Consider the following 143,448-nt stretch of genomic DNA (forward strand, 5'->3'; position numbering starts at 1 on the left):
ACACCTGGAGCCCAGCAAATGCTTTGCAGATTTGGTGCTGATCCAATCAAGCACAGAAATATCTAGGAAATGACTCATGCTGAGAGGTGGATGCTTGCTGTTAATCCCAGCTTTTAAAGTGTACATAGTTTGTCATCATTTTTCATTGTTGTGAACATGCGTGTCTGGCTGCTTTTGTTTCATGATTGTCTGATGTTTGCTGTGGACTCTCTTTTCAGCTCATGTGCTGCAATCATTTGCTTTTCACTTGAAGGGATATAATCAGACAAAAATCCCTTCAAAACCAGTTCCACTAAAGAAAAGACTTAAGCAGGAGAAGCAAATATATGAGGTAGGTTGGAGAGGAATATGTTCTGACCCTGAAACATCTGCTCTTTTAAACGTGATGTTACAAATGTTTAACCACATGTGCATCTTTCAACCTTATAAACTCAGCTAAGGCAGGGGAGGTGGGGATGAGAGAAAAATTATAGATTATACCCAAGAAGAAAGGTAATGTGAAAATGACTAGTAAGGCTGAAATTATGGAAAAAATCAGATGCATTTGGGACAAACACTACAGAAAATGAATACTAAACTAATAGTAAATACTAATCATACAGAGAGATGAATACTAAATGTAAAGCCAGGAAGGGACTGAATAAATTTGCAGTTTGCAATACAGGTTGGCAGCATAGGTACTCACACACTGAGTATGTCTTGTATCACTGCACTTTTCTCATACATAACTGAAACACATGCCCTAGTATTTTATTAAATGGGCATAGTATGTCTACTAACATAAATTGAAGTATACTGTGGATTTTAACTGGATTCTCAATGAAGGTTTTGTCATTAAAAAAAGCCATTTTCAAAACAGGCAAGAAATGCAGAGGCACTGTCTCATGAAGCCTTACAAAGAGATGATGACAGGTTCTCTGCCCACAGTTTCTGAGGGCTCTGGCAAGATAATTGTCTTGATTTAATTGTTTTTATTTTCTGTTCGGAATGAACAGAAATAGTACTGAAGCAGAAATGGGAAACAATAAATTACATATAAATTGGAAGACCTGGCCTAGCTCTCTTAAGTTATCACCTTCAACATTATCTGTTGCTTTACATTGCAGTAGTACATGCTACACTATCACCTGTGTGTGTGAAATTGGACATAACAGTCTTCATCTGGAAAAGTAATGACTATGTGAAATCGTCCAGGGACACAGGGAGACTTTGGTCCCATTGTTTAATTAAAATAGGTGTTTCCATCTTAAACAAAGGTAAATGCAGGTTTGTTACATATCTCAATTTTCTGCAGAGCACCAGATTGGTGATACTGTACGAGACACTGAGTGCACATAGTGCCAAGCTCCCACAAAGAACTGGGATGAGTGCAGAAGCAGGATAGGAAGGAAGGAAGGAAGCTTCCCCACCACTTACCCAAGGCCTGGTGTGTGGTACTGACGGAAGCTGGGGGGCTGAGCATTAGGATGTGAATAACAGCACTGAGGTGGCTTCCTGTATTCCAGGAAGGAGATCTTTGTCCTGACGTGTAAAGGAATAAAGTTTCACAAAAGGTATTTGCCCAATAGATCTAGCAAAGTAAAACCAAGACCAGGTGGCCAGGAAGGCCAATGGCATCAGAAATGGAATCAGTGTGGCCAGCAGGAGCAGGGCAGTGATCAGTTCCCTGTACCTGGCACTGGTGAGACCACACCCCAAATTCTGAATTCAGTTTCTTGGCCACTCAGTTCAGGAAAGATATTGAGGTGCTGGAGTGTGTCCACAGAAGGGTAACAAGGCTGTTGAAAGGTCTGGAGCACAAATCCCATGAGGAACAGCTGAGGGAGCTGGGAGGATTCAGCCTGGAGAAAAGGAGTCTCAGGGGGGACCTCATCACCCTCTGTACTCACCTGAAAGGAGATTGTAGCAAAGGGGAGGTCGTTCTCTTTTCCCAGGTAACAGTTGACAGAACTAGAAGAAATGCCTTCAGGATGTGCTGTGGGAGGTTTAGATTGGATATTGGAAAAAATTTCTTCACTGAAAGGGTGGTCAGGCATTGGAACATGCTGCCGAGGGAAATGGTGAAATCAGCATCCCTAGAAAGTGTTTGAAGGGTGAAGGGAAAGTGACACTTGGGGATAATATGGCTTAGTGGTGAATGCAGTGATGCTGGGGTAATGGTTGGGCTCAGTTACCTGAGAGGTCTTTTCCAACCTTAAAAATTCTCTGATTAAAGGGTGGAATCTTCTGACATTTTATGTCCCATTGTAAAATCAGGGGTTTGATTCACTTCCAGGCACCCTTCCTTAAGGAACTAAATTTCCCCTTTGTGCTTGTGAAGACCCAGGAGTAATTTAAGAAGTACCTTTGTCCTATGAATTTGGACAATCAGAGATAACAATTAGTGGTACAGATTTCTTAAAACAAGAGTGTCGTTTCGCTGCGGGATGAAAGAGGACAGCAAACCCATTCCAGCACCTGAGATGAATCCCTGGCGATGCTCCCTAGACTTGCCCACCCCGTTGGCTTCCTCTGGGACAGGCGGCGGCGGGGGGCCCGGGGGAGGCCGGCAGGCAGGCAAGGTGGGGGAGATCGGCCCCGAACCTGCCCCCATGGCTGTCCCTTTAAGGCGGCGCTATCCCTTTAAAAGGCGGCCGGCGGCGGCCGGCGGGCGGGAGCGGCGGTGACGGCCGGGGCCATCGCCTGCCCGCCGGGTTTTCCCCCCCTTCCTGCCGGTCCGCCGCTCGCAGCCCGTTAAAAAGAGCAGGCAAGATGGCCGAGCTGGGCAGCAAGGGGGTCACGGCCGGGAAAATCGCCAGCAACGTCCAGAAGAAGCTGACCCGGGCGCAGGAGAAGGTCGGGGAGAAGGGGGGCATCCCCGGGATGCGGGGCTGGCGGGGGGCCGCGGGTACCGGGGATGACAGCGCTCCCCGGAGCAGGGATGCGCCTCGCAGTGGGTGCTGGCGGGGGGGTCGCAGCTGCCTTCCCTGCCCGCGGAACTGGGGCCCCTGTGCGCCCTGGGAATGCCGAGAATCCCTGTGGGAGCGGTGAGGGTTCCCCGTCCGCCTGCGGAAACATGGCTCGGGTTCGGCCGGGAGCGGCGGGGAGGACGGAGCGCCGCACGCTCCTGTTGGAGCCGCAGATGCTTATTGTTTCTACAGGAGGAGAGATTCCCGTTGTGGCATTTAGGCTGTGCTTTGTGCAGCGTTTTCGAGAGCGGTTCTGTGTTTTGCCGTAGCGCTAAATGCGTAACCTCAAAGATGGTGAGGGAGAGGAGGAGATGGGCACTTGGCCCTTATCTCCCGACAGCATCGCCTGACAGTCATTACTTGCTGTGCTGACCTTGAGCTCTTCAGTTTGGAATGGTGGTTAAGCCAAAGCCATAGGGCCTTTAAAGATTGTGCCGATCTGCCGGGAGAGGGGGGATTTTTGAATCCCGGGAGCCCTTTCGCTGCTCTCCGCCCACCGCTGTGCCAGCAGAAGGTGCCAGGAATATGCAATGGATACTTTCCCTGTTCATCTCTCTGGCACGCTGCGTCTGATGCCAGATGCTTGCTCTGTGTAGGGATTATCGGGCGTTTTACGCAGGGACATTGATCAGCTGCTTTTAATGCAGGCACGCTCGTCTTGGTTTTCAGTGGTTTGCTGTGAGATGACATTGACTGAATAAGGACTGGTGCATCTCTGAGGGAGGGCGGGCGAGCAGATCTGCCCACTGCTGCTCGTGTTCCCTGGGAGTTATCTTTAGCAGCTAGATTTAATCTAGGAGGGCTGGGATTAAATGCAGTGCAATCTCTGACACTGCTCAAAAACCCTGCTGGGTCAGAATGGCAGCCCAAACCACTTGGATTCAATGTTGCACATGTTGTATCCTCTACTTATAGCTCACTTACTGAAACTGGGAGCATCCCTTGAACTTGTCCGACTGCTTGGGAAAAACCCCAGTGACTGCCAGATCCAGTATGGAACTGCAGCAGTGAGGTCCTGGCTTCACTCTGTGCACAAGAGTGAGCCTGGCCACGTCTGTGGTTTTCTCTGCCCTGCTGTTGTTCCAGAGGGGACAGGACAAGGAATCTGGTCCACCTTGAACTCATCCCAGATGCTAACTTCATTCAGTGTTAGCCACCAGATGGCAACCATATTTGTAGTTAATATTGGGGTGGGTGGTGGAGGCTGAACTCCTGGGCCTGCTGATGAAGTTACTGTATTTGGTGGTGCAGCTTGGAACCAAGTGTGTCCTGCCAAGCCCTGCCCTGTCTCTTATCGAACATACACAGGTTCTTTTCCTAGGGAGGATTTTCCACAAATTTCTGTCAACTGTTGATCTAGCTCACTTCCTTGCTCACGCCCTGGTGGTGTTTGGGGATGTGGGAATGGCAATAATAATCAAGAGTTAACTGTGTATTGCCGGTGATTTGCACGATATGAAAACATTTGTTTGTCTCTTGGGAAGAGAAAAGCACAGCTTGTTTTCCTCTAAGGAGAAAAGGAAAACAACCCCAAAGCACTTGCTAGCACAAATTCTAGACCCTTCAGCTGTCGTTATCCTGATGCAAACAGTACAACTTTAATCTCTGGGCTCTCAAAAAAAGAAAAAAATGGCATTGCTTGCTTCATCATCTGACTTGCCTCTACGTACTGCTAAAGGACTGTCTGTAACAATTTCTCTTTTGTGAAGATTCAGTATTTTACCCATAAGGGACAGACTTTCACTAAGGAATGTACATTAGTGTTAACTTTCAGGTCGTGAGGAGAGATAAAGCTGAATATGAAGTGATGTGGAAGCACCAGTGGTTATGACACTCTACACTTGTGGTATTTAGTTATAAACTGAGTACTGTGTTTGCAGGAAGGGTCAACCATGTGTCAGGAGATAAGGACCAGGTGTTAAAAAATTAAAAAAAAAAAAAAGTAAGCAGAAGTGTGCAGAGGTGGATCTGGTAACAACTTAAAAATGTGTTAGATTTTCGTGAATATATAGTTTGGCGAGGGTTGAACTTTTACTTTTTGAGGTTTAAACAAACTGACTGTTCCTTTTCCGTATCGTATTTTGATTTGAATCAAGGATAAAAAGGCTCTTCCTTTGAGAATATGTCCCTCTCAACTTAAGCCCTGCAGCTTTGGCCTCAGCAGTTTTCTTCATGGTGAATTTCAGCCTTGTGTTAAGCAAAGAATGATGTCTTTTTGTTCAATGCAGAATTTACAGTGAAACACTGTGCACATCCTTTTTTTCCCTTCTGAGATGCCTATTATGTAAACTATGTAAGCTATTCCTTCAGAAGTGCTGTTTGTTTTGAGCCTTTCAGCAAAACTATTGGTTATTTTTGGAAGACACTTGAGCAATTCCACAGGAAATACATGATGGAATGGTTGATTGTGCTTTTTAGAAGTGGGATGGACACCCATTTAACGTCCATGTCTACTCAGAAGTGGCCTCAGGTACAATATTTGGCAATAATTTGCCAATTGTCAAGTGAAATGTATCAAATAAGTTGATGCTGCTATCCAGAGGAGCACACCTTGTAGAAGGAGCTCATGCAACTGTTTCTAACTCATATCACCTTTTTCAACTATATTTAGGATATTTAGGCTGGAAATCATAATCTCTTAATCCTAAATTTAGTTGAAGGATTTTCAGACTGACATGCTGAGCTCTGGGCTTTTTGTAATTCTAGACTTCTTAAATATGAGTAAAAATGTAATGCCCCCAATGTCATGGTGTCTTAGAGGGAGCCTAGTGTTTGCAGATCTTTTAAACTTTTTCAGTGGGGTTATGAAGTTTTTTTACTCTTTATGTCTGTAATCTATCATCTTGGTTAAAATTTGTGTTTCTGCTTTGTGACCAATTTTTATCTTTGCACTTTTGAAAATTTAAAAACCTTCCCAATTTCCACAGCTCCCATTTTCCATTAATAATGTCCTGTTTCTGGATGTGTCTATCTGCACATGCACATTTCTGCTTTGAACAAATTCAAACAGCATCTTGGGGACTTGGTGCAATCCTTGTGTGAGGGTAACTCCTCTATGAGGTTCCAGCAGGAAGCTGAGCTCAGGGAGCAAATGAGTTGGGGTTTAGTAGCTCAGCTGGCAGTGAGGGTCCTTGTCACAGGATCAGGCTCTTTGCTTTCCTTCAGCATGTTAGGTGGAGGTTCAGTATGGAAAGATGTTTTTGGCAGTACAGGCACCCACTGTTGAATTAAGTTACATACAGATTAATAGCTTTGTCTGAGGAGATGAACTGTGAAGTTGACATCAGAAAGAAAGATTTTTTTTTTTTCCCTTGGGAGCTTTTTTGTGTGGAAAGGAATGAACTTATTTTTGTTTAGACTGAGTGTGGGAAGTTCTTAGTAGTAGTAGTAGTAGTGGTGTATCCTGTAGTAGTGGTGGTCTCTCACTCTCTTTTTGTTACAAAGGTGGGCAGAATGATGAGTCTGTGTTCTGTGACATGAACAGACTGTTGTATTTTGTTGTGGGTTTCTTCTGATGTACCAACAAACCAAGGCATCCCCTTTTATTCCTCTCCGTCCCTAACCAAAGGGGAAGGATTTGTTTTCCACACAGGACCTGGCAAAGTTTGGACATCCAAACTCCCTTGTGTTAGGGGTAACATTTAGGTCATAGATTGCTGTTTACAGTTATAGACTCTGACTTGCTGTGTTGCCATGAAATGTCACTTGTGCTTTCTGTTCTTGGCTTTGTTAATTCCACTGATGTTTACCCACATCTCTTTGAAGTTTCCCTGGTTAAACCATCTGTCAGAGCAAAGTTTTGCTCTCCTCTGGCTGCACAGTCCAAGGAGGCTGGGCTGTAGTCTTGGTCCCACAGATTGTGGTTTGGGTGGAACAGGGTTTGCAGGAGGCACGGTTTGCATTTTGAGTTTGCCCTGATAAGACATTTTTCCTTCTTATAAGTCAAGCTCCAATAGGTGGAGCATTGCAGGAGGAGAGACCTGGAATGAAATTTCAGCCCTGTTGAAGCAGGGAAGAGTCCATACTAATGAGCAGTACCCAAGAACCTTAAAGCAAATTTAAATACAGCTGTTAGCAGGATTCACCTGTCAGAGGCTTCCTGCTCTGTAGAAGCTCTGCAGATGGGAGGGAGCCTTTCTATAGAAATGGTAGATGCAGAAAGCTCTCTTATTGAGAAGTATTACATCCACCTACTTGACAGAAATTCCTTATTGGTTTTCCTTCAGGATCCTTCTGTCTCTTCAAAGCTTATATGGTTTTTTCTTGCCTTTGCATTGGGTAGGATGGTTTGGTGGCAGTCTGCCTTGTTGTGCCAGTGCAGAACAAATAGCCTGAAGAGCTACAAGTATTGTTCTCCTACTGATCTGGCAGGAAAATTGACGTTTTGTTTTTTTTTCTGGGGACTCCCCAGATGACAAAGACAGGGCTTTTTACTTTGTCTGTTAGCTTGCTTTCTCAAGAATGCAGGGCTTAGGGGATGGGTAGAGTCTCAAAAGTACTTCATGCCTAAAGGTTGCTGGAAAATAGGCACTGGATACAGGGGGAAGATCTGAATTAATGCCCCTGATGTTCAGATGATTCCAGTATGAGCTCAGACTGTATTACTGGTATCAGATAATCTGCATGGTACGGGGAGGAGGTGAAATAGGAGACCAGGCTACACTTGTCTCCTTGCCCATGGAATGGTTTGATTGGCAGGGCACTTACAGTGCCATGCTGAAGGTGCCCTTCTGTCTGGCTATTGGCAACAGATTTCATATATGAAGCAGAATCTCATGGATGGATGAATTTTCTGATTGGAAAAGGACCAACCCTATTCCTTGTCAGTTTGTCTTCCCTGTAAATTCTAGTCTTGCAAACAATCCTCTTCAGTACAGCTCTTGTGAGATGAGGTTTATAAAGTGGATCTGGAAGATCTCTTTCCACCCCAGACTTTTAAGAAGGCTCTTGGCCATACAGAGTTGATGTTACATACCTCATCTCTCAGGGGGTGACATAAAAGCTTGTCTGGCCTCTCCCTCCATCCTGCATGCTGTTAGGCAAGGTTTGTATTTCCAGGCACATATGTTTGTTTTCTTTCCAACATGATTGCTCTTTGCCTATGACTAGCAAATAACATGGCTCTAACCAAGCCATTGGGGAAGGCTGGGTGCAGCCTGAGATGTTCAGCATCTAACTGGATTAGGATCTTTGGGGATAATGCAAGTTTTCCTTTCTTCATGACTCTTCAGACAGAGATACAAGACCCTATTGCTTGGGATCAAATGTATAATTTCTGTGGTTCTAGAAACATCTGGAATGACATGAGGATCCCTTAGGCTAACAGGTACTGGAGTGGCTATTTTTTTCCGCTGTTGCGATGGTGGCCAGACACCTGAGCTGCCTGTTGTGCGAGTTCTGCAACTTTGGAAGGATCACCTTACACTCCTGGCTGTCTACCTGTACACACAGGGATCAGCCTGTCTTCCCAGAAGTTCTGTGCTGGCAACCTGACATGATCACAAAGCCAGACTCAATTTGCCAAGCAGAGCAGGCAGGTCTGTCACCCTGAACTGGCCACAGCTCAGCCCCCTAAGTGGGTTGGCCCATTCAGGGTGTGCAGAGCAGCAGCTTCTATTGAGGGATAAGACTGTGTTAATGTTGACCAGGAGTCTGTGCATTCTCTACCCCAGAGCAATGAGATGGGAACAAATATTAAAATATGAATAAAGCCTCCTTGGAGTACTGCTGGCAGGTAGAATAGTGCAACAAGGTCCATTCTGACTTCAGGCTGTGTTTTAGCCTTGTCTTGAGGGAGTGTGTATTTGGGTTTCTCTAGCAACTGCAATATTGAGTGTATGAGTGCCAGCAAACCTGTACCATTCTGGCATTCCTACTGCTGAGTTAAAGGGGGACATCTCTCACAGGAAGGGGTTAACAAGAAAGTAATTTCCATTGTCTCACTAGTCAAAATCAATTTTAAATATTCTATTAGTTGAGTAGTTAATACTGTCAGAATAGGAGAGAGGAACCTCTGCAGATTTGCCTGAACTATTGGCAGTGGCACAAGAGATGAATAAATCTTGTCAGGTGTCTTTTCAGCAGGTGCATCCAAGTGGCTGGTGGACCTCAGACAGTTCAGGTTTCCCTGGGCACTTTCCTAACCTCTGAAGCTGTTTGATCTTTACAAAGCTGACAAGTACTGCAGGGTAGGTCCTGTGCTCCATTCCTGGAGAAAAACTTGAAATGTATTTATTAGCAGAAAATAGGATTGATGAGCTTTTTTTTTTGGTTTTGGGTTATATTTTCATCATGCCAACTTGCTTGCATAGCTTTGTTTTAGCTGCTACTCAGAAAGTACCTCTCTTTAGATTTGTAGTTCTCTTTAGATTTGTAGATTTGTGATCTGAAGGAACAGAAGGGAATAGAAATTTTTAAACCTGCCAAAGTTGTACAGTTGTTTGGTTTGGTGTTTTTTTTCTCCCTTTTTCTCTGCTTTTTTTTGGGGGGGGCGGGGGCAGGGGGGGGAGTTGCCCCTTTATCATGTTGGGAGCTTGCATTCAGGAAGGGTTTGCCAGAGCAGGGAGTTGCATTTTGTGAAAAACTTGGAACCTGGAGCTTGAGGCATTCACAGACCTAGACAGGGGTCTCACAGAATTACTATGAAGCAGTTTTACAAAATGAGAAACAGGTCCAATGTTTGGTCAGATCTCTGCTAGTACACATGTGCAACATAGAATTTTCTGCTGTTTAGCTGGGTTAGAGTGAACTTTATTCAGACCTGTGGCTGGGAGGTTGAAATTTCTGAAAATTGACATTTCCACAGAAGTGTGGTTAGGAGAGTCGTGAAAGCCAGACAGTGTTGCCTTTCTTTTTGTCCCATTCTTTGCAAGAAAGGAGAAGTCTGGGTGGCAGTGTGTTCTTAATATAGGCTGCCAGGCAGGATGGAGAGTGCAAACTTCACCAATAAGGAGGAAAGCAGCACTTAACAGTAACTAATCCCTCTGTGAAAACCGTGGACTATATTTAATCTCTTGATATGCAGAAGTGCTGCCCTCTCAACAAGGATTTGACAGGCAGTTTCATAAAGCTGGTAACCTGTTTTGAAATTCCTTATTTTTTATAATTCTGCATTGATCGTGTTTGGTTTGTTTATTTTAAATAGGTTTAGAACCTTTGTTAAACTTGGTTTAAGAGCCACATTAGTTTCTCAGTTGTTTTTGAAGTTGGCTCTTCAGGAGGGAGATTAGAGGTTGATACAGCTGAAGAACAAACATTTTTCACTGGGCAACTGCTAATACTCTGCTTTGGAACTGTATTAGACAGAGCTGAATGCTTGTTTGCCAGCAGGGATGGAAGGGGAACTTCAATGGCACAGAACTACAGTGTTTGAAAACACAGCTAAAAGTGTTTACTCTTTTGTTTTTTTTTTCCTTTGTGCTACTTGGCTTGATTGCACATTTTATCAGGCCAGAAACAATAATGTGTGACTTAACCAACTCAGAACTGAGTTGGATGGTATTTGCAGAGTGAAATAGCAATTCTTCCCATAGGATTTACTTGGAATGGTGCCAGCAACAGATGTAAACTTATACTGAGGAGGTATAAAGACTGACATTTGAAGAAAATTTAGATCTCTGCATCTTTTTATTTAATAGATATGCTGGTCTTGTAGCTCTCCAATACCCTTGTAGGTGAGGTTAACGATTCCTGTAAATTGTTAGAACTTCTTAAGTCTTGATCCTGCCAGCTCTGTGAGTCTTGAGTGTGGAAGGACCATTCCATTCCTGATTTCCATTCCTGCTTCTTAAGTCATTGGGGAAAAAATGGGTAAAACTTTGAGTGGAAAAAAAGGTGTATGTTTTAAAAAGTGTAGGAAATGCCTTTCCTGGAATTTGAACATTCAGCTCATTACTTTTGAATTTTCAGGCAGTAAAGTGTTGTCTTGGAGAGCTATTCTCTTTCCCCACTGTGGATGCAGCATGACTCCTTGGTCCAAGTGTTGAGTCTGACACATGAGGCACAGAAGGGGTTTTGAGTTACTGTACTGAGGGACAGCATATTTCAAAGGTTGCTTGAAGATATGTTTTTGGAAAAAATCTGTTGAGAGAGATGGCAGCTTCCATAAGAGGAACAGGGCTCAAGGAGAGTGTGAAATCGTTCAGATGGAGAAATACACTTGGGTTCTGTACTGAAACACTCCTTAATGTACAGTTTCCTCAGCAGAGGAGTGAAATGGCTATTCTTTGGTGTATTGAACTGACATCTGCAGCAGAAGAATACTAGAGATTTTTCTTTTTTTGTCTGTTTAGACTGGACAGCCATTTTTAAAGGCCAAGCTTAAGTGTGTATTTATAAACTTGAGCTATTACAAGGATGTACTCACTCTGATAATGTCTCCTGCATCATGCATGCAGTCAGTACAATTATTTGTTAGTATCTGCAGTGTGATTGCATTATGTATTGCCAAAAAGGGCCATTCCCTATTCTGAAAAAATTCCAATATAAATATTGGACAGTCTCAGTTAATAAAGATAATTCTGGTTTGTTTCAGTAAAAGTGTATTCCAAAAGGCTAAAAGGGTTTTCAGATATTTTTGCAGGAATTTGTTATGGATTGGCAAAGGTGCAGGACAGTTTTTGAACAGTAAACTTTTTGTGAAAATAGCTGAAGAAAGGGGGAAAAGAGATTGTCTTTCTTTGGAGAGGAAGAACAGTTTATGTTCAGGGCTAGGAGGGGTGGGTTTGGAGACCTGACTATAGTGGCAGTCAGAAGGTCAGAGAGGTGACGTGATCCATCAATCACAGAGCTCTGGAATGATGTGCTGCACCCAATTGCTCATGGTCTGGGACTTCTCTGTGAATGGGTATCAGAGTCAGTTGCCAGATGGAACTTTTTGCCAAGCTGGAGGCTTTTGCTCTCCTTATTCCATGACCCTTGGTGGCCGTAAATAATTCAGGGAGGAAGTGTGCATTATCAGGGCTGGATGCCCTTACCATGAGGCTGTGGATACAGTAGGTTAAAAGAGCTGCTTTGTCATGCTGGATGAAGGTGACTTAAAGGCTGGGGTGTTTTAGCTGGAATGTCGTCTGAGCTGGCATTCCCAAGTCTTCAGCTGAGGCCTTAATTTTTGAGGAGGCTGTTTGGGGAGCACTTTGTGGTGATTTTCCTCTCCAAAAGCAATGTAGCCCAGATTCTTAACAAGTGCTCTGGCAAAGACACTGAGGGACTTAACACTCATTCACAGCCAGAGGACTCAGCCTATCAAGCCTGGTTCTCTAATTTGCTGTTCCTTGCCCTTCAGCTCTGCTGAAGGAAAACCAGTCTTCTTGAGTGGAAAGGAGAAGAGCTGTCCAAAAGCTGCTAGGGAAGAGCCAAGAGCTGATCATCGGTTGATCCATATGTTCACATTTTGATGGGACAAGCCACGTTCTGTAACTTAACCTGGCCCTGGAGGGCACTGTTCCTAAATCCCCTATGGCTGATCCCTTGCAGCTATTGCCTTCAGCTCAGGGAATTCCAATAGCTGTTCCAAATGCCTGTGTCTTTCCTTTGCCCCATTGTGAATGCCATGTGTTCCAAATCTCTCCTGCATTTGAGTAATTCTCATCATTGTTCAGCAAGGTGGTGGTGATCCTGTGAAGGAGCTTTCCTGGCCTCTTAAGAGCTCTGCATCCAGCCTGTCCCTGCTGGAGTCCCTTCTAGCATTGTTTTGCCTTGTAAGAGCTCTTTGGCCCCTCTCCCTGCCAAGCATGCACCTGCTCCTTTATCTCTTTCTCCAGCTCAGTCATGGCCTCAAATGCCTTTTATGCTTTTTCCTCATTTGGTTGCTTCATTTTGCATCAGGGCCTGTGTAAAAATAAAAATACTTCTTGCAAAAGTATCAGCGTTTAAATTGAGTGTTGCAGAGGAGGAGGCAGAGGAATTGAGAAGGGGAGTTTGTACAAACAACACTATTTATACTATCTATTCCTCTTGCTACTGTTACTGCTGGCTATAGATAGGGTTTAATTAAGCTATGTTAAATGCCCACCCAAGTAATAGACATTGATGTTGTTGAAGTCCTGTTGCCTGGAATGTCACATTGATGCCAACTGAATTAAATGATGCCATTTGGCTTTATTAACAGTAGAGCTATGATGTAGTGAGAGCTATCTAGCTCCACAATTGAGCCACTTTTTTTGGCCTCTGTTTGGTGTCTGCTTAAGGCTGGGGCAGACAGAAGGGAGGCTGGAAATTTACCTGCTTTCTCAAGACTGAAATTTCCTTCTCCTTTATTTTCAGGATAGATACATATTCTCTCCAGTTTCTTCCTTTTTGAATAGCATGAACTCAGGAATGCAGTGTTTTTAGCCGCCTGCTTTGAATAAGAGCAAACCAAGTAGGAAAAATTGCCGGTATACAATTGCATATGTTTAAGATGGCCAGGTGTCAGCAGCACACCCGAGAGCTGGGAGGTCAGTGCTCTGTCTCTGGGGCAGAGTGATGGTAGAGTGGTACTTGGTGCAGTTTGTGCACCCCAGACAGGACAGACTGAGGCTGACCCCAGCAGAGCCTGTGTCTCCTGGTGAAGCTGTGTTTGCAGCACCTCAGGAATTGGGCCATCTGCTTAAGGTGTCAAGATTAAAGCATTCCAAGTCTGAAAACTCTGGCTTAAGCTCTTAAGAGTCTTAATCTCCCACACTTCTTGAGGCAGGTGCCTGCTTCTGGCATGGGGTTTGTTCTGGTGAGAGAAGTGACCACTTCTGAATGGTTATCTGGCTGCCCTGTCTTCTGCTCTGTGCAGCTGCTGCTGGAGCACTTTCTTTGTGTCTCCATCAGCTTGCCTTAGATAAAGTCTTGTCTTTACAGACTGAAGTTTAAATGGAACCAGCTACTGCTGGGACAGCTGATTCACATCACTCTTAAACCACGACTACCACTGAGATGTGTCATTTCTAGCTGCACCCTTTTCCTCCTCTGTTCTGCATTCTTCTGCTCCATTATCAGCCCTCTGGTTGTGCTGCTTTACCTGTTTTTCTTTCAAGTCTCTCCTCTCATAGATAGACTTGATGGTAAATTCTGGATGGGGGACTAGAGGGCAGCAAAAAGTATGGGAACAGGGAAAAGATCCACAGGATCCCAGGGCAGTGGGATGGTGCCTGGGCTGGTGCCTCTGTCTCCCCTTAGCTCAACTAGACCTGTGCCTAGCACCCAGCTTCTTAATTTTATGTTATCTTTAGCTTATATTTTGACTCTCTGAAACCCCTCACTGAAGGCTATAAAATAGATGAGTAAAAAATTGGAAGTCAAGTTTAAATCATATTTGCCAGGATTTGGTTTTATTCTCAAAAGCTTGGGTGGTGAAAAAGCAGAACATTTTCATGTCCTTAAAGATAAATGGGGGGTGTGAAGAGCAGAGGGTACAAGTGGGAAATATCTATGCTTTCTTTTTAACTGCTAAAATCTGTAAAGAAAAAAAAGATAAATCAATAAAACCCAGTATTTTTTCCTAAAAAGCTTTTTATTTATCAAGGCAAGCCTGTGCATTTTTAGAAGAGAGAAAAAAAGTCCACTAAATAACACAGTGAGTTAGACCTGGAGGGAAGATGACCTATCAGTCAAATACTTGAGGATGGATGGGGGGTGGGAACACAGATGTATTTAAGAAAGAAAAAGTAAGAAAAAATTCATGTTTCGGTTTGTTTTGTAATGTTGGTTATAATTGAGAAGGCTGTAGGCTGTACCTACAGGGCAGGCATAATGCAAAATGACCTAAAGAAATGAGAGAGAGGAGTAACATAACAAGATAAATCAACTAACGTAGGTGGAGCCTTTAAAAGAACCTGCTTTTGAAGGTGCTTGGATGGCCTCGGGGTAGGCAGACACTGAACTGCATTGCAAGTGTGTGAGTGTAGCACAGTGTGACTGCAGAGACCAAGCATCCTGCCAGGGAGAAAGGGAATTGCTTTCTTGTGCTGTCTGTCACAGCAGCACTCCTGCTGTAGCATCACTTAATTTAGATCTGACTGACGATGGGAGCCAAACTGCAAAAACTGTGGGTGAAGAGGGAGGGAGATGCAACCTAAAATGTTAAAATCTTCATATAAAAAAATCCCGTATGCCAGGGTTTCTGTCAGTGCTAGATGCACATCAGGAGCCCCAGCCAGTTCAGCATCTTGAGGCCTGTCTTGTTTCTAAGTGCCCTCTGTGGGAGAGGAGATGCTTGGTTTGAGCCTGTGGTTACGTGGGTAAAAGAACCTTTCATCTTGACTGATTGGCCATGTGCAAAGGGTGCTTGCAAAACATCCGGAGAACCGGGGATTTATTTGTATCTTTCTGTAAACATGCTGTAGATTGCTTTGGGGAAAATAGCTCTTGCATCCTGGAGATCTGTTCTTGTGTTTTCCTAAACTGCCAGAATGGCTGTTTTCTAGAGAAAAGTGATCCTTACGAAGGCTGATACTAAGCATTATAGAAGGTGCATTAATTTTGTCTTAAAACAGTGAATACAGACTTTTAAGATAGATCTTCGCTTCTACTCAGAGTTCAGTTTAGTTCAAACAATTACTATTCACCTATTTCCAAGGCTGGCTTTTTGTTACAGTGCTGTTGGGTCAATTTCCCACTTATACTGGCCTTTTTGTTGTTGCTAGAGCAGTTTCAGATGTTAATGCTACATCTCAGTCATTTCTGAAAGTCACTTGAGGGATTTTAGGTAAGAAGCCACATCCTTAATGTTAGTGTCCTCACCTAATTAGTTTTAGTTTTTTTTTAATGTTAAGTGGCAGCAAAAATCAATTTTTACTGTTGGATGAAAAACTTAGTCTTTATCCTTGATTGTTGAATTCACTGAGTCTGAGCTCCTCAGGCTGGCAGGAATGGGTGAAAAACCTGCCCCCCTTTCCAGCCTGTTCATGCACATGGTGAGCTGACTGTGACCTACTACTGCACAGAAGAGGGAATGAGGGATGAGGATACAGCTGCACCAATTAATGAAATCTAACTGTCTCTTTTCCTGGGACAAAAGAGAGAATTAAATGATGTTACAGTTCCTTGCCACCTTAATTTCAAGGTATTTGATAGGTGCTAACAGCAGCTTTCCATTTCTGCTGGTTCATGGTGCACCAGTTTGGTTTCTCCTGCAATGGGTGCCAAAACCTTTTCAGTTCTGCTCCAAGGTCAGTGCTACCAGCGAGTCAGAAAAGCAGATTGTTGTGATGGTGAAGAGTCTCCCAGTGTCTTCTCTTTTGGTGTTCCAATGCACTGACTTTGACAGCTGCTGTATAGTATGGATGCTAATGACCTGGCCAGTTTACCAGGAAAGGAGGGGAAAATCGTGCTGCTAGCTCTTCTTGAGATGATTTTCTTTCACACAGACAGAAATGATTCATCCAATGTCACTCTTAAATCAGGTGAGATGTTTTCCAGGGTGGTTGGAGGAGGGGAGGGAACACTTTGATTTAGGACTGCAGTAAGTTGCTGTCTAGCCAGGTGTATTTGAGTGTGCCAGGAGACTCAGCAAAAGTGCCTTTTCTGCAGTACTCATGTCCTGCTCTGGGGACCCCTTTCCATAAATGGATTATTTGGAGGCTCTGGAGCATAATATTCCCAATCACGTTACCTGCAGGGTCACCATGCCCTCTAACACAACTTGCAGAGAGAGAGTGGCTTTGCCCTGTGTTATGTGTTTAAAGAGCATTACTCTGATTATCCAGGAGGGTGGATTAATGAGAGTTAATGGATACTTGAGGAAGGAAGGAAGGGAGAGGTGCTCAGGAGGTGAATTTGAGCTGGCAGACTTGTTAGCAAAACAGTGCAGTCTGCTTGGGAAAAAGTCAGCCAAAAAAGCAGCTCTGGGGAACTACTCTGCCCTGGAGAACTTGAGGAGACAGATAGTAAGGGGCTTGTATAGGAAGTTGGGTCATTAAAAGTGTCCCTAGTGACTTGTGATGTTTGAGGCACCCAGTAAAGTCTTCTGGAATAAAATAGGAGAAAAATAAAAGATCCTTCTCTCCTGCCAAATCTGGGAAGCTAAACTGGAATTACTCTAAAACCTCAATATTTCCTAGCTCCAGCCCTCTCTTGTGGTGTAAGGAGCAGAGTCCTACCTGATGGGACACTAGGATCTCAGGTGGAGGCAATGGGATGCTGCACAGCAGATGGATCTCTGCCATCCATGATTGAGCAGGCTTGGTGAGGAACTGCCCGTGGCTGTGCTGGGCAGAGGAGGCCCTGTGGCAGAAGGGGGTGAAGGAGTGATCTGGCCATCAGAAACCTTTTGGTGTTCTGTGTCTGAGAGCAGGATGCTGTTGGGAGTTGCACAGGCTGCTTTAGGAAGGGAATGGAAATGTGCTCCTTGTCACAGGAGAAGATCTAATCATGTAAAAGGAACACAAGTGTGTTTTAGGGAGCTGAATAGAAAAACAGGGTCCAACTGCACCAGGGGTAGTGAAGAACAGGAGAGGATGAGGGCTGGAGTGGGGCTTCCAGGGGAGGAAATGAGTTTTTTTTCTTTAGGGGAAATGGCACTTGTGCCAGTTCTTATCTTAAAGTGCTACTTTAGAAGGACAGGAAAGAAAGGGATTGCCAAAGAAATCCCTAGAGTGTGATGGTCTGCCTTGTTTTTCTGCAGCAGGTGTTGGTGGGGGCAGAGTCCTGCTCTGAGCAGGTTCTTAACACCACTGCTGCCCTTGGCAGAGGCTGCCTGTGCAGTGTCCCCGTGCCTGTCCTCACAGCCCTGCAGACACAGATGCTGGGCCCACAGTCTGCAAGGAACAGCAACACAGTTTGGTTGCCTGGGTGAGTTAAGGTTTCCCCATCATGAATGGAGCTGTGAATGAAAACCAGGATGGGACAGGGGAGTGGCAGGCCTTGGAAATAAAGCCCTCCTTGAGAGCCTGCAGTGTCTGCCTGCCAGCCTGCAGTGATGGGCAGTGGGAAGGAAAGGGACAGCTGCCCTCTCTGTTGAGGGAGGATCCCTGCAGCACATTCTTGGAGCCCAGGGATGGTGTGGGCCCAGAGCCAGTCATGCTGTAGGTATGGAAGGGTATCAAAAGCCTTGATGGATAATTTTAGCCAGAACGAGTAGGGGCAAGGGTTGAAGGGGCCAGAAAAAAAATGAGCTCTTCCTGCATTTTTAGTCCTCTGATGCTGAGGAACCAGTGTCCTTTTTAAGGGATGACTAATTCCTTGTTTCATGGAATGGAGAACAGAAAGAAAAACATTTTTTTCCTCATCAGATGAAACAAGTACTTGTTTTTGGAGGTGAATTTGTCATGTTTGGAACCTGCTGCCTTCAGAGCTTCCTCCTCTGTTCTTCCTTGAGCTGTTGATGGGTCTGTGTCACTAAGACATGTCTTTATAACATAAACATCAGCTTCCTCCCACATGGAAAATCAAAATATTTGAGTGATGTCCCTTTCTTTTTTTAAAAAAAGTAGGATTGGAGTTGGAGGGAAGGCTGTTCAAGCATAGAGCATTGTTCATTTGCTCTGGTCTGTTACTGTAGGGTTGGGCTCTGCATATCCTGAGTCCTTCCTCTTCCCTCCCTGACCTGTCTCCCCATTCCTTCCTCCCATTCCTAAGATTTTTTCTGTGGTGAAGCTATTGGGGAAGATGCAAAAAGGGGAAACCTGGGTTCTGAAAGATGTGCAGCCTCCTGTGCTATGCTTAAAGCACTCACCTGTAAGGAGTCTCTGGATGATGGGAGATGAAAATGTGGAAAAAAGAGTGTGTTGAGACAAGAAGCTCTTTAATTTCTTCCTTCTGCTGCTGCCTCCCTTAGTTTTCTGACTATAGTAACCTTCTGATGATATTTTTATTCATGGGATATTATCTCCAGTAATCATGGTAGGCCTGCTACTCTAACCCCATGTGCATGTACCAGCCTGACAGATCTTAGTGTGTTATCCTGAAACTGTGGCCAGGACAAGCAGGGATGTTAACAAGTGGTTGGAAACATGATGAAAACGTATGAAAACAGAATCTGTTTTCATGGTGACAGGCTGAGACATGAAGATTCATGTAAAGTGCTTTCTGCTGCCTTTGCTGTCTGGCTCTACGGCTTCCTTACCAAAGTCCATTGATCTGATTTCTGTTTGTTGCTGTCATTCTCTATAGCGTTCCTTCTAGTTGTCAGTCATGCTTGGGTTGGTTTTGCCATTTTTGTAAAGAAAAAAAAGGTACAAGTCAGGATATCCTCTGTTCAATTGCCTGTGACTGCTCTGGGAGGGTCTTGCCAGGGTGAGAAGAGGAGGAGATGTGAGGTCAGTCAGTTCTCCTGTCCTTGTGCTTTGTCCTTGGGGCATGTGCAACTCATTTCTTTGGGCTTCAGAACTAGTTCTTGCTAGTAACATGTGGATGCAGGGAAAAAAGAGAAAAACACAGCTACTTGTATTTACCTGTGTTAGTATATCTTGGGACCAATATCTGGATGCTTCAATCCTGTCTTAGTCAAGGACTAAATCTCACCATGAGAATGACCATTTGGAAATGTTTTTTTGAACCCTTTATACTGGTTTTCACTATTTTTTTTTTTACTTTATGTCCTTGCTTTTTAGAAGGAAAAAACCCTGTGTGGCTGAGATGTAGCCCATGCAAAGCTAACTCAGGGTTACAGAAGTAAACAGTTTTTTGTCCTGCCCTCACCATTACCCAGTTTTTAAAAGCCAGAAGGCTGAAAGAGAGCCAGGAACATAATCAACATCTTTATCTCCTTCAGCAGTAGCTGTAGAAACCAGCTGGACTTGCCTACCTGTCAGAAATCTTACCTTGTAAGGGCGTAGTGCTACCATACAAAATGAACCCAGCAGTGGTAAGGAAAAATGCTCAGAGTTGTTAAATTAAGCACCTGATCTTTTATACTGTGCTTCCTCAGAGGCTATTGAGAATAGTCTCCCCACTGTGATAGAAAGGAAAGGTAATGATACAGAAGGACATCATGGTTTGTACAAAACTAAACAGTGCATCTGTGACAGAGGCAGTTCTTCAGTGCTGATTTTGCTGGGGTTGAAGGGAACTGTGACAGTTTCTCCATTCCTTCTGTAATAAACATTACTGTTTATTATTTACCTATATGCAATTTAGGCTTGTTTTGTACCACTGGTACATACTCTTTGTACAGCTGTGGCCATGTTGCTTGTTCTCTAGAGGTCTCTTTCTGACATCTTCAAATAATGAAGAGGAAGTGGTTCTGTGTTGGGGCAAAAAAAAGGTCTTTGAGCACACGTGTGTGCCAAGCCTTTGCACGTAACCTGCTCTCCTCCTGGCTGTGCTGCTGTGATGTGGGTGAGACTGCTGTGCTGCTCTCTGTAGCAGAAATGCACTGGGCTTGTGTTGTCTGTGCTGGTGAGGATTGGCAGAGACAGACTGCCTGCTTTCAGTGAGCATCTTTGGTTTATTTATGTCTCTGCTCTGAAGTCAGAGATGAGAAAGAAAGTATTTTGTGCTTGCAGTAGGGCAGTACCAGTGCTGTTGTGTGATGTGCTTCTTTCTTTTGATACAGAAGAAGGTTCTGTGTTTGTTTCAGAGGAAGATGTCCAAGCATTTTATGCTCGCCCGCAGGTGCATGTGGAAAAAATAGCTGCAGCTGGATCCTCCCCTTCACAAGAAACTGGTGATCAGCTCTGATTCTGCATTTATTCCTTCCTTTCATCGGCTTAGCAAAGCACCTCAGGCCTAGATAGCATCAGCTGTGCATCCTTAAAGTTCCTAATTCCACTCCCACCGTCCTTTCAATCCCACATGGTAATCCCCAGCCATCCCCATACTTGGCAAGACACCCAAGTGCTTAAGGCCTGGGTACTCTTCTCAGCTACTGAGAAGGGCTTTCCCTAGAGAGATCCAAGGGAAGCCCTGGGAGCCTGGTCCTGTCTGTGCTCCCAGCTCCTTTTTGGTGTCAGAAAGAGTGCCCCTGCTTTAACTGTGTTTTCCTGCTCTTGGAGAACCTGAAGCTGTCACATCAAACAACTCTTCTGAGCTTTCTGTCCTCTAATCATAGACCAGCCAAAACACAGGCAACCCTTCCTCTTCCAAGTTAAGACTTCTTTCTCAGGATCTGGTGTTCCACAATAATATCTATTTAGTTGTTCTAAATCCTCCTTGTTCTGTTTTTTTCTTTCCCTTCCCATCATCTTTAACCTTTGCCTGTGGCAGCTGTGCAATCAGACCAGAATCCAGAGGAAGCTGCCTCTTTGATCTTAGCCTGCATTTAATAACAGGGCTCTGGTTCTTACTGGGGAAATAACATTGCAAGGTGCATTGGCTCTCTTTCAAAAGTTTAATTAGTGATTTGGGCAATATAAGGTTATTTTAAGCTCTTAACTGCTTTCTAAAGTTCATCCTGAGAGTAGCTACCACAATTGCAAAATAGTCTCATCAGCCTGAAAACTGTCTCAAAAAGCTACGTAATTTTAAAAACAGTTTAGATATAAAAATAATTTTGTAATACTTTAGATGGTTTCTTTCTAAAGATCTGCTAATGATGAAGTCTCAGAAACCCAGCGCTCAGTTTCTTGGAATGTTTGTCCTGAGTGGACAGCAAAACCTACCCCAGAAGTTACATGAACTGTGAAGATATGTGGTAAAGTTGGTTTGGAGCTTTGCCATTACAGTTTTATCTCCATAATACTGGGTCATACTCTGTGTGGCTTAGAACAGTAGATTCACCCATTTTTAAATTTTTTTTTTAAACACTTGAAGCTCTATAGAAGGTGTGTAAATATTGAGGTTTGGAAGTTACTCTTGGTAATCAAAGCCAAAGTTTTCAGTCAATAAACTAGTTGCTAAACCACTGGATTTGAATGCGTTTGTCTCAAATTGTGGCTGACTTATCTGCATCTCCCTTGTATAATTAAGAGTTTAAAAAATTTTGAAATGCTGAGACCGGAATACAGTATCTTATCTTGAAAAAGGCTTGGCAGTGATTCTCCCTCTTTAGGAACGGCTGGGAAATTTTTAGTGTTGAAATACAAGTTTATACAAGTTTAGCAATTCTAAAGCTTGGTGTTTTCCAGATTGATAGAAACAGGAGACATTCTGCTGAAACAGCCCAGCCTTCCTAGTCCTTTAGCCCAAAATCCACCCTCACTGGTGTGACTTACTGAAAACAATGGCCCAACAATTTACAAGAGGGCTTAAATACAGCAGTGCTGCTTGGAAAATCATTCCACCCCTTGTGAGCCAGGCTGGGACATCAGAAACCACTGGTTACTTTCAACCCAATGTATATTGCTATTTTTAATTGAGGTTTGTTTCTCAATCCTGTTTCAGCGTTTACCCCTCCCATTCTTGGGTTAACACAAGGAGGGACAGTGACACAGAGGCAGGAGAGAGAGTGGGAAATGAGGCTTTTTCAGTGGCCTTCTTGGGAAAGCTTTTAAGTATTCATGAAACTGTGGCCTCTGCAAAGACTCCTCTGTGCTGTGGGAATTTCTCCAGTCCAAAGATTTTCTCTCCATACCCTGCGCAGAATAGCTCCATTCTGGAATGAGGGTGGAGGGGGTGCTGTATCCATCTGTGCTGGAGAATGTACTTCAAAGGAAGATCCTATCGTTTCTTGCAGGAGATGAATTAAAGCAGATCTTTGACTCTGGAAACTGCGACCATCAGGTCTCCTGGAAGTGATTAGGTGGCAGTACTTTAGAATGATTTGTGTATTTAAGCTGTCTACAGAAGGTGAATCCCGTGTCTGGTATCCAGTGCCTGAAGGTCTTTAGGATGGTATTCGTCCTAAAAGCCAGGTCCCTTTGATATGCAGCCCCCAGCAGTGCAAGCCAGAGGTGCGCAGAAGGTGGGAACAGCCCAGCCTATTCTTCCCTGCCCTGTCCTGTTTCCTAGCGCAGCTGGAATCGATCCCTGTTGATTCTGGCACAGTCGTGCGAAAGTCACCAGGGGACAAAGGCTCCTTTTGTTGGGAGCTGCAGCCCGGGGCATGGACGTGCTTCTCAGCACTTGCCTCTTGCTGGGGCACCACGCAGCGATTGCAGAGTCCTGGGAGACGTGTGTGTCCCGGCTTGCAGTCGCCACACTGACCGGAGAGTGTTTCCTATTGTCATATTCTGGGAGAGGAAGAGGAGAAAAGGCATGGCTGAGGTCGAGGTTTGCACAAAAGGAAGCTACAAATGGGGTGAATGTGACCCTTTGTGGCCAGGTGCAGGTAACAAACAGTGAATCGACAGCGACAAACAGACGTTGTTCCCTGTTCTCTTCCACTTTCACTCTTAAAGATACTTTATGCAGCTAATCTCACTAGCGTGTTTGTTTTGGGGTTTTGTTTTATTTTCCCTAAACCCCGTCTTTGTTCAGTCCTAGCATTTAACACCGTTGAAGCTCTTCCAGGCTGCACATCACTGAATCTGAAGTGTGAGGGTTGGTGGGGAGAGGCGTTGGAGGAGCAGGTTGGGACTCCCGGACGAGCTGGGGAACACTCATCTGTTAGGAGAAGTTCTCCTCCCTTCTCAGGTTTCTGTTTCCCTCCATGGGAGCATTCCAGTTCCTGTCCTTGCTGGGCTGTGGTCACACAGAGCTGTTTAAGGAGTGGGAAGTGAAACCTGTGGCAGGATAGGATCCACCAGGGAGGGTTTGCTCTGTGCCCGTGGCTGATGAGGAATAGAATCAGCAGAGCACCTCTCTTGCCACTGAGAACTCAAAAGCTCTTGTTTAATCTTTGAAACAGTGATTCGTGCCCATCAGGGATCTGCAGCATTGTCCAGTGTGGTGGGGAGTGGAGCCGCTGCTGGCAGCAGCCTCAATGCCTGCCCTCAATCTGGCAGGTGTGAGCAGAAGTATTTAGGTGATGGCACTTGCCTCATGGGTGTGGAGGCACAGAGATGTGTGCACATGCCGTTTTTGTTTTCCTGAGCTACCAGTGTGGGTAGCTGCAGCCACTGAACACTTGCTGGTTGCTGTCATGACTCATTTTTTATTAAAACCATGCTGAGCCAAAATTAGTGTGTAGGAGCTGCCCAGGAGGCTGGTGTGACTGTGCTGGAAGGACAGGCATGTGAGCCAGCACACGCTCATGCCTGCAGCACCCAGGCCTGAGGTGCAGTGACCACAGCCATGACACTGCTGTAGCTGAATGTGGGTGAGGTGGGAGCCTTACTGGATATGTAACTTCACACAGCTGTACTGGCAGGCCTGGCATGGCTCTGTGTTTAAAGACCAAGAAAGATGTTACTTAGTTCCCTTTACTTCCCCTTGGGAATTACAGAAAAAAAGAGAAGCCTTTATAAAGTTTTTAGCAAGAAATCTTATCAGTATTGTTCTTTTGTTTCATACCCCACTGACTCCAGGTTTAAGTCTTTATTCATAATTGGAGTAGATTGTGTTGTGTTAGTGAGGTGCTTGTTCTTTCCTCAGACACACCAGGTACTGGCTCTTGTTGGAGGGGTTACACCTGGAAGACTATCAATTTTGTCTAAGGTGAAGGAGGTGTTTTCCCTTCCCACAGCTGAGCTGTATGTCCGTGTGTCAGTGGTATTGAAGGAGGTTCTCTTAAAACCATAGAGAGGAATGTACTCATGAAAAATGTCTCATCCATGTTCCAGATGAACTAGAGCAGGGCTTCAAATATTTTCTTGGGTTGTGGGGCCTTGATTTTCTTTTCCAGGGGTTTGGCCTTCTCTGTAAATGCCAGATATACAGCTCGCTTTCCATAGTTGCTCTTCATTGGCCTTGAAGTCTGCAGACCACATGCTGAAAATCACGCGACATTCTTTTGTGTTTATTGCCAGATCTGTAATTTCAACCCAGTATCTTCTGGCCTTGCTCTCTGCTTAACTCCCTGTGCTCTTTACAGTTGGGGAAAAGTTGAACCACCACCCACAATCTAGCATGACTGTTGCAGAGTGAGCTCAGACTTTTTTTTTTCCTAACATGGTCTCCGTATCTGGAATCCTGCACTGATATAACAGATTTGTTTGTGGCAAAGGTCTGAAAACTCAGTGGGCTTTTCTCCCCATTGTGAAGAAACCGGATGAATGACACTGTACCTTTCGTGTGTCCTTTGTATTCTTGGGATATTTTTTAAGTTAGCCCTGGCAACCCCCACTCATGCTGTGTCGAAACACAGTGTGTTGGTGAGAGCTGGCCAGTCCTTTCCAAACACAAGCAAAGCAAAATTGCCTGCTCAGGTCTGGCTCCCAGAACAGTGAGATGGCTTTGCACTGAGTTCCTTCCTTGTAGATCCCCCTGTCTCTTCTGAGAAGGGTGATTTTTGGTAATTTATGGTGGAGATTGTTTGGCTAATGCTTGTGTTTGCCTGGTTTTGACTGTTCATCTCATCTCCTGACTGACAATTGCTTTCATGTATAATCAGAGAAGTAGTAACTTCTATGGCAGCTCCCATGTGTCATCTGTGGCTGCTTTCTGATGCTTCCTACAGTGCCAGATCATCTATTGTGGTTTCTGCCTTATTTCATGTATTGAATGAACCCTTGCCCTTCCTCTTCCCTTTGAGGATAAGTCTAGACTCTCCTCTGCAGGGTGTGTTCTCTGGGAATTTCATTTTCTGAGTAAGTAAACAATCACTCTAGTCAGTGAAATCTTAGTTCCCTTCTTTTGCTGGTTCTTGCTCTTCCCTGACTTCAGCAGCAGCAAGAACAGAAGCAGGCTTGGGAACCACCTGGATAAGGGGGTCTATGTCAAACCAAAAGTTGATCTTAGGTTACCTATAGAAAAAATCCACTGCAAGGAACTGGGCAAATGGAAACGGTCTCTGTTGTATTTCATGTGTGGGATTAAGAAAGGCAAAATTGCTTGCATGTAATTATCTGGAATAAAAATGCTTTAGATGTTGACTTTATAGTAGAGATTCAAACATGGTTCTATTCCAGGGACAAGCTTTTCAAAGAGCTGTTCGAGAGACTGATCATTACACAAAGTTGTACATGACTGTCTGGAGACAGTTAATGTTTAAATGAGGCAGGTTTTAGAATAGGTAACTTGCCCTGTTTGTTGTAACAAAGCATTTAAATGTATCCTGTGGGACAGAAGTACAAAAGCTTGTTTAGTCCCTTCTTTTTATTTGGCTTTCATGGTAAATTCTGTGCAGCAGAATGAGTTGAATGGAGTGCTGGCATTTAAGTGCTCCTACAGTGGCAAATCTACCTGAAGGTCACAGCTTGGTGCTTTTGTCACTGTGGTGATGACGTGTACTGACAGTAAAACTCAGAACTCAGCCTGCCTGGTTACTGGACAGGGTTTTAATGCATCAAAGTATGAGTTAGAAAGTATAGTATGCTCAGTTTGCTCTTGTTCCAGTGTGTGCAGTCAGCTCTTTTTGTCTTTTTTACAGTGCTCTTGAGTCTTGCAGCACATTGCACAGCCAGCACTGAACAAAAAAGGAGTCTGGCCACTTTGCTGTGAGGGCAGAGTTGGTGCAAGACTGGGACATACATGTCTGTACTACTGCAGAGTGAGTCCAGGACTAGACATGTGTTAGGAGGTTCTTTGGTCCAACTTCTTAAGTAGATTGTGCACTTGAATACTTCCTGGTCATCCAGTGTAGCACAAGAGGTATCTATTGCATGTCAATTCAACATGTTGAATATGAAATGTAGTGTAAGAGGATGTAAGAGGATGTCAGTGCTCTTAGATACTGGCAAGTGCTTCTCTGGTCTGTGTGTGTGACTTGAAGTGTGTAAGGTGGGGTTTCAAGGGATTGACTCTTGGTACTGCAAAGGGAATCCAGAAACAGTTTGTGAAATACAGAAATCTTGGCATAGAAGATTTAGTGACTTTGGACATAAAGATGTCCTGATGGTGTTCTTGCAGCCCATGTTGATTATTAGAGGGTACAGCTGTGCAGTTGGTGATGGTGTAACCAAAGGTGGGCAGCAGTGAATGTGCATGAGATCTAAGCAGGAGTGATGTGGTTAAAGAGGCTTGCTGTGATCCAGAGACAGTTTGAGTTGTAGCTGCGCTTGCTGGCTCCTGGTAACCCTTTACAAATAAACTCTTGGCTAAAAGGAGATAAAAGCAGCTAGATGCAGTTCCAGCCTTCCTTTTGTGAGTGCTGCTAGCAATGGAATAAGTGTGCTTTAACCACAGAAGGTCAGTGAGGCCTTCGGGCTCCAGACAGACATGATTTTATTGTTAGCCTGTATAACAAGATTAGCACCAAATGACTCGCAGAACAAGCCAGGTGGTCTTTAATCTTCTGTACGAAAACATTTTCATTATCATGACAAATGTTGTGGCTGAAAACTTTGACAAAATCAGGTCTTCAGTGACAAGTGTTTTCTGTGGGAACTCTTAACTTTAATAAACACAAAACATTGGAAGAGTGGTGGGTTTATTTTATTTATTTTTTATTATTTTATTATTTTTTTTTCTGTTTGGTTGGTTGGATTTTTTTTTTTTTCCCCCCAAAAGATGAAAATTCCCACAGGGAACCCATGGAGGTTTTGAAATTTTTGTTGAAAGAGAAATCTCTGTGGTGAGTCAGAGGTGATGCTGAACTTCCTGGCTGAGGGGGCAGTGGATATCACAGCTGAAGCTACAAGTGATGAGATTTCCTTCTGGAGTGCAGGTTCCTTTCTGATTCTTGGCAAGCTTTCACTTGTGTACCTACAGATTGCAAGCTCCTAGTGATTGGTCCAGCATAAAGATGTAATGTTCATAGTATTAAAAAGCAGGTGAATCTTCATAATAAATGAAGTCTATGCTAAATAAAGTTTGTGCTTTAACAACCCAGATATTCCCCTTCCTATTAACTGTTCCTGTGATCGTGGCTGACCTTTATGCTGCAAGACCACAGGGCACAGCAGTTTGTCTCCATCCAGGAGTGAGCTTGGATCCAGACTACAATATCTTTATTTTGTCTCCATTTCAAGCCTCCTGTCAACAACACAATTGACAAAGTCAAAGGAATAAATCAGAACCACCCTGAAAATATCAGTTTGTATGTCATGATGAAACTGTTCTGGAGTTTTCCTTATGTTGGAGTGAAGCTAATCCCATCTTTTTAGCATGAGAAATATTAACCTATGTAAACACTGGGTGGCTTTTGCTTATCAAATACTCTGTGTGATGGGATGGGGAAGGGAGTTGTATTTTAAAAGCTGAGCTCCTGGGTTGATAATGAAAATACAGTTTGAGTTAATACTTTCTGGCAAGATGACTTGTCCTCCTTGTAGCTTTACATCTTTCCCCTTTTGCTTATTTTCTGGGCACTGTAATTTATGGTTTTTCATTGTAATAGCTCAAGAGGTTTGCAAAGGACTTTGATTTGCACAACTTTTGTGAGAGTGAACAGAGAAACACAGACTCTGACCCCTCAATTTCCAAGAAGCCCCTTAAACACCTTTTGGAAGTGTGCTGAGAGCGAAGTGAGCTGTGCAGGAAGGGTGAGAACTGTGTGCTTGACTCTTCTTGCAGGAGTTGGTGCCATTTGTACTAGATGTGTACAGAAAGCATGTGAAAATGGTGAACAGAAGAACACGCGGAAGAAGGAGACCAGGACAGAGTATCAGGGTGGTATCACTGGGCATGTGGGTGTCTTAGCAACCATTATGATTCTGACTGGTATTTATATCAATATAGTTACGACAGAGGATTGAAGGAATGGTGATGATGTTTATAGACATACAGGTGCTTTTTAGTGGATAAACAGAAAGATAGGTAATGTGGTGGGCAGGGGGTGCTCAGGCACTGGTGGCTGTGATTCCAGTGATACACATGCCTTGGGACCAAGGTGAGGAATGGAACTCCCCACCTTTAGGTACAGCTTTTCTCCATGCAGAAAGCCACAGATCATATCTTCTTTCTGGTTACCCTACTTTTTCTATAGGTACTGTCTCTGCTCTGCTTTAAAAGGTCTATATTGGAAATTTAAAGTCTGTAATGTATAACACGACATCCACTTCTTTATATCCTTTAATATCCTTGATGCAAAACAAAATGAGTGGACCCGGTTCTGTGTACAAGCACTGCCACAAATCTGGAATCAAATAAAAGCAAGGGAATTTGCTCCCAGGTTACTGAGTATCCACCTGTTTCCCGAGAATCTTACGTTCTCTGTGAGCCCTTTTTGAGAGATGAGAGATTGCAAGTGCCAGGCTGCCTCTGTGTCACTCTGTAATGGGATGTGACTGGGATGGTGCAAAGCAAAGGCTGGTTCTTTGTGACATCCCCCTGAGTGATGATGCAGGTGAACTGAGCTCAGTCCACTTGTGTGCTGCTCTGCAAACCAGGGGCAGCTGCATTGATTTGTATATAAAACATTCTTGTTTTCTATGAATCCACTTGAAATTTCAGGCCTTTTCAAGTGAGGCTGTAACATCAAATGGTGGCATGTGGAGCTGGGCTTTGGGAGAGCTGCAGATTGTTGACAGTTCCCCTGGTTATTAATGGCCACGGCCAGGGCTTGCAGATTCTGAGAATAGACCCTGTGTTTGCTTTGGGGGAGACAGCTGACAATGGTGTTTGATACAGCAATATGTCTCTGCCTGGCTTTTGATTGACAGTAACACAAACTTGTTCTCCTCCCAGCCATGGCTTAAACCTGGTGACATTTACAGCAGAGTTAACTTCTCCGGTCTAAGTTTAGGTGGTGATTTTGTGTTTGTCTGCATGTGTGTGCTTAATAAGATAGAAAAACAGGGGAGGCCTTCTGCAAATGAAAATGTAACAGGAATTTCAAGCCATGGCTGAATGTGAAAGAAGGAGGTGTTAAACCTTCATGGATTTTCATGGACTAATTGCTGTAGATTCTCATTTAAGATACTGTAGTGTTGAAAGGTTATTACCTATTTTGGCACTTTGAGTTTGCTCTCATTAAATGTGTGGTAAATATTCATAACTGTGTGACTGTCAGTATGACTGGGTGGTTTTGGGTTTTCTGGGCAAACTGAACTAGGAATTGGCTGGTAGCCTTAACCCCACCTGTGCACAGCTAATGACATGTTTCAATGTGGGTGTATGTCTGTAAGCCATCTGGAAATAGCATGGGGTCTTAGCTGACTGCTGAGATTTCATTTCTTGCCTTGCATCCCTGTTACTCTTTCAGAAGAGTCTCCTCTTAATGAACCTTGTTGTGAGACAGAAAATCTCCTGCCTCCCACAGGAGGCTTGGCCAAAAGGACAGGGCTGGCCTTGAAGGATGAGGAAGCCTGTTCTATTTGAATTTTCAAGCAGATAGTGCTGAAGCACAGAGAGAGAGAAGCAGATCCTTGTCAGTGATGGATGGCTGAGGCAGAAATGTCCTGAGCTTATGCATAACTTGACACTGTTAAATGGTGCTTGAGTTGAGAGCATCTTTTGGTCACTATTGCTTAGAAGGCTGTTTCAGCCAAAGAGGAATGGTTTTGCCTTCCTTTACAGACCTTTGGTAAGCTTTCATTCTTTCAGGAACATGACTTTCTTCTGATGCTATCTTCTTCAAGGCCTGGTCTGGCAGCAAGTGTTTAACCCAAATAGAAATATCTGTCTCTTTGATTAGGCCCTGACGCTCCATGTCCTCCACTAGATGATTTGCGCCAATGTTCCCCTGACATTATGGTGAAAAATGTATTCTAAAAGCTGGTGCAACTCCTCAAGCCTTTGTGAACATCATGAACAGTTTATTGGCCTCGTGTTTCTTGGAGAGTTGACCTGTCACTTCAGACAGTGCTAACAGTCACTTGGGCAGAAAGGTGTGGTTTCCAGTGGTGTCCAGAGAAGCCATATGTGTTAAACCACATGAACTGAGAATAACACCAGCATTTAGAGAAGTGATTTCATCCATTCTTTATAAGACAGGAAAGCTCCTGGGTTTGGCTCCTTTTTTATCTAAAATGAAGGTGCAAATGTACAATCAGGGTAGAGGGACTGGGTTCCATCAACCCCCTCAGAGCTGCTCTGTCATGTTAGCAGTCCACATGTCTTTGTATCCACATTACTTCACTTCTATGTACCTGGTCAGAAACAGTTGGATGCTTTTTACAGGTGGGAAAAATTTGCTGGAAAGGGTTTCTTATCATTCCTTTTCCTCTCTGTTTCCATTTCTTTCAATCCTTGCTCTTCAAGTTTGCAAAACTACACTTATGTAAGCAGTGCTATCTGTTGTCACTTGATATTTGTGGGGTGAGCTGTGTCTTTTATCTGTAGGAGACTTGAGGATTTTCAGTTACGTGTGCTTTGCAACCCTTCTGCCCTTTGCTAAGCTGGACACATGGTCCAGTTTCATTCTTGTTAGTGTGATAGTACATTAGTACTGCAGCACTTCTGAAGAGTAAAACTCCAGGGTCGGAACCCACTGTAAACAAAGCTGGAACAGGAAAGGCCTTTTGCCTTGAGGTCACAGCTGATGAACGATGACAGAGACTGACCAAGCTTTTGCAGCTGCACTGATGCTGTAATCAGCAATCCTGGTTGCCTGGATTTGGGATTTTCTGGGGCATGGAGTACCAGGGTGAGGGAGAAGAGTTGGTCTATCAGCACTCCTGTGAATGAAAGGTACTGAGTTCTTTTGATTGATGAATCTTGTTATTTCAGTAACTATGTGTGGAATAGTTCCAAAATCTGCAGGCATTCCATGTGACATTTATATGAGTGAAAATATATCTGTAGATACAGATACCTAATCTATCTATCTGATCTAATTTATCTATCTATATCTATCTATAAAGCTATCTACGACTGGTACTGCCTTTTGTGGACAAAAAAAGAAGAGGAAATACTTTTTCTTTCCACTGCACTTCATCAAATAAAGAGATGCTTTGAACCATTTCTAGCTACATAATGCTCTCCTTGAAATACTTTGCAACAGTTTAAAGTTGTCGTTCCTGTATTGTTTCATGGATCTGTTTTAATGTTGATGAATGTATGGTGCACAGCAGGAATAAAAACAATCTGAGGATTTTTAACAGACCCCCCTCCAACTGATTTATAGTGACCAAATTTCCTCTGTGTGCCTTTTTCTTCTGCTTAGGTAGTGGCAGCTCATGTCCACTTGTTTGTAATATATTCAGCATCTGTCGACACCCTTCCAGCATGAAGCTGAGCAGAGCCATCTTGTCCAAGGCTGGTAACTGAGCTCTGAGATTGCTGTCAAAAATAAAAGCTGCTGAGCTTTGAACCAGATCTGGATATCTGAGAATTAGAAACTGTGAAGAGCAGAAGTGACCGAGTCGATAACTCAGAGCACTGCATGCTTTGCCATGTACCATGCTGGGATTTAGCAATCAAGTGCTGCTGCATTAGCATATAAAGGAGCCCTCTCTCTTTACAAAACAGCAAAACAAAAAAAGCAAAAGCACCTTGAGGTGCCTCCCACTGTGGCTTCATCTGCCAAACTCCCAAGATGCAGATGCTCAGCAGTCACTGGTGTCTGGTGCAGGTGTGACAGAACCTCAGCACAGCACCCTTGCTGACTTGTTCTAATGTCACCTGAGCCGGGCTCTCTCAGCAGCTCTTGGCATCTTCTTCCACGAAGGAAAAAGACACTTGAGATGTCTGCACAACTCTATGTTGAGGACATAGTTGTGATCCTTTGGGGAGAGGGGGCAGCTGAGGTGCTCATGTCATTGCCTGCTGTGGGAACATACGTGACTGGTGGCATGGAGACAGCATCTCCTTTCACACTGCTGGGAAATCCCTACCTGACGTAAGCAGGGAAATGTGGAAGGCCCCTCTTCTCCCCAAATGGTGCAATCAAGAAATGTAATTTGTATTGTACCTGATACAGGTGTGGTGAGTGTCCTTCACCTTTATTATTTTAGGAGAAAGCAGTGAAGCATTCTGGATCTGACCTTTGCAAAGATGAAAGCATTTGCTGCCAGGCCCACCAGGTGGTCTTGACTTAGTCTCTTCATGGTATCTTCTAAAGATCTCCAAGTTCAGGGTCCATCTTGCTGGTATCTAACAGAGCAAATCTGCTTGATGCAGATGTGTTCGCAGGAGCTGTTGGAAGGAGAGAGCCTGTGCTTGGCAACCTGTTCTTAGGTGGAAGAGATTGTGGGGACTGGTGATATGACTTAAACCTGCTGATTTGTTCAGAAGTGTCTTTTCAGTAGTGACCACTGAGATGGTGTTACTTTAGGGTCTTGAACAAAAGAAGACTCCTATGTTGCCAGTTTTAAAAATCCTTGCAAGCATATCTTGAACTTTTCCTAGAACAGCTAATAAAAAATACTGGACATACTTCTATTAAGGGAGCAATTCTACTTGTGACTTTTTTCTTTTCATTTTTTTAAAAATTACTTTGAGTAACATTTTAGATGGAACAATGAGCTTGGGATGTAGCTTTTAAATATACCTCAGTGATATTGGGGAGTTCTTGAGTTTGAGGTTTTGGTTTTAAGTTTGTACTTTTTTTTGTTGTTGTTGTTCTTTTCTTTAGAACTCAACTGGAGGCATTCAAGAGTAATATGAACAATTTTTTTTCCCACTGAAAATGCTTATCTGATGTAAAAGCAAGGGATTGCATGTAGACCTTGCCCATTTCATCAAAGAGCTTGTTATTTATAGGCTTTTTGCCAAAGCTGGTGCCACAAAAAAATTGAGCCCTTGAGCTTTGTGTACACTTGAGTATCATCTTTATCTTTTTCCTTAATGAGTCTGTATGAGACTAGAAGTAGCACTTACTGCGCTTTTTGGTTTAGAAGTCTGACCTGCACAACAAGTCCCACTGCTGTGTTCTGGGAAGCCAAGAATCAACCCATCCCCCTTGGATACTCCAGCCCAGTTCTGTGGGAAGTAGCAGTGAGGGTTTCTGTAATGTAAAGGACTATGAACATTTTTTCCAAGAATTGCTTGATGACAATATACTACAGTTAGAGACAGTGATAGCACGTAGTGAAGGCTTCCCAGAGTGGGAGTGGCATTAAGGCAGAGAAATGTCAGAGCCCATTTTAGATAAGTGATTTGATCACAGCTGGAAGTTGAAGGCAAAGTGTTCGGTACCTTCTTTGGGAAGAATTGAGTATTGCCAGTAGGGTGGGAATGGCCTGGGGAGAAACTGTCATAGATTTCTACACCAAAAACAAAGATGTTTTTAATGTGGGTCCTCAGGAACATTGGTCTTGCTGAGACAGAGAGCGAGGTGATACTGCAGATTCTGAGAGCAGTAGAAAGAGAAGAGGTAACCAGGGAAATTAAAATCATCCTGGCCTTTTTCCTAGTGCAGAAGTTGAACTGGGCTTCTGGCCTCATACCCAAGAGGGCTTTTTATCTTGGGCACAGGGTTCTACCTATGGGTATAACAATTTGACCAGCCAGGCAGGACAGGAGTTCTCCAACAACAGCATGGAGGACAGTGTCTGGAGCTCCAGGTGCAGGAACAGCCTGAGATCCACTAAACCCATGGAGGTAGTTGTGAGAAGAATGTCCAAAAACCTGTTTCTTCTCTTGTGGTCATCTATGGTCTTAAGACACTTGATGTCCTTTGTATTTTAAGATGATGAGTTCAGCCTGGTGAAACTTGTTGCCGTGAACTCTCTCTTGAGCCCTTTATGGGGAAGCAGGTTTTCCAGGAAATTATTCTGAGTGAGAAAACTGGAACTTTATTTTTTTCTATATTGACTGCAGAGTGAGAGAGAAGGATGAAGCATGAAAGGCATTGCAATATGACCACACTGAGTCATGTTAAAATTGAGAGGTGTGTCCTGAAGGTGCAGGTCATGGTGAGACTGCTTTTAACATCTGTCAGAGGCAAATACTTGAGATGAGCCTTCAAGGCTATGCAGCATGACTGGCTCCTACAGAAATTTTTTAATATAGTGCCATTTAGGGAAGATGATGATTCTTTGACACATACATACTGTTTCTTTGGGTATGCATGCTGTTAATATCTAGTCACACTTAGGTTTATGTTACACTTTGTATTGTATGGAGGAAGGAATTAGATCTTTTTGAGTAGGATGTTTGTTTGGAGATGAAGCGATTGACCTTCACTGAAGCTGTCATCTTCTGGATTTGGGAAAGAACAGCTTTGGAAGGGCCTTACAAGGTCTGACCCCTTTGTAGAGTGGGATCAATCTGGCTCAAATCACACTTGAGATGCTTGTCATAAAGTCTTTCATTAGCAAAGGACTTTCATGCAATCCATGCTAATTATTTAAATTCCTCACTGTTAACATATTTTGGGGGATGTGTCCTTTTCATTGTTTGTGTTTTAGAATGTGGCTCTAAGCATGCAGATTCTCAAATAGTTTAACTATAGGGACACCTGTGAACATCAAACTCAGTGAGCACTGAAAACTGGTAATTTCATCTCTCTGTTTCTCTTTTTACCATTTGCCTGCTGGAAATGCCAGGGATAAATTTGGTGACTCTGTGACATACTGACCAAACACTCCTCTTTACAGCTCGATGGATGTGACATTAGACATGGCTTTTCCAGGTCATTCAGGAAGTGTCTAACAAAATGCAGTATTAGACCCTTATTTCCCAACACTTGGTTCTATAGCAGAGGCAATGTCCTGTCTTTGTGGGATCTACTGAACCTTGTTAGCAAGTTAGAAGCAAACAAGAACTGCTCTGTCTGTGCCAAGTTTGACATTGCCCTTTCCCATCTTCCGGTGATCCAAGGGTCTTGGTGATTGCTCAGCTGTGGGAATAATTTCCTCAAATTAAAATGAAGCGTTCATATGTTTGGAGTTTCTTCCTTTCCACCCCCATCTTCCTTTGTCCAGTTGTTTGGAAGAAAGACTTAATTGTGTCAGGCTTGCATGAGGAAAACCAGGCAGTCCCCAAAGCCAGCCATGGAGGGCAGGAGGACATGCCCTTCCCCTGGGGAGGGCTGGAGGGGGAGCAGATTCCCACTGCTGCTCATGCTTTTCTCCCCAAATCTGAATGCAATAAGCATGAAGTATTCCATGAACACAAACCTACTTCATTGAACAAGTCACATTGCATCTGGGCACAGAAGAAATGAGGTTTAGAAAAGCTTATGAAACTTCCCTTGTTTGTACCTGATTAAGTTACATGGCTTTGTGCTTTCCATCTATTTTCTTCTCCTCCTCTTCCGGGTAGAATGTCTTCTGTGGAATAATAGGCAGCAGCCTGAGATCAAAGACCTGTTTGTTCTGTTGCTAGTTGACCCATTGACACATGCCAATTTATTGCAATTCAAAATTAGTCACAGTAGTTACTGGCTCAGTGCCTGTTTGGTACTTGGAGATTATGCACTGGAGTTGGCAGACACAGCAACAGAGGTGTTGTTGATAAGGGGTGGAGAGGTCAAGAGATGGAGTGATTTAGGGGCAGTGGGCCCATGTCAGTAAGGTGTAAGTGCAGCCCCTCTCTGATACTGTGGGGATGTGGACTTGTAGGGCTGAAGTTCCCTGGCTGTGGGCTTAGTGACTTTCCCCTTCATCAGGGCTGGACCACTCTAAAGTCAGATGTTTCAGAGGCAGATTTTGCTTTCTTTGAGATCCACAAAATAAATGCATTTATTTTATTGCTTTTCTGCTCATCACTTGTATTCCCTAAACTGGTCTTTGGCCTGGGTGACCCATATGCCATGGAAAGTAGACTTTTACTAGGTTATTGGTTAACATAATGAGTGTACATGGGGTTTGTTGAGAATATTGGGGGTTTGTTGAGAATATTTGGGGTTTTGTTATGTTGTGGCATTGATATTTTAAAAGGGAGTTAGGGAAGGTGCTGACTGAGAACTGTGGCTGCATTAAGCAGCTGGCATATATTTCCTTATTAGAAAGCATAAATGTGGTTGCAGTTGTTTTTTTGAGCAAAGCAGAACTGCATTTATTTGGTCTGATACTGCTTCTTGATGCTGACAGCTGCTGCACTGCCAGCAAGTATTTGTCCTTCCTGGAGATTGCTGCTCTGTATCAGAATTTGGTGGTTGCAGGGCTAATGTCCAGATCTCCATTCCCTTCCCACCCAGTGCTTGAAGCAGAGCACTGGAGACTGTGCTAATCAGTGTGGGGTCTTGCCCTTCAGGAATGTTTCCACCTGTAAAAACCTGGGAAAAAAAAAGGGTAAACTGCAGCCAGATAAGGTGCTTCTTTTTGAGTTGTACAAAGTTGTGGTATTTAGGTAATAAACAGTCATTGTGTGAATCTAATAGTCTTTGATGAGAACCTGCAACTTGGATAGCCCAAAGGATATTTACAAATATGCGAGGAACAGGTGCTCTTTTTAAAGGCTATTTCACGGCTTTATTTATCTGACCACTGCTAGCAAATGCCACATCTCTGGTATTAGGATTTCTATATTTCCCTTTAATTTCTTCTGTGTTACCTCACTTCTTGAAGTGCAGCAATTCAAAGTTTACTGTGGATGGTTCTGCTCACAACAGATACAAACCCATCTGTGAAATGAGAGGAATGTGATTATTTACTGTTTGGTTAATAGCATCTTGCCTTCTAGGTTCTTAAAGTGCTTTTAAAATTTCAGTCAAACTCTGAGTCTCCTTGTTTTGTTTATTGCTTTTATTCAAATGCAGGAAAAACTTAGGCTCCATGAGTGGAATTTGGCTCTCTTTGGAGATGCTACAGTAGCTGGTCTGTTCCTGTTGGTCTTAGTGTATGCAGAGCATTTGCATGTCTAGCTCTAATTATTAGAAGAGACTAGTTTCTAAAAATGCTGGAAGAGATACCTAGTGCCTGAGGCCAAAATCACTGGCTGGGATAACAGCCCCATCCTGCCATAGTAAATCAAGACTGTAAATCAATAAATCATAGTAAATCAATTTACTACTGCCATAGTAAATTGACGTAGACTGAAACCCACAGCAACACTAGAGCCTCCTCTGAAATCCATTTCATTAGGCGTTTTGTGGGATTCATACAAAGTATTCTCTCCTTCACCTTATCTTGCACCATCTTGAAATGGTCCCTATGCTTATGCTTATGCAGGGGCAGGACTCCTGAGGTCAAGGGCACACCAAGGAGCCTAGCCATGGTTGCTGCTTAATCTTTGAAATGCCAGATCCATGCCCGCTTCTGGTGTGGTTTGCTGCCAGACAGCAGCTGACACATCACACCATCTCTGATCCGCCCCGAGATTTGGGAGCTGCGGTGGAGCCCTGTCTCCTACCCTGGTAAATCTGCTCCATTAATAGCTATCAAAGAGCCTGAAGTTTCCATCCGAACTTTATCTGGCTTTGCAGTGAGCTGGGGGATTAAAAGCTGTCGCAGGGGAAGGGAGGGAGCAGCCGTGGCTCACCCGGAATAGCCTGACCTATGACGGCACGTACCAGCCTGGGGAGGGGAGTTGTCCTCTGAGCTCACGGGTTATTAGCAGTGAACACAGACATGTCTGCAGTCAGCAGCACACCCAGGGCCAGCTGCTCTGTCCCTGCCTGGTTCAGGGAGTCCAGAGGGATTTTTTAGTACAACTTGCCAGCACAGCTCTTAGATGGGGGAGCTGGGGCTTGAGGGCCAACACTGTGGTGCCGTCCTGTGCTGCTCAGATGACTTGGGGTTTGACCTCTGGGCTGTTCAGTGGGGTAGATCTGGTTATGAGGAAGAGCATTATGAAGAGATAACCACTGTCCTGTGGCAGTCTAGGGCTGTTGTCCCTCTGCTGCATCATAGCAGGTAAAAAAAAAGGATTGTGGAATGGCTGGGGCTTGCCTACAGGGCCAGCAGACATGGGGCACAAGCTACCACATGGGGAGTAGTGTAGGAAGCAAGAGCAGTTTTTTTTTTTTGTGTAGCCATCCATTCACTTCTCACAGCCTCTCTCTTGTACCTGCTTTTGTTTTCCTTGCTTTATTTAATCTGTGTAAGTCATCTGTTTCACCCACCTCTTGTCACTCTGTGGAATCACACAGGGTTTCTTCTTACTTCCTCCCTTCTCATTCAGAGTTGCTCCTCACCTGAGCTTTCCTGTTACAGCAGGAGCTTTTTCTTTAGAGACAGGCTGGGAGTTAGAGCCCTTTGCAGTGCCCAGTGTTTTCCAGGAATTGTGCAGAGCACCTCAGCACAGTGGAACCAGATTTTCCCAGCTGGCCAGATGATCCCAGACTAAGTGTGTGTGTGTTCCCCAAGGGGCAGGAGAACTGGAAATTACCTCCTTGGAAATGATAGAAGCAGGCATGTGGCTCTGTAATGAATAGTCTTTGAGTTCTGCTCAGTGTTTTACACCAGGAAGCACTGAGGCTGTTCTAAACCTTTGACCCTGGCAACATGCTCCAGATTCCTCCCAGTTAAATGCTCTCCTTCCCTCCCCTCCAGGCCTGAAAGCATCTCATCTTCTGACTAGCCAGACAGATGCATGGCCCTGTAAAAATCTCCTTTATATCCCAGTAATTCTATTGATCTTCACATTGAGAACGTAATTCTGCTTTGGAATTTACAGTTTGCATGCTTTATTGTTATCAGGGATGAATGCTGTTGGTGTGCCTGCTCTTTGAACACCTAGAAAGTCAGCCAGCATGGGGGAAATCCCTGCTCCAGATCTGACAGCCTAGAGGAGTGCAGCTGAACAGTATCTGGAAGAGGTTGTCCATACCACCTGATAAGAAAGATGAGGCCACACCGGATCCTTCTTTCCTGCTGGCATGGCAGAGGAATGTGTAACCTCAGCAGCAGTGTTGCTATGGGATGTGCTCCCCTTTACTAGAGTGGATGGGCACAGGAGACACCAATGTCTGGTGTACAGACTCTGCCAGTACAAACAACGTTGCCTCTTCTCTCTCCAACAAGCTCTTATGTGTCAAGGGCTTGTGAGGAAGAAGGGAATATTCATGCTGTCTATGTCCTACTGTGTAGACAGATTTACCAGGCACATTAGGCATTTGTAGCTGCAGTGTTTGTTGCTGGCATTTGAGCTGTAGAAAGTTGTACTTAAAATTCTGGCGGTTCTTGATTCAGCTCTTGGTGACAAGGAGGGCACTCTTTGTGTGTCCTTTTCCCTCTTTTTGCTGACACTGGAATACTTCAGCAGTTTCTGGAGGTAAAGAGAAGCTGTTGAACAGATGGAGAATGGAAAACAGTGGTTTCCTGCTAGACATTTAATCCCGCCTGAAATAAGGGGATTTAGGAGCTGGATGCTGAATAACTTCACTGATTTATCATGTCTTCCACTAGAGTCAGTTACTGTGATCAGGGGTGAGATGGGAATATCCATTCATGTATGGGGGAGAGAGGAACTGAGATTAACTAAATAGGCATAACAGGTGTCCTTCACCTCAACAGTATTAAAAAAACCCATGAGAGTGGGCCAGTAGGTACATGTCCAGTTGGACTAAGTTATTGTTGTAGGTAACTTCAAATTGAAAATATTCTATTCTGCATCCTGTTACAGGATCCTTTTCAATTCCATTCTGGGGACTAATCATGAAAGACTAATCTCTGCCTTGCAGGGGAAAAATTCTCTGTATGTTCTCTGAGAAGATCCATGGGTAGCAAAGGCAGCTGGAGGAAACTGGTCTGGATGACTGTTGTGGCTCTCTGGCAGTCCCTCAGAGTCTGGGAGCACTTACTGATGGCCTGCCTGAAGACCTGATGGCAGTAACAGGGACCTGCTTTTTTCAACTTAATCCTCTTCTCCCCAAAAGGGGCTGAACATGATAGCTGGGGTCTGTGCTCAGCAGAACAAGGGAGACTCGATATTTCCAGTGCTTTCTGCCTCTTGGGCAGTCCTGGCCTTTCCAGACACACTGCCTTGCTTGTTGAGGTGCTCCCTCAGCTCCCTTTCCAGAGCCTTTTTTTTAATGGTTGGGTTTTAGTTTTGATTCAGAGAGATGATATAATTGGCCTTAACCAGTTACAGGGTATATCCCAGTCTCCCTGCAGCTGGAGTTGCTTGGGGCATGTCAAATAGCTGCTGCCCTCCTCCACAGGTTTGCCCAGACTTCTTGTGATGAATGTACCTGCCAGCCCAGAACATGAAATGCTGTTTTGTTCTAAGCCTGGGAGCAATCCACTTAGCTGCATGGAGAGGAAACTAAGAGAGAAGGGTGATAAGAGAAGTAGTCTGATAAGGATTTTTTTACAGGCTGTGGGGAGCTGTGCTGTGCAGGGAGGTGGCTGCTGACACTCTCAGAAGTGACACTTGGACTAAGTGCCACACAGATTAATGGTGTAAGGCCCCCAGTGGCTCTCAGCAGCCAGCTCTTGCCAAGCATGTGCATAGTGAGAAAAGGTGAAAAGAAGATGGGACTTTCACTGCTCCAGCCACCCTCCCTCCCTGAGATCTCTGCACAGCTCTCTGTGTTTGAGGCCCATCCTGGGAGCAGAACCCCTCCCTGTCTGGACTTAGAGACTAGTGTTAAGTCAGGATGAGTGTAACTGCACAACACAAGACTTATTAGGGATGTGGTTGTGTCTTACTGGTTCAGGACATAACTGGATTGCTATTGCTTTGTCTGCAAAAGGCATTAGATCAGTGAAAGACAAGCCTCAGTCATGCTCTTCAGTACAGCAGAATGTAAGAGGTCTGAATTCTTCATGACTCATCTGTAAATCTGTTTTCAAATTATGACTGTGTGGAAAAATATTCTGAAAAGTTTGAGCCAAGAATAAGGGTGACTTTCTAATTTTTCTTCTCTCAGCCTAAGGACCAAAAACGTGCAACTGTTTCTTTGTCTCTGCTTTGCTGTATCTGTGTTTGAAGCCTTCTTTCTTCTCTTTCTCCACAGGTCCTTCAGAAGCTTGGTAAAGCAGATGAAACAAAAGATGAGCAGTTTGAACAGTGTGTGCAGAACTTCAACAAACAGCTGGTAAGGTCATTTGCAATATGTAATTGCACCCTGGGTTCAGGTATTAGCTTCCAGTCATCTGCTGCACTATGTAATTAAAGGCCATTAAATTAAACAATGACATAGACCTATTGAAGTGACCTGTAACTCATAACTTTTCACTTACAAGAAATGACATTGTGACTTCCAGGGTCCCTTTCATGGGATCAGTGAGAGAATCATAGAGTATGCTGAGTTGGAAGGGGCCCATGGGGATCATAATTCCCAATCCTGACCCTTTGCAGGGCACCCCAAGAGTCACACCATGTGGCCAAGAGCATTCCAAAGCTTCCTGAACTCTGCCAGGCTTGGTGCTGTGGCAACTTCCCTGGAGAGCCCATCCCAGTGCCCAGCCACTCTCAGGGTGAAAAACCTTTTCTTGATACCCAACCTTAATCTCCCCTGCCTCAGCTTCATCCTGTTTCCTCAGTCCTGTCACTGGTCATGAGAGTGAAGAGATCAGTAAAAATAATACTTTTTCTAGACCCAATTTTAGAGAAAGAAATAGCTCAACCAGAACACTTTCTTCAGTTAGCAGCTGCTTTGGAATGTAATTTTTGCTGCTCTGCTGGAAGCAGAGATATAAGAGCAACATTGTGTCCCTGAAAGACAATAGGGTGGGAAACAGATTAGAAATAAAAAATTAAAATGGAACGAGGCAGTTTCAGTTTCCTGAGCACAGCGAAGGGCAGAAGAGACAAAGCAAATGGTGAAAAGGGAACATCCTTCCATGGCTAAAACTTAAATCTGACTTCCTCCCCATACTTGCACAATCACTGTCAGGCCTGAGTCATTATTCTTCTGCTGTCTGCCTCATCCCTGGTATTTTATTCCACAAAAATATTTTAACAGTGTAGCAATTTTCCCCCACCCTCCTACTTCCACAACTTTCCATCTTCATCTGGGTGTGTTTTATTTTTTATCTGGAGCCTTCAGTCTCCCAGAAGGGAAAATACCAGTTACCTTGTGGGTTTTGCTGGTGCTTGTTGTTAGGGGGAAGCATTGCTTCTGTTTTGTGGCAGGAAATGTGTGCCACAGCATAGCTTAGGTGGTGCTGAAGAAATCTGTTGCCCGTTTGTGGCCTGACACATTTAGGACCTTTTTCTAGAGCTGTTAGTGGCAGCTGCATCATGTCTGTTGAGACTCAGCAGATGTGGTTATGTGTAGCAAAACCAGCTGAGTAGGGATTTGCCACAGCTGATTGTAATGAAAATCCTTCAGTCTGGCTTTGACTTATGTGTAAGCAGAGCTGCTTGCAGATTCCTGGACACTAATGCTCGTTCTCTTGGCAGCAATAGTAGCTATTGCTCCAGAGGTTCATGCAGCATGTCCAGCAATGATATTCTCTTGTACACAGCAGAATATGTTTTAACTGCTTTCTGACAACATGACATTACTGGATGTAATGTAACTTTTTTGGTATAATTATTAAGCAATTAAGAAACAACCTTTTTAAAAGAGAAATACAAAACCCCTCAAATCTAAATTTCTAGATGTTGACTGTCTGGGATGGCTTTTTCAATTTCCAAAGCCATGAGTTCCAGTGGTGCAGTGAGGACTCTGTTAAAGAAGGACTGCATCATGTATCCCTTACATTTGAATTTTTTTCCTGTTTTGCAGAGCAGATCGTGAACTAAATTCCTCAAATAATTAATCAAAGAAGCTGGAGGCTGCTCTGCATTTCCTGTTTTTCTTAGGCCCTCAGTTTCCCTATTACTAAAATAAATGCAGACAATGCCTGTTTTACAGGGCAAACCATGAGTGTGAGTTAGCTGGATTCTTAGGATATGCAGAGCTGAGGACTAGGAAAATAAAAAATCAGCTATATATACATATATACAACTTATTATTTTTATATGTACGAGACATGTAGTATAGTTATCTTTGAGATTTCTATGACTTTTCATTACAGGGTCTGCTCCAGTGGGGAGTGGAGGTCTGGAGCAAAGCTGATGTTTTGCTGCAGGCAGGTGACAAAACAGCACTGCTCTCTTGTGGAACTGGCTAGGGTGTGAGCAGGCAGTGACCTTGTTCAGTGGCTGATTAGAGGCTCCTCTGACTATTGACTGTGTTCGACCACTTTGACACAGGTTTCTGTGTGTGGTCTGTTGAGTGCAGGTCTAAAAATCACTCAATCACTTTCAGCCAAGGTGTTTGTGGTTCTCTCTAATAATGGTTGAGTGGACATAAGGAGGGCATTGCACTTCCTAACTCTGTCCATCAGGTTCATTTAAGAGCACCACCCTGAGGTCCCTGAATGGTATGAACTTTTTCGCTCAGATGGATTTGCTTTGTGGCAAAAGAGCGGGACACAGCCATGCAGGTGCAGGGCTTGCCTGTGTCTCCTGAAGGCTTGACAATCAGCAGAACTGCCCCTCATTACTCCCTCGTGGAGATTCTTTGGCTATTAACCTACCCAAACATCCATTTGAAGACTCCCTGCTCTTTCCCTTTCCCAATGTCACTTGTGTTCAGTCACTGGCACAAGGATCACAGATATTGTCCTTGCTGACCTGGGAGCAAGAGTCCTGCTATAAAGGTGCAACTCAGCCCCTGTCTGAGGTGTGCCAGGCTTTGGCTTCTCTTGCCCTGTGCTGAAGTACTCACTGGAGGGACAGTGTGGGGCTGGTGGCAGCTCTTACACCTGGCACCATGTGTGTTTCTGCCTGGCAGAGCAGCTGGATTTTGGTACCTTTTGTGAGCCACTTGTGTGGAAGCTCTGGGCTGGTTTACAGCCTTTCACACTAAGCACATGAGATGGAGGCTGCTGCTGGCACAGGCTGCATCCACCTCTGCCTGTGCCACGCTGTGTTGGGCACAGCCCCTGCAGCAAGGCAGGCAGTGGGGACTGCATCTTCCCTCTAGCAGAGCAGGCTCCTATTACAGCCAGTAGCTCAGAGAGAGGGTTTCTTCCCAGACAAGAACCTTTCATGCCCAGCAGTTTCCATTTCAGCCCCACGTGGCAAAACAAGCTTAACATCCTCCTTGTGGTACCCCAGGGTGGAGCTTCTCACCAGTTTTTCATGCTTTGTGTCTTAACAATTCTGAAGTTCTGCTGAGTAGGGGCTTACCTGGAGCTGTTGTTTTAATGCTTCCTCTCCCTGTAATTACACAGTCTGCTCTTCCAGCCCTACGTTAATCTAATCTGGAACAGGACATTACCTCCTGCCCCCTCAGATGTCGAACATCCCTGCTGATAATAAAATCCTTCCCACTAGATCTGCAAAACCAGAGAGGTTATGTAAAGGGGTTGCAGTCTAATATAAGAACGAAATAATTCCTTTTTAAGATTGGGGAAAAAGGTTTGTAGGAAACCTGTCTACTACCAAGAAGCAGCTCTACAGAAAATCACATACTTAGCTTGGGCTTGGTTTCAAGATAAGAAAGCACAAAAAGATATCAAACCACTTTTTTGTTTTTCTTTCATGCAGCTGTAAGTAATAGGTGGTTCATTAGGTCTCTGGAAAGAGAGAGAGAGTTCCTCCAGCCTTCCAAGCATAGCACTTTTATTTTTAAATATCCATCTGTACACTGTCCTTCACATTATACCTGGTTGTTTTATAGGCTCATAGGCTTGAATTACACTGGGATTTCAAGTATGGCAATATCTGCTTAAACAAGAAGACACTTGTGTGTTTAAACATCTTCATATTGAGCCATACCCCTGTAACTTCCCTCTGCACACCCTTCAACTCTTTGATAACTGGGAAGTGGATTTGTTTTTCTGATTCCAGTTTTACGCTTTTCCCTACTTTTTTTACCATTTGGTTTAAGAAGCATCTTTTAAATGTGCACTCAAGAGTGTTGAAAGTTTGTGCTTTGTATAGTATTTGATAGTGTCTGACTGCATTGTGAGAGGTATTTTGGAGAGAGCATTGGAACAGGCTCCCCGGAGAAGCCATCCCTGGAAGTGTTTGAAAAACACATAGATGTGGCACTGCTTTAGTGGGCATGGTGCTATTCAGTCAGAGGTTGGACTTGGTGGTCTTGAAGGTGTTTTCCAACCTTAATGATTCTATGATTCATGCAGAATTATGGGAGTACTTGACAGCTCACTATAGGCTGCTTGAAGAAAGCAGATGCTGCATGCATAGAGAGAAAGCAGTGGTCTTAGGGTTACCCCAAATTGTTATGGGAAAGCATTAATGCTTAAAATAAATTTAAAAAAGCCCTTGTGGCAAGGGAGCTGCTTTACTGGTGGACAAGAAAAAAATCAACAATGCCAGGGAGGGAACTGGATAGGAGCCACAAGTACCCAGGGGAGCTGGGAAAATGGGATTCAGGCAAAACTCTGAACAGGGGTCTCTCAGTGAAAATCTTTCTGCTTGCAGTTCTTACAGGCTGTAAAGTCTGTTCACTCTCTCTCTCAGGCTCAGTACTTTTAAGAGACTTAGGTAACTCCATAGTGACATAGGTCAACTGTAACTCTTGAGTTTAACCATCAGCAAGAGGTGACTGAGAGACCACTCCAGCTGCAGGATGCAGCACCACATACTGGTGAGGATGCCTGGAGAGCACAGAAAGCTGGTTCTGCATTGCTGCAATTGCATGCTCCAATTTTCAGCCCTGACTTGTAGGTTTTTCAGGTGATCTATCTAAAAATATCGATTAGACATTTATTTGTGGTGCTGGTTTTGTGGTCAGAGAAAGACTTTTGTCTCCTTGGAATATGTCTCTTTGGAACTGGGTATTGAGGCTTGAGGAGTTCTGAGTTTGGCTTGTGTCATTTGCTGCTGTGGCGAGATTAGGGCAAGTATGGGCATAATTTTAGAGGTGGCCTCTGATTTTATGTGCTACAGTTTTGAATTTTACTGCTCCAGACATTGCAGTGCCCAAGTGTGTAGTGGGCAAGTTCTGCAGAAGACCTTCCCTAATGATAGTTTTTGATAACCTCCAAGTTGTGAATTCAAATTTAGTTATTCTTAAAAATTATACAGCTGCAGGATGATAATGTGTCCATTACTGGGACTTTGCATACCTTTTGCAGAACAAGAATGCAGAAAAGAGACCACTGCACCTCACAGCTTGCTGCCATTCTTCCTCTTTCCCAGTTTGTGCCCCATTGAGGGAGGACCCCAGCATGATGAATTTTGACAGCTGAAGGCAACTCCAGAGACAAGGGAGCTCACAGGACATCTTCAACAGCTGCCTCAGAGCTACTGACTTCAAAAGCAGATGTTTCCCATCAGCTCTCCCCACCACTCAGGCACCTCTTGTCTTAACTGAGCTCATGCTGAGATCCTTTGTGCTCCCAGTGCAGCTGTGCTCTCTAAGCAGAGGCTAAATCTGCCCAGCTGTTGAAGTGGCAGTGATAGCATAGCTTTGTGAGAAATCCATCTGCTTCCAGCAGCATGGCCCAAATTGTTTTCCATGCCTCGAAAGTTCTGGATGAGTTCACATTTGTTCTTTTCCTACTGCCATCAGCAAAGGAAATGAGAGATCAGAAAGAGCTGGCCAGTTTTACAAACAAAGTCTCCTAGTCTGGGGAGGCATTGGGAACTGACCCAAAGAGAGTACAAGAGGAGAGGAGTTGTGATTACATTTGCTGCAAAAGTCCTAGAAGTTCCTAGAACACAGAGCAAAAAAATGCAGAAAATGTGATAGCTTGAAGTTTCATGTGATCATAGAACTGATGTGTAGCCTGTCTGCCAGACTAGTTTTCTTTAATTAGAAATGCTTGAGTGCTTCTTACACTCTCTTTAGCTGACAGAATAACTGATGATCTCCTTATGTTCACAGTCCGAAGGCACGAGGCTGCAGAAGGACCTCCGAACTTACCTGGCTTCTGTCAAAGGTAAGGTCTGCATGAGCAGAGGTTTGTTCCCCTCTAATGCTTACCTACAGTGTGAGGTTCCCTCAGGCATGAGTTGCAGGACAGGTCAGCTTTGTCAGGGGGGGAATCTTTCAGAATCCTTTGGGACCAGCTGGAATGGAATGGGGTTATGCTTTGATGTCAGACAGGTGGTGCTGTCTTAGCAGATGGACCTTCACATGTTCTTCTAGGGGAGGGTGAACACAAAGGGCTTGATGCAACTGCACCCTTAGTTCCTTTCTCCCTCTGGTTGCCTCCCATGTCTGTATCATTAAGGGTCAGACATCTAGTAAGGAAGAGCTCAGCATGTGTTGTAATGCTCCTGTGCCTCCATTGCTCGGTATAAGGGTTAAGCTGTGAGGAACACATTATTTTCTTGTCTGAACAGTTCCCTCTTCTTTCCTAGCTATGCACGAGGCCTCCAAGAAGCTGACAGAGTGTTTGCAGGAAGTTTATGAGCCCGACTGGCCTGGGAGAGATGACACAAATAAAATAGCAGAGGTAAGGTTGTCTAGCATGTGGGGATGTCCAGAATTGCTCTGCAAGGAGCTTTGGAAGCTGTATCTGTGCACCACATTTCTTCAGGCATATGAGTTTGCAGAAAAATTGGAGACAAACTCAGTACTGTGAAGAAAGAAAGGCTGAAAGGATGTGGCCTCTATTTTTGTAGGAGTTTGTTGCCAGATGCTTATACACTACACAGAAACATACATTTATGCCCAGAAGCTGCTTTTCCCCTCAGAATGGATAAATGGGGACAGAGGATTCCAAAAGAAACTCAGTAGGGTCAGCTGGGTGTGCTGCTTATGTTCTGTGTAAGAGAAAGGGGCAGATAAAGCTATGGCTAAAGGAGTCAGAGCAACCTTTTGTGTAGCTGCAACAACTCCTCATGGCAGTACCACCAGCTGCCTTGTTTCAGTTGCTCCCTTGTTTGGCCGAGCCATGTGTCACCCCCAACTGCTGTTGTTCCCATCCCTTGGTGGGGTGATTCCTGTCCAGCTTGCCCAGGTGTTTTCTGTGGAGCTTAGGGCACAGGCTGTCATTTGGCAGTGTGGATCCCCCTTGGCCTGTGCCTGTGGTGAGTCCAGCTGGAGGCAGCACCCTCTGCTCTCTTGCTCAGCTGTTCTGCTGAGCAGCAGCTGGGGCAGTTTAGCTCTCTGGATTCATTTGCCATGAGGCTGCAGGACTGGGTTTATCTGCAGCTGTCTGTGGCATTGGAGAAGTGGTGTAGGAGTAGACAGGAGAGCAGGAGGAGGATTCTTTCCTTCCCCTTCTTTCTCCTGCAGAAAATCTCACCTGAAATAACATATGTGTCTTGCCCAGGAAATAATGACTTCAAAGCAGATAATTCAAACAAAACCTCAATGTTTCCAGGTCAATTTTTTCATTAACATGGAAACTTTGCGTTATGGAGTTGTATTTCAGCTGGTTTGGCTTCAGAGTCTCTGTTGGCCTTGTTTCTTCCTGAGCCACTGTGGTGCCTCCTGAGAGATTGACGCTTCAGAAAATTTAAGCCAGAGAGGTCAAAGGGGACATGAATCCTGAGCACTAACTGTAGCTGTCCTTTGGGTCTGCAAGAATATTTCCATCTTTTCACCTCCCCCTTTAATTCCTTGTTTATATTTTGCTTGTGAAAAGACAGGTGAGAGAGAAGAGTTATTCTTGACAAATAAAAAGCATAAAGTGAGAACGTTTCTTGATTGTTTTAACCAAAACCCTTTGCTCAAGTGGAAAAACAGGAGAGGGGGGTAATTTTCACCTAATCCAAGGTGTTGATAGTAAATTACTGTGTCTGAGCTAAGGTGAAGGATAAAGTGGGCACAGCTCAGGGTGCAAGCCTTGGCTGTGTGCTCCGTTGGGCTCTGGAAGCAGGTGGTGTGGGGGCTGAATACTGCTAGTGTAGCTTTCTGTTGTTCATGAATTTCCAAAAAGCTGGATTGTAGTGCAAAATAGAAAATGGTGCCTTGTGCTGTCAGGTGTCCCTTTTTTGTAGCTCCTGAGAGAAGGGGGCAAACCCAGCCTGACAATTATCTTCCATGGTACAGACTTGAGTTTAATATTGCAGGGCAAAGATAGGGCTTCAAAGGCATTTTGTCCTTTGAGGGGTCACCTGAATTAGCAGCATCAGGCTTTCTCATTTCTGCCAAGATCTCTATTGTCATTAATTTTCCAAAGAAACTACTGTTTCTTAAGAGGTCTGAGGGCCCAAGATTGTTGGTTGTAGCACTCACAGAGAAAAACAGACATGTGGAGCCCTGTGTTCTTAATAGTTATCTCATTACTTTTGTTTTTCAGAACAATGATCTCCTATGGACGGATTTCCATCAGAAGCTGGTGGATCAAGCACTTCTGACCATGGATACGTACCTTGGCCAATTTCCAGATATTAAAGTAAGAGTCTCTTTAAACTCTTGGATCTAGAGAGTTGCAGCAGATAAAAGCTCTGAAGATTGATTTCTTACATCCCCGTCTTCTTTAGGAGAATGTGTGCTGCACTTCTCCAAGGTCTTGTTTGAAAGCAGCCAGGATCTCTGCAGCTCTGGGTTAATTGAAAATGTTTTGTTCTATTTTTGGGCTTAAGAGTGAAGAGTCCAGGGGAAAGATGCTGAAGAGAAAATATGAGTGTGAAAGAGGAGGATCCATGAAATTCCCTATTACATCAAAGTGCAGGGGGACAGTGTCAGCAAGAGCTCAGAAAGTCTCAGTCTCTTTTTTTGGTCCTTTTGTCTTTTAGCTATCTTGTAAGAGAAAACATTGAGGAAGCAGTTAGTGGCAAATGTACTTTATGAGTAGAGGCTGGTGTGGAAGGCAGATTTCTGTGAATCCTTGAAGTCCTGCTGTGTGTGTAAGCAGCTTTTTTCAGGGAAGAGAAAATGCTGGATAGGTGTCTTTTTGAGAGACAGGATCCTGGGTTTGAATGATGTCCTGTGACCTTCCCTTCCCCCACAGTTATCTCCTCTCTATTCATTTTGAGGTTATGCAGGAAATGTCTTCACCATATGGAAGCACTAGTAATGATATCACCATATGGGAATATCAGCTTGGCTACTTTCCAGTGAAAGCAACCCTTTCCCCACCACATGTCTCTTAAAACGTGTGTCAATATTTATTGCTTCAGGAGGATTGTGCTGTATCAAACGGGGGCAGGTCACAGGCTTGTAAAATAATGTCTGAACAGCAGTGTCCTTGTCTCCTGAGACTCCCTGTTTTTGCTTCATTTTTCCAGCCTCTTCTGCCTCTGGAAGTGTGAAGTGGGGAAGGGCTGTGGTTTTCTACCCACTGAAGGCTGTAGGGCTGATCTCTCTGGGGTGTGATGCCTTGTGCCTCAGTCAGAAGTGCAACCATCTCACACACCTGAAAATGCTGGCCTTTTCTCTCTGAATTAAACAATTATGTTTATTTATATTAGGAGGAAAAGTTATGATCTTTGTACTGAAGTTGTAATTATGTCTGCAAACTAAGATTCTTGCTCCACCATTTTCTGACACTGATGGTTTCATTCCATTGACATCACAACAGTTGGCCTCAGCAGCCTGAATTTTAGCCATAGGTCTGAAAAGTATGGGAACAAATAGTTATGCAAAGATGAATAAATATTAAATATTACTAGAGGCAGCTGACTTCTGAATGGGTCACTGCAGTGTTTATTACTAATGTTCTTTCTCAGTTGTCTGATGATGCCTTAGAAAAGGCAAAATTTATATTATTGAATAAAAGCAATTTCATGTGCAATTCAAGTAATGTTTTAGGGAGCAGTACTCACCTCTGCTTCCCTTCCTAAAACGAGTGTCTTTATGTTGGTTCTTACTGTAAGATATGGATATGTTTTGCTAGAGTTGACTATTCCTTTAAAATGGACTTTCAGTGGTATGAACCTGAAAAGGTCAGTATGTTTTTATGGGTTATTCAGCTGGATGCATCATCTTCCTTACCCCAGAGCAGGGAGAAGTTCTCAAATCAAGTATATTTTTGTCAAGTGGTAGAAACTCCTAGAAATGCAGTTGTTGAACATTGCTATGCCTGTACAGAAGTATAGTTAGGCCTCACATAAGGAATTAGAGTTCTTGAGACTGGCAGGCAAAAGAAGCTCCACTCTTATGTAATTTACAGAATATTTGAGTTGATTTTTGTTGTTGTGGTAATAGTTTTCCAGTTTGTTTTCTACAAAATGAAATTATGTGCTTTTCCTTGAATTCTGGCATTACTCTGGTGAAATAAGTTGATTTATGGAGAGAAGAAGATTTTAATTTAGTTGTGAAAAGGCCTGTTTTTATTAATGGCCCAGTAATTGAAATGTGTGATGAGTTAGATAATGCATGCATTATTTTTTTGTTACATTGTAACATGCTTTAAATCCATCTTTACTTGAGGGGCTGTAAAAATTCCCTTGGATTTTTTGGGAAAGGGATCCAGAGCAGGAATGTGAAAACAGAGCATGCCTTTAGTAAGGAATTTCTGTGTGTTAAAGAAAATAATTTATCCGATGTTGGATGTTCACCCCTCAATAAGGCCTCTCCATCTTCTCTAACTTGACAAATGGGAATGCAAAAAGTACTTTAAACTTTCTTTGCATGTCAGCAGCATCTGTACTTCTTGGAGTAGGACTCTTCTTGCATAATCTTTAATATTTCTGAGTGAGTTTTTGGTTGGTTTTGCACAATACACAGTAAAATACAGTGAGGCCAGAGAAGATAAATTACAGCCCAAGTTCTGAATAGCTGTGGAATTGTGGATTTTGTCTTGCACTGAAACTGGTGCCCTATAGCTGTAAAACCAAATGTCAGTAAAGAAGAGTGTAGAAGGCAAATGTTTTTTGTGATAGTTTGGCTTTGGTTTGGGTTTGTTTGGTTGGTTTTTTTAAGGAGGCTCAAATTAAGATGGATTTGTTGCAGAGTTGTAAAGTCTGTTGTAGTTCAGCTGTTCCCTTTGGGTGGTGGTGGGTACCTGCAGCTGTCCTGGAGTCATAGGAGGGAGCCCTGCAGCCTTCCGTAAATCCTGTTAGTGCCATCACAGGCAGCAGTGTGATCAGTGCTTACTCCAGGAGGCTCACACCCCGTCTGTCTGTACCTTGTAGCATTCCCTGTACTCCAGTAGAAACATGGGGGTGGGTGTTAGAAGTTTGGGAGCTGCATAAACATGAAGGAGTTACTTTGTTTGAAGAAGGGGTGACTTTGAATCTAGCTCGCTGGGGGAAAACCTGAAGCGGCTGTTTGCCAGTCAGAGCTGGGGAAAACTCCAGCTGTCTCTACCAGGCTGACCTGGGACAAAATGGTATCTCTTAAATCCCAGATAGGGCCATGTTTCCTTACTGTGTTTGTAAGATCCATTAATTTGCATCTCAGATTGCTGTGCAGCTGGATGCCCCTCCAATACCTTGTGTCCTGGCTGGCTGGCAGTGTGTTTGGGAGGTGTCTTCTGCTGACCTAGACTGTGGGGTGGCTCAGCTTCTTCGTGACTCCTCTCTTGGAGTGAGCTGAGCATTTAGAAGAGAGTTTGGGTGTGCGTGTGGCTGAGATCCTGCAGATCTGCTGTGACTCACCCGGAGCTGCAGCAGCATTTACTGGAAGTGCAGAGGAGCCTGTGTGGGAGATGTGTGAGCTGCTCCCAGCTGGTCTGGCAGAGTGATCAGCCCTGAGTGTAGTTTCGCAGCGTATCTGCAGGAGCCTGGGGAGAGGAAACCACAGCTCCCTGCCAAGCGCAGGAGAGAAGGGGATTCTGCTTTCGCAAGTAAATCCCAATGCTGAGTCCTCATTCTGCACTTTCTATGTCCCTGGGTTTTGTGGTTAATTAGAAATCCTCCTGGCTCCTTGCCATGCCTTTTCACTCTTATCCAGCCTGTCTCTGGACTGCTGATTACTGACGCTGGTCCAGGCTCTCTGATCTAGAGGGGAAGTGTTATGATCAGGCTGGGAAGATGTGTGCTCCAACCCAGATAGTCTGGGGTGTTTGCAGACAGTGTGGGAGGCAGGGGGCTGAGGAGATGGCTAGTTCCTAAAACAAGGAAGCCCAGTGGGCTAGAGCCTCAATAAAGTGCAACTCTGCTGGGGGAGAGAGCCTGAAGCTCCTCAGTTCAAGAAGGGTAACACAGGATCAGGCCACAGGCCTGACTGTCTGTCCTGGATTCTCAGCCATGGATTTGTCAGGACTCCATTCCTGAATCTAAGTCTGGTACACAGTCAGCTCTCTCCTTGTATTTGTTTTGGCTTCAGTGTTGCGTGTTGATGACTCAGTGCTGCAGGTTCTCCCTTGCACTTCCTTTGCTCAAATGATGCTGACAGCAGACCTCTGCCTGTGGCTACAGTCACTACTGTCTGCAGCTTCTGTCACAGGGTCCGAAAGGCTGTCCATGGCAGATCCTGAGCATGTGGATGAGTGCTTTTGCTGTGCTGACAGCAGAAATGCCTTCTTTTTTTGAACTTAATCTCTCAGGCTTCCACACAACTAGTGAGCTGGTCAGTTAGAGACTGGCTGCAGCCCTCAGGAAGCCCTGAAAATAATGAAGCATTACCTGTAGGATGCAGGCACATTGTGGGGCTTAGGAAGCAGTGGAGCTAAAGTTCTGAAAACATGCATGTCACCCAGAGGTGGGACCCGTTGGCTGGATCCCTTTGCCTTCCTTTGATGGGTCCTCTCTCCTCCTGAGGCACTCCCTCTGGAATGGTGCTTGCCACAGGTGGCTCCCAGGGCCTCCTCTCTGGGCAGCCTGTGTGGAGGATCCAGGGGGAGAGTCCTTGCACGGGCAGAGTGTGGGGTGTTCTGGAAGCTGGGTGAAGAGGACGGTTTTTTTCCTGGGATGTTTTGCAGTTTTTGGCTGCTGGGGAAGGTTGGTGTGACTCTTCTCTCCATCTTTCTAGTCTCGTATTGCAAAGCGAGGAAGGAAGCTTGTGGATTACGACAGTGCCAGGCACCACTTTGAAGCCCTGCAAACTGCAAAGAAGAAGGATGAAACCAAAATCGCAAAGGTAAAACAATCAGGAGTATATGCAGCCTTCCTTTCTTTTTGGGAGGTCTGCATTTGCCAACTGAGCAGCTTTTAAGTTCACCTGTACCTCCTCATTGTGTTTACATAGAATTCATTCATATTGGAAAGGACCTATAAGATCATTGAGGTATTTGTGAACTGGTGAGGTTTTGCTAGGTATTTCCTTCTCATTTGTTTAGTTTTCCTGGAAGGCAGGATGGCCTCTGTTGGGTTGGTTCAGACCCATCATCATCAGTCTGCATGTCTTGGTGGCCAAATGCTTGGGTGTGGGTTTTGTCATGTGTCCAGGAGCACTAACCTCTGGCAGAAAAGGCAGTGTGCTCCTTGGGGAAGCAAAATCTTGCAAAGCTCCAGAAAAATGTTACAGTTTGTCTGCTTCTTGGGGCTCTGTCTCCCCATCCTGGAGCAGCAGTAAGAATGTTTGAGTGTTACTTGAGGTTGGTTGTGTTTGTGAAGCCCTCTGATATCCTAAGAGAGAGACCCTTAGGAGTGTGAGTGACAAGTACATTGATGGAAGTGCACTCTATGCAGAGTTGATGAATGTATTCTGTTGTCTGTTGGTTGCAATTACTGGATAATAAATATGGCTGAAAGCAGAAAAATCAGAGTTTTCTCTTGTCAGGTTTCTTTCCTGCCTGTGAATAGTTTGATCCAGGGTTTGCCCAATATTCAAGTGAAGGATTTTTTAAAATGAGATTTATTTTAATTGAAAATGAAGTTTACTTTTTTTAATGTAACAGAAGAAAGAGAATAGTGCTAATTTTGTTCTAGAGTAGGCACATGGATTGAATACTGCCCCTAAAATGAGCTATAGATTCCTCTTGTACCCTAAGTGTATTTGAACCCATGTGCTTCCCTATACAGGACACTTCTTGACACAACAGAATAGTCCAGGGCTGGGGAGACATCTTTTATTCTCTTCAATGTAGGCCATGGTAAATTGTGACTCTTCAGGATAGAAGCAGTACACAAAAGAAGAACCCTGGATCTGTATTTTTTTTTTACCAGGCTGACAAGAATTGTCATCTTTTGCTTAGGGTTATTTCTGGTAGGGGGGGAATATAAGCTATGTAAGAGATGCTGTTGCTTTTCCCGCATAGAAGAAATTAAGATGCATCTCTACCCCTAATGAAAGATGTGTGTTTAGTGGCCACAGTTAGTTTCATTGTTAAGCTGCAAGTCATCAGTCATCTACACTGCACTGCATGCACTGTGATTAACCTTGACAGACAAAAGGGGAGAGAGATTGATGGCCCAAGTGTCATTGCATCACCTGTGTGGCAAAGCAAGTCTTGATTCTGTATGCAAGGCATGAGGCCCAGCTGGTTGTGCCTTCAGTTCAAAGCGGTAATTCATTGTGTTTGGGGTAAGAGCAGAATTTCCCTGGGGCATGTTATTTTATTGGTGCATGGCAGTGGGATCTTTGCTGCAGTGGAAATGGTTTTTGTAGGAATTGATCTACAAAGGTTGGTACCTGGTGCTCTGCAGCAGAGGTTGGCTGCCTTTAATCACTGCTGCACTCACTGTTGCCCCAAAAACTCAGCTAAGATGATACAGCAGGTATGGAAGAAAGTGAAGTTTGAAGAGTGAAATATTGGGAGTTAAGAGTTGGTACTCTATTCATGATTTAGCCTGTGAAAGGGTCTCTCAGTACCTTATCAAACTCTTCTTGTTCGCCAAAACGTGCACTGGATCAGATCCACCATCTGTAATCTAGGCCGTAAGCTCATGCACAGGATAATACGTGACACATTGCACTGTCCTGATCCTGCAAAGATGGGAGCAGCAAGTCCCAGGGAGTTATGTATGCATGGCTTTTCTAAGTGGATAGTTTCCACTGCCCAGCCTGTGATCTGGCCTTTGCAGTCACACAGCTCTGCAGGGCTGTGGGCAGTGCCCAGGGCTCAGCACTCAGCTGCTGTAGGTAGTTCACCTCTCTGTTTCTGTGCCTGGAGTTTTGCTCCTGTGACCTTTGAAGTAGGGTTGTTCCAGTGTAAGTTACTTTGGAATGTGATGACAGACTCCTAGGAAGGAGAATTCGCATCTCTGACACAGGATACAAGTGGGAACTGACTTGATTAAGATTTCGTGGTATAACAACAGAAACAACTTTTTGGCACTACGTGGTCTCTTTTATGCTCTAATATATGGATGTTCTTTTCCCACCCAGGACCCCTGCCACTTACTGCTAAACTTACATCCTGCTATTAAAATAAATCACTGTGGACTTTCAGCTGTTGCATGCAAATAATTATGATGGTTAATTAATCCTGACCTCTCTTTAAGGAGCTCCAACTTCACAGCCATGCCTTGGAGTAGGGTTGTCTGTGTGCTAGGTCACTAACAACTGTATCTGTTGCTCTTACAGCTGCCTGGCTGGTCTGCAGTATCCAGCCCACATGGGAACATTAATTACTGCTAAACTTGGCATGCTTCAAGGGATTCGTAACTGATCAGTCCCAGGATGTTTGTTTTTTTTCTCTTGCCTTGGTGATACTGGTTTGGCCCAGCCTCTAAATACACTCTCTGTTGTGATTTTAATTTTTTTTATCCTAAAAGATATATGTTTGTGTCTCTCTTGTTCTCTGTTTATTTTTTTTATTTTTTTCTCCACTCCAACATGCTCCCTCCCCCAGCCTGTTTCGCTGCTTGAGAAAGCCGCGCCTCAGTGGTGTCAAGGGAAGCTACAAGCTCACCTCGTTGCACAAACTAATCTGCTCCGAAATCAGGTGACTGCTGATCTACCTGCCTCTAACCCTGCATGCGCTATTTTGGGCTCTAGATTGTACCATGCAAGTAATCTCTAAGGCAACGTTCACTCTAGTCCTCTCTGATAACTGTGTCCTTGACACTCCTTAGCCACAGTGGAAGCTGCTGGCCGGTGAGTGCATCTGTGCCTGCCCAGCTGATTTCTAGTCAGGTGTGTTAACACTGGACTATTGTTTTCTCCCCCAAAATGAAATGTGGATGAATGAAAGGCTGTGGAATAACTCCAAGGCAGAGGGTGATGTAGTACACAGTTCCTCCAATTACTTCTTCCATTTTGCTTTAAGGGAAGCAGTCAATTTTTATTGTCGGTGTTTCGAAAAAATGGCAATACTGAAAAATTGGCCTATGGATTCATGTCATGGAGTAAAGCCACAAAAAAATAACATTGCGATTTCTGTGGCTGATGAGTTAGCTTGTAACATTCTTCTGTGGTAAAGTCCATGTTTCCCAAATGAGCACTATCCTGGCTGTTGTGGTTTAAAAGAGCCGTTTTTAAATACAACTTCAGTTGTATTTAAAACAGGAGGGGAGATGGGCCCAGATCAGGAAATTTGCACCCTCTGTGACATGTTTGAACAGCTTCAGGCTGAGGTCAAGGTGGTGTCATCTGGCAGAACTTAGTTATAGCATCAGGCCAGAGGAACTGCAGGGAATAAAATTTCAATCCGACTTGCATAGAAGTGTGGCTTTCTGATGAAATCTCGATCAGTGTTTCCGTTGGAGCACCTTAAGGGAAAAGAGGGAGTTGTCAGAAGACCGTCAGTGAGAAGAAAATGCATTCAATGAGCAAGGGATAATAAATCCTCACCCAGACTGGGAGAGCACCAGTTGCCTTCTCACAAACTCCTGGTGAGCTCATCTGTTCTCATTCAAATGCTTCTGTGTCTTCATATTCCTTGTCCATGGAATGAATTGCAGGTTAGAAACGCCTCTCACCTTATGAAGCTCCTGGGTTTTTCACAGTCACAACTCTGGATCAGGCAAAAGACTCCATTACCACATCAATAAAGCTTGGGGAAAGAACAGCTGTTGGCAGCCCTGTTTTACAATGCAGAGCAAAGGGAGAAAATATGTATTCATTCTTGATTGAAGGGAGAAGGACACATGGCAGGCTGCCAGGGGCTTTTCCTGTGCCTCTGCTGGCCCAGCTGGGAACTACCTGTGTGGTTGTGGTTCCTGACTGGTCTGTTTGACTGGTGGTATTTCTGGAGGACTAGAAAACAGGTATGGGAAGTTTCTCAAGTCACAAATAAATACATAAATCTATCAGCTCTTGGGCATTTTCCTCTTCTCAGACTTGGCTGTTGGTGACTGCTATAGTAGCAGCATGCACAGACTGCCCAGAGAAGCAGTACCTATGAATGTCCCCTTGTCCATTGTCTGTGGATCTTAGGCTACCAAGAGTCACTCCATAATTTCGCTGTACTGGGTGACTTTGCCCTGCAGCATGTGCAAGGCACTGTGTAATCTTTCCACCCACTGTGCTGTGGGGGCAGTAATCTCCTAATACATGACATTAATATTTTCAGTGACCACAGATATTTACAAAACAGTCCCTTTTATTCCTCAGCTAAGTAATGCTATTGCCTACCCTAATTTTCTGTTTCTATTTGTGTAAGTATTTGGGGTTTTTTTCTATATTTTAATTTTACTTTTGGTTGGAAACTAACAACAACAAAAAAACCCTTAATAAAGAACATTAGTTATATTCTGAATCTGGACATTTTCCAGCTTGCCTTCACAAACATTAGTAGGTAGGCAAAAAAAAAGCTTCAGTTTTTGGGTATGTGTGATTTCAAGACTGAAGGTGTTAGTGACGGCCATAAATCTCATTAACCTCTTGAGAAAACCGGGAGGGCTGATGACGCTGGATTTATTGAGAAGCTTCAGAACATTAAGCCTAAAAAAGACTCCTTTTACCAGAAGCTGTGTTGCTGTCTCTTCTTCCCTGATAATTTTACAACCTCCATGCAAAAATGGGGTCAGTGAGATCTGGTGTTTCTACTGTAAAGCAAAGTCCCTCCCTCCAGTGCACAAACTTTTGGCTCTTTAGGCCTTTAGCAGGTAATAACAAAAACAACACAGTGGGGATTTTTTGTGAAGCATGCTGTGGGAGTTGCTATTGTGCACTCCCAGTTAGAAATGTCAGTGACTGTGCTTTTTGAAACAAAAAGAAAAATGGCTTAGGACAGCAAATTCTTGCCTTTTGACTAAGCTCTGCTGACTTGTTTAATGCAGACTAAAAAGCAACATCCTTGGTGCTGCAGTAATAACAGAACAATATCTCTGCAGAAGAAAGTTGACAAGCTGAGAGGCAGGTCTGGTTGGGACTGGTGGGGCTTGGGCCTGGAGGGAGTCTTCCTGCTCTGTTCCTTATCCCTGCCTCTTGGATGTCTAAACTATTTACTGAGCAGTGCCTAATTACCACAGTTCACAGCATAGTCTTTGAGACGGTCACCAGACTGCCTGAAAGCACCAGGCTGGACATAACCAGACACTCAGGAGGGCTGAAATGTGTGGTAGTAGCAGAAACAGTGTAGAACAATTGCCCCCTGCCACAACTGAGCTGGTTGTGTTTGGCACTCTGAGCTTTGGCTAGGTGGAAGGTCAGGAAAGCATTTGTTGTCCATCTCCTGCTCAGTCCTTCCCCCTTTTAGGCAGGGAGAGGAGAGAAAATTTTCTGGGATTGTATTTCATGGTTGTGGGCATTAAGTCTTTCTGCCTCAGTTTCCCTTCAGGGTAGCAAGGATGGCAACTGAAACATAAAGTGCACAGATGTGGCAGTGGGCTCTGCCCTGGAACCTTTCCCCACCTCACCCCTGGGCTGGCTTTTTCTCTAGAAGGGCTTGTGACCAGGCTGATGTCTGGCTTTGGCTCTGGCTGGAAGCAGCCAGGGCTATTGTGTGCCAGGATTCCAGCTTCCAAAATGAATCCCACTGGTGAGAAGGTCCCTGGGCTGACTAAGGACTGAAGAATTAATTCAATGCTCTATCTGGGGATGAGAGCACAAGCTGAGCCGCAGGTCCTGGATGGATCCCTGATTCCTACAAATACTCTAGAGTGAACGTTGCCTGTTGCTGATTTTGCCTTTGTCTCAGGATGTCACAATTTTCATGCATTGCTTTCTAGGTTCTTTGACCTTATAAACAGGTAAACGAGAGAGGGAAAGAATGTTAATAATATTCACCACATCTGAAAAACTAACAGCATTCAATGATGCCTCATCTCCCAGCTTTCACATCTCCTGGGTTGATTCTGGTTCCAGGATAGTTTGGAAGTTAGAGTAAGATAAAGCCAAAGGGTTGACTTACTAGGTTTTTTTTTTTTCTTTTTTTTTTTTTTTTATTCCCTTTAAAATGGTTGCATTAGACATATCCATTCATAAAGGTGTTTTGAGGCAAAATGAGTCTTTGTGATCGTTGTCTCTCATTCAGCATAAATTGTGTCTCTGTTCAAAAGACTTCTTGTTTGTTTTGTGCAAATCCTCTTGAAATGTTGAGTTTTTCAGTGAGTGTAGCAGCGAAACAGGGGTTTCTGGGTGGAAGCATCATCACCCCTTCTCCCCTTGCCTGTTCCTCACCAGGTCTTATTAATTTCTGAATACCTCCCGGGTGTGACTTTTTATGGGGGAAACTTTTTCCCCTGTCTTGAGTACAGAGCCTTAGCCTTGCCTCTGGCAGCAGTGAGCAACCCTTTGAGACGTGAAGCTAGCTGGAAAGTAGGAGCTCCTGTGGTTTGCTCTTGAGGCAGGAGAGAAATTGAGAGTGAAAGGCTCCTACCACATATAATGGAGAGTGATTCCTGTGAGGAACAGGATTCTGAACTGCAAAATATTTTTAAGCCCTTTCTCCCATCATTCCTGTCGTAGTATATAACTGTCACTAAGGAGCAGTAAGCTGGATTTCTTTAATTAAGCTGACACAAAGAAGATAAAATTTGATTTCATTGAAGGTGTAGGAATCTGAATGCAGGCTAGTAGGGAGATCCAGCTTCCATAGCTTGTGGGCTCTTTGCAGAGGCCCGTGATGTTGTAAAATTCCTGCTGTTGTCACATTTATAGGTGCTTGTGCTGACTTTCCAAGTTGCTCATGCAGAGATTTTTCTATTCTGCATTCCACTGCATGGAAGAATGCTGTGTTGCAATAGATTACAGGATAGAAACATTTTAATTACAAAACTTTAAGTCAGGGCAGTGAAAAGAGAAAGGTCACCTAGGACAGATGTATGAAAGAGCATGTGCTTGTTGGTGATGTCTGCTTTCAGCAACAGAAACCAGGAGCATCCTTTTTGTCACTGAGACCTGACACAGTTCATCCATCAGTGTTGGGATCTGTCAGTGTCTAGGTCCAATGAACAGATCAAATTTAAACTCTCACCTGGGAGAAGGAGATCCCTTTTGGTGTTGGGGCCAACAGCCAGCCAGGGATTGCGTGTGAGACCACTGGGACCACGAGGTGCTGCTGAAGCCCTGCAGCCTGGCCTCCCTGGCACAACTCATGCTTTGCATACCCTTCCTTGCTTCTCCAGTCAGCTTTGTGGGAGAGCTGTGTCAGCCAAGGATGCAGACTTCCTCTCTTCCTCATAAGAAATGGGGCTTTGGCATGACCTTACCTCAGCAGAGAGTCCCCACAAGAGAGGATGCTTCTCTAATACCATTTGGGATGGATTTCAATTCCTTCTGAGATCTGGCAAGGGACAGAGGCCCCTGTTACCTTCATCTGTATCCAAGCTGAAGCCTGAACTCCCTGACCAACTCCATTCAGTTGTTGAAATCAGGGAAATTTAAAGAACTTGAAACACATTAGTGGTTGTTTGAATTACTTGCTGAGTGTATAAATGGGGAAATCCATTGAGAGAACCTGAGAGGGGCACATTCAACCTGAAGGGTCACCTGTGGTGCTACCCTGGTTCCTGGGAGACCCATTTGGGATGCTGGTTATCTCATGGCCAGGGTTTTGCCTGATCTCCCAAAGAAGTCAAAAGAGTCACAGTTGTTCCAGCCCTGCAGGATACTTGTCTGTGCTGGAGCTGACAATCTCCCTTCTCTGTTACTAAGGCTGAAGAAGAGTTAGTAAAGGCTCAGAAGGTGTTTGAAGAGATGAATGTTGATCTGCAGGAGGAACTGCCTTCACTATGGAATAGGTGAGTACTGGAAGTTTTCCCAAGGGCTTGTTGGAAGGAAATTAATATCCAAGCTCTTGGATCAAAATTCTTCTTAGCCTGGACTGGGTGTCTGCTCTTTTTTTTTCCTGGATTGTCTCCATCTGTGCTAGGATTCCCCCCAGCCAAGGTTCTCTCTTGTGCTTTTCTTCATGATTTTCTTGAAGAACATGATTTTACCACACAGAGAAACTGCATTTCTCTGCTTTGTCTGCTTAATCCCTTTGCCCTACAAACTCTGCCCAACTTTCTTAAAAGACTTGAGAGACCATGGATTTGCTGTAGCGGTGATTGTGGTGATGAAAAGGGAGGAGAAACAAAAGGCCAAGATTTAGCTTGGGGGATGAACTGTAGGGCAGCAGAAGCTGATTTATGGGGACAACACAGTGGAAAATTGGCAAAATCTTCCTAGCAGTGTCCCAGTTTCTTATTTTCAAATAAGGTTACTGTGCTGGTCTGTGAGGACTGAGAAAGTGGGCAAGCAGCAGAGTTGGAAAGCAAAGTGCTGATGTCTACCTTCACTCCCCTTTCCACCCAGCCTGAGTCCAGGCCTGGTTGGGGAGGAGGTGGGAGAGACACAGGCATCTGGGTGGTTCCCTGTGCAGAGCCATGACACTGCTGGCCTGGGACAGTCTCTCCCTCCCGCTGTTGCTGTTTGGCTGGGTGCTGGTAGAGCACTCTCTGTTGGCAGCTGGCAGGCTGGTGACAGACAGCTGCTGGGATTTTAAGGTGCCACGAGTTTTTCACAGGCTCCTGCCATCCAGCTGATCCTTCTGCTTCCCTGTTGCTCTCTGTGCTATCCTTTGCTTTCTTACTCTTTCTGCCCCTGCAGCAAACAGTTCATGCTTTTTTGATTCCTTGGTGCTAAGGGACTTCTGGATGAATTAATATCTGTCTCCCTGCTAATTCCCCTAGCTCTCCCAGCACTGTCTACATTACAGCCTCTATCCTTTTTTCTTTCCATCTTCCTACTGTTGGTACTTTTTTTTTTTTTTTTTTTTTGGGCCTTCTTTTGTATTTTTTCTTTCCTTTATCTTCCCCACCCTATACCTCTGTCTCCCTTTAGCCAGCATAAATTCAGATCCTGCTTTACCTGGTCTCCTCTTCCCCCTGGACATGTTTATCCTGTGCCTGGCCTTTGCTCCATTGTTCCATTTCCTCGCCACCCTCTCGTCTCACATGTACCATACCTGAACAGAGTTGGGTTTGCATGGGAATGGTGGCTGGGAGGTAGCAGAAGGGGCAGGATTGAAAAGGTTTGAGAGAGCATTGTGTCCATTAAGTTCTTCTGTCTTGTTTTCCATTTGGCAGTCGTGTTGGTTTCTATGTCAACACATTCCAGAGTATAGCTGGCCTAGAAGAGAACTTCCATAAAGAAATGAGCAAGGTAAGGCAACTAACAGCTTATCCTACTTACTATCTCTTCACTGTTAATAAAAGAGAAACAAAACCCAAGATCCAGAAAACAAAACAAAACCCAAACAAACAAAAACAAAGAAAAAACCAACCAAGCAAACAAAACCTGCCCCCAAAACTAAAAGCTAAAAAACAGCTGGAGAAAGTGGCCTTATGTTGGAGCATAACACAAACCCTTAGTTTTTTTCTGAGCCACTTGGGACAAAGGCAGTCTGACACGTAAAGGGATGGAGCACAGGGAAGAGAACACAGGGCCACAGGCAGCGGTGGGGAGTTCATGTTACTTGACAGCCCTCATTTGCAGATCCACAGAGGAAGGGGAAGCCACTCTTAGACCTGTCTCTTGCTGCCTTTTTTAGTTTATCTATATTATGGATCTGTAACCTATAACCTGGTCAGGCTAAGCATGGTGTCTGTTTTCCTCTCCCCCTGCTGCCTGGCAGGCAGTTGCTGTGTACCCTCATTGTACCCAGGTGTGGGGTTAAAACCAGCAGGGAGCCTGCAAGTTGGCTGAAGACTGAGAAATGCTTCACTCCAGTCCTTCGAAAAGGCTCTTCCCCACAGTACCTCTCTGCTTTGGCTTCTTTCCTGCCCTGTGACCCAAAAGAAGGCATTAAAGTACTTAGCATGGGTCTTATATGGGCTACCAGTGTGCCTTGAGCTGGAAATCACAACAGAAAGTAGTGCTGGCAAGCCAGATCCTGGTGCTGGGTGGCAGCACCCAGAGGAGACTTCAGGACCAGTCTATGGGAAAGTCCCCCATTGCCACTGTCATTTACAAATATGTTCTTGTTCTTTCTGTTAAGAGCTAAAGAAATCTTGAATTCCTTAGGTCTGTATGCTGCTTGAAAATGTAAATGTTGCACTAATCCTGAGGTGGGACTGAGAGCCCAGCTGGAAAACCCTTACATTCCCTCTGCTCTCTAATGTCATCCTGACAACAAAACAGCCACTAAGCAACAGGAAACATTATAGTCCTTCAATTCCCAGCAGTCAGGGGCCCTCTGCCTTGGAGTAACGCATCAATTTTGAGCCCTGCTGACATTTTATGGGGTCTTTCCCAGTTAACAGCCAGCTCTTCTCCACTGAGAGATGAACTAAGTGTTAAGAAAAGGGAGGATTGTTATAATTACTAGTTTGTTGCTGTTAACTTATATTCCACAAAATATGGGAAAGATGCTTGTTAGACAGGAATTCTCTTCTTGTATGAGTTTTCTTGTTGTGATTTTTTCTTTCTGGAAGAATTTTGTATGAGTGCAGGGTTTTTGCTTTGTTCCATAAGAACCATCTGTTTCTTATTACTGCTACAGCATCCAATTAATTGCTGGTGTTGCCTGCACAATGCCTCCAACCTTGACTTCATGGGATCCCTCCTCCTACCAGTGATAAATCCGGCGTCTTGTCTTGTTTATGGATTGGCTGCTCCAGAATAGGAGTGTCTAGAGTGACTCTTGCAGCCTTTGGTGCCAGGGAGAATTTAACCTCTAATATTGCATTTCTGTAAAGACATGAAGGTTCTGCCCAAGCCTAGATGGCCCAGGCAGCTGGTGAAGTTAAGGGTTGTTCACCTGAAGGCCAGCTGCCTTTGGCTCCACAGTAGAAATGGCCATATCCCAAGCTTTGGTAAGCAGGCCTTAGGTAAATCTTAAACAGATCTTAGGTAAACAGTCCGCCTGCTTCTGCAGTGGTACCTGGCAGCACACTGGTGGGCCCAGGTGATGGGAAAGCAAAGGGGACAATCTGTAAGGAAGACAGAACATTCCCAGAGAGGCCAGCAGCTCTTTGACAGCTCAAGTGCTGTAGCACTGCATACCCCACAGAGAGGTGGAAACAGATTCAGGGTTGTCCTCTCTTGGGATAGCTGAGGAACTGTGCATGTCCTACCACAAGCCTGTGTTTGGTCAGTTTGTGCAGGCCAGCCCAGGCTCTCTTCTGGCATCTGAGTTCTTTTCTCATTCTTTTTCTGTCTTTTGTTTTTGTATTTTGCAGTTGAACCAAAATCTTCATGATGTCCTGCTGGGTCTAGACAAGCAGTACTCAGGCAATGCCTTCCCTGTTAAAGCACAGCCCAGGTCAGTAACTGTGGGTAGTGTCTTTCCCTCAGCAGGGGAGGTGGGACAGGGATATCTCTACCTACCCAGGGGTATGGAAACCTCCAAGCTGTCAGTTGCAAGTGATTTGCCCACCTGCCAGTGCCCTCCTGAGACTTCCTAGAGCCATGCCCAAGATTGCACTTGGCACTGGATGATGCAATACGATACCTCTTACCTTTCTAGGGTAGTATCTGGAGGCCTAAATTTTCACTAGGTGCTGATATTTAGGCAACTGACTCTCAGCTCTGCTTTTAAAGTCTGATTCCAGCTACTGAGCTGCCCTTCTGGGTCCAGTTGCCCAGCAGCTGTTCTGTTCTTTCCCTCAAAAGCTCCCACTATGTATATCTGCAGCTTGTCAGCTTGAGCACCAAGAGGCCATTTCCCCAGCCCCTTCTTTGGCCCTCCAAAGTTGGAATCACCATTTTGCCAAATGTGTGTTTCTCCTTCCTGTTTGTTGTGGAAGTAGTTATAGCATCCCTAATACGATGCCTCCTGAATTCAGAGCGCTTTCAGTCCGTGTGTGTGCAAGGAGTGAGTGTCCTCTGGCCTTCAGTTTTCTTTCCTCAGCTGGGTCCTGTCCTGTATATTTAAGTGCAAGTCTGCACATTCCCTAGCACTGAGAAGGGAGGGAGAGGTTGGATTAGGCTGGCTGGTTCCCGTCCAAGTGCACGAGTGATGAAATAGTGTTGGGCTCTGTCTTCCAGCTGCTGCTAGTCCCACGTGCTGGGTGAGCAGGAGCACAGCCCAGCTCCTCAGCTGGTGTGTTGATGGGGGGAGGTGGTGAAGTCAGCATGAAGTAAGGGCAAGCTGTGGTCTGAGTGCATTGGTTTGGAAGATCAGCTGTTGGGACCTCTGTTCTCCCTTGTGTCTCCTCCCAGTTTAACCTGTTGCATTCATGCAGAGGTGACGTGCATGTCTTCTCCTAGAAATTCTTCCAGTGTGGTGTTTGCCAGCTCTAAAGAAAGAGGAAGTTTGGGTTGAATTTGGCCCCTGAATTCTGGATTGCTGACAACAGATTTCAGTGATACTAGTTGGATAGCTACTTGTGAAAATTACATCTTCTTCCCAAGTTAGCATGTGGTGTTTGTTGATCATCACAACCCAAGCAGACTGAAACCTTTGAGGAGGCTGTGGTGCCCATCCTCTTGCTGCCATGGGCTGTGTTGTCTCTGTTAGCAGCATCCTCCAGGGTGCTTGGAGGAGGATCAGGTAACAGGACAGGTGAAGGCTGTAGCTATTGCTTTGCCCAGCTCCTTTTTCCTCCTTTCTCTATTCCTTGAGGAATTGATTGTAGGCAGTCGTGACAACCTGGCCCAGAGATGTTCATTGCTGTTGTGGCAGAAAGTTTCTGGCCTTAAAGAGCTTTCAATGAACAAATTACCTGTTTTTACAATTCCTATGCCATCTCTGTACAATTTCTGCCCCCTCCCAAACTGCTAGCTTCCTCTGGGGCTGTAACAGGTGTCTCAGCTGCAGTTCTGTGCCCTTTGGCTGGCTGGGAGACCACATGGCCCTACAACCCAAAGCTGAGTGCATGCACAGGGGTCCCTGTGTGGGCAGCAGTCTGAGTGCTGCTGCTTCATCCCCCACTCACTGCATCTCAGCTGAGATGCCAGACCTGCCCCAGAGCAACTCTCTTCCTCCTGAGCACAGTGGAGCAGGGTATTGTAGGAGGATATAGCAAAGGTTTGCCAGGGTGGTTTTGCAGTGACCAGGAAATGCTGTGAGGCACTTGTGTGTCTGCTGCACATCTGGCCTCTTGTTGTGGCACAGGGCTGGGGTGAGAGTGTGCAGGAGGAAACAGCCCTCACTCATCTGATGGTTTATTGTGCTCTGTAGTAGGAGCAGATGCTTCCCTAACCCTTTTTACAGGGAAGGGGATTAGAGATTGATACAATGGCGGGAAATGAATTAGGAGGTGTGAGAAGAGAGGCAGTTATCTGTGCACATCATTATGGCATTCACGTGAGGCCCTACAGAAATACTGTTGTGGCTGATGTTTCTGGTGCTGGCAGTGTAGCACAGCAGCACAGAACAGCTGGTGTATTTTGGGATCCTCAGAGCTATGTTTGGGATTGGCTTCTGAAAAAGATTGAACGTTCAGGACTCAGATGCCTCAAAGACCACGGAGGTCTGTGGGATTATCCTAGTGTGACTGGGAAAACTGGGACATGGTAGGAAAGCTGCTGATTAGGTTCCATGTGCAGACTGCACAGACTGCATAGGAAAACAAGAATGGGGAGCTTGTTTCTTTGGCAGCAATATTCACTGGGGAGTGTGAGGAGCTGTGAAAGGACATTTACAGTACTCTGGTGGTCTATATGGTTTCCTTTTTCTTCTTCTCCATTTGCACCCTGGCCCCATATTCCAAAGTGCAGGGAAAGTTCTAGTTTGCTTGTATATATACATATATATCTTTGACAGGCATAAAGAACCTTCTTCTACTTTCTGCAAAACTTGCCATAGCTTTCTAGTAATGAAGGGAAATGTGTATGTGTGTATTTGTGTGTGTGTGAGAGGGAGAGAGAGAGAGAGAGAGGAGATCCCGTCATCTTGATTGCAGCAAGTTTAGTGGCACCAACTAAATGGGTGCTTGGAAGCTTAACTTTTCCTCCCTGGTTTGATTGTGCCATCTTGTAACTGAAATGATTTGCGTGCCATCCTCAACAGAAAGAAAACTAAACTGTTCGCCAGGCTGAGGAAAAAGATGAGCAGGTACCGGTATGGAGAGCAGCATTTCGATACATGTTTGATTTAGTTCCTAAGACTGGAGAGGCTGTTGCTGGACTCTAACAGCCTGGCACGTGTTAACCCTGTGGTGGGAGAGGGGTCCTTTGCATGATATGATGTGTTTGTGGCCTGCTGGGTCCTGCTGAGATCTCTCTGTGTCTGGATAATCCCATTAACTGCTTGTGTGCCTGGTTTGAATCCTTGCTTCTTTTCCTATCTAAGAAGGCAGTGTGAAAACTCAGGCATTGTCTGTCCGGTTGTTTTTGTGTGATGGAAAATGCAGTGCTGGGTTTTCCATGGGAAATATAATCAGTTTTGGTGCTTAACAGCTTCTAGTTTTACCTAGTGGGTTTGTCCTTTTGAACAGGTCTGAAATGCTGCATTCTCATCCCCTGCCTGGCCAGGGAGGACCAGTAGGCAGGTCTTGCACACTCAGAAGTTCTGTCCTATCTACCTGTTGCAATTGGGAGGATGATGAGGTGGGAGAAGGATACTTCCAGCTTTGCTCCTTACTTGCTCTGTTCTTGAGGATCCTCACTGTCTTGCTCTATGCATTTAAAATTTTGTGCAGGGCTGGAGGAAAAGGAAGCCTCTTGTCTTGTATAAAGACTAATGTCTGCATCTTGCCATCAAAACAGTGATAGCATTGATTAACTGGATTGCTACAATGCCTGGAGTTACAGTAGGTCAAGGACTCTGACAAGAGCGTGTTCTGGAGCAAAGTGGGAACTGCTGCATAATGGCATGGAAAATTCCTCTAGTTTTGTTTTTCTTACTTTTTGTGTTGGTACTTCCTCCATGGGATTCTTACAGGAAGAAAAAAAAAATTGCAATCATCAGGTGTCCTGCCAGCAATAAAAGAAGGTGCTGGTGGATTGAGATCCTTGTTTTTCCTGATCTGTTTTCCCATTGACTAGGGCAAGTCACGCAGCCCTTCTCTTTGTGTCTGCTATGCATATTTTGTAAAGTGAGAGGTTGGAGAGTGAAGAGTGGTAATTTTACTAGGAAGCTGATGGGCAAACTTAGATATTTATATCTTCAAATGCAAGTAGTAAAACAATGTATTGTATTGTTAGTATTCTGAGGTTTTCTACTGTAGGAAAAGGAGGATTCACTGGAGTACTTCTCTGGATGTGTGTCTCTGGTCTTGGTTGGACTGGTGTTGTATCTGTAGCAGGCAGGAGGCCTAATATTTCCAGTCAGTGAGGGTGGATGGACTATACAACAGAAGGAGAGCAAGTAAATCTCGCCTTATGACCTCTACTCACAATGGGCTCCTGCTCTACCTTGGTAAAGTCCAAGTGCCCCAACAGTTAAGGTGCCTGACGGGCTCTGCTGGGGGTTTCTGCTGTCAGAGCAGCTGCTGGGGTCACAGAGAAATGTGCAATCCCTAGTGCAGAGAATGAGAATCTGGAACTTGGTCAGTTTTGATCTGCAGCAAGAATGTGCATTTGTGCCACCATATGTTTGGGCATGTAGGTTCTTTTTTCTTTGTTTTGCCCATCCGCTTCTTTTATTTTTTTTTTTTATTTCTAAATAATTCTCCAGTGTGCTCTGGTGGTAAAAAATTAATTATCTTTGGCTAAAAGGCCCAGTATGAGCCTTAACTGAGATGCCAACCTTTTTTTCTTTCTTTACTTGAGAACTTGGCAGGACATGACTGATCTGTTTTTAACATATTGGAAAGTAGGTTTTATCCTTTGATGTAGGATTGTTACAAGTGCAAGGGAAGCTCATCTGCAGATGTTACTCCGCTCTTCCAGAGCAAATGAGGCAGCACCACGGAGTGTCTGGAATCTCAGCAGCAGTAAAAGAGGCTGGGGGATTTTGACTTTCCCTTCAGCTGCATTAGATCCAGCTCTCTTTCCAGATCTCTGTGGAAGTAAGTTGACACCCCTTTCCCTTCCTTGGTGATATTCCTGGAATTGACATCACTTCTCATTTGCTCATGGGAAGGAAAAAGACAGAGCAATGACCTTGTTGTTTTGGCTTGCTTTTGCTGTGGTGCTCGTGTTTGGTCAGCAGGTAGAATCCCCACACTCTTGCTTTTTCTGGTGTTTTCTGGAGCAATCATTTAGATGGAGACAAGACTTTGCTCAGTGTGGGCAGTGAGTGCTCCCTGGGGGCATGTGAAGGACAGAGGATCCTGCTGACCATCTCACTTGACACTGGTTGCACTGGCTAAATTCAGCAAAGTTGCAAAGCAACAAGTGCAGGCATGAAGGTGCTGCTCAGGGGGCTGAAAAAGGCTCGGCCAAAATTAGCACTGGCATTTTCCTAGGGGGACTGGCCAACACATCAAACAAGCTGTAAATAGTAGTGACTTAATGAAGGCTTTAGTGTGGGGCCCTTACAGCCCAATTCTTCCCCTCATCCTACAGGGGCTGACTCACAATATATCTCCAAATTAAGTCACTATCAGGTACTGGAAATAAGTTGCTACCAAACTGATCCATGGCCTTTAGAAAATAAGCCTGAACTCCTTTCTCACTGGGAGAACTGGCCTTTCTATGTCCCGAGAAGGAAAAGTCTACCCTTGTTTTGGTAGGCCAGCTGATTGCCAGTAGTCCCAGTATTCCCAGTGTAGTCTGGGCCTTTGGGAAGTCCTGGCACTGTAGATGTAGATTACTGTGTCCCCCATCTTCTCAAAAGTGCTTGCATCTCCAAGGGAGGTAACAGTTTTTCCCCCTCAACTATAGCATTAGAGGATGTTTTTTGACATTTCCTGGTGACTCCTGTTTAGGTCAGGACTTTACCTTCGCCCTCCAACCATTACTACTTTTAATCTGTAGCACAACTTTGTAAACTTTGCAGAATTCTTTACAGAACCCATGTATTGAAGTGATTTCCGGGAACATCTGAGGAAGGATACTGTTCAGTCAGACTGAAGAGCTGCAGGCGTTGGCATACATGTTCTTTAGTCTCTCCTCTTCCCTTTTCCTTTTTCATGTCCCTCTTTCTCCCTTGGTGTGTGTGTCCCTGGTTGAGAGCTGCTGGCAGAGAATGTCACCGGGTTTGTTGCATCATGTTGGTGTGCTGTTGGCATCAGTGTCATCAGAAATATCCAACTTGCATGTGGACCTGAGAAAAAGTGCTTTGTGGGGAATTGTGTGTGTGGGGTGTGGATATGGGGGAAGAAAGTTGGGGGAATGGGTGAGGGTGAAGTGAATGAAGAGGGAATGGGATGGGAAGCTTGAAAGCTGGAATGCTGAGCAGGGTGAGATGCTTGCTTGTAAGAGGAGGTTTGTTGAAATGCCTTGCTATCCCTACTTCCTCTTGCTATCCCCCACTTGCAAACAAATGTTTAGGAATGAGGCCATCATGCATGTTGGCCAGTGACTACCACAACTCAGGCATCCAAGTGTGAGTGGATGTACATGTTTGAGGCTCTGGGCTCTCTTGGGACAGAGCAAAGTAATAAATTACTTGATCTCCCTGCAGAATCAGATCTGCCTTGCTTTAGTGCTGGCTCTATGCCAGGATTTAGTGTCTCAAGTTGTAGGAAAGGATCTGTTTCTTTCAGCTTCTCTCAAGGCCTTGAATTTCACAGGAACTGTGACTTTATAAGTGGAGTCAAATATCACTCTCTGTAGATGAGGTTGCACAGCCTTTTTGCAATATGCTGTGATATTATATTTTCATCTGTGTATGGTTTTTGCCAAACTGTAACCACTTCTGCTTAAATATCCCCCAGCAGTGAATTTTGCCTGTTGAAATTCTCTAGTAACCAACTTTTTACTAAATCTCTCATGATTCTGTATTTTGAAGCAGAGACTTGACACCTAGCCTTCCCTGTGGGGAAAGGCATGTGCCTCTTGCCATTCCTTTGAAAAATTTGTCCAAGCTGTGAACCAACAAATGCCATTGCCATATACTTCTTGCATCTTAATTCCCTGAAGAACCCCTCTTGACTGTGTGTCAGAAACAGTCTTGGAATAAAGACCAACTAGGGAGACCTTTGATAATAGAGAAATCTCTGTTAGTAGCCAGAACCTCACTGTTTGTTCCTTTGCTGTCTGGAATGATGTGTGAAACCTCTGGCTGCTTTGCCTCTCTACTAGCTTAGTCAGTTCATACCACATCAAGGAATAAGATATTATGTGATTACAGCCTTAGTTCAGGTGTTGGGAATCTATTAGTCATAACCCATGCAGATGTCCATATACCACCACACAGAATAATTCTAGTGTGTGGAATTTAAAACTAAATGAGCAGCACTGAACTCCTTTCCCCATCTGCTTCCCCGGTATTAAAGACTATAATTTAAGGTCAGGCACTCATATTAAAATCTAGCAAAATTAAGGATGCCTGGTTGTTTTGTTTTTGTTTTTCTGTGTTTGAGGCAAGTGTATCAATTCTGTAGGCATTCAGTGAGTAGCCTGCTGCAAAGTAATGCTGCTGCAGTGTGTTGGACTGCGAGTGACTCAGCAAAGATGCTTCTCAGAAGCCCCAAATGTCTTCATTGTGTATCTGGGCAGTGAAGCAAAGAGATAATCGAGGCCACTGATCTGTGCTGGTTAGCACAACTCCTCCTAGGCCTGGCTCAGATTTCTCTCTCTTTTTCTTCCCCTCTCTCTCCCCCTCTCTCCCCCTTTCTCTCTCCACTTCCTTCAGTGACAGCACCCCAGCGAAAGCAAATAAAAGCCCCTCGCCTCCACCAGATGGATCTCCCATCACCAGCCCTGAGACCAAGACTGTCAACCATGAGCTGGAACCATCCACTTTGGAAGCACCTGGGGCAAGCATCCCAAAGTCACCGTCTCAGGTAGTGTCCCCATGACATTGACCATGTCTCAGCTGATGGCACAAGCTCTGTGAGTCAAAGACATCCATCAGTTGCTTTTTTAGACCTCATCCTGCTACTGAGTACACAGAACATGACATGATGGTTGTTCTCTTCCACTGGTTCCTGAGAAAGTTCCTAAGAATGCAAGTTGCTTATTTGTCATCTTTATATTATAAGAACTGATTATATTATAAGTCTTGAATGGCTTCACAGGGGTAAGGCCAGTAAGACATTTTGCTGTCTAGTAGAGGGTGACTGAGAAGATCTAGGGAGGATGGAGTTGTAGCTATGTGAGGAGGTTTGTTCTTTACATTTGAATTAACCTGTGGAATTCAGTGGTCCAGTTTTTTCTCAAGAACTTCTGTAGTTGAGAAAGATTAAAACAAAGAAGCTTAATATTATAAGGAGAACATCTGCACTTTGGATGATGTTTCACTTTACTATCAAGATAAAGCTAAGAGAGGTTCTGGCCAAACTCATAAGAAAACCTACTGCCTCTGAAAAGAGATGGGTGCAACCCAGAACTTCCTTGCTGTTCCCATGCATAGTAGTGTGATTCCAAATCCGACCCTGTGGGGTAGTTTTTCTCCTGTTTCTGGATAGCTTCTCACAATATTTTTATCTCCACCGCATATTTGATTTTTAGGATTATTGAGGGACCGGAAGGGGACAAAGGAAATTTTGACACAGGAAGTGTGTCAAAATTTCTTTTCCAGCCCTGTGAGGTGTGTGGATGCCTGGCAGTATCTTTTCAGGACTTCTCCAGGGTCTCTGAACACCTCTGAACACAGTGCAGAGCCTGACCTCTGGTGGCTTCACCACCGACCTGGTTAGGACCTTTGGAGTAGGCTGTGTGTATGAGGGAGAGAGGATAGGATATCCAGAATTGCGCCCTTCTATTGCAGGGGGTTTCTTTTTGTTGTTGTGGTGGTTTTTGGTTTTTTTTTCCAGAGATTTCCAGAACTTGACTAAAATTTGGAGCAAAAATCATAGAGATTAATTAAGCTGTTCAGAACAGACTTCACTCACCCTGCCTGTAGACTCGTCTCTTGCTGAGTTTGGTTTCTTGCCTTTCCTTTAAATAGCTCACATAACCCTTGTTTTTGCCAGCCTGCAAGTGCTTCCTCCTTGACATGCTGCCTGCCTGCCCACAGGAATGGGGCCGGAGGCACCCCTCGAGGAGGCAGCAGGATATTCCAGCACAGCCCTGGCTTGGATGGGCCACAGCAAGAATGAAATGACATTTGCAGTGAATGCTGCCACCGCCTGGCAGTTCTTTCCCAGTCTGTGTTTAATTCATCCCCCCCAAGCACTGGGGTCACTACGGTGAAGAGCAGGAGCTCCACTCAGTATTCACAGTAGCTGCTAAGAGATGGAGCTGGCTCCAGAGGCAGGGGAGACAAAGGCAAGAGTTTCACACCCAGAGCTGAGCCTGGTATCTGTACAGATAAAATCTAGAAACCAAGTGTGTGTCAGCTTGCCAGGCAGCTGGGAACACAAGTGTCTGGTCTCTCAACAGTGCTCGACTTCAACACTGAAATCTTCATGGGTGTCATTACTTTTGACCTATGGGTAAATGATTTGTTCAGTGGTCCTCCAAGGGAGGCTGAGGGGCCTCACCCTTTTTGGGAGAATGGAACATAAAGCAACAAGCAAGATCGACTCTCTGGTCTCTTCATGTCTGAAATACCAATGCAGAGTGTAAACAAAGGCTGTGGAGAGAAAGACAAGACCAGGAGTGATCAAATAAATGCTAACTAAATTTTGAACTGTTCCCTCTACAACCCAAAACAACCCCAAACTCTTTTACTGTTGTTTAATTTTTAAAAACAGTTTATTTTCATCTTTTGGAAGAAGTGAATGCTCTCAGCTCTCCACAGAATAATTTGATGATGACACAAGACTTTAGAGGAACTGTGAAACTTTAAAGGTCAGACTTCTGCTCTTAGTTACACCACTGAAACTGTGTAATGAAGCTTTTGAAATCAGTGCAACTGTGCTGAATTTGGGCAGATAAAGCTCTGTGAGATCCAAGGCAGCAGATGAATTTTAGAGGATTTGTTTTATTCTAGGCAACAAAGTTGTTAGTGCATGATGAATTTATGGGTATAACCCAACATTATTATGCAATCATCTTGCCTTTGAAATGTGGTTTTAGACTGCTGTTGGAAGTAACGCTGAATAGTGTGGAAGTGGCGATTTCCAAGACGCTATTGCATTGGAATGAAGGAGACTGATTATCCATATTAGAGGAATAAATAGTAGAAGAGTTGTGATATTTTTAACTTAAGAGTTAGTAATTGGAGTCTTCCATTTCTGCAGAGGGTGGTTCTGTTCTGAGAACAGTATTTCCCTGAAATTTCTGGTCCCATCATGCAGTTGGCCGGCAGGGAGTTTTCAGGAAGGGATTGTTCTCAGGGAATATTCACACACCACCTTCTGCAAACAGTGAAATGTTGGAAATGAATGCACTTGCTTCCATTATTTCCCCTAGCTAGCTATTCAGGGGAAAAATAAAAGTGTGTTTTCATACACACTCTCTATAAAGTAGGTTAATCCAGTCAAAAACTGGGCATGTCCTTAGAAATCTAAATAAAGGTTTTGAGGAACTCGGTTATGTACTGGAGGAGTGTGAACACAGGCCTAGGAGTAATGGATTTCTGTGTTTCAGATCTGGGCTTGACACTGATACACGGGGTGCATGTTGTCAGGTCTTTGAGTCTTGCTGCCTTGGATGCAGTAAGAAGATCAAGTAGCTGGAAAACTTAATTGTAAATGGAAGGCATTGTCATTACTGAGCATTGCTGTGGTGCTGGGAACTTGCATGGCTGATTTATTCCAGCACTGCAGCAGCTCCTCAAAGTCTGATTTGATCTAGAAATGATCATTAAGCCTTTAGCACAGCAAAATATGAAAAGTATGTGGATGGGTTGATTTAGGCAGGGTCTACCACAACTTCCATGGGGTTGTGGATGCAGTGTCAGGCTGAATCTTTAGCATGATGAGAGGGATTAGAATGGGTTAGAGTTACAGAGTGAGGTGGTTTTATGTATTCACTGGGATCTCTGGAAAATGTGACTTCATTACTGTCAATGCTCACTGGTGGAACTGAGAGCAGAGTTGGGCTCACAGTAGTCATGGCTTCTCAGGAGTTTGAGTTGTTCTTGCCTAAAGCTGAGATGCCATCAAGAGCTCCTGCAGACCTTTCTTACAGCACACTGAAAACCAGTGCACCAGGAATCCAGTGCTGGGCAGGTCAGTCTGTCCTCATGGCCACCTGCCCACTGTAGGACGAATGGAGTCTGTTCTCCCATCCCTTAGGTATGGTAAGTATGGCAAAGGGAGGCAGTGCTGGCCTGTTCTGTTGGATCATGTTCTCAGTAATTGATCTGCTCCCTTCCCAGTGGTTCTTTTGAAGGTTGCACATGCTTTAATTATGTATGCATGTCCTGTCAATGCATATTAATTGTGTTACGCTTCTCCTCTGCAGAGGGAAACTTGCCCACGGCTGAAGTGTAACTAATGATGCCAAACCTTCTCTGGAGGCGTGTGGTTATTTATTTTGTTTTGTTTCAGTTCAGCCCTTCACCCCTTCCCCTCTCTCTTCAGATGGAGTTGATTGGACCCTGCTCTGTGCCAGTGGTTGTGACTTCCCTCGCCTTCAGTTTTTGTGACTAACCTGGTTCCTGTCTTTGGTTTTTTTGGGTGTCGCCGTCTGTGCTGTGGCCGTGTGCTCATTTGCATGCAGTTGAGGAAAGGGCCTCCGGTGCCTCCGCCTCCAAAAGTCACCCCTTCCAAGGAGATCAAGCAGGAGAACATCATCAGTCTGTTTGATGACAATTTTGTCCCCGAGATAAGTGTGACAACCCCTTCGCAGGTTAGCTGCTATGCCCTGCCTAATTTTTCTCTGCCTCTGAACTCTTCCTTCAGACCTTTCTTCTCTTTGGAGGTGTCGAGCCGTGAAACCTGGTCAGGTGAAGGAGGAAAAGCAAGCTCAGCATTGGACCTCAAAAGGCAAAGGATTACTTAGGAACTGACTTAAAGGGGAGAGTACCTAAAAGGCAGTAGCATGTTGCCCTTTGAGAGCTTTCATTCATAGAAGAAACAGGAGAAATGTACCTGGTCAAGATACCAGAAAGTAATCACTGCATTTATTCAGCAGCAGTGGACGTGGATTATGACTCTCTTCATATCCAGTGGTGTGGTTTGCTCTCTCCAAACCCACTGATCCTGAGTGTGGATGAAGTATGTTTTTTTCTCTCATGTACATCCTGAACTGCTGACCTTGGCATCTCTGCCAGTTCTGGGAGAAGACACTTTTGTTCTCTCTTGTGCCTTCACCCATATGCTTTATAGTTTAAAGTCCACACCTGCATAAGAAAGGCCAAAAGGAATTACCCAAGTTCTCTTTGCAAAGAGCAGCTGATGCAGTTAGAGGGGCAGGACTGTGCCTGCAGTTGACTGCTGACACAGTCTGTCAGTATTGCCAAGTGTCACCTTCTGAAGCCCTGAAAAAGGAAAAACATTTTCAAATTATAGATTTTCTTCTTCACTTTCCCTTCAATTTACGTCACTGCCGGAGAGGCTGTCCAGGTGGGAAGTTCTCTGTTGGATCCAGGAGAATGGCAGTCCTTATGTATATAGGAGCCTGACCAGATTTCTGGCTGTATCATGACATACCTGCATCTGCTTTATTTAAATATATATACACACATATATATACATGTGGATATATATTTTCCCTAAATGCTTGTTAAAGCACAAATCACATCTCTATCAGTGCTCATCTGTGACTCATTCTTTAATTTCTCCTTGCATCACGCTGCTCCATTGCCTCTGGTTTGCCACCTTCCACCCAACTGCTGAGGAGCAGAGTCAGAGTGGGGAGGGAAGGAAGTCTGTATTAGATTTGGCATTGCAATAGATAAAACTTGCAGAGTGGAGAGATGATTTGACATCAGTGTTGGAAGGCGGGGACTGCAGGCAGCTGAGCAACTCTTTACCATTTTCTGTGATTCCTTCTCCTGTGGTCAGCCCTGTCTGCCCCATGGTCTGTATCATGTATTTCCATGTGAATGCCAGCCCTTAGACATATTGTTCTGCACCTGATCAGTGCTCTGAGCCAGGAGGGGATCTGCTGTGACTTTTGACCAGATGGGAGCTGAGGGAGGACTGGTTTCCAGAACAGTCTTCACTGAAGGGCCCAACAGCCCCTGGCATTCAGTGTGTTGCCCAGGGCTGTTCCTGTCAGATGTCTCAGTTCCAGTTAGCTGTCTGGTGGGAGATTTGGGTAAAGGCAAGGAGTGTTAGCCCTTGCATTCAAGTCTTGAATGACAGGTAAGACTATTCCATGGCTACAGCCTTTGATGTCTCACTACCAAGCAAAGCTAAAGATTGGGGTTGTAACTTCTCTGATGGGTGGCCTGGATGTGCTGGAAGAGCATACTAGAATTGCTAGAATACCAGTTGATTTTTGTGTGCTGGTCAGGGCTCATTACTGTGAGATGAGGGAGCTTGTTTCCTTGTCCTCATCTTTGTGGATCTCAAAAAGACATGTTCATAAGGCAGAGAAAATTCTGTAAGAAACTGGGGTAAGAGAAATTTAGAAGTGAAACTGATGGTGATGTCGGTGAAGGCTTACCTTAAATGGTGTCTCTACTACTTTCCAGAAGCTTTTCCATTGTGGGATTTTGATATATCTGTGGAGACCAACCTGCCAAATTTTGTTATTGAAAAGGTGGCTGAAAGCAGTAGGGTCAGTGAGTTGGGAGGTCATAGAAACAGGCAAATCTTCCTGACCTCCTGGAGACAGCAGCTTCCTCTGAAGCTGAGTAGAAAGCAGTATCTTGTTTTGGTTAGATTAAATCTAAACCACCAAAGTGATAGTCCAGCTTTAAACTCTAATAGCTTGTGTCCTTTGTAGCGACTTCTTATTATTAATAATCAGCAAATGTAGGATTACTGTCTTTAGGTAGAGCATTAATTGCTCAAAGGGAGTTATTCTTCTGACTTTGAAGAAAGTAGCAAAGCATCTCAAATTTATGCTTTTTTAGAAGACGTGTAAGTTTATGAGATGCCCAGAAATGAAAACAGCATTTTTGAATTGGGGAGGGATTCAAATCCCTTAGCTAGGATGAGCTGCTGTATTTTGTGTTTCTGACTCAGAAGGTAGGAGGAAATGAGAATCTTTAGGAGTTAGCTCTGAGGTCTCTCAGACTTCCCTTCCAGCAGTTTGAGTGGTTTTCTGCCTGGATTTATGTTCCTGAGATAGGTTGTATGATTGGCAGCTCTTTTATCTGTAGCTGAGGAAGTCAGTCTTTGTCTGTGTAAAGGCAGCTAGATGAGCTGTGGGGAATAGATAAACATAGAAGAGCAGCCCTTCTGACTTGTCAGTGGCAGTGATCCTTTTGACCACAGCAGATCAGGTACTCACACCATGTCAGCTCATTTCGCCAGGTGGGAAAGAAGAATGAGTGCTGCGCAAAAGGCTTGGCTTTGGTTTACAGGGCCCCCATGTGAACTGCCTGTGACTGAGGGCCTCAGGCAGTCAGGAGTCACATCCAGTGTTTGCGCTGCCACCATCTCTTCTGCGCTTGCAGCCTCAGCTCCGGGATATCGCACACCCTCCCTGCACTCTGCACGCGCTCGTGTGTGTCTAATGCTCATACTACTTCTCTCCCTCACTGCTGCCAAGTTTGATGCCCCTGGGCCCTTCCAGGAGGGAGCCAGCCTGTTGGATCTGGATTTTGATCCCATTAAACCAGATGCCACTGTGGGGACGACCCCCACACCCGCCTCCCAGGTTGGTTCATATCGCCGTTCCTTCTCCCTTCGTAACTGACTTGCACCCACCAGAATGATAACGTGGACCTGAGCTCTGGGTGGCTGGGCCTTGGGTGTGGGTGCCCAGAACAGGGACCTTGGTGCTCTCTGCTGGATGTGCAAGTCCAGGAGGAATCAGATGGCTGCTGGCCTGGCCACAATCTGGCACTAGGTGTTTGTGGAGTGCTTGGGCTTTGATTTGATGATCCACTTAATGTATGTCCCTCCCTAGAGCAGCATCCTCTGTATGCTGTATGTATTTAAGTTGTTACTTTGTGGATGGAAATTCAGCCTGAGCTCTGTGCTCCTGCTATAAATTGCTCTCAAATGGATTTTTAATTAACAGACACTTTGATAATCTGCAGTTACTTAAGGTGAATAAAGCTGTAAGTGGATATTCGAGTGATGTGGGGCCCTTCTTTTTCTGTGTATGACACAGCCTGCATCCATAGTTGAGAAGCAGTTTCCTGCCTGTCACAGTGTAGTATCAAAAAGGAAGATGCCTAATTCTCTTCTGGCCTGTACCTGTTCCTGTCCTCTGTCAGAGGCAGGTGGACTGTGCCTCATTTTATGTCTAAATGACTGGAGGCTTTGATGTGCATCCTGGATATGGTTGTTGTCCTCACTGAGACTTTCCATTTTATATGTATGTACTGGTTATTTTTTGCCTGTGGATGCCACTAAAATTTGTAATAAATGTAATTGTGTTATTTATAGTTTGTCTCCAATATCATCACATTAAGTAGGTCTGCATGGCACAGATCTTTATAGGAATAAGACTTTTTGTCAGAGAGATCAAACATTAGGTATTTGATTCTCCTTAATTAAAATACTGTATTTGCAAGACACTAGTTATTATCATCATTTGATACACACCAATATGGCAAAGCTATATATATATTGAACTTTATGTGGGTACATGGGCATTTTGTATCTACTTGCCTTCCAGAACAAGCTACATATCAGGATAAGCTATTTAAAAAAAATAAATTACTTTCTGCTTTTTTACTGAATCACCGGTTAGAACTCAGATAATTGGTTAAACTGACATAGGATACGAGTATAAATTTGACTTAAAATGGAATTGTTATCTTTCCAGTAAGCAACAAATATTACGCTAAGTTGGTTTTCCAAAAGTGCTCAGCAGTAGCATATTTAGTGTTTTAACCTAGTTATTATTAGCTTCAGAAGTCATTAAAAGGGAGTAAAAAATCAATAATTTCTATCTGTAACCAAACTACAAAACATAGTGAAACCCACCTATTTATCAAAACAGTTAGATTTATTTCCTATAAGGTGGCCAGTACGCCAGAATGCTTAAGGTATTTTACTACTGATCCAGGACACCACAGAATCATAGAACGTTAAGGGGGTGATCTTAAAGATCTTCTATTCCCAGGGATGTATAAATTAATGTACTAACAGCTATTTTCAAAACGTGCAGAGTAAGCGCTGTTGAATGTGTATGTCTGCTTTAGTCTGATCAGTGTCTGTAATGTTTGTACTCACTGAAATAATCATGTATAAACATGTTTTTTTGTTGCTCTTTGACATGCTTAGTCTTTACCTTGGGATTTATGGGAGGTAAGAAATTCATACAGCTTTTGTCTCTCACCATGTACTCTTCACATGCCAGTGCCATCTCTGTTCACATACCTGTCTCCTTTTCTTCACTGCTTCTCCTTCCTGCACACCCCAGACCAAAGTTGCTCTGTGTGCTGCTGGACCCACTTTTGCACCTTGTATGAAGCCCCAGGGCCAACCACATGTTTGCAAGTCAGTCTGGCACTCTAAGACTTAAAATTCTACCAGTGCACATGCCCATTGCCTTTCTCTGCTAACACACTCATCTTTCCCTTGGCATAATGCTGTGACCTTCACCTCATACCTAATACTGCTGTGGCCTCATCCTCACTCTCCTCAACACTGTATTTCCTAAACTTTGTCCTGTTGGTCTCGTGTGCAATGCATAAATATCTCAGCTGCCCGTTATCATTTGTGCCTGTACCATTAGATATATACACATCTGGAATTGTCTGGTGTTTGCTGTTCATCGACTATCATTGTCAGAAAGGCTGATGTGAATTAGCTCACCCTGTGTCTACACTGGAAATTAACTGCAGGCCCAAGACTTGCCTGGCATCTGCCTCAACCTCAGCTTTGAGCTTTCTGAGAGGGAGACTTTGCACATGCCCTGCATCTGAACAAAACCCTGACCCTAATTTATGCCTCTCCACATATCTGGCCTGGATAGGTCTCAGGTTACTGCAGATTAGCCCCTTGAGAGATATTTCAAGCACAACTACTTTTGAGTCCCTTTGGACTGACAGCCAGCAGTGTGGACAGAAAATGCTTGATTTGGGTGCTCAGGCCTGCTGCTGGAGCTGGCTATATCCAATGAGTAAGCTGCTGGCCTTGGATCATGCTGGGGAATTGAGTCCTGCCAACCTTCCCGTTCCCAAGGGCCAGACCACCCCCTGGAGTCACTGCTTGGGAGGACATGACTTAGCTCTGACCTGAGGACTCACTGTGGCCGCTGCTTTCCTTCACATGGGCTTAGGTGATGTCAAGGAAGAAGGTTTTCCCTGTGTGTTTTATCAGCCATCAATGTTTAACATCTGCAATTCCCCTGTATGTACATTGTCAATCTGTCTTTGTAGGGAAGCTAGGAGATATCTCATTCCTTTCAGGTGAATGGGCAGGGGTGAGGTAAGACTGTATCTGATTGAGCTGTGCTTGCAGTCTTGGCTGTAAGAAGTTTTTTGGACCACTTCTCTCATCCTGCAAACTGATTTTACCCAAAGAAGAATTTGCTCCACCAGGAAATGCTACCAGTCAAGATGTTCTTACTCTACCAGTTCTTACCTTTGCATATCATCCACGAAGAGAAGAACTTCATAAAGCTGGGGAATCTTCCTTTTCAAGTCTTCTGAAGTCTTTTCTTTTAAATGTTCTTAGCTGTTGATGAGAGGAGACTTTTTTTGTGGTTTCTTAGTCCTATAGGTCATGAGGTTAACAGCTGTACAGAAACTTGAGTGCAGCAGAGCTGGCTTAGTTCTGCAGACTGGGGAATGTGCATTTGGTGTGCATGATGCTGCTGTTGGAATAAGCAAAGCTTTTAAACCTGGTAACAGTAGTGAGCAATTCTTCCTCTCCCTGTTCTATCTTTCCATGACCAAAAATGCTTTTATAGGCCTCAGGATGCCCCACAGGTATATAAAATAGAAAAATTAGTAGCTGACATGAAAATGCCCTGTGTTGAAATCCAGGGGATTAATTTAGATCCAGTTTCTCTAATTAGTCTATACTATTTTTGCAAATTAGCTGCTTTACTAAAAACTCCAACTCCTCACGTTGAGCTCCTTTTCACTTGTCTATATAAAAGTCATGCTTGGTAAGATAGAGCTGGCCTGGCATTTGTCCCAGTTCCAGTTTCACTGAACCCAAATGAAAATCTGGGAGTGAATCCAATTAAATGGGAGAATCCTTTGTAGCATTTCATATGCATATATTTACCTTAGCTCTACCAAAGCTGCTGAGGGGCTCCTCTGTAGGATGGGAACAGCTCTACTCTTTATAGTATCTTCTGGCAGTATAGGCCTGTGGACATGGTGATGGGGAGACATGAGGAAGGATGTGATAGGGGAGGAATGCGTGTGTTAGATGACACCACTGGAGCAGCTGAAGGTAAATAATGGATTTTTATTAAATCAAGGATTTATTTATTTATTGCTGCTGTTATTAGAATGCTGCTTGGAGCATTGTGCTAGTGCATGGCTAGTAGCCAGATGGGTGTACATTTAAAGTTTACCATGGTGATTGTTTTACTCTTGGGTTTTGTAAGGTTTGGACTATGATAACTGCAAAATTAAGGAATCTAGACAATGTCTTGTTTTGAATATGATTGTATTCAGGGGTACATGTGTCTTGATTTAACTCCAACTGGCAGCTAAGCACCTCACAACCACTCACTGGTGGCATGGAGGAGAAAGTTGGAAGGGTAAAAGTAAGAAAACTTGTGGATTGAGATGAGACCAACTTAATTAAAACAAAATAATAATAATTGTAATGAAAAGAAAAATAACAGAGATAAATGAACCCCCCAAAAAACCCCAAATGAGGCAAATGAAAAACAATTGCTTAACACCAGCTGACTGATGCCCAGCTCATTCCTAAGCAGTGGTGCCTGATCAGCTTTTCCCCTGGTTTATACACTGAGCATGATGACATTTGGGACATCCCTATGGTCAGTTGGGGTCAACTCTCCTGGCTGTGTCCCCTCCCAGCTCCTTGTGCCTCCCAGCCTCCTTGCTGGCAAGGTAGCATGAGAAGTTGAAAAGTCCTTGACTTGGTGTAAGCCCTGCTCAACAACAACATCATCAGTGTTGGCAACATAATTTTCATCTTAAATCCAAAACACAGCCCTTGTACCAGCTATTTGGAGGAAAATCAGCTATCCCAGCTGAAGCAGGACAACACATGTTTATCAAATGTATGAAGTGTATAGGCTGGGTATTCCCATGTATTAAAAATGGCAAATCTTTGGAGTCTTCCTAGATGCTGCCTAGCCAGTCTCCCAATGGGCTGATTTGCAGCCTTGGTGCTACCAGATCCAACATACTTCCTGCATTGTTGCAATTTCTGGGTATCTTTAATTTTATGTTAGAAAGAGTTAACCTGACTCCAGACAAGAAAGAATAAAAACGTGAACCATTGGAAGCTTGTCATAGGTGTTTGGTTGGTCTTTTGTTGTGCACAGAAACCCCTGTCCCCAGGCTTTTAAAACTGTCTTTGCCAGGAAGTGATTTGTGGGGGATACTGAATCTCCTTGGTGGCGGCAAATTTTGTGCAGTAGAAACTTTCTGTCAACACAAATGTGTTATATGCCCCATCTGGAATACTCATAGAAAATTCTTAGTAATAGAATATTCACAACAGATCAAATTCTAAACTCTTTGGGCCTGTCTGAAATCCAAGGGAGTGAAAGTTGATTCAGTGCTAATGTGTTGATGCTGGGTCTGGACTAAATTCCATATCTGGACACATTATTACCACGCTCTTTTGTTTCTGGGAGAAGGCGAGTACTTAAATATTCTGTGAACATTGATCCTTGGAAGTGGACTATAGAGAGATTGTTGTTCTTTGGTGTGCAAGAGGACTTGTAGTCTCTTACATGGGAAATCTAGATCTAGTATTAAATACTGTGTGTGTGTAAAGCAGGTCTGCAGCTTAGATCGTGAAGAGAAAGAGACAGAATTTTTATACAGAATTTTTGGCATTTCATTGATTGCCTCTGAATTATTGCCTACAGCGTGGCTGGATTTGAGGGATTCTGGCTTTGTTGTGATTCCCATGAACTGCAGAGAAAGGGGGAGACAGAAATGTAGCCAGACCCTTTGGTGTCTCACCAACGGTGTCTCACTGTTAGTCAGCAGATGGCTCAGACAGTGGCACAGAGCACTTGGGCAGGCTGGGCTGCATTTTTCTGCACACTTGTAGCTGGAATGAGAGTAACTCCCCACCGGGATGACTTTTGTATTGCAGCCTGCAGAGGGAGCCCGTGCAGGAGCTGAAGCAGCTGGATCAGAAGCAGCAGCTGGAGCTGAAGCATCTAAAGCTGAAGCTGACTCAGGATCGGTAAACGCCTCAAGGGACAGCAATCCCTTTTCTCCATCCCTTTGTTATACAGCACAAGTGGGAGTCTGGGCTGGCAAAAGAACTGTGTAGCTGCTTGGAAAAACACATCCCTGCCACTAAAGGACTTAAAATGCTCTTATTCAGGGACCAGACTTAGTTGTTGCATTTTATCTGTGTAATGCTCACGGAGAATTTCTGCTGGAAAATTCAGTAAAAGAACTTCACCCATTTATGAAGTCAGCCCACAGCCCATGCTGTCCTAAGCTGTGTTGTCAGCTGGATTCCCCCTTGCTTGCCATTTACTTTACCCCCTGTCCTCTGGGCTGTGGCTGTGTCTCCTGAATATCAAGGCTTCCTCTCTTTTTGATGACACTGCTTTTAGGGGACAGGGTAGGTCCCATCTCTTGGCAGCTTGGTTCTTACAGGCTGTCACATTTGAGTTGTCTGTTCCAGGAGAGCTCTGTGAGATTGCATTGTGACCACAGCAACTGGGAAATGCTGGGCATTATGGTCTCAGGAAACCCACAACTCGTCCCTGCCTTTCTGCAGCCTTAGGCAGGGAAAAACAGTAGTCACCAACCCTGCCTTCTCACTGCTGCCTCTGCTGTCCCTTGGGGTGTTTGTTGCTGACTGGTGTGCTGGGAAAACCCACTGAAGCCATGGGATGGTTGGGGTCTGGATCCTCCAGGGTGGACTTGAAGCTTCAGTTTTGGATTCTCTTTTCTCAATGGTTTTTTTTCCCTTCCTTGGCTGCTACTGCCTGCCAGAGCTCTCTGCCTGCTGTTGTTGTGGAAACTTTCCCTGCAACTGTCAATGGCACTGTGGAAGGAGGTGCTTCATCTGAGAGAGCTGACATGCCCCCAGGATTTCTGTTCAAGGTGAGTGTGTAGCTGTGCAGCATTGACTTCCTGGTGAGGGTTTTTTCCTCCCCTCTAAGGCATTAACTGCTTTCACTGAGCATGACCATGGGCTAGGTCACATTGAAAGGCTGAATGGAAGTTGAAGGAGAGATAAACTTTACTGTCCAGCAGTGCAGTTCCATGCAGTTCCAGATGTTTCAAAGGATTATGTAAGAGCATCAGCATCTAAAGGTCTTGTTGTACTGTGCAGCAAAACCTGTTCTCTCTACTGCAGTGGTTTATGTCTTGGTGGTGTGGTGGTGTCAGTCACAGACTCTGAATAGTGGATAAAATTATGTGCTCCTGACAGGAAAAGTTAAACTTTGGTGCAAGTGGCAAATTGAGAAGAGTTGGGAACACCAGCAGGAACAGAGGATTCTGTGTTTGGGGAAGATAGAAAGCCAGGATTAACAGAAAAGTATAGGACTAGACAGGGAGATTGGGTGGGTATTCAGAATATGCCAAAGATTACTTGCAGCAAAGGTGTGGAGGAAGGAGTGATTTTGGGTGAGGATAAGCCACAAATTTAATGTGCATAAGGGAATGTGGTAACAAGAAAGCACCGAAAGTGAGAATGCCCCAAAAGTGAGAATTTACAGCATCTCACTGTAGGAACACTTCTCTGCTTTAGTCACTCCCATTTTTTTCTGCCAGTTCTGCTGAAAGCAGAAGAATAGCAAAGCCCTGACAAATGACAGGAGGCTCATAACATTTAGTCTGGTTTCAGGTGGCAGCACAGGTTGTAGTGCTCAAAGTGCTCCTTTCCTGTCTCTGCAGGTCCAGGCCATGCACGATTACACGGCCACTGACACTGACGAGCTGCAGCTGAAGGCCGGGGATGTGGTGCTTGTGATTCCATTTGAGAACCCTGAGGAGCAGGTGAGTGGGGGGGGCAGAGTGTGAGCCTGGGCCAGGTGGAGCCAAGGGGGTTTCCTGAGCTGCTTCTTTCTTCACTAACAGTTGGCTGGCTGAGTGCTGAGCCATTAGTTTGTGGCTGGGAGCTGGCAAGAGAGCCGGGTGTCCTTGAGCTTGAGATTGGCTTCCTGCAGCAGAGGGGAGGGCTCTGCTTGTTACTGGAAAGTGGAGACATTATCCTGCATAAAGCATGTGGAGTAGCCATGGGTTCTTGTCCCTATCAGAACATTTGAGCCAATACAGTGGCTCTCTTGATCAGGGAGCCCAACAGAGCCTATACTTTGCCTCCTCTCTGCTCCTAAACTTGATGCACACTCCCTATGACTGCTACAGCATAGTCTGTGGCATTGAAAGAAGTGACTCATACCTTATGACGTTTTCTTCTCTTTTGGGAAATGGTGGAGCTCTGAGAAGGCAGCTGGTGGTGGATGATGTCTTGCACTTCAGCACGGCATGGCTGCTTCCACATGACTGTGTTTGGTCAGGAGATGGCAGCAGAATCAAAGGCTAGAGCAGGTCTCAGCTCCAGAGAACAAGTCTTGCTGCCCATCTTCAACCTGAATTTACTTGGTCATGTTTTTCTTTAATTTGAGCTATTTCTAGATGCCTTGAGTAAGTCCTCCTCACTTTCTGTGTTTGAGGGCACCCAGCTGACAATCTGCAGCAGTTTTACTACTTTGACTGAGAGAGGTGGTGAGTTTATAAGATCTCCCATCTCTAGGTTTCTGTTTGGAAAAGAGAGAGAATTCTCCAAATCAACTGAGCAGTCATCAGCTCTTTGAGTTTGGCCAGGTTCAGACAGGATCTGAATTCCACAAGGGGTAAAGGGAAGGTGACATAGTTCACTAACTCAGAAGATGTGGGTCCTCTTTGTGGCCCAGCTGTTGGCTTTTTGAATCATGGAGGCAGATCATGCTGATGCTTGTGAAATGGAACTGTAAAATGCCAACAGTTCCCACTCAGCTAGGGGAGGAAAGGTTTTTGGGGAACAGGCACTGATTCCTTCTGGAGACAAGATTCCCCACTGGGTGGGACTGCCCTGCACAAGCATTTGTGAGCATTTCTTTCTCAGAAAGCTTTCTGGATGGAAATGAGTGTCAGCTCCCCTAGTCTCTGTGGTAGGGGATGGCATTTTTGGAGCAGATGGCGTTTTTGGATCAGAGTTTTTCAACGCCCTGTGTTTGCACTTTAGCTGGATGTGGGTGCAACAGCCATGAACTCGAGACTCTCCAAGCTGCAGAGGGTGAGCTCTGAGTGTTGCTAACATGACTCTGTAGCTGCACTGAAGCCCTCTAACCCTTCTACAGTGTATCCTTTGCTATAGCTCATTTCCCTAACCTCAACCATACCCAGCCAGGGATTGCTGGCTGTTAACATGGGCATGAACTGTGCACGTGAGTGGAGGGAGCTTAGGGTACTAGACTGAATCACATCCCTACCTTGCAGCTTAGGTGTCAGTTTGTTCATCTCTGGGTTCATCTCTCTTGATAGTAGAAAGGGTTGAGGGCAGCAACACTTCTAAGCTGGCACTTCAAGTGATGTAGTTTAAAATTGTCAAGGCCCCATTTAGGTCCCCATGTCTAATCCCTGCAGCTGTGGAGACCCTTCATAGCAGGATATGATGGGAGTGATGCATGCTGTATGGCACAGCACTGTGTGCAAATGGATGAGCTTTTGTGCCTGACGTGCTGTGAGCTGGAAGCTGCCTTCTAGACACTTGGGCGCAGTGTCTTCTGCCTTGTTGTTTGTCTTCCTGATTTATGGCATGTCAATCCTTCACAGCCCCTGCAGCTGGCTGCTGCAGATGGGCTCCCATCTTGTGTCATTCCCATGACACCTCCTGAATGTTCCAATCTAAGGCAGCAGTCAGGGCTAAGTGAGCCTGCAGGCTCTGGGAGCTGTGCAGATCTTGTGCCTCATGCTGCACTCTAAACCCATAGGCAGCCCCACTGCAAAGGAGTGGAGAATGTGCATGCTGAAGGGGAGCTTCCCTGGTGGCAGCTCCAGGACATGCAGAAAATAGAGTGGTTTTACACCTGAGCTGCAAGCTCAGGGCAGCTCTTCCACTTTTAATATTTTGAGTACCTTGAATATCTCACTCATGTGTCTAGGATGGCGCAGAAATCTCAATGCCAGACAACCTGCAGGCAGAGGGGGAAAGTCTGGTTCTGCTCATGAGTGGGTTCTACCAAGAAGGGTTCATTTTGCCTGAGTGAAAATTCATCTGTGTTTATAGATGTATAGGTTGGAAGACCTTATTGAGAGACCTAAATCACATGTAGCCAAAATTTGGGAGTTTTGCTAGCCTCATCTTGCATCAAACCAGAGTGTGGAGTTTTGGGAAGATGGGTTGGGTTCCTCAGCTCCCAATTCCCATAGATCAGGATTTCAATGCAGCAAATAAGACTAATTTTGCCTGTACCACCTCTAAAATGACAATCATCTAGGTGTTTTGACTGGAGCAGGGATGAGCACCTCCTGGGGCTGATTCATCCTTTCCAAAGACTTGTGCCTGATGCTGGAGGTGCCTGTCTGTTTTATGGCTATGGAGAATGCTAGACCCCTCATGTTTGCATTGTGAAGGGTGAAACAGGTGATTCCCATCCTGTAGCTTTGGAGTCTCTTTTGGCAGAATGTCTCCTGCTTCAGTGGGTGTAAATTATGACATGTTTCCATTACACTTGTTATTTTTTACTTTGTCTGCACAGTCTGGGTCAGATGGGAGCTTTAGTATGAACTCTGGTGGGATGTAGCTTTTTCTCTGTTTAAAACGAAACAAAAGCATTTTTTCCTTCTCACCCATACTCCTCCTGGATTGTCTCCAAGCCAAATAAGAGCATGGCTTTGGTAATGCCTTGACACCTCCTTGGCCTGCACTGTGTAAGAAAAATCCCTGCTCACATCTGTCCCTTAGCGTCTGATCTCTGTCTTCTCCTCCAGGACGAAGGATGGCTGATGGGTGTGAAGGAGTCTGACTGGATCCAGCATAAGGAACTTGACCAATGCCGAGGGGTTTTCCCTGAGAATTTCACAGAACGGGTGCAGTGAAAGTCCAAGCCCACCAGCTGCATTTCTGCTGGAAAAAAAGCAAGTTTTCTGGTAGATAATTGAAAAAGAACAACTAAAGGAAAAGAAGAGAGAATTTTTAAGGAATAGAAGCCTGAAAAAAAGTCAACTTAATGTGTTCTTCTCAAAGGGCAAGGTTTCAGAAGTTAATTGAAATTCAAAGTGTTATTAAAATACATACATATTAATAATAGGCAATTCAGATACCCTCTTCCCCTTTGGTTTAAACAGCATTTAGATTCAAAGGACTGATGCAGAAGCAACTCAGTGAGTTTCTCCAAGTACTGCATTGACTGAATTGTCAGATGTCAGTCTGATTCCTGGAAAGGCAGTATTTGTCGAACGGCCTGAGAGTAGAAGCTGCATTTGCTCTTGGGTGGGTTAATCTGTTTTGTCTTGAAGGTGGCTTGCATGGCAACCATAAGAATTCAGCCTTCCCTACATCTTCAACCTACAGTAGGCCAAACTTTCTGTTATGCTGTTGAAAAAAGAAAAATAGTGTATAGTGTTCACCACTACAATGTATGTGTGTGTGTGTGTATTTTATTTTCTTCCTTTAAAACAATGTTGCATAAACTGTGATTTTATACATGTAAAGATAGAAGAAACTACATTGCAAGGGCGTGAAGAAGGTGTAATCTGTGAAGCTGTGCTCAGTCCAAAGTTCTTTCAAATGCAGACCCCTAAATTCTCACAGTAGTGTTGGCCTGTGAAATCCTAAGGGGAATGGACAAATTCAAGAGGACAAACAAGACAAAACAGACAGATGCTATTTGGATGTCTCTGAAATTTAGGAGAGGAAATCCTCTATCACACACATCCCCATTCCCTACACCCCCTAAAAAACCCAAACCTATTGGTGGTTTCAGAAAAACTTAGATTCATGTAGATGGAAAATAGCTCTGAAATCTACTGGTTAGAAAATTTGCTTTTAAAGACAGATATAAGGGAAGATTTTTTTTTTCCTGTAAGAATATCAAAGAGAAAACACTGACAAAAAAGAAATTACTTTTTGTGCTTTTCACTGGCATTGTTTTTTGTGGAATTGTATTTCTTATTTTCCTTTGAAGAGTTCTCTAAGTGAAATATTGTTAGATCAGCTTTCTCCAGTGCTGTGCTGATGATCAAGTTGACCTCTATGAAAACTGGACTCTTGAAATGCTCGTTTAAAATGGCTGTGTGACTTCATGCTGTTGTAATGCATTAGAAAGGAAGGCAAGAATATCAAAGTGTCAGTGTCAAGAAGACACTGCAGTCTAATACTGATGCTGAGTCCTTTTCTTTACCTTTCCTTTGCTTCTGTTTGTTTTTGAATTTTTTTTTTTTTTTTTTTTTTTTTAGTTTAGACAAGCAGATGACAAGGCTGTTTCTAAGTGCATTTTACACTTGTTAATATAAGCCGGTCTGACTCTCCAAGACTCTAAAGTCCCACAAAGGTACTTTATAAACTTTACTTGAATACTGATGCAGCTGGCAAGCAAGTCAGACTATTTTAATTTTTTACAGCTTCCCCTCCTCCCCCATGGTTGTTTTGCCCAGAAGGGATTTTTAACAGTGAGGTTACACCGTGCTCAGGATCACTCTGAAATAACCTTCCAAACTGGTAGGAGTTGGCTTTTGTCAAAGCTGCACAAAATGCTGACAGAGTACTGAAAATCTCACCTTTTCCAATCTGTTTGGATTATTTGCAGAACAACAGAAAAAACATTGCAGGGCAAAAATTGTGGTTTTTTAAAAAAACTTGGTTTGGAGGAACAGACCTGATTTTGATTAGAAAAGATATTCTTATGGATGGAAGCATTGTTGGAGTTCCTCCTGCTTTCAGCTTGGGAGATGATCAATGCTAGTTATTTACAGCAATGTAACAGGCATTAAATCTGTCCTATATACCCAAATCCCTTCTCCTTTTTAAAAGAAAAAATGTGCAGGAATTTATTTTGCGTCACTGTTAGAAACCCCAATAGTATTTAGGAGTAACTGCTCACAATACAGAAGGACTGGACTCCACAAATTATAGTATGGTGAGCTGTTGCTTTAGAATGCTGCCCTGTTTGACATTTTTTTCCTTTTTCATCAGGGTTGTCTTTATTATTACTCTTTTTTGTTTTTCAAAATATCTATTTTTATGCATTTGTGACTCCCATTACTCCTTTAAAGATTATTCATATAAAAATATACATTTAAATATACACAGAAATATATATATATTAAAAAGCGGGTTGATCCAATTAACATAATGCTGTCAGCTTAAAATGTTTATTTTTATGCAAAAACTGTGGATAATAGCTTTGTTTTTTTTTTTTTTTTTTTAAAGGACAAGATTCTAAGTTACCAGAGCTGTGATTTTTGTCTTGTAACTATTCTAGACCATTTAGGAAGCTGTGCTGATACCTAATTTATTGTGGGGTGGTTTTTTTTTTTTTTTTTGCTGTTGTTGTCCTCTTCTGTGCTTGAACCAGATGACTGTCCCAACAAAGATCCTTGTAAGGCCTTTTAATTTTATTGAGCTTGCAGAGCAACTATCCAGTACTGTATTGTCCCTGCAGAAGTGGTGGCACTCTGCAAAGAAGGGATGTTGTTTTCAGGTCACCTGAGCGATGCTCCAATGTTGCTGGTGGGGAGAGTGTTGTGTCTCTCTCCATTTGCTTCCCCCAACCCCAAAATCCCCAAGCCCCCTTTCTTAGAGCAGGTTAGGGTGGGTTCCCTGGATCTTGCATTGCTCACAGATAAGTGGTGTCCAGCACATCTCAGTCAGGTTCTGAAAATGCGGGATCAGACCCACAGTTTATAAATTGCCTTATGTGAAAGTAGGATGACACAGCAGGAAATTTGGAGATGGCAGTGTTCTTTAGAGCCAGGAGATCTGTCTCCTGCCTTGTTCAGCCCCTTGTAAACAGCCATGGCTCCTCCCATTTTCAGTGTTTTTACATCTCCGAAATACCTTGATTCTGGTTGGTATTACCTGGTGAAATGAACTTCCCCTTTTCTTTGGTTTAGATCTGATTCAGATAGAAAGAGGGACAGTAAATGCCAAGTAGGCTGTGCCCACCTGGTTTTTCAGTTTGCAGGCTGAACTGAAAAATCTGAGAAAAAACGTAAGGGTGACCTGAAACAATTTTTTTTCCATTTTCTCAGTGGAATGAAAAAGGGAAAAATTGAAACAAACAAACAAATCCTTTCATACCAAAATGAAACATTAATTTTTAGGGTTGAATTTTAACTTTTTAACAAACATTATGTCTTGGGCTGTAACAAGTTGCTTTGAAGCAAAAATGTGAAACCTGTTTTGAAAATGCTGAAAGAAAGTGTTTTAATGTTAATAGTCTTTTTGCCTCTGCCTTTTTTCTCAATCTGATGATTGGTTTAACTCTAAACTGTATTTTTTTGCAAATACGTTATCCACTGAAGAGAACCCAAAGAAGCCCAGTTCTGCTCCACTGACAGATACACTGGACACATTTCAGGGATTACTTGGTATCTGGCCCATCAAAGCTGCTGTTTTCCCCATTTAATAATCTTCCACTTGGTGAAAAATAAAAGCATCTCTCATCCCGTGCCATTGATTGATTTTGTACCTGGGCTTAGAAAGACATTCTTGCTCTGTTGGCTTCAGTTTGGTTACAGATTTATGATACTACATCAGTTTGAGCCTAACCCCAGTATGAAGTGGGAATTAATATTTACCCAACTGTTAAGAAAGAAATAAGGCATTACTTCCCCCCACCTTTTTCTATCTTAGCAGTGTCAGTAATATCTCTATTTGATAGAATTAAGGAAAGCTCCCAGGGTGAAGAAGGGTATGATGTTCCAGGTGAGACTCCCACATACTCTGTGCTATTTTCCATGGGCATTCCTCAGCTGTCTGCTTTTATCACCTTTGTTTTGCTTGGCTGTTGAGGTGATGCGGTAAATGGGGTTGTGCAGGTTCATTTCCAGCTGCTCAAAGCTGGTACTGCTTTGTGTGAATTGTGCCACAGTCCTTGAAGCTGTGTTCACTGTTGGAGAACCCTTTTCTGTTCCACTATCTACCTTAAGACCATGGCCAAGGCAGACAGCCCCAAGTCAGAAGGGACCTGGAGCAGGAGTGAGGGCTCCATATTCTACCTGGAACTGGGATGTCAGCTCAGTTAGGTTTTGCAGTAGCCTCTTGGAGAAAAAAGGCCCAAGGCTAAGGAGATGGGGGAGAGTGGAGGGATGATCCATTATCTTCTCCATTTTGGGTTGATGCACTGACTCCCTCACCTCTTAGTTCCAGGGAGAAACTATATAGGCCTGAGAGCAAAATATAAATGGCCAAGATGTGTATGTTCAATCTGATAGCAGGTGCTGCTTGCCTGCCAGTGGCACTGAGTTCAGAGCTTCCCGTTTCCTGCTCTCTGCCAGACAGATGCAACGCTCTGCCACAGATATTTTGGATGCTGTGCAGTCAATGCCCTAAAACAGTGAATGTCCTTGTCTGAAGGATGCAGAGGTGTCTCTCAGCCCTTTTTAGGAAGACCTGTGGATCTCCCACAAGCAAGGCCTGTGTGCATCTAATACAGTCACCTCTGATTTCAGTAGCCTGGGTGTCTTTCAGCACTGGCCCCATTCTCCAGCTCCTCTCACTTCCCAGCTCTCCCATGCTCTTAGAGGATGATGGCAGCATCAGGCATGTCCCACCAGCCAAAAAGTGCAAAGCTGGAAGATGCACAAACATGTCCATCAGCAAATCCTACACAATGCAGCTTGATAGTGCTGATATCAGAAAAACAAGCAACAGCTTTTCTTCTCTGGGCTGCCAAAGGGAAGCTACTCCTTGCCACGCAGGTACCATCACACCTGGTACTGGTGCAGACACATCTCTGCTTGCATGCTCTGGTTCACATCTTTTAGCACACTCCTGATGGAAAACAGTCCTGGGTGGTGCCCAGAGCCAGCCCTCACAAAGCATCAGGTCTAGCTGACACATGGGGGCTAGAAAGCTCTTTTGGAAATTTTGCTTATGAAACTAAATGGAGAAACTACAGCTGTGAAGACTGGTCTGTATAAGCTTGTACTTCGATGTGTCCTATGGCTATAATTCCTTCACCTCCTTTTGCAGCTTGTTCTGCTAATTGTGACCCTAGTCTGCATTTCATGTAGAAGGTCCCTACTTGAAACTTGTCAGATGCAGTCCTGGGCTTATTGCTTCTCTTTAGCTGAATTAAGTGGGAACGACTTTGGCAGTGTATTAGCAATCTCTTTTCCTTCTGTTAATTCAGTCTCTGAGTTTAATCACAATGACCTGAAACATGTTTGGGGGTTGAGTGGTTTTTTAGTTAATTTTTGTTTTGTTTAAACAAAGCTGAACAATTCCCATTGTATTTAGAGCTGTGATGCCCAGTTCCATAAGTACTAGATGAATTTGTCCCATCTTGTTTCTTGGTGATGTTCAGAAATATAATTTGTGTCATCCTAAATCCTGTGTCAGTTTCTCTCTATTTTTTCCTTGCCTTTATATTAAGAAGCTGAAACAATTCAGGACTTTTTTCTCCCCCAAGAGGTGGGTACCTTCATAGATGTTTGGTGTCCAGGCACCTTTATCATTGGGAGTTCTTACAAACACATGGGATGGAGAGCAGAGTACAACAGCAGAGTAAGCTCTTGTAGCAGCCATCTGTTCCAGTTGTGACACCAAATGAATGTAGTGTAGGGAAGGATTTGAGATCTTTCCTTTTTATTAGCTACTGACCCCAAAGTGATGTGACCATCCTCTAAGGCAAGTCTGTTGGTGGGACTATGACACCTCAAGGGCACTCTGTGCCACCTGGCCAAACTTTCCTCAGCTGCCTCTGGCCTGCTGCCACACTGTAAGCTCAGTTCCCAGGTTGGCTTTGGGTTCTGCTCTTTAAATGGGATGTTTCCTTTGTAGGTAGAAAGGAGGTATTTGTTCCCATCAATCACAGGGGTTGAGGGACAGGATTAGAGGGGTTCACAGTTCATAGCTGACTGTTTTTGGGGCCACTCCCTTGGATGCCTGATTCCAGACAGGCTTGGCACAGCTGCACGTGGGACTCAGTGTGTAAATAGCAAGTGCTGGCCAAAGGCCAGGCTGGGGTCTGATGTAAATTGTGCTGGTTAGCACTTTGATGGATGGACTGCAGGAGTCTACTGCTTTAGGATGCAGATCCACAAGCCCTGGAGCCAGCTCAGGGAGCTGGCTAGGCTCTATTGAACCGTTCCTTTGCTTCCAGACATCATGGAGGGTTTAGTGCCTTTTAGCCTCTCACCTCTATGGCACTGGGATGGACTTGAGTCACATCTTGTGGCAGAGGGAGAGCAAGAGGCAGGCTGTGCCCTTGGGACTGTCACTGCAGTTGGTGACTCAGGCTCTGCCTTGGTGTGGTGGCTCCTGTGAGGCTGAGCTGGGCCAGCTCTGCTGCAGATGGAAGCTCACAGGGCAGGAGCAAGGCCTAGAGGCACCCTGTGCATGCCTTCTGCTTGTCCTGCTTCACACAGTTTCCTTCCCATCACCTAGAAATACAAAGGAAATGGGAGGGGAGAAGATGGACAAGTGGGAACAGTGAATAATTCATTGTCAGAGTCTCTGCTCCACTGCATAATTCATTCCCAGTGATGTTTTGTTGCTCCAAACAAGCAGCAGTTTGGCCATGCGCAGGCTGTGGCCACAAAGCCCTGGCAGCACATCTGGAGCAGGATCAGACTCAGGGGGCCATGGTCCAACTTCAGTGGACCTCATCACACTGAGGAAAGACTGGGCTTCCCTCTGGGATCACAGCTGGAGAAGGAAGTCTCTAAGATGAGGGAGACACATTCGGCACCAGGCGAGGCTGGAGTGCCTGGGAGTTAAAGCCAGAGCATTCTGTGCTGCAATGGACTGGCAGTGACTGGTGTCAGTCACTCCATGATGTGCCCACAGGAAGGGACAAGTTGGTACCAGGGCTGTCCCTCAGTAGGAGCCCATGCCACCCGAGAAGACCCCATGACAGGAAGCTTGAGCCACAGTGTGGAGCTAAGAGTCAGTCTGCAGTGGTGGGGAGGAGAAGATGGAAGTTTGGGGCAGCACTCAGCAGTTTTTCCTGTTTGCTGGCTGGGTGAAGCTGGTGCCCTTTGCAGAGCAGAATTGCTGCTTCAGCAGGTGGAGGAGCCTCTGCTGTGTGGCCCAATCCACAGAGCCATTAATAACAGTGTGGGAACAGGAATTCAGCAAGTGCCCATGATTAATTAGCTCATCACGGGCAGTTAATGACCAGCCTGCTCTCCCTGGCCCTGTGGTGCAGGTAATGGAATAGGCATCACTCCTCACTGGACGAGGTGTAGCCCCCTGCCAGGAGCGTTGGGCAAACTGTGAATTGTTCTGATGGGCTGCTTAGAGGTTTTGGGTGAGATTGTCTTTTTGGATGCTGGGGGAATAGATCTGTAAGGGAACTTGTTACTTATCAAGGTCAGGTAGGCAACTCTGGCAAAGCCCCAATCTAATATCAGCTTTCCTTTTCCTGGCACTGGTGTTATCATGTCTTGCTTGTGCTCCCTCTTACTGAGGCTGACTTCTTCACACTTGCTCTGCTTGTCTCAGCACTTCCCTATGAATTAATATATAGAAATTCAGGTGCCACCTATGCTGCATTAGGCACTGGAGATGACAGAGCCTTGCAGTAACAAGGACATGAAAGCAAGGCTGCTTTTTGAAATCCAAGTGATGAGGAAGCAATCCACTGCACTAGTGACCCTGCCAGGGGGTGCTGAGCTCTACCAAGTGCAAGTGATCCCCTCTGTCCCAGCTGCTTAGCAATAGGAGAAAGAAAAGGTCTAGCAGGTGTGCAAGGATTAAAAATTAAATTGCACACGTTTTCATCGTTTGAGCAACATGAATGTGGTGGGAGTGAGGCTGCTGCTGTGCCAGTAAGGAGTGCAAGCCTTGTTCTGTGTCTCAAAGGGATGTGATCATGTGCCCCTTTAGGGCGCGTTCTGGGATGGTCACAATGATGGCTATTACAGCAGAAGTGAAGCATGTTCAGAAATCCCTGTGCCACAGACTGTAATTTTTCCTATCTCCAATCCAGAGACCTGTGAGAGCCTCCTGGAGTGACTTCCCCTCTCTAATGTCCAGGATTGCCTCTGTACATCTCTATTAGAGGCCTCCAGGGGAGACCTGACTATTGATTTTGCACAAAGTGCTGTATTTGCTGTTGAGGGCGATGCTGCTTTAGGACTGAGTTGGCCACATGGAGGCACTCGTGACATCCCTGAGCTCCCTGTCTCAGTACGAAACATCCCAAAGGTCTGAAAAACACCTTCTATATGCCAGACTTCTGGCTGGCTCCTCTGGGGAAATCTGAGGAAAGCTCAAACTGAGAGCATCTATGCTGGGAGCAGTCACAGTGTTTTAGTGGCTGGGCCATGGCATTGCACTTGATGATCACATTAACCAGGGATGCTTCCAGCCCCCTAGGAACTTTTTATAATGCACAGCAGCAGCTGGCTTTGTTCTTCTGTGACAAGTTGCCACCTTCCTAAATTCTCAGCAAGTTTCACTTGGAGCCATCTCGTGAAGTGTCAGGTCTGTCTTCTGCCTCCCAAGCGTCCTTCCTGTGGGAGGCACATAGGGAAGGCTTGCCCCACAGAGGCAGTGATGTACCATAGCAGGAGGACAGGTATTTAATTTGCCTTGCTCTGCTCTATCTGGCAGCTCCCAGCATTGCTTACTGTGTCTGAGGCTTTCTGCTGTGGCTCTGACAAATTGTTGCTCTTTCCCATATGATACAGATGTTTTTGGAGGACTGTAAATTACTCCCAACCAATAAGTCTTTTATGAAGCACTTTTTCTCCACACAGTAAAGAAAAATGCAACTGAAGAGGTAATTAAATGTTTACTGTTAAGTACTTTATATATTATATACTATAGATCATTCCATCCATTAAACAATCCATTTAACTCCCTTTAACAGCATTATTGTCTATTATTAGGTTAATCAGCATTCACATCCTGTAACTCTGCATTTCTATCTAATTAGCCTTTCTTTCTTACTTCATATTTCTATTTAATTAAACTCAGCATCAGAGCTGAATTCCCTGTGCTCAGCACTTGCAGAGGATTTGATGCTTTCAATGTGTGAGGGGACAAGGGCCACCGAGTTTTAAGCAGCCTCCTTGGATATCTGCTGAAGTTTTCCTTCCAGACTCAGTCCCTGCTTAACTCCTGAGAAATTTGTGTCCATATAAGAAGCTGTAGGTTTGCGACCTTCTCAATTATCTCAGATTATCAAAGAGATTCTGCAGGTGTGGTGGCTGGAGCTGGTGTGTCTGCAAGGATTGCATGCAGCATCCAGGCACCACAGGTGGCATGGTAATGGATAGGGATTTCCTTTACTTCCTGACTGGAAAGGCAGGGAGTTTGTGTTGTGAGGGGCTCACACATCACTCTGGATGTTGGAATAAGGATGAGCAGCTGGGAATAGCTCATATCTTACCTGACCAGGGCAAAAAGGTACATGCTGGTGCTCTTCCACGTGCCCTGGGCTCTGGGGGTGGTGGGGCAGCACACAGTACCTGCCTGTGAGTGGGGTTTGTCAGTGTGCACCTGTTTTAGATGTAACTCTACAGGCTCCATTTGACAAACCTTTGCAGAGTTGCTCAGGCTTTGATCTGCAGACCACTTGTAAGTGGTGTTAGTGGGCTGGTGGCCCTGACCCATGAAATGTGTGGGTGTGAGGAGGCCATGGCTCTGCACAAGGCTGCCTGATGCTGCTGTGTTCTGGAACTGGGACCTGAGCTCACATCCTGCCTGCTGATAACACGCTCCTTTGGCATAAACATGTGCCCTGTTCTCTCAATCCCCAAGCTCTGGAGTCTGCTACAGGAGGCTGTCAATTATAATCTCTCCCCCTCAGACGTTTTTGGGGATACCCAAGGCACACAACGTGACAGCATCACTGGAAAGCAGATTAAATAGCAGACAGGGAACACCTTGCTTGTCACCACTTAGCATCCAAGCTGCAATGGCTTTGAGGAATTGTCTGGGCCCTTCCAGAGTCCCTGAGCAGCTCTTTTTGCTAGTGCCAGTCCAGAACAATCAGCAAATTGAGTTCTTTTTATTAACTTTAAAAGAAGACATTAGCCTCAGCCAGGAGAATAAAACCAATTTATGAGGCAATTAGCTCTGCAAAAACATTTCAGTCTCCCCAGAGCAGCCATCTGAGGAGCATCTTATTCCAGCTGCACAGCTTCTTCTGGCCTTGGGTTTACAGCACACTTCATTTATCATAAATAACAATAATAATGAATAAACAAATGTCTTCATGATGAGTGTGTGAGACAGCCAGGAAAGTCTTCTCTGCCTGAAATTAGACAATGTTTTTACTTCCTCCTTCCAAGTGTCATTCTTATGGCCTGTTGCTTGATTGTGATTCATTTTGATACTCAAGCTCTTTATAAGCAGTATTACCTTATGTGGGCTTCTTGTGGGATCTGCAACAGGGTAAGGTGTAATTCAGAGGAGCTGGACTACAAGAAGGTGCCACAGCAGCAGACTCAGAGAGCTCTGTGTGTATTTTCCAAGTCCCTTTGTAGAAATTGCAGCTTTCTCAAGAACTACCTATTAATGCTGGATATTTGGGCAAAAGCCAAGAATAGAATCTTCCTCTGCCATTATTGTTCTGATACAATAAATTCTGGATGGTGAAAGTGGTGCAGGAATAATTTTGGATTGGAATTAAAACAAAAGTTTGATTTTCTATTTCTGGGTTAGCCTGAGACTTCCAAATTTGCCCTAAAACCAATTTGAGATTAAAAATTAAAACTCAGTTTCAGTGAGCTGATGCATAATACTAGTCTGCCAAACACAGAACTCTGTATTTTCTGTATTTTCCTGTTCCAGTTTTTCCATTTTTATTATAAACTTCTATTTCCTGATTTTAATTACACAATGCTATTGTGGAAAAGTATAAAACCAAAACACTAGAATATAATATTTCTTCTACAAATATTCTATAAATTTTACAATTTTGTTAATTAAGCTTTTTCTTTTTTTTTCTTTTTTTTTTCTTTTTTTTTTTTTTTTTTTTTTTTTTTTTTTTTTTTTTTTTTTGATGTAAGGTGATGCAGCTGTTGACCAGCTTTGTTTAGTTTATATATGGAGCACTCCCAGGAAGAGCCCTTGGCTTGCACCATTTTTATCTCCAGCAGCAGGAGGGAATCCTGTAGATCTTAGTGTGTGTTAAGAAACTCAAGGGGAAAGAAAGTACAACTACTCTGACCTTATTAGCATATCCAAAAAAAGAAAGAGCTAAATCCCAAGCTTTTCAATAGGAATCGAGATGCCTAAAAGAAATTTCCTATGGAGGTTTCTTGGGTGCTCAAGTTGGGTTTTCTGTACCTCTGTTTATCTCTAAGCTCTGTTCCTGAATCTCAAGAAATATGCATCCAGGCCTGAAATGCAACACTTCTTGTAGTTATTAGGCTAAAGAGCATGAAAGGACAGGGGAAACTGATGAAAGCCAATGTTCAGAGTCACAACCAGCAGCAGTCCTGTTGCTGTGACTCCTGGATGCAGCTGTGGATATGGCACAGGATATAGCATGAATACCTTTGGATTAAAGACCTTCCAGGACCTCTACCTCAGGCATTGTGGCTGCAAGCCCTGGAGAGGTGAGCTGCTTGGAAGAAGGCAGTGTGAGGTGCTCAAGCTTTTTGTAGAAACTTCCTGTGCAGTTTTCAGTTGTGCATTTGCCTCATGCTCCACATTGAAGACGGGATTTACAGCCACTCAGCAGAGCAGTGGCTAGCAGTAGCTTGACCAGCTCAAGTCTATCAAGACTTTAAAGGATATTTTTTCTTTATTTTTAAAAATCCTTTCCTGCTCCACTTCTTTCTCCATCATTGAGTTAAAGGTCTGTTAGCATCTCTTTGGAATAATTCTGCCTTTAAATTTTGATGAGTCAGTGAGTCCATGCAAAGCTTTTTAACAGCTTTTAATTCTAAGCTTTGGGGGTTTTACACAGCCAGTTTAATCTGTAATGACTTTTTTTTTCATTTCCATTTGAACTTTCTGCTGTTCTGGTGCTGTTCTGGTGCTCTTTAACTCCTGCAAGGCCTCATTTATGTTCTGTTGAAACACTTGCACTGGGAGATGCATGGTTCTTCCAATACCCCCTCTTTATTAATGTGTAGGTTTATAAGTGATGCTGCCACTGAAGGGATTAAATGTAGCTTGAAGAAGACCTAACCTCCTAAAATGTGTGCTGTTGTGGCTGGACCTTTCTTTGGGGAGTCTGTAGCAACTGAGCTGCAGCCTCTGTGTGTGTGTGTGTGTAACAGACCATGTCTGCACAGCACAGAAGTCATTCCTGCATCTCCCCTCTCTGTGCACAGTAATGTTTATCCAAGCAGTTTTCACATCTTGGGGACATGGATGCTTTAACAAACCATGTCAACCTACCAGGAAAGACCAGACCCAGCTTAGTTTTTAAAATTGAGGGGATGGTTTTGTGCCAAGGGATGGTGCCAACCATCACATTTGCTGAGCAGAAAGATTTCAAGCTGCAGAAAACAAAACTGGGGTTTCCATGGCTAAAAATGAAGGAGCACATTGGCACAGCAATGGCAAAGAGAGCAATGTTTCAATGGCCTTCTCTGCAGGACAGATAGGCAGGAATGGAATGTCTCACAGCAGCAGCACTCCCAAAGCACCTCTGCTTCACCTGTCTCTTCAGGTGTGAGACAGTCTCTAGGCAGTTGCTTGAGGGAAAAAAAAAAAAAAAAAAAAGGAAAAATAAGCAAAGAAAATGAGGGAACAAAGGGTGATTTGTGTTGTACTTTGAAACCATCTTCTGTTGTCTGTGTTGTTACATGTCTCAGCTTTGATAGCTGCTTAGTTATCTTCTGGCCAAGTGTGATGATGTACAAAAGCTGTCCCCGTTTGATACTCACTCACAGAAACGTAGGCACTGCTGTAGTGGAAGCAGCTGTCAGCTGGGAAATTGCATGGAGGCTGCTGAGTTTTCATGTCAATTATGTAACTATTCAGACATCCTAGTGGGAGGCTACAGTGTGATGTTTGGGCTGGATTTTCTACGATGTTTAGGTGCTGGAGGATTCAGATAAATACTTGTGGGGATTGACTGAGCAGCCTCCATGCCTGCATCCTACTGAAATCCTGGGTGTTTTGCTGTCAGATGTGCCAAGACACTTCTGAGGAGTCCCATTTTCACAAAGAAATGTTGATCACATGTCACAGAGAGCTGGCAGCTACAGAAATACCCAATGCCAAGGCAGAGTAAACAAGATTAATGTATAATTTGATGTCATTGCCATTGATAAAGGATTGCCTCTGGAACATTGAAGATCATCTCTAAGTAAGGGTAGGTGGGTCAGGAAAGGATGCTCAGCTGCAACAGGCTTCAGGAGGGGGCTTCAGTCCTTGCCCTGGCCCAGACTTTCTGCATAATCACAGGAGGTCATAGAGTTCCAGGCTTTTAAGAACACAGCAGCTGAGGCTGGTTTATAGGTCTCTCACCCTAAAGCAATGCTTTTCTTCAGCAGAAACAGCTCACAAAGACCTCAGCCCTGCAGTGTTGCAGCCTGGCTCTGAGTTTAGGGGGGAAAAATCAGAGTGGGATGGAGGCTGTGGAGCCCCAGCAGGAGGCATGCTCTTTGCATCCTGTCTCATGCTGTGGCTGGAAATTGTCTTGCAGGTGTCACTGGTCCGTGGGATGGGATGGGAGAAAGCTAACAGTCCTCATCTCAGCTGGGGAAGAGTTTTGAAATCAGGATAAAGCCTACAGCTGCCAGAGTTGTTATTTCTTTTCTGCTTTCTTACTATTGGGAGCAAGTTGTATGACCAGCACTTCAGAAGATAAAAGTTCTGTTGTCTGAGGATGGATCACACCCAGGAGTGTGGTCCAGCCATCATATGGAGAAGGGCAGAGCATAATGGCAGCTGGGCAGATCTTTCAGCAGCAAACAGAAGACAAGGCCAACTTCTCTGATGAGGAGCTGGGGTGTGTGTTATAGTTATGAACATGGACTTTTAAAGAACCAGCAACTCCCTGTGTTTTTTAAAAGTCCAGTCAATAGCACTTAATAGCCCTGGCTCTCTGCAGAACTCCCTCAGCCTGTTTGCAGTCACTCCCAGCAGTGAGACTGGTAGTTTTATATAATCTTACAGGTGTACAGAAGAGTTGCTTTGCAGCACAGCACCATTTCCCCTTAATGGACTCTGTGACAAAGCAAATTTTGGTGATGTAAAAGTGCCTGGGCTGCTGGGCCAAAGTACTTCATTTGCAACACCCTGTGGTGAGTGAAAGCCACAGGACCGGTTATAGCCATGCTGAAAGGTTGTGAAAGCACTGATCACACCAGGTACTTGTAAAAGCCAGATTTATAGCACTGACCTGTGCATTACAAAGAATAGCATACTTTTTGCACCTAAATTCAGCCTAATGTTAAAGAGTCAGTGTGCTGAATGTTGCAAAGAGCATTGCAGACAGGGTATCCCCTGAGCACTTCAGGGGACTGCTGTGTGTTACTGACATGCTTGTGCAAGAGCACATTTCTTCCTTCAAGATGTCTCAGCTCCTGTGAGGAAGCAAGAGTCCCTGTGGTGGCCATGTCCCCTGGGAGCAGCACGACCCCTCAGCCATTGGAAAGTTAGAGCAGGCAGGTTGTGAGCAAGGAAGGATGCTTGAAGGGTGGCCCTGGCAGAAGAGGAATAGTACAATGGGGAGAGAGAGGAGATCCTACAGTCAGGGTTGAAGCACTGCCACAGTTTGTAGATAAATGTCGAGGTATGGAACTTTATATCATGATGCCAAGCAAAGTCTCTGTCCTCCAAACACTTCAAGTTGCCTTTTTTTTGAACAGCAGATTTTCTCCAAGTGAGGAAAGCTTAGAGGCTCAGCAATGGCTCTGTCACAGGGAATCTGGACTGACGGATTGGTGTCACAGCTGACACCTGACAGGCTTTTATCTAGACAGCACAGCCATGAATGCCATGCCTGGTTAATATATTACAAGGGCTTTAGGAACGAGACACATCTATTCTACCTGGGTAACTTGTCTGGCTGAAGCCAAAGAGAGCAGTTTGAGAGTTTTTTTTCATGGCTATGGGAGCTCCTGCCTAAACCAGGCAAGACAAAGATCCTGTTGCCTTGTGCAGCCGCACTTCTCACTGCCTTGGCGTTGTGCAGCTCCGCAGGAGCAGCTCGGGGTGGCAGTGTTGCCCTGTGATTTGCACTGTTCCTTGTGCTCATTCCATTTTCTTGCTGACACACCGGAGTTGTATCCCCAGAGGGAGCGTCGGGGGTTTCATACAAAATAGTCCACAGATGCAAAGTGCAGAAATCTGTGTCCTGGCATGCTGGGTTTAATTAAGGGCACTCTGGAAAAGTCCTTGTTTGGTAACATCTCTCTTTCTCCAGTCATACTGTGTTGGAATTCAAGTGGCTTTATGGCAAGACTGAGTTTGGGCTCACATCTGGCAATATTAAATCACTGCCATGTAGGAAAGAGAAGGTTATTTCTATTTTCTCATTTTTTTTTACATTTCAAGTCACCACGTATGCCAACCACACATTTCTGCTGTAAGTAGCAGAAAGGAAAATCGTGTAACCTCTGGTGGAAGTATTGGAAAGGAGCACTATAAAATGCCACACCATTGATTGTTAGCACTGTCTAGTCCCAAAGGAAAGTGTCTCCTTTGAGTGACAGCTCTTCATCCCAACATCATTTGGCTGAGAGGGAGAAGTAGCACATGAATCTGGAACAGACACAGCCTCGTGCTGCGCTGTTTGCTGTTTCATTTGTGCTCTCAGCACTGACCTGTCTCCTGGGGATGATTGACAGAATTTCATTGGTTTGAGAAACTTCAAGCATCTGATAGATGGATGTAAAGTCTGCCTACTAAATATGTTTCATTTATTTTCATGTGCAATTTGTTATCTGTCAAATCTATTTATCCCATATAACCTGCGTACCTACCTAATTAGACACCCTTGGATAAATTAATATAAAGGCAATGGAAGATTACATTTTCTCCTAGGCATTTTATTCACAAGAACCATTTTTCAGTTTGATGTTAGGAATTTTTCTTGTTCTTCCTGGATTTTCAGTGCAGTCTGACATGAGTACCTAAGCTGTACTCTTACCTTTTCCCTGACAACATATCTGCTGTGTGAATGCTGCGTGCTTTTTATGTGAAACCTGTGACCCATGTGCTTAAAAGCATGTATATCTGTCCAGGGGCTCCCAGGCAGAAATAAGGCAGCCCTCATGATGTATAAAGAGATATAGAAATATGTTTATGTGTCTATATATGAATCATAAATCCACCCACTGCTATTCACAGTGTCTTTCTGCCAGTTTTGCAGGGGTGAATTTCAGGAGCCCTGGCAGGGATGTGTCCTGTCACAGGCATCCTGCTGGGTGGCACAGCATACAGGTGAGTACATGTGCATATCTCCATGCTTCTTCTGTGTAATACATCACTCAGGGTTATCCCTGAGCCTCAAAGGTAACATCCCATCCTGGTGAAGTTGCAGATTTAAGGACTGAAATACCCTTGAAGCTTTGGTTATTTGGGAAGCAAAGCATCTCCACTTGTTCTAGACAGCATCAGGGCTTCCCCTGAGCTTTGGTATTGCCCAGGGCAGCTAGCTGGATTTTGAATCATTATTTCTTCTCCTCATTCAGCTGGAGGCTTCCCTCAGCAGCTCCTTTCCCCTTGCTGTGCTTTGGATCTGCTCCTTGCACAGTGAAGAAGTAACTCTGAGCCCTGTGTGAGCTGGTTGTGCTGATACAGCAGTGTCAGCAGTGCTTGGGCAGAGCAGGTCACAGTGGTGGACAACATCTCCACTTGTTTCCAGATATGGTTTCTATATCTCTGTGGATATGCAGAATAAAATCCTGAGCTGCCTAAGGGAAAACAGCTCCATCAGAAAGATTTGCTTTCTGTTCCTGTGTTCACTTCCCCTAAGCATAAACAGCAGGGGTATTTTACTGAGGTTATAGAGACTCTTTGGCTGGAACTAAGAAAAGGCAAAGCACAAAAAATAAAGAGAAGTAGCAATATGAAAAATGGAGCCAAATGCAGTTTCCCAGGACTTGCAAACCCCACAAAATCTAGGTGGAGCACTTTATCCCTAAGAACAGGGACAGCAATTGCTTTTTTGGAGGATGAGATATTCTTTTGACTGTCTGCAGCACAAGTCTCTGCTGCTGTGTCTCTCCTGCTGCCGCTAGAAAGGCAGCACAAAGGCTCCTGCTTAGTAGATATGGCCAAGAATTTCTCCAAAGCATCAGATGTCAAATCAACATTTTCAATCTCTTCTCTTTGCCTGAGTTACTTTTCCTTCATGTTCCTTTCACTGTTTTTCTCCTTCTAAATCCTCCCCCGCCTTCTCAGTGATCAAACCCTTTCTCTCATGGCAAACATCATTACTTTAGCAGGTGAGATGAAATACGTCTCAGTCTACCTCAATCCCAGTGCAGACAGAAACCCAAGAGAAAAGGGCAAAGAACAGCAAATAAGGAGGTTTGCAGAATGCCAACACAGCAATGACAGTGAGAAATACAAGACAAAGCAGTTAACCACACAAGGAAATAAATGCTCCTGTGGGAAAAATCATACACTAATGCCTATTAGCTTAATAGCCCTGTGGTTTAGGCAGAGGGCTGAGAGACAGGGGGTCTGGGCTCTGTGTGCTGCTGTGCTGCAGCCTGGCTGTCATTTGGGAGGCTGGATCCTCACTCTGCCCTTGGCCATCTTTGCTTTCAGCTTTTCCACTTTACTGTGTAAATGGAATCCAGATTCTCATGGGACTGTCAGAGGCTGGCTGAGGCCAGGACCACCTGCAGGAACCCGTGCTGCTGGATGAAGGATTTCACTAAATGTATGCACACACTTGTGCAAGGGACATGTCTGCTCCCATGTGTGCTTCCTCCTCTCCCATCTCACTCTCTGTCCACAAGTTGAAGGTGAGTGAAGGTCTCCAGCACTTGTCTTCAGGGACTGCACAGTGTGCCCAGTCCAAACCCCAAGTGCTCTGGTGGTTTTTTTGTTTGTTGTTGGGACTTTGGGGGCTGAACCTCAGAGCAAAAAGGTCAAAGCAAAAAAATAGATTAAATGGAAGCAAATGGCAGAGCCAGTCCAACAGAGAGCAGGAGATAATCAGCAGTACCAGTTTACCAGGAAAGTTTATGAGGGAAGGAGAGCAAATATTCCCTTGGAGAAAAGATAAAGAGGCAGATTATGATATACTTTACTTCATAGTGCTTCCTGAAATGGAGCTGAGGGCATTGTTTTCTGCTTTAATATACTGTGTTAAACATTAAAGGAATGAAGGCAGGGAGCCTGAGTAGCAATGAGTTAATCTGAAAAACAGACATTTTTAGGCTGGGGAGTAGAGGAAAGATGAGGAACTTTATTGGTTATTATTAGACTTTTCAGCTCACAATAGACAAGTCAATATTTTTTCTTTTGACTTCTGCTGTTTCCTCCTTTGATTGTTAAATCCCCTCTCTGCCTAGAAATACCCTGCTTTGAACAGAGTCTGCTTGTATTTAACAAATGGCCTGGGAATGCTGAGCATTGAGTCTGTGGGGCACATGACTCAGTCTGAGCACTGCAGAGGCTGGACTGGGGGAGATATTGGGTTAATGAGAGATAATACCCCTGCTCTAGCTCTTAGCACGAAGATTTGGGGCAGGAATGTATCAGCTCTCAGCATTTTTTTTTTTTTTTTTTTTTTTTTTTTTTTTTTTGTGGGAAGGATAAGACCTTAGAGAGGATAAATAAGGGGATGAAATTCTGTGTTATGGGTTATGAATATTCTGGACAAGAAATTTTAAAGAAAAGTGAATGGAGGTCCTACTAATAGTAACTCAAGGTATGAGACCTCTCTCACTCTTTAGCCTTCTAAGACTGCCAGGAGTTGACACAAAAATAATTGTTGGACAGTGAGTAGGTGGTGATGCTTAAACACCCCAGGGGAAATAGATGTTTCTAATGATGATGATGTTGCCAAACACTGCAAAAGGTTTAATCAAGACAAATATTACAAATAACTGTTGTTAACTACTGCTCCTTACATTGCTTAAGAAAGAAAGAAAGACAAGGTTCCCTATGTCTGGAAACTTCTACAGATGTGAGGATGAATTTTTAATAGATATTTAAAAAGAGGGTGAAATATTATATGTTTCCTCTTATGACCATGCCACGTCAGATTTACTGCCTTGCAGTGGCTGGCAGGAAACTTATTAGGAAATAATACTGCTATCTCCGAGCTGGGATATTAATTTTTCATTGATTACTTCTTTGTGGTGATGATGGAAGTGGAATATCAAAGACGGGTAAATAGTGTAACACATGCTCTTGCTGTTCTGGAAGCACATGCTAAGCCCCAAGCTGTTTTTAAGGCTTTCTTTTCCCAGCTGGTCAAAATAAGATGTGCCAGCCTTCTCCTGCATCCTGCTAGCTTGTGAGCATCTCCCAGGCTCAAATGCATTCTTTATCACCATGCCACCACAGGTGACAGATGGGGAAGCAAGGGCAAAAGGAAGGGTTAAAACTTTTGGTTCCAGCAGGAATGAATCACTGAAAGATGGTTTATGATATTGATAAAAATGAACAGAAATTCTTTGGCAGAAGAAGGAAGCAGAATTTGCATCACTCTATGATCTGAAGGGGACAACCAAAGCACGGCACAGGACACCCAGGCTTGTCTTGGAAGGGAACTGCTCCTGCCATGGCTGCTGCACTGGAAGCCCAGTGCCACTCACTTGTGGGTGTCACCAAGATCCAACTCTACCTTTTGAGTGTCTCCAGGTTTCCTGTGAGGTGGGTACTCAAGGCTTTAACCAGCTCCAAACAAATGCTCCCCAAAGACTCTGGTTGAAAAAGCAGCTGCTCTTTCCCCTAGGCTGTCTTCTCTACCTGCAAATCATGTTATTCACTGTAAAGCACAGCATCTGTTGCCTACACATGGTAAGACTGAAAAGCCAGCATCTGAGGATAAAATTGGAAGGGAAAAAATTGCTCCAGCTGCAGCTGCCAGTGGGGAGCAGCATGTAGTCAGGGAGGCTGAGAACCAGCCAGAGGAACACCAGCCCTCGGGCCCTCTCTGGGTAAGGTCTCTGGCAAACCATGCTTGCCCCAAATGGCCTTGCTTTTAAATATTCCACCCAAGAAAATGGCCCCTCTATGCCCCCAGCCCCTAAAGCTGCAATAATTTGGCTACTAATGTAAATCACAAATGTCATTTTCCCAAAGCAAGCTGTGTTTCTCCTTGGAAACTTCATGAAAAGGTTATGAAGCATCAAACATTGGCTTTCAGAGAGCAGGTACAGTCAGAGCTTCTGGTGATGGGAGGATGTCCATATGATGCATATATGCACAGATGTTATTTACAAGCACATTAGGGCTTGTTTTCCAAAATTACTTAGCTCCTAATTTTGGTGTGTTTGGCTTTGTAAACTTAACAAATCTTTCTAAGGTAGCAAATTCCTCCAAAAAGCTTTCAATCTCCCTTAATCTGACTCTGTGATCTCAGCTGAACAACAGTTCATTTCAGCAAGAGCCAAGGAACATGGTTTTCATCCTTCTCTGGAAAGCACAGGAGGAAAGAGCCCATTGCAGCTGACAGATAGAGATTGATTATGAGTGTGTGTGTGCACCCATGTAGGTTTCAGCCTCAGAAAACAGATCTGCCCTGCTTGGAAGCCTGCTTTGAAGCCTCAATAGCAAAGCAAGCGACAATGGGAAATGTGATACAATTTTTCGCCTTTTTTTGTCTTTTGTCCTTTCTGATTCATAAAGAAATTATCCAGTGAATGCTCTTGAATTTGTAGAAGCTTAGTTGGCAAGGAAAGGACAAGTTAGAAGTAACACAGTGAGTTGGTGTTGGAAGCTTGTTTCTATTCCTGATGGTTCTTTGCAATATCCTGGATTGCATGAACACTGTGTTTCACACAGGCTCATGCTGCAATCTTTCTCCCTCAAAGGCAAGTCTTGAAGCTCAAAGAAATCACAAATCCAGCTCTGCTCCCGTATTGCAGGTGTGCCTGCAAGGGTCACAGATGGAGGAGAAAGTTAAAGGTAAGGATGTTTTCACCCCCTGCTTCCACTGGGCTCACAGTGAGCACTAACCCAGGCTCTGGCTCCTTGCCTGTTATGCAAAGCAAATATTAGTGCATTTTAAATTCTACGCAGTCACAGACTCCAGCTTTAAAAAGCTCCCAATGGGGCTTGTGACTTAGCATGGGCAAAAGGTCACAGCTGGGGGAACCAGGAGGACAGTCCTCTGGGAAGGGTCCACCAGATTTGGTTCCACCTGAAAAGGGACTCTCTAGGAAGGGGAAGCAACTTGTCACTTTCTGTTTTCAAGAAACACAGAGATGGAAAAGGCTTCTCAGTTCTCATCAGCCTTACCTCTTCACCTGACTGCTAGGTGCTTGTTGAGGGACTTAAACCACAGTGTGGAGCACCTGACTCCAGTGGGAGCTGGATTTGACTGCTCTGACTTAGTTGAGTTAGAATTTGTCTCCTAGAAACTGTCAGAGGGCATCATCCATTACTGTCATGTTTGGGTTTGGATCGATGAGCATCATCTCTGCCCACAGGGACAAAGCTGTCACTGGCCAGTCTGGACCAGAAGAGAAAAGAAATCTTCTGTGATTTCAGAGAAAGGAGTATCTACTCTCTGGAAACTAAGTCTGCTAGGCTCTTCAAAAAGTAGCTTTTTTTACTGATTCATCTTTCTCTAAATGATAAAAACCAATTCAAGAACAAGAAAGAGGGAAAATAGAACTAGGACTTATAAGCAAAAGGAGTCTATTGTATAGCAGGACTGAACCCATCCTCAGGTTTACATTTCCCTGCTCATCTTGGGGCAAAATTCAATCCTGAGGTTTGCCTTCTCCTCTGCACTGAGCACAGCGATTATGTTCATCCTATTCAGATTTCAGATTCAATTTTCCTTTTTCAAAGGCCTGTGCTGTTATTTTCCTTCCATCCATTCTTACAGTTAGAAAACACACACTTTGGAGGCTGACTTGATTTGCTCTTTCCCTTGGGGAATAATAGATGTCATGCTGTTTAGAAAAATGAAAAGGAAAAAACCCCTTTCCATGCACCAAAGGGTGTGGGGACAAAGCCCTATTAAAAACCTGCATTCTAAATACTGTTATCTAAAGCTGACAAAGAGGGTCACGGACTTATTTTCTTCTTCAGGCTCAACCTTCCTTTAACCAATACAAAAATTTCTTGTAGCTCCTGTCTCTCAAGGGAGTTTGACCAGCATTGTCTCAAGCTGTGCCTTCCTCACTATTAATAGGCAACAATTGTGTAAGCTCTGACTCTTCTTGTTAATATTCTAACAAAACAGATTTTCCAAACAACCACAACTCTTTTGTCCCTTTCAGTCCTGTCTGATACCTCATTGTAGGTGTCTGTGAAAGGCAAATAGACATCTGTGCAATCTAAAGAGGAGCTCTGGCAATTTTACACAGTCCCCTACTGCCTGCCTCCGTAATCTGACAATAAAATTGGATTTTTGGTATCTCTTTAACACTCCAAAAAGTAAACCCCTTTCATAACATGTATCATTTTCCAAGGTAATTTGAAGAGAATACCTTTCACTTTCAAATTGCCCTTTGGCAGCTTTGAAACCACTGTTGTTTTGTGAAAGCTCTTGGCATTTAAAACTGCTTTGTAAGGAGGAGGAGGAATAATAATAATAAAAAAGCTCCCAACCCTGGCTACTTCACATTCCTTCTGATCTGTCCAGAGCTTTTCAAGTGAATGGGAACACGCCGACAAACGCATTCTGAAGAAAATCTCATTTCAACCCTAAATGGTTCTTCACAATTTCCAATTCACGCTGTTGCCATTTTTGCAGGAATTGATGGCTGCCATTGTTATCAGAGCTGACAGGCCCCGGGTAGGTCGCACAATCAGCGCAACCTGCCCGAGCCTTTCTTTATTCCCAAGTGGCAGGTTCTCATGATATCTCTCTTTTATAGGCATTGCTCATTTCTGTTTTGCATTTGACAGGGCTCCCCCACTCGCTCGCTGCTGGGGTGCCCAGATAAAATGGCTCCTCTGAAGTTAAAGGAACAAAACTCCCACATGTGCCCAAAGTGGTTGGCAGCTCCCGTCCTTCCAGCACATTCCAGATCAGAGGCTGCTCTCTTTGCGGGAATTAGCAGTTGGGTAATTGCCCAGCACATGTGTCCCTTCTACTTGGCTCTGGTGTTCCGGCAGTGCATTGCAGACACACAAGTGTCCTCTAAAAGCAAATCCAACTCAAAGGTTTGGGGAGCTTTTGTGTTTACAAAAATAAAGAAGACAGTGTTTTGGTTGAGCTATTTTTTTTTTCCCATAAAAGTCTCTCTCTCTTTATCTCAGCTGGAAGAACCTGAAAGGGTGCTGAAACATCCCCCAAATAACTAAACTGGCCATCAGATTGTGAAATGGGATGAGTGAGAAAAGGGTGACCAGCCCTCCAGGAGCATGAGGGGAGCTGATTGGAAGATAAAGCTCCCAGCAGCCGAGAGCTGTCTTTTTTGCATGAGTGCAATTCAGGCAACCTTAAGGGGTGATATCCCCCTCCCTTACAGATTTTCTAATATGTAAAACTCCAGCTAGAAGTTCTGCTCAAGCCTGTATAGGGCCTACGATCACATGAGTTTCTTGTGTGACAGAGACAGCACTAAGGGGTAAAAAAAAAAAGGGGTTTTGACTACACCTTGATAAACCTAATATTTCAGAATTTTACTCTATAAGACTTGCAAAATGTCAGATAGGTGCTTCCTGGTAGATCTGATAGGAGATCCTCCATTATTATCCCAAGGACTTTGTGTTTGTCCTTACCAGATTCTCATAAAATTCTCATCTTGCCTTTGCCTTTAACCCCAGCTATGCTTTCAGCTCAAAATTTTTTTTTTAAATTATTTAGCCTGAAATTTAACTTTGAAGTTTTCCTTTATGAAGATAACTCTCTGTGAGGAGACCACTGTGGTTGCCAGCTGTGTCTGTCCTGCTCAGAAATGCAGGATCTGATCTGCAGTGAGTTTCTCCTCACGGCTGGACTTGGGGTCAGCTCTCTGAAGGTGGGAGCCACCAACTGGTGTAGGGGACCAGCTGTACAAATGTAGTTCTGTGGATGTTATGTGTTTACACTTACACAATTTAGAAGGAATGTGAGGAGGAGGGATCTCTGCTTCTGCACCAAACGTGGCTTCTCTAGATTTACTTAAGTTTAACCCAGCCTCCTGTAAGTGTCATAAGTTGAAATCCTGAGGAAATTACCTTTGTCCATAGGAGAGTGCCCAGTGAGAGGTGTGGGTGGTTGCAGCAGCCAGTGAACACCACAGGGATGCAAGGGAAACCAGGGCACAGACCCACAAAACAGACCAACAAAAAATACATTACCAACAAAAAATACAGTAAAAGCAAAAGAAACATCTCCTCCCTCTTCTGGCCTTACATCATGGAGGCAGCCCAAAACCAAGGCTTTTATGGTGTGACCCTTCTTTCTTGTTTCTGGTGCTTGGAAACATTTTCATAAAATAAGATCTATTGCTAAATAGATTTTAAAAGAAGAAGGAAAAAAAATCAGCCTTGCAGGTAAATTAAAAAAAAATATTATGAACATATAAATTAGTGAGCATATATTGACAGATAAGTAACGCTACAACCCCTAGAAAAATAATCACCATAAATATTTGAGATAAAATCGGCAGACAGGGATAATGTATTTTCTTATTAGATCAAGAGCCATATCTAGAAAAAAATTAGAAACGGAATAAACTGGTGGGCACAACAGCCTATTTTTGGGCCTAAAGCACAAGCAACCAACTTCTAGGTAAATAAATGTTGGGAACAATTGTTTTACTTTGATTTAATTACAGCAATCAATGAAACAATTAGAGTGAAAAGGGTTGCTAAAATCTCAGAAACAGGTGGGAACATTCAGGTTTGATTTCCCAAGTCAAGCATTCATGATGACACTGAGCCAGGCGCTCAAACCTTTCCTCCCTCTTGCTGTTCCTGGTCTTACCTTTGCTGCACAGACAGCACGATCAGAGAACCAAGTGAATTAAAACCAGTGAAAAAAGAATTAAGCTTTTTTTTCCCCTTTAGGTCACAGGACATCTGTAGAGATAGAAGAAAAGGACAGTCTTTGCTAAAAATTTCAACCCATGCCCCAACTGCTTCCAGAACTACTGCTATGAATAGCTGATGTCTATTTGGCTCAGGTGGACCTGACATCAATAGAAATTAACAGGTAGTGGAAAAGGGTTGTCTGGCCATTGTCAATGCTCTTAGGGCTCAGTGTTGTGGCATGCTGTCCAAAGGCTGCTTGTCATGTGAACTGGAACTTAAGCTATGCCCTAGAAAGAGCCTGAAGACAGGAGGACTTTTAATGATGGATGGTAGAGAAATAGATGTATTTGGTATGTGTGGGTAGGGTTTAGGATAGACTGTTACTATTTGCTTTCTCAGTTGAAGAATAATGGCTCTCCATGTAACTTTTTAACTCAATTTTAATAAACGGTTTTGATATTGCTGGAGGCCCAGATGTGCTATGAAGATAATGGACTTTTACCATACTGCAGCAGCTTTGATAAACCAGAACTTGCTCTTCAGCTAAAACTCAGAAGAAAACACATTCCTGATGAAGCAAGACATTGGATAAGTTTCCTTCTTAAGCACTGGTGAAAGATGCAGCATGAGAGGGGTCCAGACTATTTCTCACCTGACAGGAAGGCGTGTGGGTAGCAGCAGCAAACACAGAGCCTATAAACAAGCCAGGTGAGCTGAGAGCTTTATACCTGTATCCCCTGCCTGTTACTCATCTATGGAAAGTCTTGCTTGTAAATTTCCAAGGGACATGCTGGAGTCTCATAACCTGACAGAAAACTGGTAGAGGATGCTTGTTGCAGACTCCAGCTACCCAGGGTACTCTGCTCACATCCATGTTCCCTACAGTTCCTGCTGAGAGTTAGCATCAGTGATGAATTTCACACTGTTCACCATCACAGAACAAAGTGACAGCTCCTTATTTGGTGCATAAATTATTGCCTTTCATGACGTTGGATGCTTAAACATAGTACTCAAAGCTTCATTCTTCTTTGTTTTAAGAGGTTTCACTATTTTTACTGTGACAGAGAAGCTTATTTATTTATTTATCAGAGGATAAATCTCTTGTTTAGAGGATAAATCCCCTGCAGTGCAGTTATCTGGAAATGAGAGAAAATATTTTTTCATGGTCATTCACCCAAAAGTACCCAAGGGCTATGGACACACATCCAGTGTGGCTGCAGTCCATGCACCATGAGTAAAACCTAGTGCCAGAAATCTATTGCTTTCATGGACATCTCACAGCAGCCACAGCGGTTGTCCACTCTCTAAGTTTTGGGGAAAGGAAAACCTCTGTGCTTTTTGCTTTTGACCTGCTCCAAAGTAAAGCTCTAGCCCAATTTTTATCTTTAATTCATTTGTTGTGCTGCTGAGATGAAGAAAGTCTTCTATGTCAGAGATTACTTCTTGTTTCACTGAAGCCTTCTGCTCCATGGGAAGCATTATTTAGGTGAGTGACCAAAAGGTGAATCAATGGCAGGTGTGTTAGGAGTAAGGCTCTGAACAAGCTGGTGCTGTGTATCCCTCCTCCTGCACTGCTGGTCCTTGCCTCATTCCTGGGGATTTGCTGTCATTACTACTTGTCTTTTCTGCTTCCTCTCACTGTTAATGTGACTGATGGGCCATATTTGAAGCCTGTTATCTCTTCCTGTGGTTTAAGCAGCATAAGATCTAGGCTGAAATCACCATTAAGTGATTTTTTGAAGGAGTGTAATTTATATTAGGTTAGAGGCAAAGTGTACCATGCCCTGCTGTCTGCCCTCTCCCTGATCCTGATCCAAAATAATTCCTGGATTGCCATCAAATACCAGAGTTTTATTGGCACTTGTTGAAAAGAGAAATTTTATTGGATGAAGTAGTTAGACTTACAAAGTAATTAGAGCTACAAAGTGTCATTCTCAACACTGGGATTGCCCCGTGAGTCTTGTTTTTTTTTCCAAAGCAGACTGGAATACATTTAGATAATTTCCAACATGATTCTGTGATGTCCTGTATATCTCTCTGGGATTTTACTCTTTTAATCTTCCAATACTGAAAGCTCTTAATACTGGTCATGGCTGCACAAGAAATCCTGCCTTTTATGTGCAGATCCAAGTTTGGACAAGGTACATTTGAAATATTTTGGCATTGAACAGAGCTCCTAAAACCATATACCCTTGAGCTTGCAGCCAGCCATGCTGACAAAGGGGCTATACTTGACTTTGCGTAAAATCCAAGAGCTGGTATGTTAACTCACGTGAGTCTATCCCATATCCTGCCTGATTTGATATTTTGGGGAATGTCTGAAGGAGAAGTGACTTCCAAGCTTCCTTTAGACACTTTCAGAGAAACCCAGAAGGTGTTTTTGGAACATGCTAAATAGCACACTTTAGCAGTACTACTGTGTCAGTAGATTACAAATATTAGCCCTTTGTAGTTACTATCTTCAAAGTGACAATAAATGAGCCAACCTGGCACATCTATAAGTCATTTACATTTTGTGTTATTTTTGTACAATTATGTGTTTGAAGAGAAAATGATTTTTTTTTCTTCTTTTATTTTTTTACCCTCCCCTTCCAAAACTCCCTTAATTACTTTCAGTTCAGGTTGACTTACCATCTTATTCTAGGTAATGAAAGTCAGATGGGAAACAGTGAAACTTAGTTTAAAGTCAATCAGTCTGTTAAGTTGAATACAAAATGCACTTGTGGTTCATTCTCTCTTGGTAGGGAAAAAGAGATGCTGACAATTCCCACTGAATGCCTAGGGAAGAAAAAAAAAATCATTAAAGCAAATATAAACACCGCAGAGAGGAGAGGGAACAAACGCAATGTGCGCTCTGTCTCTGAACTGCTGCTGCATTACAAAAGCATGGGAAATAGTTCACATGAATTTCAGAAGTTTCTATTTTTTTTTTTTTTTTAAATTTTTTTTTTTAATTTTTTTTTTTTTCTTTTTTTCTTTCCTCTTGGCCCAGAAGCTCCATCAGCCCAGATTATATGTGGCACAAAGAGTAAGTACTGTCATTGCAATTTGCATATTCCTGTGCATGAGACTAAAGGGAAGTCCTCATGACTAAACCTTTCTAGAGCTGTGGAGCACCCTTGGAAGAGAAAAGATTTTGTGGAGGGGACTCAGTTCTATCTCCTCTAGCACAGAGGCAGAGATGGGAGAGGTTGTGATGCTTTGGGCTGTTGAAAATGACCTGTGTGCTCTTGTGCTTTCAAGTTTTTTTCCTACCCAGAAGGCTATAATTGATTGATGGAGGTCTTGGGCAGAGGCTGGCAGCTGCAGCTGGCCCTCAGCAGCTGTTCTCACCACCAGCAATGTTCCTGCTTTTGGCAGACAACTTTCTAGGATACTCCTGGCTCCCAGCTCCCTGATGAAGCAGCATGGGCTAGTGGAACTGCAGACTCTGCCTCTTCAACCCTGATCAGGTCAAAACCTGTGTGCATGTTCTTCCTGGAGGTGGGACTCGGAAGAGACCAATTCTAGTGCCATTATGCCTTTCCTTCTGTGCTTCACTTTCCTCAACTCTAAGATGAGGGAAAGATTTCCAAACTTGTGAAAGCAGGTAGTTCCGGAGCAGCTGCATGCAGAGTGCCACAGTGAGGTTAATTGTGCACTGGCTTCCCTAACCTCCTCAACTCCTTAGCTGGAAAGTCTGTCTAAGCAGAGAAATTCTCATTTTCAATTCACAGCCTGCATATTAAAGTTCCAGCAAAATTTCCAAGGTAGGGTGACATATGTAAAGTATTGTAACTGCTGATTTCTCTCTGTCTTGCAGGTGTTGGGTTTGTTTTCGGCTCATTGCCATTAATTGGAATGAATTTTAATGAGTTCATGTGGCTTAGAATTGAGGCAGTTATAACTAATTCCATGTGTACATGCCAGATATATGTGTATGAGAAATCTCATGATGAAATAATTATTTCCTTGCAGGAACAAGAGCTGACAGTGCCAGCAGCTACCTAGTACCAGCCTGGATTATGCAGCCTGAATTAATCTGAGGCTTCAAAACCAACTCCAATTATTCCTAATCCCTGAGACCACAGTCAAGGTCCCTCACCATGATACACTTCAATTTCCCCTCTCTGCAAGGATGTCAGTGCCAGGAGCCATCTTTCAAAAAGGTTTTTGAGATCACTTAACAAACAGTGCAATGTGACCAAATACAGCTAAAGAACAGTTTAGGTTGGAAGTCCACTCATTAGCCTAACACTGCCAACCATATCCCTAAGTGCCACATGTGGGCAAAGTAAGTGGAAATCACTCCAGGAAAGGAATGACAGCTTAGCTTTCCATGACTATCATTTAGTGGCATCTGTGAGAGGCAGAGCATGAAGGAAAATTGCACATCTCAGCATCTCTCACAACTGGGGGCTCCATTTACAGCCCTGATAGAATATCCTTTTCTCATATAAAAAGACTGGGGTGGAAAGGTGGTCCTGTGTTAATTTTTCAGGCTTCTTCTGCCCTTTTCTTGTGCTTGATTTTTTCCTTTTCAGATCCAGGGCTTTGTGCTAATGAAGATTAAAATGTCCGACCGTCCTTGGTGCAGCCATAGAAGAAGTCAGTTGTTGTCAATACGGCTCTGGCTTTCCTCAGCCCCTTGTGCCAACAGCTCACGGTCTCACAGGGAAGAAGACAGGGAACTGCTTGAAATGACCCATTTGTCTCAGTAGGCAAAAGGTGTGAGAAGCTCCTGGATGGCTACTCATATTCTTATAGGAGCTCAAAGTTAAACATCCCTTTTAATGAGGATGAGACACTTACATTTGCATAAGTGTCAGCCTTAATGGACTTTAAAATGTATAAAACAGCACAGAGATCACTCCTGTACAATTGGAGAGGCTGGTGAGATGGGCTGAGAGGAGTGGTGCATGTGTCCCTGTCACTGAGGGTAATGCTTGTGATCTTCCCCAGCACCTGCAGAGGAACCTTAACAAACTGTGCTCTATAAGAGACCACAAAACGACCCTAAGCTACACAGCCTAACATGACAAACAGCCTCCAGCATGCTTATTAAAAGAAATACCATGAAATATGGGGCTTAGACAATTTTCTAAATTAAAGTGGCTCAGTATGTCACTGGGAGGCAGCTGGGCAGTGCTGACTGTCCCTCTGTTCACATGGTTTTAATCTGAGACTGGAGCAGCACGATGTAACCTTTCTATTTCCTGGGGATAAGCCATGCTGTATTATCTGGGATGTTACCAAGGCTAAGGAAGAGTACAATTATTGTAGTCCTGCTGCTGTGTAATAATGTACTGATCATCAACATGATGTTCTGCTCCAGCCTGATTTTGAGCTTGAGCTTTGAGTGTGATTCAGTCTGAGTGTCCCCTGGGTAGGTTCACAGCTCGCTATATTTTACTTAAGCTTGGGGAGGGCTTTCTAAGACATATCTGTTTTCTTGCTGCCTTGACTCTGTGCTGTCTTTTTCCAAACTGGAGGATGTGAGAGCCTGCAGGAGAGCCATGATGGCTTTGACATGATGGACCAAGACAGGTCTCAGAAGGAATGACACAGCTGAACTCAATGTTGGTCCTATGGCAATCCAGTATAGGAGTTTCTCTGAGAAGATGAGAAAGTGAGTATCCACTGATGGCCAAGAGGATGCAGGTCTTAATGAGATGTTTACCTAATTTATCTTAGGAAAACGTTCCCACAGACCTGTCACAATCTCTGACTGGACACTGACAGAAACCTGCCTTTTTCTCCCCATGGCTATGGCTGGTCTGACCTACCACAACCCTTCTTTGGGGATCTCAGCAGGACTTGCTAATTCTGGCTCACCACTGAGCTAAAGCAGAAATGCAGTTACTAAAAGGCTTCAGTAAATCACAGAGTGGCCAGGGGGCTTGGATCCAATCCAGCTGTCAGTGTAGACATAGCAAATAATATATTGACTGAACTTGTCTATATCCCTTTGCAGAGATCAGATCCTGGTTCCTGCTTCACAACTACTAACACTGCTCTGACAGAAGTGACTGATGCCTTTAGATCCCAGAGTCACAGTTCAGCTCATGTGCATGACCTCGCCAATGGACTGCAGCATGGTTTTGCAGAAAACTATTTCATTGCAGTATAGATTTGGTTTCAGACTCCTACATGGGCATGCTAGTGCCTCAGAAGGGTTATTTTGTAGCTGCCTTTATTCTTGTCAAAGGAGCAAAGGAGTTTTTTTTGTTTTTTTTTTTTTTTTTTTTTTTTTTTTTTGGATCTGCTCTGTAATAGCCATGATTATAAATCATATTTGATATAATTTTCCAATGCCTTCAAATTCTGCTCATCTGGCCCTTGGTTTAGCAACCACAACACCCCTTATCCCTTTTCTTGATGTCAGCAGTAGCCCCATTAGAGCTGGAGTCCAAAAGGCTAATTGACTAAACCATAATTATTGAGTTTATTCTCCCTGGTGTGAGCTGGGGACATCCTACACTAGTGATAAGTAAGTCCTCAGAAAAGCAAGCTGGACAGCAGAGAGATAGCTTGCTCATCAACCTGGTAGCTCCATGTAAGGTGATAGATTCCTGGTTCTGGAAATGTTTTCAGGTTCAGTATCCTGAATACTGCCACAGTCTGATCCAGCCACGTCCAGTTGGCCTGCACACAACTCCATCTTGCAGACAACCTGATTCTTTCTGCAAACCTGTGAGAAACTTTGTGTTGATACCCAGCGGGTCTCTGAGGCAGGACCTGCTAGGACTGTCCAGTTTGGGAGTGCAGGTGGTCACTGTGCCCCCCTGACCCTGGGTGCTTCTCTGGAGCAGTTCTGAAGGAGCATGTGGAGTTATGGTGTGGCTTAGGATTAGGAGCTCAGGCATGATGGTTTCCCAGAGAGGTTTCCAAGGAGTCGCCAACAACTGGTCCTGGTGCATGGTGCACTGGACTTTGTGATCTTGAAATGAAAGTGTCATTGTAACCTCTCTTCTTCAGTGGCAAGGAGCAACATGGTGTGATGCTACCTGGGATTTGTCCCCAGCTACTGCAGAGGGAAACAGAGGTAATGCCTTCAGCTCTGCAGCCTTCCCATGTGGAAGGGAAAGGCTGCAGAGTGAGGCTTGGAGGCTGCTGGTGGTAGGACAGATGCTGCCTTCCTGCTGTGAAACCTTGGTCAGATGTGGAAACACATGTGCCTTTTAAAAGCGAGCCTGTAGGGTGGAAAAAAAATGAGCAAAAAGACTCTTTCTCCTTTTTTTTTCTTTTTTCCTAAGAAGAGAAAAACAGCTGTCTCATCCCAGTTAGGTACATTTGAAATGGTTTTGAAAGGCACGGTGGGGAACTGGACTTCTTCTCTTTAAAAATTTTCTGCAGCTAAATAAGAAAAAATAACAAAACCTGAAACAACAGTGAGGAAGTCCAGAGGCTTCTCACAAAGTTTGCTGGTGAAAGACAAGCTTTCCCGGTGACTGAAAGGGTAACTGCTGGCCAGAACAATCATTCAAGCATCTGAGCAAAGACAGAAGCATATGTGTGTGTGTGCATGTGTGAATCCTTTGGACAGCTTTGAGTGAGGAAAAAAGCCTCACTGAAAGTGGCAGGAGGCAGAGTAGGAGTCAGCGTCATCAAATGCTCCCCTTACTTTCTTTGAAAAATCACACCAGGCTATGTACTTCCCTCACAGATTAGAATGAAAATAATGGGTTTTCTAGTGAAGCCCACATGTGGTGAGGGAGGCATTTTCTATACATATATGCATATTTTTATATATAAGTACAAAGCAACTACATATATAAATATAGTCATATATGTATACATGTATGTGTAAGAAATTTTAGACCATCTATTTAGCAGTTCCTTTTTGATAGTATGCTTCCCTGTGCTTATTTATGCTGTTTTTTATGCTTTTGTTTCCCACTAACACGTTTTCCATCTTTTCCCCAAATCAGAGCCTGTGTGGCCAGGTCCTGTCTTTCTGCAACCAGCCCACTCAGAGCCAGAGGTAAAGAAACACGGAACTTTGTGTATTGTGAAAGATTTTCTCATTTTCCTGGATAACTGAAAATAAATAGTGATTAGATTAAAACAAACAACTATGCACTCCTAGACCAAACTACTGGACCTGAGAAATGGAGGAGATTGCTGGTGTGGGGCTGCAGTAATCATAGCTTGGCATGATGGAGCACCCTTCAGGCAGAGGAAATAGACCCCCAGCTTGCTACGTGTTTTATTGTTCCGATCCTGTGGCGCTGTGTTGATTTACCACAGCAGAGGAAGCTGTGTTTTCAGATGTGTGTTAGCAAAATCAATTCCCCACTCTGGAGCACAGGCTGGTGGAGCTGAGCACAGCAGGGGCTCCGTGCCCCTGGCAGCAGGCGGATGCTCAGGACAGCACGAGAGGGATGGAGGCAAACACATGAGGGTGGTGGAATTCAGGGTGTAACCAGGCAAGTAGCAAACCTCTGCAGTGATTCTGGTGATGCCCATTCCCCCAGCTCCTTGTCTACCTGATGAAAAGCTGCCTTCTGTGTGGCCATTTCTGTCCCCCAACACAGCCTGCCCTGACAGGCTTTTTGTGGGGAGCACATCACTGTTGCATTTTATAACCATATTTGGTTTTATAACCAAATTTCTATTTTGGTTTTTTCACCAAAATTCGAACACATTATGACCTTGTGGACATGACCTTTGGAGCTTAATGTTGTAACGGGGGTTCTTTGCTGATGAACACATTCAAAGACATTCAAGATGAAGCATCCCCAGCTCCTGTTTCGTGAGGTAATGGCAGGAAAGGCATCAGAAACCAAGGTGATCAGAGGAAGCTGGGAGTGGGTAATCTGAATAAATAAGAAGTTCTGTGAGCAATGAAGTGACTAAAATGTTCTTGATCAGCTCTTTCTCCCTTTCTTATAACACTGCAATCTGAGCAGACTTTCAAATATCTCCTTCCACACAATAGTGCTATGGGGCAAGGAAAAATTCAGCATGTTACTTGAAGCAAGTAGCAAGTGTGGAGAGAGAGCTTTCCTGAGATGGGACCAGTGGAGTTTGCAAGTTAGCTGAAAGCACAATGAAAATGCACCACTTAGGGAATATATAAATAATTCCATACATTATTCTATAGCACATCAAAACACAGAGCCAGCCTCACACGCTTCAGCAGTTTTTGCTTCTGAGTGTTTTAAATGAGCTTGAAACTCTCTCAGATGCTTTTCTTCATAGGTGAATGGCTATCCAATGTACCAAAAGCAAAAATGTAATTAAACTTTAAACTCTTAAAATGCCAAGTACCACTGGGATAACACAGGGGTAAAGCACAGTGATTGTTTATATTTACTCTACGTCTAGTTACCATTTCTTTTCAGGTGTCTGCCAGAATTGCTAGCCTGGGAAAGGCAAAAAATGTAAGAATCAGTTTGTCTTTGTAAAGTCAGAACTTCAAAGTCTTCATTGACTTTCAATGTGGTGTGATCTCATTACCTGCCTGCTGGGAACAGTGCTCTACTTGATGCTGGTAATGCAGGGGGGCTTCTTTCCCATATATTTCAAAGCTCTTCCCTTCCTCTAAAGCCCTGGCAGCACTGCATCCCAACTCAGAGGTTCTGCGTATGCTGTGTGCCAGGCCTTGGGACTGCACTTTTAAAAGAGAAGAATGAGTCTCTGCCCTCTTTCTCTCAAGTCCTTTCCCAGTTTCCCAAGCCATGGCCACTTCAGAGGCATTGCAAACTCCCATGTCCTGGTGTAAGAATAACATCTCTGTGCTGTGTTTTCTGTTTAGTAGGAAGTAAGGAATAAAGCTGTTACAGGAAAAGGAGCAAAGGAAAGGGTGTTTAAATTACCACCACAAGGAATTTTTTGCTGCCAGGTCACATGGCAAATCATGTTAAAAGTGTTACAGTCAAGTGTGAGGCCCTGTGTCTCCAGTGTGATGATACAGATGCACACACAAGACCCAAATAATCCTAGAAATATTTAAGGCACTTGTCTGAATTTATGAACTGACTTTGACAATATTTTCAAATCTCTGCTCTGTTTGAGAAGAAATGTTTGTTACATTTCCAGTTCTGATTTTAATATGTTAACTGTAAAATAGGATGTGGGAGAGAAGAGCAAATATGAACTAAAGGTTATGTTTCTTGAGCATTGGCTTAGGAGAAGGTACAAACTTTTTTGTTCTTCGAAGGGGTTACTGTGTGTGTAACTGGCAGAGGCCATGTAGGGACTTTGAGGAGAGTTTTTTTCTCTTTTTATTTCTTTCCTATTGCAAAATAGACTTTACCAATAAGCCTTAGTCTCTAAGCAGAGGTGTAATGCACAGGATGCCTTTTCAACTTGGCCCCAGCCTGCTTTTGAGCAGATGTGAATGTGTCCAATTTTCATACTAATGTGTGTGTTGAGCTTATCAAAGTTCCAATAGAAAACCGTGATAAACCATCTTTGTAGCAATTGTGAATCTGTGTTTTGCCAGGCTGCTCCTGATTACTGACAGTTCAGGTGGTCCCACGAGCTCCCAAAAGATCTGCCTTTGCAGGGCAAGTTCTGCTAATGCTCAGATATTTCACATTAAGTACATTGCAGACTGCTACAGGATTGTATCTTTCTTTGTTTAGAGGCAGTGAAAAGCTTGTATAACAATCTGCTCTAAAGATCAGACTTGCAGTGTATTTCTGCAAACAAGATCTCTGGAGTGATCAAAAAACTGGAAAAGGCTTTTGGAAAGTTCCTGAACTTCTACAGAGGTTTGATTAGTTTTCAAGGTGGAAGATTCCCTTCTGTGTATGTACATTCCCTCCCCTCAACATTTACTCTAGATCACCCCAAAGAGCTGATCACCTGGGTAACCAAATTAAAGCAAAAATAATCCTCTTATTCCCACCCCCTCTTTATAAAATGTCTTGTGATAAAGTCTTGCAATAAAGATCAGTGGAATCAGCACTAGAATGATCATAAGGGTTAATTCCAAAGAGATTTGTGTTGAGTTTTTGTTTGTTTATGGTATTTGTTTGGTTTCATTGCTGGTGTTTTGTTTTATTTGTTTGTTTTCTTTGTTCATTTTGCAGTTCTGGAGTTCCTTTAGCCACCCAGACTGCAGACATCTACATCAGCCTGTTTGTCTTCCCTTAGCCGAGACAGTGAGAGGCACTTCCAGGGGGTCATTCATGCTTTAGGGAGTGCTGCTGGTGGGAGGGATTAAACCAGCTCCATTCCCTCAGGAGCTTCTGTATGAAATATAAATGATAAAACCACAAGGCTTTTAGCTGTGTGGTCTGGGGACCTTAGTTTAAATTTGGTAGCAGTTTGCCTCTAGACACAGTCTGCACATACTGCAGAGGCTGGAGAATGTGTATCAGTAGTCCCTTGGCTTGATCATGACAAACTTGTGGCAATTACTATTTCTAGGTGTAATCTCAGCCTATCTATGGGGAATGGGAAGCCAATTGCTTTAGAAACCTTAGTTGAATGCTGTGGCCCAGTCTTTCGTTTCCAGCTTGCCTACACAGAGATGAGAGACCTGTGTGCAAGAAAAGGCTTATCCATCCTGTGAGCACTGTGCAGCAGGGCAGCCAAGAAATCGACTGAAAACCAACCTGCAGAAAGGTGGTCAGACAGGCCAGAGAGAATTTTCCTTTGAACAGCAGGGAGTCTGCAGGCTTCCCATCCAGTGCTGTTTGCTATTAACAGCCAAACAGCATGACAGAAGAATCTCTGCCCTCTCTCCAGACTGGGGGACATTGATGGATGGGTGCAACGAGCTTGGTTTGGAGTGAGGTGAAAGGTGAGCAGTGTGAACATCCACCAGGCTTGTTCCTGCCAGCTTCTCTAAGCCAGGCAAAGTGATATAATCATAGAGAAGGCAAACCAGGGAGATCTGAGGAATCATGAGTTTACCCAGCTCTGTGCATCCTGTCGTAGGGAACTACTGAGGCTGTGGGGTTTGGACTTCTTGAAAGGAGGAGGTCAGAGGACCTGGACGGTCAGAGGCTCCTCCCTAGAAGCAATGTTACTGTTCCAGGTCTGTCCCAGAGAAAGTAAGCTGGGAAAATGCTTAACATCTTACTGCCTGGTTCAACTTTTTCTCTATGGTTACGGATGAAGTAAAGGCAGAACCTCTTGTAGAAAGCCAGAACCAAAAATGAACCAAGGTACGAATATCTCAGCATGATCTCTTGGCTTTCCCAAAGATTGACATCTCCTGGGATGTAATGGATTTCGTTTCTTTGCACCCATTTTTTTTTTTCTTTCAGCTCTTCTTTTTCTACTGGAATTTACTTCCCGTCTCTTTTTGGATTTCTCAATCCTTCTTCTTCTCTTGCCCCATATTGGCTTTCTCAGGCTTTCTCTATCAACTCTACACTTCAATCATTCTTGTCCCTTTCTTTGAATACCTGCCTTCTCCTCTGATTCCCACAACTTCTCTTTTCTAGCTTCAGTTCAGTCTATTGGAAATCCTTTTTCACTTTGCCCATGCCTTGGTGAATGTTAAGGCCACCTATAGAGTTTTCTTTGCCTCACAGATGATTACTCATCCTTATTTCTCTTTAATTTTAGGATTTCTCTCCTGCACTTTTGGATTCTGTCACATCCTGAGTTCATCTTTTCTATATTGCTTCATTGCAGGCAGGTTTTGTAGACTCTTTATTGATCAGCTTAGTCTAATCTTCTCAAGTTCTCTGTAACTGGGGCTAAATATATTCTATGTGTAATGTGGGTTGGGTTTTGTATTACAATGCTGCTAAAATGCTGCAGCCATCTCAGGCTCCATAAAGGTATACAGCATTATACTGTATTATGGCTTTACAATATAATCATGTTTCCCAGCAGAAAGGCTGCAAAAAAAAAAAATCTAAGATTACACTTCTTCCTACTAGGTGGTGAATTGTGATTAGAGAACCCCACGGAAAAAATTGGGTTGCTCCATTTAGTCCTGCTCTCAATTCATCAGCCTGAGAGTTAATCGTTTGCCTGCAGCCACGGCAGACTGAAATAGCACCATTTGTTCTGGCAAGTGGGCAGAGAGGACAAGGCTAACCTGCTGAGCTTCTCTCTGCCAACTGGCTGCTGTTTGGAGATGTGGCCTGAAGTGAAGTTCTGCTTGTCTATGCTTTGAATCTAATTGTGTTTGTTGACCTTCTGACTTTTTCTGTTGTGAATCAGATCTAAACCTGGAAGCAATGTGCTATTTTAGTAGTCAGGCAAAAAGGGCTGCTTAGGTCCTACCTGTGTCTTTGTGTGTCTGGGAGTAATGATGAGTGCTTTATTTTCATGAGATCACAGAATCAGCTCAAGAGGGACACAGAATTCTTTAGAAATATATCTTGAAGTAGATAGCATGGTATTAGGCTCTTAATTAGTTTTTGATGAGGTTTCTATAATGCAAGGCAGCACAGATCGATATTTCAGGATTGTTATCATTATAGTTTATTTCATGAGGTGAAAAGGAGAGTATCCCACTCTCTCTGTTTCTCCAGCACCTTACATTCATTGCTGTGTAGCCTTTTATTGAAAAGGGCTAGAAGAGTTACTCACCTGGCTTCTAAGAATTATCCTGGGTACATCAGAAACCTGTCAAGCAACAAACGTTAAATGATGGTATCTGGGTACCCAACTTCCCAGTAGCTTTTGTGCTTTCTATCACCCTCCAAAGTCTTTTAATCAGGAATGAAACCCTGAGTTGGACCTCTCTCTTTCTCTGTGGTTTGCTTACTATTAGATTTGAGTGAAGTAACAATAGAACAGAGCTATGCCATTCTGTTAAAATTCAGTGTAACCCTTTAAATTTAATATGGAACTTCTAGGGGGGTAAATGGAAAAAGGTTCAGAGACTTCATCTGCTCCACATTTATACCTTCTCTCTCTATATACCCTGGAAATATTGTCTTTGTTCTGCTTTTCATCACAGATGAATTGGGTCCACTTCAAGTTGTCTGTTGTTCTATATTTTCAAACCATTACTAGTAAGAAATTATCTTATAGTACATTCTGTTTCAGTGAACTGTGTTTCAGAGACAGATTAAGAACTCCTGACTGTCAGTTGAAGAGATACTAATGTACAAATGTGAATAAATACGGGAAACATACATGCAAGTACATGTAGGCAATACAAAATCACAATTGTAATTTTTAATTCCTAATGATACTGCTCTAATGAACACTGATTCTGCCACATAGTTAAAAGCACAGTGGTTATTTCTGCAGTTTTTCCCCTCTCCCTGATTTTTTTCCTTGTTTCCTAATTGGTTTTAGTATTTCATTTCTTGTCAACAATCAGTTTCATATTTTATTAGCACAGCCTCTCTAATTTTTCCAGTAGTGCAGCAGGAGATAACAAAAGAGTAGAAATTCTCAGTTGAGATTTGATTTCTTGCAATGTTGTGGACAGAATGGAAATTAAACAACATTTAGTTTTCTGGTTCAGAAAACTAAACACAAAGTACCTGGACAATAGGTCTGTGCAGTACCTGAACACAGCATTAAGGTATTTATCTTCAAGAAAATGCCTTCCAGGAGGTTAAAGTGCAATACCTGTTTTTGCAGATGATGAATGTATGCACCAGATGATTGATTTCCTAAAGACATAGGAGGAAGAGTCACAAACCTAGGTCCCTTTGCTGCTGAACCTTTATCAATAAGATCAAATTCCTTTCCTCGGCTCTTGTATTCTGTATTCAAATTTATCAGGTCCTCTAATTTCTGTTTGTGTGTCCATCTGATACTGCTGGCTATGATTTTGGAGTAACATCTTTTGATAACAGTAAAGAGGAAGAATCTCGACTTCTAAAGTTTCTACCTGTTTAGGAATTTTGTTGTTTGGCATTATAGAAATAGGAATCAACTCCTTTTAGCCAAGTGCTTTTCTCCCAAAATGCAAATAATATCTTTTGTCCAAGGCTTTCGGTTTACATATTCTGTTAATTTGTCCAAATTGAATATGTTTAGAGGACAGTAGGATGAGAAAATCTTGGGGCCTAGTTGTTTAGACAGTCAAATTTTTTGTAAGATATTAATAGATCAAGTCGCCAGAAAAAGTTTGGGAAAACATTTTAAAAAACATTGTGACCTTAATGATACTAAAATTGTATGCTGTTAATGTAGATTAATTTTTAATGAGTACATGAAGAACCTTCGTATATATCTAAAAATATATTGAACTAGTGCTTTATGGGAACTGCTTGGTCTAAGTTCTAAAAGGGCATGTGTAAGAAGTGGTTCTTCGGGTTTTCTTTAGTGTTAGATTTCTTTAACAACAGCTCATTTGCTAATCTAAGAAATCTGTGAATATGAGAAGACTAATAAGCTGCTTACAAGCTTTTTTTAAAATCAGATTAATATTTTTAAAATATTATTTGGTTTTAAAATAAAGATCATTAAGATGGCTCTGATCAGTTTGGTACTTTCTACAATGAACTGGCAGAATCAAACCTAACCAAAATAACAAGTATTAATTAAGTTCTGACTAATGTCATGCAGTATGATTGCTGCTACTCTGTTTTACTCTCTCCTCATTCTTTCCCTCATTCAAGCCCAGTCATTGAGGATATTGGAGGCTTCTTCCTCACAAGTCCCAGCCAGAGTCAGGCAATAAAATAATTTTTTTAATGTGAAAAAGGCACAAAGATGTGAAACAATTTGTCAGAGATCTAAAAAACAAAGTGGAGAAGTGAACAGTTCTGCCTACAAATCTCAGTCCCCAAGCAGAACACAGAACATGGATGTTTGGATAGTGTTTTTATATTGCTTCAAATTTGGAGCTATTCCATTCACTGAACACTGTAAGCTTTCAGGGATGCTGGTTTCAGGTCCCAAAGACCACGTGCCCTTCATTAGTCTAAGCTGCAGTTCATCACTCTCTTACTAGAAAACAATCTCAAACTGTGGTGAACTGACAGTCTGGACCATTTCCCTTTTTACTTGTTTTCCTTTTTAATATTACAAATTGCCAGCATTCACAGATGATGATGAGATTTGTGATACTGGTTTCCTGGAAGGTTTGCCTTCCCCCACTTTCTTTGTAAGAAAGTGGCAGTGGATGAACAAGGTGTGCTTGGTCTGAAGCCAAGAAGGTCAGGTGCAGGAGGAAGCAGTGCCAGACCTACCACAGCTCAACAGGTTGTCACTGCCCAGCTGATCTTCAGCACAGGGCTGTGAGTCCTCAGCTCAGTACTGTTCCAAGCCATCCTGCTGGTTGGTTATTTGCACATTTAGCTGTGCCTCTGGAAGAAGCTTACAGATGGGTCCATGACCATGGATGGTGATGGGAGGAAAGACAGTAATGCACAGAGGGGCTGTAACACAATCTCAGGCAGTCCACTCACGAGGCAAGGCTCCCTTTGCAGAACCAGTGTGAGTTTCTACCATTCCAAAATCAAACAGGACAAGCTGGTGGGACCACATGGGTATGGTCTTGCCCTATAATACCTCTATTTTCTTCCTACAATAATTAAATATTGCTTATCAGCAGCAATTTCTAAAGATGTCATAGGTCTGCAGCAATCTGGTGTCTTGCAACAATAAGGCTTGTGTCTAAATAGACCTTAATTTCATGCTAAAGGAACACTGTGACTACCTGCTCTTCTGTCCTATTGTGTCTCTGGTAAAGACATTACTTTTTTGGAAGCTGTAGCCCAGGTGCAGTCATTAGTTCAGGCAGCAGTTGTTGTGAGTGAGAACTGCTGGACAGCAAAAAGAGGCAGTTTAAGTGACTAGAGCATCAGGAAAACAACAGATAGGTGAGTATGTGGTGGTGGTTGTGTGTGTAGAGCTTTTGCATTCATGACAACCTCCTCATTTGCAAAGAGCACAGAAAATCAATCAAAATCTATACCAAACAAAGAAATGATAAATTAATCGATAAAGTCATGGGCTAATCAAATGGCACCCTCCTCAATTACTCTAATAGAAAAAGAACAATTGCTGGTTCTGGCTCCTGATTTAGAATGACAGTATTTGCAAACAAGCCCTGATTCAGACTTTAGTTAATTAAGTCAAGTGAGCTGTATGGAACAGGATTCCACTTCGGGGTTTTTTGCGTTAATGAGATAAATGGATTCAATTTTCCAATTTCATACACCTTTCCCAAAGACTGAATAAGAGTACATGAGTTTATACACAGCTGTACATTGTGAAGGCAGGACTGCAGGTCAGAGAAGAGCTCTGGTCCACTGCAGAAATTTAAGTTTTTACACTATATAATCTCTGTCATACATCAAAATTCAGCTCCAAAACCATTAATCTCTATTTGTCTTGCTCATCTATTTAGAAATTGTCTCCTTCATCTACTAGAAATAATTCCTCGTTTCCAGATTAACTGTGTCTAAACTACCCTGTACTTAGTTTGTTCAGAATTATTCAGTTCTTTCCAAAAGCTGAGTGTTTGTGCTGGAATCATCTTCACTTGTGTCTGATGCATAGTTGGGGATAAAATGGTGGGCATTTCTATCAGAGAGGATCCACCTTGTCTGTCAAAGAGCAGGCTTTGGTCACTTTCTGGTCCAAATCTTTCCCAATGTACATGTGATGCTCAGAAACAATATTACTCTGTTCATCTGCCATAGTATATTCCCTTGTTCCCTGTTCAACTTTTAGTAAAAAGCAATGAGAAAAATCTTATTTCAACTGATTGGAGTTGGGGAGGAAGGAGCTGTAAAAGGAAACTCTATAGGTTTAGTTGTGAGCCATTACAATAATTTAGGGAAGGATTTTTGTGCTTAGGTACATGTTTTCTTTGGCCTTCATCCTCCCCTGAGGAGGCAGAGCAGTGGATTTGATTCCTCCAGGAAAAGTTCCTGAGGGCTGTAGGACTGCCTGCCAGGCCTGGGCTTGTGTATTCCATAGGGATGTGTCACTGCAGGGGTGCTATTTGGGTACTGTACAGACTCTGTGCTTTTTTGTCCTTTGAGCTCTGGGTGTCCTTTCAAACATGCCACGAGTGCTTTTACAAATGGAGTCATCATCGATGGTGCTGCACCAGATGAATTGAAAGTGTTTCCTTATTGTCTCCTCTTGTTCTGGAGGAATCTAAGACTGGGAACCAGAAGCAATATTTGCCTTCAGTCTTGTCCAGAAGCTTTGCTTCCATAAAGTTTTCTAGGAGTTTTTTAGTTTTAATTTTTTTTTCTTTTCTATGAGAGTGAACCTTGAGTGAAGATAACAAGCTTCATACATTCAAATCAGTGCTTGAGTGTTAATTAGGTCACTCTTACTAGGATGATTTATTGACCTATATTCAGTATTTGCAGCCCTAAGTTTTCCTACATAGAGAATCAGTGAAAATTACATTCATCATTCTTTGAGACATTGATAATCTTATTTTTTTCTCTATTTTAGGTTTGCAGAGCAGATTAATAAATAATGTAATCTGAGGGTCTGATTGAGTAGTTTTTCAAGATGTTGAGAGGCCTCAAAAGACAAAATAAGCCTTGATTTTTAGGTTATCAAAGCAGATTAAGAAAGATCAGCTTTTGGAGCCTGATTAACTATTTTGAGCTGAACTGGAGGGCTTCCATTGATTGCAGTAGTCACTGGATGATATTAAATATATTGTACATAGAGAAGATGTCCCAGCTATTTATATAGGAAAGGAGCTTACAAAAGTCTCCAAAGCCAGAATCAAATATCTTTGATGTTTCACAGTGTGATGGATAGCTTGTAGAAAGAGAGTTCTGACTGAGAACTTTTATTCCTATACTTTTTCTTTCCTGGGTTTCAGGGGTTTTTTTTCAGAAGCCTTGACACAAGGGTAAACCAAGTATTAGTAGCCTTCAGATTTGTGTGTGTTTGAACATCTGACACGACTAGTGAGATTCTGATGTTGCTCTCTGGAGTAGCCTGCAGGCCAGATACTTTCTTGTACAGACTGAGGTTATTTGTTTGATTTTTTTTTCTAAATCTAATGAAATACAACACCATGCCTTTTTCAATATGGGGCCACGAAACTGTCATGGTGCAGTCATAGAGAAAACAAAAGGAAGTCATCTTCACAAAACATATCCCTTAGGCTGTGGAGTTCCTTGCTGCAGTTGCTGTAGATGCTAGAAGTTTGCATAAATGCATTGGGAAAAGAAAATCCTTTGATGGGTATCCCCTTTTGTTTGGGAAAATCTTTAACAGGATTTCCTGGAGGCTGGAAAATTTTCTTGAAGTATCATTGAATGCTTGCCATGTTCTAATATGTTTCCTTAAATAGCTGGTACTGATCAGCATTGAAGGAAAATCTTGGATCAACTAATCCTCTATTGTGCTGTCCTTGACTTATGTGACCATGCTTCCTGTGTCTACTTAGGCATGTGTGTTCATCTTTTATCTGCATGATTTTTTTTAGAGGGTTGAATTGTCACCAAATCTGGCAGAGGGTAGAAATTTCAAATATAGCCAGCTTCTATGTATTTTGTAAAAAGAAGTGACCTGAAAGAAGTTAAGGAGAATTTTTCTGTGTTAGTGCATGATCACAGCTTTTGCCAGACAGTAGAGTCCACATAAGAGTACACATATTGTCCAGACTTGGGAAAAGGCTTCAGAACTCACAATCTATAAGCATCAGAAAATTCAGAGACAGAGAAAAAGCCAACCAAAGAAAAAGAAAAGCCAGAGAAAAAGCCAACCAAACAACTTATTTAACTGCCTTTCATTTCAGTGTTTTCTCGGCAGAATCAAACCTGCAGAAATTTTCCTGAAAGAAAATTGCTATCTTTTTCTTTGGACCTGATCCAAATGGCAAAAAATTGACTCTTGGGAGAAGTGAGGTCCTCATGAATTCAAAGATCATTAAGCGCTCTTAGCAATGATTCAGGATTGGTCTCTGCAGAGTCTCTGCACCATAACTGTTGTATAGTTCAATTCTTTATTTAGGTCTGTAGGAAAGGCTTGCAGAGAACAATCAAGCCTGAAGTCTTTGCATTGGAATACCTGAATCAATAGGAAAATTTAAAGGCTTGTTCCAGCCTATGGGTAGGAATAACTAATACATGCAAGGCCAGGGTCTACATCCATTTCAACTTCTTATTTAGCAGCTTCTCTGTCTGGAGTCCAGCTGAGTGCAGTGGAATCAGTCCCTACCTAGGCAGGAGGGACAGAAGCAGCTCTGTAATGGACTGCCTATTCCAAGCTGGGAGGATGCTCCTGTGCTAACAGCCCTGCCTGGAACTGGTGGTGCTACACTGCCCCTGCACTCTGTGAGCTGGGCTTAAAGGCCACATGGCATTTCCCGGTGGGAACGGGAACTTGACAATGTGTATATATATATAAAAAATTACTTTAAAAAAAATAAAATCTGCCAATGCCAGCCCTTCTTTATCTCCCTTCACATCCTTGTCCCATAGTTTCCATTCTAATAAGACCAAAAAGGGCATCTAAAAGTAATAAAAGCCTTTTTTTCCTCCCCTAGTGAGCTTTCTTCTCCAGCATGTTAATGCTCCTGATAACTGATCATGCCTTCTTATTTATTCATGAGAGTGATTCTGGCCTACAGATGCACACAGCTGATAGTGAGCAGCACACTCTGGAGACATGGCTGGACAAGAACAACTCAGTGTTACACGAGGCTGGGAACATTTGCAGTGAAAAGACTTCTCTGGGAAGGTTGGAAATGGTGAGAAATGTTATCTGCTCAGGATCTCTGTATAAGTGCATTTGGATTGTCATTTAGTTAGATGGGAACAGAGAAGCGGGCACTTGGCTCTTTTAACACCACTACAGATTAGCTCCAACTAGTTATAATAAAGTAACACTGAATTTGAGCTCATGTGATTAGTTATTATGTGCAAGTGTTAATGAACATAAAGAAAATGCTAATGACTGCTAATGACTCATGGAGGGAAGGAGTGCCTGAGGGGAGAGTTTGGTACAAGCTCACTTGACCTCCTGTGCTGTGGAAGGATACTGGGCTGGACACTTTTTTAAACCCAGACTGACTGTTCTGAAGGTCTCATATAACATAACGGACAATAACTTTGATTAGAAAAAAAAAAAAATCTATTTTCCTTTCATACATTTGTGTAATAAAGAAGGGAGAGGAGAGCAAGATGGATTGGAAAATATGCATCAAAAAATGGCTGAAATGTGGAAGGGCTTTGGCTCTCTTCTTGAGTTGGAGATGGAGTCATTTGATTTTGTTGATGCATTTCTAGCTTTTTGGCCTTTAAAAAAGGTTCTAATAAAAATCAAATCCCCAAAAGAGAGCAGCAATTTCTCAGAGGTGGAAAATAACATCAAAGTAGAAATGATTTTTGGAGCTGGCATTTCTGGGATGTTTAATGATAAGTCAAACTTGCCAGAACAGAGAAAAGCTGAGCTAATGCACAACAGTCAGAGAATTTTCCCTTGACTACCACAGCTAATACTATCAACAAACCTGCATATTCCCTGCAAAGAGCAGATGGGAAATCATCAGTTAATGACCATGTATGCAAGCTTGGGAATCTCTCTTTTGCAAAAATGCAGATAATTCAGGTGAAAAATTTTATTCATATATATACTTATGAGTAACTATTAAGCGAAGGTCAAATTCATAGTACAGAATCCTTCCCTTCTTCCCAATTTGGAGCTGCTCAAACAGCTGAGTCATGATGGATGCAAAAATCTGGTGGTGCAATGAGTCATCAGGAGGAAGAAACTGGGGGTCCTATTGGGCATTTAGGTTCATTGCCAGATTTTGGAGAAAGATGGCTAAAATCCTGCTGATCCCTCTAGTGCTGTACCAGCAGAAGTGAGCAGCTGTCAGAGTTCAGCCCCCCAAAGACTAAATGAGAAGCAGAATGAGAATAAGCACAGAAAGAAAGGAAATTGCAAGCATGAAATGGAGGAGTTGCAGAAGGACTTTTCTAATATTTTTTTATTATTATTTTACATTACATTTTTATTACACATTATTTTAATGTAAGGTCTGAACTGGCCATCATATCTGGCAGAGGAGTCTGTGGAGGCTCACAGCACCTCTATGCAGGAAAGGATCAGAGCAAAAAGAATATTATGTAGATATTTGGTTTTAGTCCAATGATTAGCAGAGACCTACCTCCTGGACTCCTCTCAGGAAGCTTCCCAGTCCTCACATGGACATCCTGCTTGCCAAAAAAAGTAACATCTTTTAAAAGAAAAACCTACACATTGTATGGAAACCTACACAGACTGTGGAAAGGCCAGTTGTAAATGCTGACTTGAAACAGAGATTTGAAGGAAGCAGAGATTATTTTTGGTCTTGCTATTAAGAGTGGTTTTAGATTTCCTGTCAGTATTGGGATATGGCATTTATTAAATTAGCAACTGCTTCTGGTTTGTGTGGAGGACATACTGCTGGGTTGAGAAGCTCATTAGCAATATTTGTTGAATTCATATTTATTCCCAGAATCAATACTTGTAACATACTAATTAAATCATCTGTTTAGGACAGCCCCATGCTGTACCAGGGGGAGCCCGTTCCCATCACGACACATGCAATACAGCATTTAGTTCCCATTATTATTAATGAGCACTGCAGGCTTAATTCCTGATGTGAGTCTCTGAGCAGGCATGCACAGCCTCATCCTTCTGCTGAATGTTTTAAGCAGCTCTTTTTCTAGCACTCAGGATGCATTAACCCTCCTGGTGCCTTTGCTTTGGGGTTCTGAATGGACTTCAACAGCAATTCCAAAAACACCAAAGCACCCTTCATTATCTTGGTGAACTTTGGAGGAGGGCACAGGGGTTTTTTCAAGGAACCCAAAGGGACAGGTTGGATATGGTAGACCTATAGAACTCTATGGAAGAGCAAGAGCATTCAGATTTCCTCACACTCCTGGAGGCTGAGTCATTTTAAGGGGCAGATTGTGCTACTGACTATTGGTTGTCTTGGCCTCATTTTAAAATAATGTTTTTAATGATTCCCTGCTGTCAGTATTCTTTATTGTACCATGAAACATTTTATGACTTTAATTTCTTTGATTGTGCTAGGATACAACTTTCTGCCCTGGCATTTGGCTGCTGAACTCAGTCTTTCCTCAAGGGAAGAAGATGTGCACTGGTGTCTGTAAGTCCCAGCTTGCAGCCACAGTTCCCTTTCAAGAAAAAATTTCTGCAGCACTTCTGCCAAACCCTGACCAGCTACTACAAGAAATGGGTTCGACTTCCAGTGGTTATTAATTCATCACCTCCAATGGCTCCCTTGCTGAAAACCAGGAAGCAGAGCCAATTCTCTGCTGTAATTGGCAGAGGTTGGGTGTGTGTGGGAATCACTGTTGACCTGGTGCTTTCTTCTCCCACTCCAATTCCTTGCTCTCTTTTTGCTTTTGTCAGAGTGGTAGAGGGGAATATCTCTTCATGAAATTTTGAGTTTCATAGCTGAAAATTACTGCAGCAGGGATGAGCGGCCTCTTGCTCCAGGATCTGTGGCAGCTTCAAGCTTATGCTCATTATTGCAGAAATATAAATTCCTCTGCCATGACTAGACCTTAATTGACAGTGGGACAATTTATGTTATAAAAGAAAATACACGTGGTTGTTATTGTGCTCATTAATCCCTCTTTTCCATCACTCTTTGTTTCTCTCAAATGCTCAAAGAGGTTCTTTGGGGCTTCCCTCACCCTGGGACTTTCTGGAAATGGCTGAAGCTCTGTATGTATGGCAGATACATCCCTTTGAGCTCAGGAGAAACCATATACTGCTGGAGGTGCTTGCCCCAGTCAGCAAGTCTGAGCTGCACAGATGTGGAAGTGGGTGCCCAGAGAGCCAAGGAATGGCACTTTGATGGTCACAATAGGTCTGAGAATACTGACTGGGATGATGGTGGTGCTGCACTGCATGTGTGGGAGATGGGGACATGGTGGGACTGGCTGGAGGAGATGTGTGACTTGCAGGGCCTGTGAAATGGTGAATTTCTGCTTAAGACTAAGCATGGTGCAGGCAAGATTTCTCCAGGGTTATCACAGGCATACAGCTTCTGTTCTCCAGTTGGTCCACTTTAAATCAAGACTAGAGAAAATAGAATAGGCTGTGCTGATGTACCAATTGCAAAATCCATGACTTTAAAGTGATAGGTTAACAAGGAAATTTCAGGGTTAAGATTTTTCATCCTGTCTTTGTGAAGATTGCTAGAAAATTGGGAAAAACAGAAACTCAGCCAGAAGGGGTACAAATATTGTGGGTTTTGTTTGTTCTTGCTTGTGCAGTGCCTTTGTTTGGGGGTGTTTGTGCGTGTGCCCCACATCCATCGTGTGTTCAACCCAAAATCTACGGTTCTCTGGGGAAATAGACCACTGCCTTTGATTAACCACTGTGACTATCTGTCATGAGGCCAGCAAAGGAGCTATGGGCACCTGGCCAAATTTTCTCCTGGGATTGCTGGGATTTCTATGAAGTTCATCCTGGAGATTGCATTCCACTATGATGAAGGCATATCAGGGAATGAGAGTATTTTCAGCCTGTTTTACTTTGCTTTCATTGGTTGTTTTTTTCAAATTCCATCCTATTCTTCCTCTTTCACTCCTTTCACATAACTCTAATATTAAAAAAAACCCAAGCCAGCTCTGCCTGATGCAATTTGAGGCAAGACCAGCACATTTTATTAAGCACTTCAAAACACTTAGCAGCACGAGGGTTTTCATGTGTAATCAGATGCAGCAATTGGCTTGATTGCAATTGCTTCTGGGTCTGTTGCACAGAAGCACCTGATTAGATTTTAGCAGTGCTGCCAATTCCGGAGGAGCTTTCAGCCTCAGAGGTGAACGGGCCTGGGGGAAATCATCCACCTCGTCCTTAGTGCCGCCACCTGGAGAAGAGAGAGAAACTGTTGGGTGGGAAAACCAGATGAATTTCCAGCTCCTCTGCCTGCCCAGTTTAACACTGGGAACTGCTTCCTTGTTCTTCCTTCAGTTTCCCTGTGGTTTTAGAGAAGTTTGTGCCAGGCACCTTCTCCCTGACCACAGAGTGCTATGGATTGTTGTGTAGTCTCTCTGCTCTGCTGTCGCACCTTGGAGGGGTGGATGAGCACTGCCTGATGGGGAGGGACCCTTTTCCTGACCCTATCCCTTTGTGTGGATGGGGAGCAGGCAGCAGTGCTCACCTGAATGGAGGAGCAAGCAGAGGTGGCAGCATTGGTGGTGTCAGGGAGGAGTCAAGGCTGGAGATGGCTGGGCAGCCTCATGGCCAGGGCTGTGCTATCTGCTCCATCTACAGTCATAAAATGCAGGGGATGTTGCACGTCTCCTCTGAATCCTCAAAGTGAGTCTCTTGATTTCGGTAGACCTAGAGCTCCTCAGCTCAGATGGAAGGTGAGCCCTTGAGAGGGTGTTGTGTTGTGTTGTTCCCAGACAGGGTGGATCAGGTGGTGCTGCACTGTCCCAGTGCCTGGGAGTGGGGCCGTGGCAGGAGTGTGACCCCTTCCCAGGCACTCTGGGGACTTCTGGGATACAGGGTCAGTGGTGGATGCAGTAATTTCATCTGGAGATTGGGAGAAGGTTTTGAAAAGGTATATTTGGGCTGTGATAAAAATCAAATTTTTGTTGAATGCTCTCGCTCTGGAAAATCCCCATTCAGAACTATCATATTGATGAATAGTGACACCTATGATCTAAATAAATGTTGATGTTCTTGGCATTTTTGAAATGTCAGTGCAAAGCTAAAATCCTCTTATTTGACTCTTCTTGACTAAAAAAAATAGATCATCAAGTTGAAACAAAGTTTTCCTGTGAAAAATATCACCTGTAATTAAAAGAAAAAAGCAGACTCTTTTCTTTCATGAAGGAAGTACATTACGAAAATAATTCAACATGCTGCAGGGTGGTCAATTCAGTGTTCTTCACATCACAAACTGCCCTACATATTATTTGAGGGAGCACAACTTCAACATCAGACTTTTTATTGCACTGGTGGAGATATTTTAAAAACCTCAGATTTATACAGGTGAAATGCTCTGAAAATCATCCACCTTCTGGCTGTTTCCAGCTGGATGTTCAGAAATGCCCTGTGGCTCTGGAAGCTCTTGATGATTTCCAGCCACTGAGTCCCACTCTGGGAACTCATACCTGCCCCTGCCAGTGAAACTGATGAAAATTTTGCCTGAAGAAAGTTTGCAGCACTGGACTTGCTCCAATTTGTTTTCCATCATGTATAACAAAGTACTTATTTACTTTTTTTTCACTTTGCCCAACCTGGACAATTAAACCCCTGAGTCATTTTGCTTTTATTTCAAATCAGTTTTATTCCCTGGTTCACTGACTTGCCCAGAGTTTTATAACACTTAGATTCCAGAAGGGAAAAAATGTCATTAAAACCCCTGAAGATGTTGAAATTCATATGCTTGAATTTACAGTGCTTCAGGGCTGTCCATTAATTTGATGAATTCCTTGAGTTCTCTGTATGTGTGTGTGTGTTCTTATTAGCATTTTTAGCAGCAATGGGATATATTAACAGTCATTCACCTCTAGAGAATAGAGCTGTGTGAAGCAGCAAATGCAGCTGAGCAACGTGGACAGCCCTGAACCTGGGACAGCAGATAAGCCCTGGCTGAGATATGATGGCAGGAACGTTTGTGGGGAAATATCTGCCCACATTTACCACTGCCTAAGGGTCTGCCTAAGGCAGGTAAGATATACATCTCATTTACACCAACAGAAATAAGTGAGAATTAAAAGGTTTTATGGGCTGAGAGCACTTTTCTTATACTGCATTTAGACTTGGTGATCAAAAGCATGGCAAAGATTGATACTTTCCCCACCAACGTGGCTGCATCTAAGGATTCTGCCTCTTTCCATGGCTGGGACCACTTTCAGCACAAAGTTCTATCACATTCAACCAGTTAGATTTTAAAACTTTCAACCCGAGAAGAGTTTGCCAGAAGCATGCACATAGATGGATGTAAGAACACCAGGATGGATTAGGTGCTCACAGCTTTAGAAAGCAGAAGCATTTCCAAACACTTGCAATTTGTTGACTTCTAAGCATTTCCCACGGAGACTGAAGAGGTGCTTTGAAATTCTGCATATACTGTTCAGCACACATGACCTTTTACTTTGTCTCCTTTCACAGGTGTTTAGGAAGTAGCTAAACTGTGAACTACTCCCTCCGCAGTGTGAGACACTTCATTAACTGCAAGGGAAAGACAAGAATGGCACAGGAGAGATGAGGGGCAGGTCTGCATTTTACAGATGGGATTGCAATTAGCAGCTTCAGCTGTCTGTAAGAAGAGAACTTGTCGAGTTGGGATGTTTTCAGGGTTTGGCATTAGGAGGAAAAAAGCAAGGAAGAGGAAAAAAAAAAAAAAAGAAAAAAAAAAAAAAGAAAAAAAAAAAAAGAAAAGAAAAGGGTGAAGTCCAGGTCAGAGGTATAATAGAAGAGAACATAAAACCAGCATTTTCCATCTCGTTGTTATACAAGTCTTGTCTGTACCTGACGTCTCTGCTGCTCCACAACAGAAGTGACCCATATTACTTCTTTATTGTTTAAACAAAGGAAGTTACCAATTAAAATTTCTTGAGTTTATTTCAGTACTTTGCACTCTGGGAGCCTCATTGATTGGAAAGGAAGTCTGCTCTGCTGTGGAGCAATACACTCCTTTCATGTATATCCTGCTTGTCCAGCTTTTGTTAGGAAATGTGTCAAATCACAGATATCAGATGTATAGCAGAGACTCAATAGATCATCTAATCCTATCCCTCCACCCCAGAGGCTGCTCCAGGATGATGTTTTTTTACATGGTTCATAAAACCCTTCGGCAAGAGTCATCACACTTGCTTGAGCTACCTGGTTCCTAATTCTCCTGATATCTAATTTAAATCTCAATTGCTGCAGTTTACACCCACTGTTTTTGCTCTAA

General features: G+C 43.7%; 1 protein-coding gene across 13 annotated transcripts; it reads left to right on the top strand.

Annotated features, from left to right (window-relative positions):
* The first annotated feature begins 2,700 nt into the window (after nucleotides 1-2,700).
* On the top strand, nucleotides 2,701-96,055 carry BIN1 (bridging integrator 1). 13 transcript variants are annotated; one of them, XR_014590531.1, is made up of 21 exons: nucleotides 2,701-2,835; nucleotides 41,446-41,526; nucleotides 47,284-47,338; nucleotides 47,763-47,857; nucleotides 49,652-49,747; nucleotides 54,211-54,318; nucleotides 56,975-57,067; nucleotides 62,164-62,249; nucleotides 63,579-63,654; nucleotides 65,673-65,755; nucleotides 68,447-68,491; nucleotides 73,121-73,271; nucleotides 77,041-77,169; nucleotides 79,987-80,094; nucleotides 81,675-81,698; nucleotides 85,659-85,751; nucleotides 86,519-86,629; nucleotides 87,428-87,529; nucleotides 88,758-88,808; nucleotides 90,506-94,442; nucleotides 94,955-96,055. XR_014590531.1 is itself a non-coding variant. In XM_083865179.1 (20 exons), the coding sequence occupies exons 1-20, from the start codon at nucleotides 2,752-2,754 to the stop codon at nucleotides 90,611-90,613; spliced, it is 1,779 nt and encodes a 592-aa protein (XP_083721305.1). In that variant the 5' UTR covers nucleotides 2,701-2,751; the 3' UTR covers nucleotides 90,614-96,055. The 13 variants fall into 13 exon arrangements, 12 of the variants coding, with proteins under 12 accessions (XP_083721305.1, XP_083721311.1, XP_083721310.1 ...); XM_083865179.1 differs by having other exon boundaries at nucleotides 90,506-96,055; XM_083865190.1 differs by lacking the exon at nucleotides 2,701-2,835 and adding an exon at nucleotides 31,099-31,346 and having other exon boundaries at nucleotides 90,506-96,055.
* Nucleotides 96,056-143,448: the final 47,393 nt, after the last annotated feature.

Source organism: Zosterops lateralis (assembly GCF_965231275.1).
Source record: "Zosterops lateralis genome assembly, chromosome: 7".
Classification (NCBI taxonomy): domain Eukaryota; kingdom Metazoa; phylum Chordata; class Aves; order Passeriformes; family Zosteropidae; genus Zosterops; species Zosterops lateralis.

What these genes read in the sequence shown, in the direction of transcription:
- BIN1 (XM_083865179.1), top strand. Translation starts at nt 2,752, where the DNA reads ATGGCCGAGCTGGGCAGCAAGGGGGTCACGGCCGGGAAAATCGCCAGC. An exon ending in TTACCTGGCTTCTGTCAAAG is followed by an intron (nt 47,339 to 47,762) that starts GTAAGGTCTGCA and finishes CTTCTTTCCTAG; the next exon opens with CTATGCACGAGGCCTCCAAG. An exon ending in CCCCAGGATTTCTGTTCAAG is followed by an intron (nt 86,630 to 87,427) that starts GTGAGTGTGTAG and finishes CTGTCTCTGCAG; the next exon opens with GTCCAGGCCATGCACGATTA.